The sequence below is a fragment of the Microtus pennsylvanicus genome, chromosome 1 (assembly GCF_037038515.1).
Source record: "Microtus pennsylvanicus isolate mMicPen1 chromosome 1, mMicPen1.hap1, whole genome shotgun sequence".
In the NCBI taxonomy this organism is placed as follows: Eukaryota; Metazoa; Chordata; class Mammalia; order Rodentia; family Cricetidae; genus Microtus; species Microtus pennsylvanicus.
The window spans coordinates 89,304,428-89,422,161 of record NC_134579.1 but is presented as its reverse complement, the minus strand read 5'-3'; the positions used below and the strand labels follow the sequence as shown (position 1 = coordinate 89,422,161).

The window sequence follows — 117,734 nt, the reverse complement described above, 5'->3', positions numbered from 1 at the left end:
CAATTGTAGACATTTCTATATATCTGAGGACTCATCTGGGCTCATGTGGCTCCAGCCAGAACTGTCAGATTGAATCACCTCTTCACTCACAACATCATAGCTTCAGTGAGCTCTTCTGGTTCACCAATTTTTTATCACTACCTGTACGACTTCCCTTTGTTTGGAACTAACCAGTCTCTAAAAGTCTGAGGATCTTCCTCAGATGCTCCTCACTTCAGATGACTCATCCCTCCCAATCCCCATCATCCTGACCTAATTTATCAGGATCATTAATTTCTCATCAATATGGATCTTAACAAAGGGAAGAGCCATTCCTGCACAGTACTTCGAAAGGAAGCCTTCAACTCCACACAGATAATGTTCTAATGAAGTGGGGAGCTAGATCTCTGGCTTTGAAAGGAGGATGTGCCAAAGAGCTTCCTTTCTGACGTCAGAGAGTCTCCTGATATGGCACCTTGGTTTCAGGTCATATTTGGAGTGAGGAAATTAGCCAGAGAGGAAAGGGCTGTACTGTGGGAAGCAGCAGACCCCTCCCTGGGCATTCTATTGTATCCTGGAGAGCCCTGGCATTCTATGTGATGTCACCAGTGCTGTGGCAACACTAACTGCCACTGGGACATCTGTTCATTGCCTACAGGTTTTGGTCATAGCCATGTTGACAAGACTGAGCAGGCTTCTTGAGAGACAGAAGGGAGAGCATCACGAAACTAGAGGGAGGCAGAAGGAAGCTGGCCTTTAACCTCAGTGTTACACATCAAGAAATAAATGGTTTTGGGCAAAACGCAGTGAGTCCTGTATAGGGAGTGGGGAACTACTTGATGATGGAAGGCTTCAGCTTGGTTTTTCATGGTGGGACACTGGATCATAGAGCTTATGGGAGGTAGTGGATCTATCCTGCTTCTCCTCATTCCTGAAGAGTAGACCTGGAGTCTAGGGTTTCTGAAGGTTAGTTTGGCCAGAGCCAGTAATGGTCAACCCTGCAGATGCTGTGCTAGTGGTTCTCGGCATTGACTCTGAGTGGGAAGGAAGGAGAGAGGGATGAATGAGGTTTCAGTTTCACTGTACTTCAGCACACTGGATTTCATTTGGTTGTGGGTCACTAATAACAGGGAGAATAAAGTCCCCTGGCCAAAGCTGGAGAATCTCACATTTTACCTCAGAGCCACTTGCAAGGCAGGAGCCATCAAGTATTGCTAAGGCTTCTGAATCCTGCCTTTCAATAGCCCCTCATCTTTAATTTGAGTGTAGGAATGGGCCATCACTCTCTCTGTAAGTGTCTGTTCTTGGTGTGTGAGGGCTCACCTGTAGATGCCCTGTTCTTAGGTGTCTCCAGCCTGTCCTGTCACTGGGTGATCTCAACTTTGCTAACGTCATGAGTGGTGGAATGTATTCTGCTGAAGTTGGGGGATATTTTCATCATTACCAATGTGACTCATCTTTGATGTGATGGGACACCCATAATCCCCATCACCCCCACACATTGTAACAGCCCTGTGGATCTTTCCTGAGGTGCTCATTCACTTCATGTAACTGAACGTCCTTCCACATCAACATGAGCTAATTTCTTAGTATCTTTCACTTCTCATCTTATTAAATAGAGATCTTCGGAGGGGAAGAGCCTTTCCTTGGGAATGTTTGGAAAACAATTCTTGACCTCCATACATGGTGAAGCATTAAATTAGAATGAATGAGTGTCTAACTAATCAGAAATCTCGGATTGGAAGAAGGAGGTGCTGAAGAGCTTCCCCTGTATCTCAGGGAAGGCATTTGGAAAAGCCAGCTTGGCTTTTGGTGAACTGGGGAAGATACAGTTATGAGATAAGTGATGGCAGTTGGCAGTGACCCTAACAGTCCATTCTCTGGACATTCTATTGCATCCTGGAGAGTCGTTGACCTCTTTGGTGAAATCATCAGTGTTATTTTCTTGGGGCACTCATTAAGTACTTATAGGCTTCACCAGAAGACACATAGGTTAGATTGAGCACACTGAATGGCAGAGAAATCTGACTTTTGAAGAGGGAGTTGGGGCTTGAACTGTACTTCCAGAAATTGAGTTCAGTAGCTGGAATCTTGGGAAGAGATGGTTCTATGCTGTTTCTGGGTTAATAAAGTGCAATGCAATGGTCAAGGATTGGTGATGGTTAGTTGGGCAGAAAGCCAGGAGTTGACAAGGCTACAGCTGCTGTTCTGTGAGTTCCTTCATTTATTTGGAGTGGCAAAGAAGGCCAGCAGGAGGCACAGACAATGAAGGTGTGAGAGTAGGGTGTTGCTACAACTCATCCTCAGTGCATTCTTTAGGTTCTGTGAGTATCTCATGTGAAAATTCCCTTCTATGCACCAGGGTCTCAGACATTCAGTGACTTTTATTCCAGGTGACAGGTGAAATGGATTCGTCAGGCTAAGCACTGGAGACTCCAGGAATTTTCTGCATGACATCAGGTATGAGTTGATACTTCCACAGCAGCATGGCTGGGTGACATACACCTTCCAGGGCCAGTGGGGCTGCAGGGGGGCTGATGCACACAGCTCACCACAGTGAATGGAGACAGAGGCGTGGCTTATGGGCTCCCAGCTTAAGGATAGTTGTCCTGCTCTCTGGGTCTTCACTGAGTTCCATGCATTCACTCTTCCTCAGGCCTCTTCATGAACTCAACATGATCTCTCCTGGACCTGTGCCATACAACTGTATAAATTTACTTATGTTTATCTACCTGCAGGGAGTACCGGAAAGACATCAACCCCAACCTCTGTCACTGAGCAGGAGCAGCAGATGAACGAGGTGGAAAAACTGCCACGTGCTTGTCCTTTCCATCAGAAGACCGCCTTTGTAGGACTTGCTGGACCTCAGTTGTGAACCACTCTAATAAACCCTCCCTTAATATATATATTTTTGCATTATTGGATCTGGGCTGTGTGTACATATGTGTGTCTGTGTATATGTATGTGTGTCTGTGTGTATGTGTATTATTTCCAGTAGTTCTGTCCCTTGGGGAGCACTGACTAATATTGCTTGTTCTGTCTGCATGTGTGCCTCAGCACAACATGAATGCAGTACCCAAAGAAGCCAGCAGAAGGCAACAGATCATGTTGAACTGGAGATGGCACCTGTGGGTGCTAGGAATGGACTCCATGTCCTCTGCAAGTTAAACTACTAAACTATCTCTCCATTCCATCTTTATGATTTCTCACCAATATTATTTTCTTGATACAGTTCAGTTCTTCAGGTGGTTTGAATGAGAATGGTCTCCATAGGCTCATATGCTTAAATAACATAACCCCTGGTTGTTGAACTCTTTGGGGAAGGATTAAGACGTGTGGTCTTGTTGGAGTAAGCATGTCACTGGGAGTGAGCACAGAGGTTTCAAAAGCCCATTAGCCAAATTGCTTTCTCCCTGGCTCCTGCCTGTGAATGAGATGTTTATGGACACATATTCTTTTCTTTTCTCACTTTTTTATTGATTATTATTGAGCTCTACATTTTTCTCTGCTCCCCTCTCCCCTTCAACCCTCCCCCAAGGTAACTATGCTCCCAATTTACTCAGGAGATCTTGTCTTTTTCTACTCTCTACTTCCCATGTAGATTAGATCTATTTAACTCTCTCTTAGTGTCCTCATTGTTGTCTAAGTTCTCTGGGATTGTGGTTTGTAGGCTGGATTTCTTTGCTTTATGTTTTAAAAACCACCTATGAGTGAGTGCATTTGATAATTGTCTTTCTGTGTCTCACTCAAAATAATAAATAATAAATAAAAATAATGTTTTCTAGCTCCATCCATTTTCCTTCAAAATTCAAGATGTTGTTACTTTTTCTGCTGTGTAGTACTCCATTGTGCAAATGTACCATATTTTCCTGATCCATTCTTCAGTTGAGGGGCATTTGGGTTGTTTCCAAGTTCTGGCTATGACAAACAAAGTTGCTATGAACATAGTTGAGCACATGTCCTTGTGGCACGATTGGGCATGCTTTGGATATATACCCAAAAGTGGTATTACTGGGTCTTGAGGAAGGTTATTTCCTAATTTTCTGAGAAATCACCACACTGACATCCAAAGGGTTGTATCAGCTTGCATTCCCACCAGCAATGCAGAAATGTTCCCTTTTCCCAACAACCTCTCCAGCATAAGTTGTCATCAGTGTTTTTGATCTTGGCCACTCTTACAAGTGTAAGATGGAATCTCAGAGTTGCCCTGATTTGCATTTCTCTGATGACTAAGGATGTTAACATTTCCTCAAGTGTCTTTCTGATGTAGGAGGGTCTTCTGTCTATGTGTTACTTTCATTGGTTAATAAAGGAACTAACTGCCTTGGACTTTTGATAGGCCAGCCCTTAGGTGGGTGGAGTAGACAGAACAAAATTCTGGGAGGAAGAAAACAGAGTCCATTAACAATCTATATACATTACATTTTTACATGAACTACACAATTACAATACCCTAGTCAAGGTCAGAAATACATATACATATAACAAGATTGACCTTAAATTTATATCAATAAAGTCAAATCCATGCCAATGCAAATTATTCATATCTCTATCATACCCCCTTTAAATGTAAAAGAACATTTATAAACAATATTTGGGAATATGGGCACAGTTATTTCTCTCCAAACTGCTTCGTGCTGAATGGGGGCACTGTTATTCAGGTCTTTCATGGTATAACCTGTGTGCTAGGTTCATCTCAGTCAGCAGTTGAGTGAAGTAGTTTTTTGAGGGTATTCACAGGAACCTTTCAGGAGGGTGTGGTCTATCATACCATATTGGTATAGAAGCAATCCACAGGGTCTCATCCTCTGTGAAAACAAATGAAGAATCTCTTTTCCAAAGTATCATATCCTTAGATCCAAATTCTGAAGTCAAGGTATTTTCAAAATATCAATCTTGGATTAGTTTAGCAGCATTTATAAACAAATATCTTTTAGCAGCTGTTGCTCATTCCTCAGCATTGAAACAATTCAAAGAGAGCATAATAGCATACAGTATCAAGATTCTCTTTGTATTTTCCATCTTTATGTGGCTTTATTTTTACCTCTAATTCTTTTACTTTTACTTTTACTTTTATTTTTTTTTTTGAGACAGGTTCTCTATATATCTTTGTCCTAGAAAAACTCCAGACCAGGATGTCCTTGAACTCTCAGAGATCTGTCTGTATCTGCCTCCCAGGCATTGGGATTAAAGGTGTGTGCTACCAAAAACTCTACCAAAGAACTCCTACAGCTGATAAACACCTTTGGTAATGTGGCAGGATACAAGATCAACTCCAAAAAATCAGTGGCCTTCCTATACACTAAGGATAAAAAAGCAGAGAAGGAAATAAGAGAAGCATCACCTTTCACGATAGCCACAAATAGCATAAAATATCTTGGGCTAACTCTGACCAAAAAAGTGGAAGATCTATTTGACAAGAACTTTAAGTCTTTGAAGAAAGAAATTGAAGAGGACACCAGAAAATGGAAGGATCTCTCTTGCTCTTGGATTGGGAGGATCAACATAGTAAAAATGGCAATTCTACCAAAAGCAATCTATAGATTCAATGCAATCCCCATCAAAATCCCATCAAAATTCTTCACAGATCTCGAGAAGACAATAATCAACTTTATATGGAAAAACAAAAAACCCAGGATAGCCAAAACAATCCTATACAATAAAGGATCTTCTGGAGGCATTACCATCCCTGACTTCAAACTCTATTACAGAGCTACAGTATTGAAAACAGCTTGGTACTGGCATAAAAACAGAGAAGTCGACCAATGGAATTGAATAGAAGACCCTGACTTTAACCCACAAACCTATAAACACCTGATTTTCGATAAAGGAGCTAAAAGTATACAATGGAAAAAAAAGCATCTTCAACAAATTGTGCTGGCAAAACTGGATGTTAATCTGAAGAAGAATGAAAATAGATCCATATCTATCACCATGAACAAAACTCAAGTCCAAATGGATCAAAGACCTCAATATCAGCCCGAACACACTGAACCTCATAGAAGAGAAAGTGGGAAGTACTCTACAACACATGAGCACAGGAGTCCACTTCCTACGTATAACCCCAGCAGCACAGACACTAAGGGCATCATTGAATAAATGGGACCTCCTGAGACTGAGAAGCTTTTGTAAAGCAAAGGACACTGTCACTAAGACAAAAAGGCAACCCACCAACTGGGAGAAGATCTTCACCAACCCCGCAACTGACAAAGGTCTGATCTCCAAAATATATAGAGAACTCAAGAAACTATAGACCGTAAAAGGCTAATCAACCCAATTATAAAATGGGGCACTGAGCTGAACAGAGAATTCTCAACAGAAGAAGTTCAAAAGGCCAAAAGGCACTTAAGATCATGCTCAACTTCCTTAGCGATCAGGGAAATGCATATCAAGACAACTTTAAGATACCATCTTACACCTGTCAGAATAGCTAAAGTAAAAAACTGTAGTAATAGGAGCGGCGGGGCTGCGTCCCCAGCACCCCGCCACCCTGCCACCTGCACAGCTAGCTTTATACCTGAAATAACAACACACAAATTGTATTCTTTTAAACACTGCTTGGCCCATTAGCTCTAGCCCTTACTGGCTAATTCTGATATCCCAATCAACCCATCTCTAATAAACTGTGTAGCACCGGTCTTACCGGGAAAGACTCAGCATGTTTGACCTGGCGGCTTGCTTCATCGCGTGCGTCTGCCCGGGAGAGGGGAGCATGGCCTCTGTCTGATATGTCTGCCCCAGAGAGCAGAGCTATCCAGTCTGAGCTCACTTCCTCTTCCTCCCAGCATTTTGTTCTGTTTACTCCACCCACCTATGTTCTAACCAATAAAATGGGCCGAGGCAGTTCTTTATTAGCCAATGACCTTCCTCCACAAAAAACACCAATGATAGCCTTTGCTGGAGAGGTTGTGGAGAAAGGGGTACACTCATCCATTGCTGGTGGGAATGCAAACTTGTGCAACCACTTTGGAAAGCAGTGTGGCAGTTTCTCAGGAAATTCAGGATCAACCTACCCCTGGACCTAGCAATACCATTCTTGGGAATATACCCAAGAGATGCCCTATCATACAACAAAAGTATATGCTCAACTATGTTCATAGCAGCATTGTTTGTAATAGCCAGAACCTGGAAACAATCTAGATGCCCTTCAATGGAAGAATGGATGAAGAAAGTATGGAATATATACATATTAGAGTACTACTCAGCAGTAAAAAACAATGACTTCTTGAATTTTGTATACAAATGGACGGAAATAGAAAACACTATCCTGAGTGAGGTAAGCCAGACCCAAAAAGAGGAACATGGATGTTCTCACTCATATTTGGTTTTTAGCCATAAATAAAGGACATTAAGCCTATAATTCATGATCCTAGAGAAGCTAAATAAGAAGGTGAACCCAAAGAAAAACATATAGGCACCCTCCTGAATATTAACCTTCATCAGGCGATGAAAGGAGACAGAGACAGAGACCCACATTGAAGCACGGGACTGAAATCTCAAGGTCCAAATCAGGAGCAGATGGAGAGAGAGCATGAGCAAGGAACTCAGGACTGTGAGGGGTGCACCCACACACTGAGACAATGGGGATGTTCTATTGGGAACTCACCAAGGCCAGCTGGCCTGGGTCTGAGAAAGAATGGGATAAAACCTGACTCGCTGATCATAGTAGACAATGAGGACTACTGAGAACTCAAGAACAGTGGCAATGGGTCTTTGATACTACTGCACATACTGGCTTTGTGGGAGCCTAGGCAGTTTGGATGCTCACCTTACTAGACCTGGATGGAGGTGGGTGGTCCTTGGACTTCCCACAGGGCAGGGAACCCTGATTGCTCTTTGGGCTGACGAGGGAGTGGGACTTGATTGGGGGAGGGGAAGGGAACTGGGAGGCGGTGGAGGGGAGGAGGCAGAAATCTTTAATAAATAAATAAATGAATAAAGACTCAGAATGAAGGTTATATGTATACCTGAAAGCCGATCAACTGATGAACTTGAACAACTGCAGAGAGGTTGGGATGGTGCAAGCCCAGAGCCAAATTATCTTAGGCATCTGTAGCTTCTTCACAGCCATTTATTGCCATCTTCTCTACATGACCCTACATTTTTGTGACCATTAGGTAACTCTTTGGAACATACAAAAGCCACTACTTTCCAACCAATCAAAAGCTGAAGATGTCTGTTGACTGAGGTTTCTGTACTACCTGGTCCCACAGTAGTTCAGTCCCAAAGAAACACACAGAGGTCTACATTAATCATAAACTGATTGACATATTGCTCAGGCTTCTTATTAACTCCTTTTTACATCTTATATTAGCCCATTATTCTTGTCTGTATCACGTGTTGGTACCTTTTATCAGCAAGGCGTTCTCATCTTGTTTCCTCTCTGTCTGGGTGATGACTGCAGACTGCGTCTTTCCTCTTCCCAGAGTTCTCCTGTTCTCATTGCCCCACCTATACTTCCTGCCTGGCTACTGGCCAATCAGCATTTTATTAAAAATAACATAAGTGGCAGGATAAGGACAAGGATCATTGTCCCACAGCAGATGTCCTCAGGCAGCACCTGAGGCCTACAGATCCCCCACTCTGCTTTAACTCTCCTTCCTAATGTTTCCACCAATGTATGTGACAGGTGCCCTGATTGATGAGTCTCTTTGTTCTGCCACTGTAAAATCTCCATGAAGAAGTTGGGGAAACATAAATCTCTATCCGTGGGCCATGGTCACTCATAATTGGTGTCAGCAACCCATATCAAATGAGATATTAAAGTATCCAATCTTACAGTATTGACCAGTATCAGCACAAGACATCCCAAGACCAAGTTTTCAGTACCAAGATTTATTTCCCCCAGATGGACAAAAGTCAGGGAAACAGAGACAAACACGGGAAATAGTGGATGAGGAACAGTACAAAAGGATATTTGTCCCAGAGGGAGAATGGACTGCCTTTGGATAGAAAGGAGACAGACATGCCCCATAGGCAAATGGCAGTTTTTAAGGGTAAAGTGAAATCCCCACTATAGGATGAGGTGTTTGATTTTGTTTGAACATGTTACTTCGGGTATTTGGGGGGGGGGGGTGATCAATACTTTGATAGCTGGACCTTGGTAGTCATCCTGAGGAAGAAGTTGTCAAATAAGGGAATAGACTTTGGTGGCTACCTTTAGGAATGCAATAATGTTTTTTTTAGCAAAGAAGAGGGAATAGGGGTAGGGCAATGCCTACCTGAGCCATATTCACCATGCTTGGGCCTACTAGAGCCCTTCAAAATGTATTTTCCATTAGCAATCATTCTCATAGAAAATGTGCCCATCTCAACATGGACAAAGTACATGTATATTTCATATGAACCAAAGCCTAGAAATCATGTAAAACTATCTCTACAGAGAGGCCAATTCTAAATTAATGTTTAGGATTTATATTTTAAGTTTGATTGTCAAAAAAGTTTAGAAAATTTCTTAGCATGCAACAAGAGTATTTTAACAATCTACTCACCATTTAAATTAAAGATATTGATCATCCGTCCAGTACAGCCTGTAACAAGATAGTTTCACAGCCTCAGTTTCCAGAATTAACATTTGAGAGCACCAAACCATTGCAGCAGGAGGGAATATTGAAAATCCTATTTGAAGCAGGCAACATTTTGGTGAGGCTTGCTGGAGGAGAGTCTTGTATAACCAGTTTTCCTGCAGTCTTGCATTTTACGGAAATGATTAACTTCTTACGTCTTAGCTGAACATCTTTTTAGAGAAAAAAAGGGGGGGAGCTCTATGGAAGCAACAGTTTTACATATCAAATATGTGATCTAAAAGTCATTCCCACATACCCTTATCATCAGGGACACATCTTTGAGGCAGAGGCAGGACACTATAACCACAGGACAGAGTTTATTATACTAGTTGTTTTGAGATATTTTTCTGCCAAAAGAATTAATCCACAACTCTTCACTTTACTCTCACACAAATTCTTCAGACATTGGCAAAAGACAGTCACTTTCTTCACCAAAATATCACAATGATTTCTAAGCAACATATTAAAATTCTCCTCTGAAACCTCTTGAGTAAGACCTTGACAGTTCAAATAACTCTTAGTGTCTGTCTTCCATGCTCCTACTAGTATGGCCCATTAAGCAGTGCTTAAAGCATTCCACTGCATTCATAACCCAAAGTCCAAGATCCTCCAAACAAAAGCATGGTCAACCCTATCACAGCAATACCCCAGTCATTGGTAACAACTTCTATCTTAGTTAGGGTTCTTTCATTTTTTTTTTTTTACTTTATGTGTATGTATATCTGTGTGAGGGTGTCAGATCCCCTGGAACTGGAAGTACAGATAGTTGTGAGCCACCATGTGGGTACTAGGAACTGAACCCAGGTCCTCAGGAAGATCAGGGAGTTCTCTTAACCATTGAGCCATCTCTTTAACTCTCACTGTTTCTAATTGCTATGAAGAGATACCATGACCATGGCAACTCTTATAAAGGAAAGCATTTAATTGGGGCTTGCTTATACTTTCAGAGGTTCAGTCCACTATCTTCATGACTGGGAGTATAATGGCATGCAGGCAGATGTCTGGAGTAGTAGCTGAGAGTCCTACATCTTACAGGCAGCAGGAAGTTGACTGAGACAGTGGACAATATCCTGATCATAGGAAACCTCAAAGCCTGCTGCCATGGTGACACCATACCCACTCCAACAAAGCCACATTTCCCAATAGTGCCACTCCCTATGATATCCTGGGGGCAATTACATTCAAACTACCACAGAGGGTCACTGGTACCTTATCTAGTCAGGACTCTCACAGGTGGGACCAGATCCAATGACCTTGTCTCTCCAAACACCTTGTTTGTTCCTGCCTCTATAGTGAAGAAAGCAGGGTGTTTTCACAACATTCCTACCACAGAATGACTACTCCATGGGAAACATTTTTAAAAATCAAGGAAGACAGACAGATGTCTGACTACTGGCAGGATGTTTGTTCCCTTGCCTATGACCCGGAATGAAGCTTGGAGGAGCAGGAATCCTCCTATGGGTGCAACTCCACAGCTCTAGAGGCTCAACCATTGCCCAGAAGCTCACATGGGGAGCAGACTGGCCCACGGATCTGACCTGCAAGCTGCTATGAAATGACTTGGAAGGGTCACTCACTTTGTAAGACACATCTCTGGGAGGTATCAGACTCACACCTTCATTGTGCCTACACATCTTGGAGACTCACAACAGTCCAGCACAGTGGCAAAAGTATTGAGCTGCCACCAGCATCCCACTGAAGTCTGAGCAGAAGGCTGGGCTTGGAATCTCAGTTCTGTCTCCATGCAGTGGGCTGGCTTCTGTCCTGCTTCCAGTGAGAACTAGAGTAAGAATCATCACAGATGCCTGGGGTGGCATCTATAATCAAAGACTGGATACACCATGTCTTTAGAGACAGTTTGCGTTTACCTTCTGTTTACAAAGGTGGGAAACCCATCCTCTCATTTCATCATTTGTCAAGAAGCTGCTCGCTCTCCAGGAGCCTGGGCACAGTGCAGAGGCTTCTGGGTAGGTCAAGTACTATGCTCCAGGCTCTGCAAAGATTCAGGCGTCCTGGGTAAAAAGACTCACAGTGCAGGCACAGGGCACTCCTGGTGATCAAAACAGCTATCCTAGGAAGCACATATTCGTTTCCTCACTACCTGCACAGTCTAGGCTTGATTTCCAATGCTCCACAAATGAAATGCTACCCCAGCTTGTGTTCTGTATCTAGCCAAGTCACAATAAACAATGTGACTTTACTCTAGTTTCCTTCAGCGAAAGAGGGAGAGCATCCTCCTGAGCAGAAGTAAATAATAAAAATACCTCATATTCCACGAGTGTCACAGATTTTTTATGATTATTATGGAGACTCAATGTAGCTAAGACCATCACCATCCTGGTCTCTCTACCCAATGATCATGTTGTCACCATGTCTCAAGAGTCATCTCCTTACACTAGTGCTTCCCCATGGTGTCCGCAGAATTCTCTCTGAATCTCTGGTCACACAGAAATTTAACACAGATCATATGGGATCTTCTGTTGTCTCCTGAAGACAACGTCAACTAAAGATACTGTATGTGCCCAGTTTCTTTTCCCATGGAGTTGAGTACACCGTGTTGTCATAAATAAGCAGAGCCCTGTAGGGTTACACGTGTGATTTTATTTAGATGTTATCTGTGATCTATTGTAAGATATACAAACAGATTAAAAATTGTTTGACAGTTTTTAATACCACTTTAGATTCAATTCACAACTGCATTGATAATACTGCAAGATAAAGATACTCTCCTTCATAAAACAAAAACTCCTTGCTAGTCTTGCTGACACACTCTTTGCAGTCTTTAAGGGATTCAAATGTATCACATATATCTGCTGAAAATATTACAAAGCTTTCATGACCCTTTCCATCCTCTGCTCATAACAATTCTGATGTGTTAAAAAAATGTATGGGGATGAAAACATCCATCTTCTAATAGCATCTTAGTGAATAAAATCTAAGTATCAAAGCTCATGGTTTGAGCACTCATTTGCCTTCTGGGGTGCAATGATGTGCAGACTCAGGCATCATCTATCCACTACCTACCCATGCACCCATCCATCTACCACCCATCCAGACCTCCACCCATTCGTGTATCCACCTACAATCGCTTCATCTATTTACCACCCATTCGTCCATCCACCCATCTATCATCCATCTACCCACTTAGCTACCTACAATCCATCCATCTATCCATCCATCTGTCCACTTCCCACCCACCCCTCCATCTATCCATCTGCCTGAGTCTATAAAATGAGAAAAAAATGTCAGAAACTCATCTAAAATACATAGGGACACAAAAGCTGGGAACAATTTAAAATAATCTTAAAATTTATAACTGTAATTCTAAGATTGAAATTCATAGAAATAGAATATGCTATGAAATTCTGTTCTTCATTTGTTTCAGCAGATACTTTTTAAAAATAAAAACAGAAAATTTAAACATTTTTGTTTTGTGCTCTTCTGTAAAGTATTTTATTAGAAGCAACTTGGGTTTAAACTTTAGACTAGATCAGATTTGCCGAAAGATACTCTACAGGTTATCTAAATGGGATTTTAGCCACTTTCTATTCTTTCAAGAGTTACAGAATACATTGGGCAAAAGATTTCTCACTAGCTATAAAAACAAACTAACTGGTTGATGAAACTATAAGACAACCAACAATTGATAAGCTCCCAAATATTTATGAATAAAGTGCCACTAACTTCATTATATATGATATCAGAAAAGAAATCCTGACAATGGCTGGTAGCTTTAATGTATTTCCTCCACCCTGAGAACGTAAGGGCCCTTAAAAGAAGGAGTGCTGCTAAATGTGAGTTCTGGGGTCCACAGGGAACAACAGAGGCAAACTACTGTAAGCAGAACAAAAGACTCAAAATGGCCAAGTCCTGAGGATGATGCCAACGTGGTAGGTCTCAGTGCTGGAAAAACAGAAACGAGAAAGAAACATAAAAGCTTCTTTAAATTACTAACATGATAGCAAGTCTCAGCGATGGCCATGTGTGTACAGGGTCCAGGATGATCACTGGAGTGCTTGCCAGTCCACCCAGCACAGAGAGCACTGGGACACACGCCAAAGCAGGGCACAGACAGGGGGCTGTAGATGGGTTTTTACTGTCAACTTTGATGTGATTAAACCTATACCAGCAGGTGTTACAAGATGGCTGCCCAAGTGGACAAGTGTCCTCTCACACAGAGGGTGATATGGGCAGCTGGGTGATGTCCCCAAACTCATGAGCAAACATCACTTGTTACTACCCCACTGACATTGTGCATCAACGGACACAATTCGTCCCAGCTTTAGATTCTTCTTTTTATCCAAAGTGAGCGATACTAACATCTGCAGTGCATGTACTTCATTTGAAGTGTGTACATAAGGGGTCCTGGGGAATCCACATCCTAGCACGTCCATGAGGTCCTATCTGTAACCCACCTGGAACACCCAGTGACTTAGCTAAATGAGTAGCTGTCCTTCCTCCAGCAAAGCTGACACTGTCTTCCTGGAGTCAGAGCCCCGCCTACACCAGGGACCAGACAGCAGAGGGGAAGTCAGGGTTCTCTGCCATGGCAACTGGCTGGATCCAGTTTATATGGTGAGGTACTTTTTAACATTAAAATGTGCCAACAACATGAGAGAAGACTACTGTGCTTCAGGAGGGGTGAAGGCCTGTTTGAGAGACCGAGTGTGAATCCAGCCACAGCACCATGGGTCGTGAACAGCTGGCGGCATTTCTCAGCTAAACCCAAGCTCCTAAGGTTCTGAGCAAGTGGGGTGAGGTGCTGAATTATGCTCTCTCCATGGTAACAGAGGAGCAGGGATCCCAGGAAATGACATGTGTACGTCTCATCTGCACTGGGTGGAGTAAGAGGGGATCAGATGCGGCAGCTTTGCCATGTAAGTTCTGCAGACCCTGGACAGCTTGCATCTGGCCTGGCTAACTGGTGTCCACCCTAGCAGGGCTGGCCACTATAGTGAGTTCCATTTGCAAAGTTGAACAGAAGTCACTAGTGGGCACTTTCCATGTGAGTCCCCTCAGGGGCCAGCGCTTGAAAAGGGAACTCTCTGTTGTGGGCGCAAAAGTAACAGAAGCAACAGAGCACACAAAAACAGCGGACACACATTCACTTGGAGGCCACCAGGCCAAGAGTCCAAATGGAGGAACGTCTCATTCTGACTTGTTAAACCTCTCCCTCTAGAACCAAGTCCACCTGGAAATCACCCTGCAGAGGAAAGAAAGAGTAAAGCAGTGCCACCTACTGGTTGGAAGACATCACTGCGACACAGCCATTCATCTTGCAAAGACCTGACGCTGGGCAGCTCCACAGACACAGGGCAAGTCTGCCGGATCAGGAGGGACAAGAGTGAAGACTCTCCCAGCGGAGAGGGAAGCGAGATGCTATTTCGGGACTGTGCAGTAGTTACAGCGTATTTCCTGGTGTGCAGCACAGTGTGCTGTGTTTAGTGGCACTTAAGTATTACACAGTAAATACTCAACAATCCAGAAGGATGTGCAGAAGCAATAGCACACTGTTAATACAAAAGTTACTAAAGCTACAGGGTAATACCACTATGTGGGTGCAGAAATCACACGCGCTCCTAACACACTTCCATACGGTGCCCTGGCTGTCCCCCTGCTGCCTGGCCCTGTGCGATTCAGTCGGACCAGTCATTCTCGTCAAACTCAGAGTCATCATCTGAGTCACTGTACTCCACAGCAATGCGTCTAGACAAGATTGTGGCCACATCGTTCCCGACTGGCTCCCGTTTGGCTTCCTGCTCACGTTGCTCCTGCACCTTTTTCAACTGGATTCCTGAAAACACAATGTGAGGAGGAGAGTCAGTATCTTTGCTAGTTCGCAGTGAAGGAAAAAAACCAAACAGGTCTCCCTGTTTCTACTGAGTCTACAAATACAAGGTGGTGGCCATCTGAGGGTGGAGAAGATGTGTGTGCCAAGTCTACTGCAGGTGATGGACACAAAATAGAACCTTCTGCACAAGTGGGTGGTAAGGCAATATGCAGGGAATTTAATTTAATCTGGACCATGTTAAACTTTTCTCTTTGACAGAATTTCAGACTTATGGGCTAGCTCTGAAACCAGAAGGAAAATATCCCCACATTATTTGCCCTGACAATGCTGGAACAAGCTTTCCCAATCTGTCACACACAGACATACTGACATAGGCACAGACACAGACAGACAGACAGACACACACACACACACACCACATGCCATCACGTATTCACTTTTCTCTGGACCGTTCAGGAGTTACATGGCACATAATGTCCCTATACCACTAAAATACTCCATGTGGTCTTTCTTTAAGAAAACATCAAAACCAGAAGTTATCATAGATGAAGACTGTTACTATTTTCTCTATAAATATTATTCAAATGCCACCACTAAGCCAATCTACTGGGGGCATTTTCCCTGGCTCAGGTTCAACCATCTCCTTCCTTATTTGCCCCCATTTCTGGTAAGCTTTAATCTGGACAGTGCTTTGATCTCCGCATTCGCGAGCCTCACATCTGCAGAGAATGTCGATGGTCTTTAGGAACACGGCAGTCACTGGTTATGGACTCACTAGATTGGCCATGGGGGGTACAAGAGCACATCTAGTATTCTCTTCCTTTGACAGGAAAGCTCACACACACACACACACACACACACACGTGCGCACGCTTAAGGTATTCTGGCTTTCAAACTTCAACTCTTAAAAAACTGGTCTATCAATGATGTTCAAAGTACTTGGAGGGAATTTTTTAGTAGTTTGCGAGTGAGTGTGTGTGTGTGTGTGTGTATGCACGTGCGCACACACACACACACACACACACATGTGCGCACATTGGCCTGGTTCAATGAGCTCAGGCAGAAGCAGAGGCAGCTGTACGTCTGCTCTGTCAACGGTATTATACCAGTGCAGTTCCTAGGGTTGCAGACCAGCAACTGCTCTTACTTATTTTCAGCTGAGACAAACAGAAACTAGGAGGCCACACGGTCCCCAAGGCTCAAGCAGCTCCCTGCATATTCCACAGTCTGTTGCTTTCTTGGCCACCCTGGGCTTTGACTGGTTATGGATGAATGGTTCTACACACAGGTCTTCCTGGAAGGCCCTGGGGCAGTCAAACAGGCAAGGGCTGGACTCCCTCTACTGAGTATACACGATGAACATGACACCACCCCTGCGTTGGGGACTTGGGTTTTTTGCCTGGCACAATCTGTATGCTGCTGAATAAATGCCAGAGCCACTGGCTCAGCACATTGAGCTTCTCTGATGAGTCCAGAGTAAACTTAGATTTGTTTACAATGAACCCATTGCTGGCAGCTCACTTTCTTCCATTTTATTCTTGTGGTACAAAGTGGAGAAAGGTCCTATTACTTAATCTATCACTTGATGTTTAATTTCTGGTTTCTTGTCAAGTACACCTTTCCTGAACTTTTAACTTTTTTATTATAATGTGTTTCCATGTTACCTGTAAAAGAATTCCAACTTATTAAGAAAGTAACAAAGGACAGAATGTGCAATTATCTTTTGAGGGTGGTGTAGCCAACTGAACCCCAAAGCAGTCTCTTCCAAAAGGGAGACTGTGACACGGGGTGTGCACTTACCCATCCGGATGGCAGCCAGGAGGTCACTTCTTGCATCACTTATGGGTGGCTGTGTAGGTTCTGGGCGCTTTGCCTCAGTGACAGGGGGACCATGCAGTGGGGAGGATGAAAGAGAAGAGGGGCCAGGAGGGCCAGGTGGAGGAGGCGGGGGACCTGGAGGAGGCGGTGCTGTGGCCAGGAGCCCAGTGGAGGGCTGGTGAGGAGGAGCGGGGTATGTGGAACCAGCTGAGGCGGGGAACGGGGGCTGTGCGGGGATCTGCAGAGGGCTGACGAAGGCAGTTTGTGCTGAAGGAATCATGGGTGGAGGGGGAGGTGGCGGTGGTCCTGAGGGGTTGTAGTATTCAATTATCTGTGCTGGAAGCACCCTAAGGAACAATAAAATACAGTCACCCAAGTGAGCAGGGAGGGTCACACCTTCCTATTTCTAACAGAGCTTATCGAGGGGATCCTGTCAGAGACAGTGCATGCTGGCTGCAAGCTGAACAGTCACTGCGGGGTACATGTGTCCACTCTGAGAGTCAGTTCCTTCCAGTTTTACATTATTCATCGTGACAATGAAAACGCACTGAAATGCACCTAAAACAACCACTTGAAAAGCATGGTCAATTCTTGTGGATGGCTAGGGATATACACGGCAGTAGAAGCCTAGTACTCTTTCCATCCTGGGTATCTCAAAGATGCTGTGTAGCTCCTAACTTTATCTCAGGAGGCCTCTGAGGTCAAGGAGACAGGGGTTGGAAGGATGCTGTCTTCTCTGCCCCAGTCCAATGAGAATCTCTAGGGTTAAGGTGCCCAGCAGTGTGTCAAACACCCCAAGAGACAGAGCAATGGTTTTCAAAATCACTGACTCTCCATGCACCTGATGGAGCAGCCTTAAAACACATTCTAGTAATCCCAGCTTAGCCGAGGCCTAAGGATAGGAGACACCTAGACCCTGTGCTCTCCTTTTTCAGGCTGTGGGTATAACTGGAAAGCAAGGCCAGCACTCGGGTACAGACACATTGCTGTATTCAACTTTCCTGGGCATAGAAACGAGGGAGCATTTTAAAGAGTAATTCTGAAAGAGCTAACGATAACCGACCAAAATAAAGGGGAGGGGCCCAAGTGAACTCGCACATGATCAGGAAGGGTGTGTACACAGTGGAGGCATTCAGCTCACAGGGCAGAAAACAAGAAGTGTAGGGCAGAAATCCTCAGGAGCCCGGAGGCTGAGAAAGGGGGATACAGGATGAATGGCGGGGAGTGGCATTCCATGTTTTCATTGTCTATGGCCAGCACTCCCTGAGAAACTCGAGGTGTGGGCAGGCTCACAAATAAGCACTTTAGCCTTTATTGATGAACAGGGACACACACAAACACACTGTCCAGCTGAGATGTGGCTACGAAATGAGATGGTCAGTGGTGGGGTTCTATTTTATTTGACACAGATTCCGTCAACACAGACACTAAGCCCAATCATTCTTGACTATATTCTATGTGATAAACTTGTGTCTACCAAGACACAAATTCAAGAGCAACAACGAACATGAGTAGCAATTTACCCATAGTCGGCTGGAGCCACTGAAGTAGAAGCCTGGGACCCCTCTGGGGCCTGGGGAGGAGGTGGGGGCGGTGGCTGCTGAGGTCTGTTTAGAGCCATGTGCCTTGCTGAGGCAGACGAGGGTCGATACTCATGCTCAGCGCCTTGGTTTGTGGCTCCATGCAGCGGTGCGTCCCCAGCTGGGCAGGACGGTGTCACCGGCTGTGGTTGCAAAGAGTGGCTGGGAGTAGCAGGATAAGAGTAATCGGTGACGTCGGATGTGTGCGACCTGATTTCGGAGGAAAGGGGACGAGAGAAATTGGAGTTTTAAAAATGTCCCCTAAGAGGTAAGTGCATATCTACGAGTAACAGCATTGTCAGTACACAAGGATGGGACAGTTATTCCTTTTAAAAGTTAAAGTTATCCCTTTAACTGGACAACTAGATCCAGTCCCATGAGAGCTCTGAGCACAACACAATTATTTTAGCAGCAAGCCCCAGTGTTAGATGGATTCAGAGTTGATGCTTTGATAGGTCAGACCAGTAAGCAGGGACCGGCAGAGCCTTGTTGTCACAGCATTCCATGTATTTCTTTATGAAGACAATGCTATATGTCAAACACCATTTCATTCACAAACAACATCTCGGATGAACTTCAGAGGCAATAAAATATGACAGCATATAATTAGAACAGCAAGAAGAGAAAGTGGGGGGTCCACCATGCAATAGTGAGCCGCACTTGTCTTAAATGGCAGGAATATTTTTTACCCAAAGAAGGAAAAGCAACACTGACAGTTTTCCTGGGCTGTAAGCACACCGTCACAACAGAGCTCTAAAAGGAAAGGAGACCTTGAGTGAGTTAGTGAGCAGTTCGGAAAGAGGCTGACGATGGGCATCCTGCAGAGCCTGGATGGGAGGAGGGTAAGAACCAGCATATGTAGCAGCAGCCACAAGCATGTTAGTAGGAGGCACGCGTTCTCGCCTGAGTTACAGGACAGTCAGTAGGGGTTGCACAACCTCTCATGATGCTGAAGCAGGGCTTGACCTTGGGCTAGGGATCCAAGAAAGCAAAACGACAAACCCTCTGGGCCTCCTGTCTTCCTTCGCGCTCCCTGCCTGATCCAGTCTCTTTGCGTCACTCATGAATTCAATGCCCATTTTCCTCCTCTCCCACTCTTCTCTTCTTGTTCTGACTTTTCTCACATATACTTGTTGGTTCCTGTTAGGATTCAGCTTGTGTTTCTCTCTCTGAAGGGAAACAGGTAAACATACACTGGGGATGTAGAGAGAACAGGAATGAAGATACAAGCTCATGTCTGCCTTTGGGGCTTTGTGGGTAGCTTCCCCCAACCGGAGTACAGACCAAGTCAGAAGAATCTACTCCTTCCCACTGTCCCCTAACTATAGCATAAGAATTATCAGCTGATTTCTCTCCTCTGTCAGCAGTGGTCTAGACTGCGATGTGCACACGGCGATGTCTGGCCCACTCTTCCGACTGCTAGCAACGGAGTTACACTATTTTAGAGGTAGAGGCTGTCAGTCCTGTACTCAGGTTCTGTGCATTCCAAAAGTATAAACGGATCTACAACTATGGTGTCACTGGTGATACCCATAGTCTGCTAAGTAACTAGACGACCGATGTGTCACTCTCTAAACAAACCGTCATCCAGGACAGCACGGAATGCCTCCAGTGAGACACAGGATGCTCTGTGGTACAAATGAGAACTCCATTCTTGGAAAACAGATTTGAGAAATAGCAAAAAGGAGCCAAGACAAAGACAGAGGTGACACACAATTGTTGGGAAAAGGAAAATATAAGATTTCTACAGGGCAGGACTCTGATGAAGGGTGAAAACGGGAGAAGTAAAGGGGACTGACCAGGTGAAGAGTGAAGGACCGGGAAACAGGGGCTTGCCAGCAGGCTGTGGGGGCAGAGGGCTCAGAGGATGCTGACTGAGTGGGCAGGCAGAAGTTGCCAGGAGACACCACCGATGTGGTGCTGAGGGACGTGATCCTGGGGCTCTGCAAGGTCAGCCTCCATGTGTTGCAGCAGAGAGAACGGGTGGGTTAAGATAAAGAGGCAGGGAGGAGGCTGTTCACCTCCTGAGAGAATCCCATCAATCCCCAGGGTTTGCAGAGAGGCTGCTGAGCAGAGCCGCAGCACTAAAGTATAGCCCAGAACTGGATGGGAGAAACTAGGGCAGGCTGGATGTGAAGATGCAGTAATTTCTGACTACAGGGAACATTCCATCAACTGTGCATCCAAAACTTACAGTTGGAGACAAGCCATGCCTAGCAATCTGTAAAAAAGAAGGCAGAACTGGAGTTTAGCTCACCTGGGCTGAGCTAAAACACAGTATATACAACTGTCTTGTGCGCACACCATGAAACTTGAGATTAAACTTTCCTTGGTATCTTTAATACACCACTAAAAATCATGCTTTTATCAAATAATATTTAAAATAAAACAATATTTAAAAATAAGATATTTTTAAGAGTCAAAGAGCTAGGTATGTTGGTGCATGCCTTTAATCCCAGCACTTGGGAGGCTGAGGCAGATGGGTCTCTATGTGTTTGAGGTCTTTAAAGCCAGTTCCAGGGCTCCCAGGGCTATACAGTGAGACCCTGGGTCAAACAGACAAATAAACAAGCAAAACAAAGCAAAATAATAATAATAATAATAATAATAATAAAAGTCCATGAAAAATGTGCGGCATGATTCCAATTTTGTAAAGATTATATCCCACACACAGGTGCAGAAAAAGACTAAAGACAGACACAGCAAAATGCAAATGTTATCTCTGGATAACATTAGGATGGATATTTAATTTTAATGTCTTTCTGTAATATCCAGATATAAGTATGTTTTCTTCCATAATAATATAAGGTTAGGGCTGAAGTTATGGACGACTCAGCAGCTAAATACACTGGCTGCTCTTGCAGAGGACCCAGGTTTGATTCCCACATTTACACAGCAGTTCAAAACCATCTGTAACTCTAGTTCTAGGAGATCTGACACCCTATTCTGGCCTCTGCAGGAACTGTGCACACACACACACACACACACACACACACACACACACACACACAATGTCACGTACAAATACATACAAAAAACTAAAAAGAAAAACAGCATGTTCTTAAAAAGAGAAAAGGCAGCGTGTCTAATAAAATAAGCCAAACTTCCCAAATTAATTCAAGGTGTTCAGTCTAAGCCCAATGATGAACTGTGTTCTCTTTGCTGGTAAGTTATGTATGCCAAGAGTAAGTCTTGGGAAAGACTATGAGACGAAAGCAAGTTCTGACAAAATGATCCACCTAGCTCTGTTTTTGTAAGCTAAGAGAAATGAAACCTTATCTAGACCATGTGAGCATACAAGCAAAGTATAAAATAATTCCAATGGCCATCAGCATCATGTCAGGCATGAAATAATCTCATCTCAGGTGGTAGGATGAGAAGGCTTCAACTGAGGAGCTAAAAAAAATCCACAGGTTTCCCATCTACACAAGTTTAAATTAGAGTGCAGATGGAGTGAAAATGGGCATGTGCTTTGCGTGACAAAATTAAAATCCTAGCTAAGCTATTTGTCAGAACAACAAATTGATGCCAATGAGGACTCTTGGGTCCCTGTATCCCTCACCTTAGGAGCAGACTATAATATCAATAAACTGATACTAAAGGTCAGTTGTGAGGCTAGAATCCAAAACTCCCAGATTTCTCTGAATACTTAAGGTAGAAGGTGTACAGAAAGAATACCCGGGGTGTGCCTTTTCAGAACTCAGAGGCCTGGGCAGGAAGCAGTATCAAACATCCTGTAACTCCTAAATGGTCTCCTAGAAAACACCCACATAGTCCTTGGGTAATACTGCTCTAAATGCTGAGGTTTTAATGGTGAAAAGAAGAAAGAACCAAAAGGAAAGAGATCAAGCATAAGGTATGTACTTGATTTCTTGCTATTTTTGACTGTCCTTGATACTTGGTGGTTTGTTTGTTGTTGCTATTGTTGTTGTTTTAAAGATAGAGTCTCACGTATCCCAGGACAGCCTCAGGTATGTAGCTTGGGACGACGCTGATTTTCTGACCATCCTGCCTCCACCTCTGAGCACTAGAATTAGAGGCATGTGCCACCTCGCCAGGCTTATGAAACACCAGGCTTCACACCCAGGCTTCACACCTGCCAGGCAATCACTCTTCCAACTGAGGCGTGCACCCGGCTTGAATTCTAACTTGTAAATGCTAAAAATCCACACAAATGGATCACAATGATTCAATAAGACAGAAGCAAGACATTGAACCAAAGTTAAAACTGGCTGGTCAGTCGCCCGTGGGTCTCGGTGACAAATGTGACCTTATGACTCCACCGTTTGCACCTGCAAGAAATATTCTTACTTAGGAGCTGTCACCTCTTAAAAGAAAACTCGGCAGGATGTCCTCCTGAAATGAAATGTGTAAGATGAGTAATCTGGAGTGAGACATCAAGCCCTTGGTGTCTGAGTCTTCTTCAAATGAAGGCCTCCCAGGGTCCCTACTAGCAACCCATGATCATAGACAGTTAGATGACAAAGAACAAAAGAAATTCAACATTCTCCATTAAAGTAGTAATGCACACCTAAGCAAAATTCAAGTCATTGGCAGTCACCCAAGTTCAGAATCCACATTTAAACTCCACTTTCCCAATTAACCCCAGAACAAACTTAAGAAAGTTGAAAAAGCATGCAAAGTCACCCAATCTGAAATAGCGCTGCCTAAGGCATTATTTTGAAAGCAAAATATAGGTGTCATTTTCAAGGACAAAGTAGGGCACACAGAAACCCAAAATACAGGGGCTCAAACATGGGGAGAGGGGTCCATAACATGCACACACCTAGTATCTGGGGACAGAGATCCCTCGGAGGATGCTCCGTGGTGCACACTCTGAGACAACCTGTTGTCGGGCCTAAGCTCTTTGTCATACGCCATCATATTCCACTCCTGGCGCCTGTTTCTGGCTTTTCTAACCTTTTTCACCTCACGGGTGGTGCCATCTACACGTTTTTGCTCCTGATGTCCAGGAAAAGAAAGCAAGCATGCCAAGACAGAAGGGGAAGGAAAACAGAGGTTAGATGCAGTGAAATACACAGAAAACAAGCCGGTGCACACGCAAGAGCATTTTCATACTGCTATACCCGACTGCGTTTGCCTCGGGCCCACCAGGTCCATCAGAAATAAAGCGGGTCTCTAAAGAAACAAAAGGCTCCCACTACAGTGCTTTCCTTCGCCTTTACGACAGGACTCTTGCTTGCTAGGGTTATGACCTGTTTAACATGCTCGCACCTAGACCTGCATTGCCCATCTGAAGTATCTGGTAAAACCATTCATAAAAATCATTTTCTTCATTGATACACTTTGAATGCCCTGCATGAATGTGCATGCCCGCACAGACACACACACACACACACACACACACACAAATAAAACTTACCTGTTTATATACAAAGTCAGCCTTATACCAGTCCTGTTTGTCAGCTAAGGCACATTCAGTGCTCACTGGGGTCCCATACGAGCCCCTCCTGCAAGGTGAGACCCTCTTTGTGCACCTACACAGCTCACATCTGTCCTTTTTCTTACACGGACATCTTTCTTAACAAAGGTTGTATCCTCCCCCTCCCCCATGAACCTCACCACACTGCTTTAACTTTACAGGAAGCATACACTCAATAAATGCTGGCTGAATGACCAAAGCCACACACCGTGGCTCAAGCACAAGCATGTCCCAGCGACCATGCTCAGCACTCAGGCACTGTTGATACAAATGGCAAACACACACACACACAGTTTCTATCCTCATAGAGCTTGTACTCTGGAAGGGGAAGTCTGAAAGCTGGCATAAACAAGTGTCTCTATTGAATGTGGTAAAATATAAATGTATCTATATTTTAAAATGTGATATATCTTATACACAACTTTATATTAGACACACATTATATATTTATACATTCCTATATTTAAATATTTATATGTATACCAAATGTCTGCAGTTTAAGACAGTAGATAGAGTGGATTGTTTTCAGAGGTGTTTAGAGGTTCTGAAACAAAGAGTAAAAACAAAACACACACAAGATAGCAGACATCAGGGAAGAAAGAAATTTTAAAAAATCAATGAAAGGGTTGGTTATTTGAAAAGATAGGTAAGACTGATGCTTAGTCAAACCAATGGAAAGAATCCAAACAGGACACAAATTAATAGAATTATAGATGAAAAAGGAAATACAGGAATAGGAATATTCAGGTAACACATGAAAAAACTGCTCTGCCCCACTGGCCCTCAACGATATGCAAATTCACAGACCACAGAAAAGGGCCCTGCAAGAACCTTCTTAACCATAGCTACACACAGAGTCTGTCTCAACTCAGCCAGAACAGCACTCACTAAGGAAAGCACTGCCTGGGAGGACAGAGAGAGGGAGAAACCATAAAGACTTTCTGGGCGTGGATGTAATGAATCCCGCATCTAGGGAAGCAGTATAGAGTTCACTGAAACCCAAACCAGACCGGCTCCCCCACTGCGAGGATTTGCCCAAAGGACTCTAAGTCATCTTATCAAAGAGATGGTTCTTCCCCAAGATTTACTGCACTATTGCTCACAACAGCTAATTGTTGACTGTCAGCAGAGGCGTGGTAAAGACAATGTCGGACTCAGGCACAATGAACTGAATTCAGCTACAGAGAATGCGGGAAAATGCATCAACTGGAAATTCTGATACTAAGTGAATTAAGTCTGACTCCAAAAGACAAATATCACATATCCTCATTTATGGATCCTAGATTTTATTTTACACACACACGCACACACACACACACACACAGAGAGAGAGAGAGAGAGAGAGAGAGAGAGAGAGAGAGAGAACTATCTTTATGAAACCAGTATAAGAACAATGACTATATGACAGCAACAACAAAAGAATTTTCTTTCAACAGGCTATTGACCAGGAAAATAAATATTCAGGACTGGAGAGATGGTTCAGGGGTTAAGAACACTGGCTGTTCCTCCAGCAGCCCAGGATCCCATTCCCAGCACCCACATGTGGCTCACAACCATTTGTAATTCCAGTTTCAGGGGATCTGACACCTTCTTCTGGCCTCTGCAGACATCAACCGCTCAAGTAACACTAATTCATACAGGCAAAGCATCTATCAACATTAAACAAACAAACAAACAAATAAAATTTTCAGAAAAGAAACCCTCTCCTGACAAGGAGCCTAAGAAGGGAAGGCCTTTTAGGAGGGCAGGAAGTGTCCTTGGAAGGCCCTCCTGAAAGTCCTGGGTTTTGCACTGAAAGGTGTAGTGCACTGGAGAAAAAAATGCCCTTCACTGTGTTTCTTCTTCCATGACTGCTTCGCTTGAATTCTTTGTAAAACTCAGCAGTTCTTCCCAGATTCCACAGTTACATCTGTGCACATCATGAGTGTAAGAAGAGTATAATCAAACACACATTTTACAAACCCTGACTCGGGATTGGGGCACCCTCCTCCTCTCTACCCGCTCTTTGTCTCTTGTCTTCTCTCTGAAGTGAAGCCAAGACTTGTGCATGTGATCGGGTGCTCCGCTGCTGAGCTACGCCTGGCCTGTTCTTTAATTCTATTTTCAGGCAGTAGTTGGCGCATGCCTTTAATCCCAGCACTTGGGAGGCAGAGACAGGCGGATCTCTGTGAGTTTGAGGCCAGCCTGGTCTACAAGAGCTAGTTCCAGGACAGGCTCCAAAACCACAGAGAAACCCTGTCTCCAAAAAACAAACAAAAAAATTCTATTTCCAAACATCAAGTTCTTATTCATCTTCAACTCTTGCTCCAATTAGGTCAATACATCTAAATGCTTCAAACCTCAAGACTACCCCACAGAGAGCTAAGTATTTCTTCCCACATGATTCAGTATTTGTCAAGCAAGCTGGGTGGTTGTTTTGTTATTATATTTTTTGTTTGTCTGGTTTTTGTTAATTTTTCGAGACAGAGTTTCCTTGTGTATCCCTGGCTGTTCTGGAACTAGCTATGTAGACCAGGCTGGCCTGGAACTCACAAGATTCACCTGTCTCTGCCTCCCAAGTGCTGGGATTAAAGGTGAGCGCCACCACCACCGAGCAATATTGTATTATTGTTGTTTGTTCTTGTTTTTCTGGTTTGTGTTTGGTGCTTTTCTTTTTGAGAAAAGATCTCAGGATGCAGCCTTGGCTGGCCCAGAATCTGTTACATAGACCAGGCTGGTCTTGAAGTTATAGAAATCTGCCTGCTTCTGCCTCCCCATGTTGGCCTAGGGTGTTGATTTCTGAACACAGTTTATATTAAAAAAGATCTAAACTCTCCATCCTAAGGGGGCAAGCTTCAAAGTGGAAGTCCCTGAACCTGAATGAGTCACCTTCTCCTTCCAAGATGGTGTGCAGGGTGTGCAGGGTGGCTGTTTCTGATCATGCAGGGTGGCTGTTTCTGATCGTGCAGGGTGGCTGTTTCTGATCGTGCAGGGTGGCTGTTTCTGATCGTGCAGGGTGGCTGTTTCTGATCGTGCAGGGTGGCTGTTTCTGATCGTGCAGGGTGGCTGTTTCTGATCATGCTGCTTTGCATTTCTCTCGTCGTCCACCTCCCCACTCCTCAAGGGGAGGTTCATTTCTAGAAAATATCTCTGAAAGCACAGCTCACTCACGCTTCCCAATCTCTCGCAAATGCCTCACCAAGTTCTCAGTCACAGTGAGGTGGCACCCCAACAACATGAATGTGAGTAAGACAAACTCCCCAATGCCTGACAGGAGCGGTGACTGTTCTATGAAGCTCCGAGGGAGCAAAGGGACAGGGGTGACAAAACATGGTGAGAAACCAAACTGAAGAGTTTTTCGCTTCTTTTGTTAGAGGCATACAACTGCTGTAGAACAAATCCTGCCATATTTATTTCAAAATAGCCTTGCTGTGCTAAAATGTCAGGATTGTCATGTGAAAAGGGGGCCCCCTGAGCAAACCTGAGCCTAGATGTCATCCCTCAACTATCTGAGCAAAGGACCCGTGTGCACACTGATGAGTGCATCCACCGAGCCACGCACCTTCTGACGTCGCTTCTCCTTCCTCTTGTCTTCTGTGTCCTGCAGCATCTTTTCTTTCCAGAGGTCAAAGAAGTAGGAGGGATCCGTGTAGAACTTCAGCCCATCCTTCTTGTCATCCCTATGGACCAATGCATTCAAAGTCAGAGCAAGGAAGATCCCTAGCGGCCTTCATAGGGATGGTGACATTAAATTTAACACTTTGGATCCTAACGCCTACATGAGGCATTTGGCATCCTAACCACCTTATGTATTATACGCTAAACTCCCTATTTGGAAAAACATGTAAACAGGCACAAAAGCAATTAACTCTACAATCTTCGAAAGTGAGAGCTAACTAGGTGCAAGTCCTCTGTGAAAATTCCGCACAACTCAGAAATATCCATTTTTAATAGCTCATGAATTAAAGGACCTATTCTGGTTACTCCAACAGTAAGCTACACATAGAGGCAGCTGGATGCTTGGTGTACACTAACTTCTACTGGGAACTTCAATACAGTTATGATAAAAACTAGTAAGTGCTCTGTCCCCTTTTGTCAATTCAGGTTTACTCCGCACTATTTGGTAAAGAAGGCAAAATATTTGTGGTATATGGATGCGACTGAAACACAATGTATTTTCAAGAAACTTCATTCCCTGTGGCTATGTCAGTTTCAAGTGCTGCTATGATTACTATAGTCTAAATAATATTTCAAGTCATATAAAAACTGCTCCCTTATTTAACCAGTAATAACGTAGCCACTATGAATTAAGGTTATAATAGGAATCAACAGCACTGCTCAAGGGGCTAGAGAGATGGCTCAGCAGTCACAAGCTCCACCTTCTCTTCCAGAGGACCTGGAGCTCAGGTCTCAGCACCCATGCCAGGTGGCCCACAACTGCCTTAACTCCACCCCCCTCTTCCAGCTTCTGATGACACTGTACTATTGGGTCCATACACACAGACAGATATAGAATCAAAAATTAAAACTGAATCTTTTAACAATGTTTCCCATTGCTCTCATAATAAAAATGTAAGAATTAATAAACTACTTCAACAATGTTTGGAATAGTCATGATGTAATGTGGACACTATGTTCAAAATTAAATCAGGAGGGCAAGATGGTGATGGTGCACGTACTTAATCCCAGATTTCAGGAGGCAGCCACACGTGGATCTCTGTAAGTTCAAGGCCAGCCTGATCTACAGAGCTAGTTCTAGAACAGCCAGGGGCTACAAAGAGAAATCCTGTCTTAAAAAGACAAAATCAAACCAAACCAAAACATCAACAAAACAAAATTAAAGCAGTATATTTACTCTATATATCAATATTCCACTAAGTTATATAGGACCATAGGAGATGCAAAGTCAGTTAAATATACATAGATAGGAGAAAATTTACAGCCAAATAAAGGAGAGAGAGAGAGAGAGAGAGAGAGAGAGAGAGAGAGATACCAATTAAGTGGGGAAAAGGGGTGGGCAGGAGAGAGGTTTCTAATGGGACACATCTTAGTTTTAAGTATGTGTGCTCTAAATGCTAGGAAAGCACACTTGTCCCATTGAAGCTGAGGAATACCGTAGTGATATTTTACTTGTATTTCAATATATAAAGCTTGCATGAAGAACAAAACACAAAATAGCCACACAGTTAGTCAAACAGGCCAGGCAGTGGTGGCACACACCTTTAATCCCAATAGCTATACTAGTTAGCCTTAGAGGCTGGGTGGCGATGGTGCACGCCTTTAACCCCAGCACTAGAGAGGACTATAAGGTGGGATGAGACAGGAACTCGCTCTCTTTCAGTCTGAAGATTTCAAGGAGGTCAGAGTTCTCTAGTGGCTTAGCTGCTTTGTTTTTCTGATCCTCAGGTTGAACCCCAATATCTGTCTCTGGGATTTTATTATTCGTGCTACAGGACACTGCCCAACTCCCATTTCCAGGGTATGTGCTCGTTTGTCTGAAAGAATCTCTCTGTCCTGCAGAAAGAAAAGGTGACACTCCCAATTTTCCTACTGAGGCTACTCCAAACCAGACCAAGAGCCTGGGCCCTTTTGAGGAGGACCAAAAGGCCCTGTAGCAGGAATGTGAGGGTGGCAACCACAGACAAGGAACACACAGGCTTCTCCGTGGCCATCGCAGTCACTCAGTTGCAGCCCTGACTCTGGAAGTGAACACGATTGGCTCCCACTCTGTGCCCCGCAGGCGCCGGTGAAGTGAGACCCACAGAGAGGAGGGAAGATGGGCACAGGGACAAGACTCGCCATGGGGGACAAGGAGACAGTAAGAATGAGAAAGAAAGGTCCACAGGTGATAACAGGATGCATGAGAAGAAAACATCATGGTGACGGGAGCGACACTCAGGGCTTGCTAAGAGCGTGTGCAGGCAGGCGGCCTCTTCCTATGAATGCTGCCCTGTTCCTTTTCTACTCTGCCTCTTGGAGTCTATCCCTGATATGCCCGACCACCACAGCAACAGCAGGACAGCAGCTGTCTGTGTGGTGACCAAGGGCTGGGACGAGGATTTCACCATGTCATAAACAAACCGTGCCATTTCTCTCCAGCGAACTTGGAGCATAAGGAATGGCATAACCACACCTGGTATGCAGCGCCAAGTGCCACTTCCGCCGAAGATCTCCGTGTCTGCGTGCGAATGTCAGAACTCACACTCCAACAATTCTGTAGCCATGGCTCACTTCACTGGGTAGGGATGCAGCAGTTAACTGTTCTCAAAATGTTCTTTTCAACCCAAAGGAGCCCCCAAGGTGGCCCCACCCAGCACATCGGCACGTTTCTGCCTCTGTTGAAGCATCCATCCGCCTCCACTGCAAAGGTGTGGGGAAGCCGAGAGGGAGCCGTACCTGTACGGTGTGAGAATGTTCAGGGGCGGAGGCTTGTCGCTCTGGTTGTAAATGTCAGCAACAGGGTTGGGAATGCTGTTCTTAGAGACCACCTGCTGGTCTTGGGTGGTAGAGCTTTTGAACGCTTTCTTCATGTTGATATCCTGTAGTGAGACTGTGGAGAGAAAAGTCCCCAGGCTGAGTTACGGAGCAGTATTTTCTGTTTAGAAATAAGCATCATTATTTGACTCAGAATCAGAAACACCTCCCAGAATGACCCAATATTGGCTTTTTGGAAACACTTTATTTTACATAAGTGCCTGAGGGATGTGTGCAGTGCCAGCGCAGGCCAGAAGAGGGCACTGGATCCCCTGGAACTTAAGTCATAGGCAGTTGTAAGCCTTCCAATGTGGTTTGCTGAGAATCAGGTCCTCTGCAAGAGCACAGAACACTCATAACCAATGAGCCATTGCTCTAGCTTCCAAAATGACCATTTTTGTTGCTCCTTAAAACCTTGCATAAATAGAACACCCTTTCCTCCCTCTAAAGAATAAGATTTCTCTAGGGCATGAGGTCAAATTACAGCTTTGTTTTCTTTTGTAACAACAGAAATAGTTCACTGGACCAGGGGATCTTTTTGCTGCTGTTGTTTAAGTAGCACTTCTCAGACACCACCCAGCTAACCAATGTGTACAGCAGGCAGCGTGCACAGCTCTGGGTATCTTAGGAGAAACCATTAGGACCAGGATCAGTGCGATACCTGCACAGAACAATACACAGCTGGGAGCAGCCTACTCTCACACTGAGGGGGAACAGAGACCCTGAAGGTTTTCCACCTCTGACCCACACAACAGCGCTTCGATCTGGGAAACAAGTTAAGCTAACTGATTGGATGTGGAAGCCTTCTTGCATATTTTTACAACTTTTACATTGCATTTAACTTATCCAACTTTGACAACTTTTAGGTGTCCAAGCTGGTCCCATCTGCCCTCCCACTAGGTCATCAATACTATAATTTATATACCTTGTGTGACATCACCAATAAAGTGACAACCTAGAGAAGGGACCCAGATTCCTTAGCTTTTAGGAAAAGGTCTCTGCAATGTTAATATTCATGCCAATGCAAACAATAAAGTAAAACTGCCAGGAAAGGAGTTCACAGATATGACACATTCCCTGAAACTTCTAACATTTAACCCAGTCATCTTTTCCAGTGTAGAGTTTATCATGAGCCTGCAATTCTATGAGCCAAAAACCAAACCCAGCAAGAAAGACAACCTAAACCCAACAGTGCCGCACATCTGCAAAGTGGATGATGAAGATAAAGACACTGAGGCCGGAGAGCCAGCACAGCGGACAAGAGCACTTAGTGCTTTTGCGGGGACCTTAGTTTAGTTCCTAGCGCCTACACTGGGTGGCTCACAACTGCCTGGGACTCCAGCTCTGGGGCTGTGATGCCCTCTTCTGGGCTCCACAGATATCTACACTTATCCACACACATACAGAAAGACATGTAATTAAAAAATAAAATAAATCTTTTCTGTTGTTGTTGTTGTTGTTCTGTTTTTGAGACAGGGTTTCTCTGTAGCTTTGGAGCCTGTCCTGGAACTCACAATGTAGACCAGGCTGGCCTCAAACTCACAGAGATCCGCCTGTCTCTGCCTCCCAAGTGCTAGGATTAAAGGCATGTGCCACCATTGCCCAGCAAAATAAATCTTCTTTAAAAGATACTATGAATTCCTTACCCAAACAGACCAAGTAGCTATTAAAATTTTATTTTTTAATCTGTAAATAAAACTTCAAAACTCAGTTAAAATGAGGTCATCCTGAGATTATTTATTATTATTGACTCCAAATGTAACATCTGCAACTTTTAAAAACAAGAGTATGGCATATGAAGCAGATGAGATGTGAATCTTTTTTTTAAAAAATCGCTAATTAACCAAGTGTTATGGGGCATTCCCTTCCCATTCTTCTAGGAAGAGACAAGATAAGTGGCAGTGTGCTCAGCAAAGGGAAGCGCAGAAATCACACTGAAGTTAATTGCTACTGTCGCGCCGCCATGGTGCGCAGCTCGCGGCTTCCATGCAATTACCTACCCTCCTCCACTGTGGAGTCCAGCTGGGTGACTTTGACAGCAAGGCGATCAATCCTGTCTTGAAGAGAATTTGCTCTGATGTAGAAGTTGTTAGCCTCATTAAACAACTCGCCAAATATGTCTTCTGCATGTTTGCCTAGAGTCGAGAAGGGAGAGAGGCACCTGCTGAGGAGCTGCGATGCAGGCTCGCTGCCACCACCACACAGGGCTTGTCCAAATGCATATCAAAGCAAGTGTCATGGCCCAAGGCCTTTAGAACAGTAAAATATTCCAGACAGCACAGCGTCCTCCTGGCTGCCCAAGCTGTCCCTCAAGTTGTTACCACTAAATGAAACTTCTCTAAAGGAAAAAACTAAGTTCCCATTTTACACAAAACAGAAATATTACTTCACGAATGAAGCTTTCCTTTTACTGCTCAATGGAATTCAAGAGATCACCTTGGCCGATAAATGCAGAATGTCATCAAAAACATGGCACTGATTATCATGCATTGTCCTTGTTGCCTCTGGTGACATTATATTCTCTGAACATATGGAAATGTGGTACTAAGTCTCACATGCTCTAAAATCAGCATCTAAGATTTCGGTTTAAAGCCTCTAGCTGGAAGCCGGGCGGTGGTGGCGCACGCCTGTAATCCCAGCACTTGGGAGGCAGAGACAGGCGGATCTCTGTGAGTTCGAGGCCAGCCTGGTCTACCAAGGGAGTTCCAGGACAGGCTCCAAAGCTACAGAGAAACCCTGTCTCGAAAAACCAAAAAAAAAAAAAAAAGCCTCTAGCTGGGCTCATCTCTACTTTCTTATGGGTGCTAGACATAGTATAGACAGAGTCTCACTATGTAGCCCAGGTAGGCCATATCCCCTTGGCTCAGGCTCCCTGGAGCTGGGATTATTAGCATTCGCTACCATGTCTGGGTCTCTCCTTTTTTGTTTTCTTTTGTTGTTGTTGTTTTGGTTTTTTAAGACAGAGTTTCTCTGTATAACAGTTTTGGCTGTCCTGGAACTCCCTTCATAGACCAGGCTGGCCTGGAACTCAGAGATCCACCTGCCTTTGCCTCTGCCTCCTGAGTGCTGGGATTAAAGGAGTGCACCACCACTGCCCAGCCCCTCCTTTTCTTAAAATCTATTTAACATTTCTGGAAAGATGTATTTCCTCACCTTCAATCTCCAAATTCCATCGCTATTTTTTACTCCTACAAAAGCTTAGTGACTGAGCACTCAGTGCATATCAGCGTCTCTTGCAGAAAGAAGCAGCACTTCTGCTGACTGTCGTTTTCTATTGAGTCTCTATCCACCAGACAGAAGAGAGTCTGAACACTCCGGGAAGACCGTCTGACTAATGCAAGAGGACTGTGGTGTTTGAAAGGGAAATGATCTTCATAGACTTGTGTATGAGAACACCTGGTTCTAACTGGTGATGAGTGTGGGTGTGGGTGGGTGGAGGTAGCTGTGAGGGATGAGTGTGAGTATGTGTGGGGGGTGTGGGAATGTGTAGGTGTGTGTGGGTGGAGGTGCGTGTGGGTAGGTATGGGGGTGGAGGGTGTGCATGTGTGTCGGTGTATGTGGGAGTGGGGGAGGTGAGTGTGGGTGTGTGGGTGTGTGTGGATGTGGGGGAGGTGAGTGTGTGGGGGTAAATGTGGGTGGGAGGGTGGGGTGAGTGTGGGGGTGGGGCTGTAGGTGTGTGGGTGTGGGGGGGTGAGTGTGGGTGTAGGTGTGTGCATACCCTTCAGGAGGTGGAGCCTTGCTGGAGGCAGTGTTTTCAGCCTCAGCCACTTCCAGTTCATCCTCTCTGCTTCCTGCATGTGATGAAGTTGTGCTCCCTCAGCTTCCTGCTCCAACCAACGGCCACCATGCCTCCCCTGATATTATGGACTCCCCCCTTGGGAAATGTAAGCAAAAATAAATTCTTCCTTCTTTTTTTATTATTTATTTATTAAAGATTTCTGCCTCCTCTCTGCCACCGCCTCCCATTTCCCTCCCCCTCCCCCGGTCAAGTCCCCCTCCCTCATCAGCCCAAAGAGCAATCAGGGTTCCCTGTCCTGTGGGAAGTCCAAGGACTACCCACCTCCGTCCAGGTCTAGTAAGGTGAGCATCCAAACTGCCTAGGCTCCCACAAAGCCAGTACGTGCAGTAGGATCAAAAACCCATTGCCATTGTTCTTGAGTTCTCAGTAGTCCTCATTGTCCGCTATGTTCAGCGAGTCCGGTTTTATCCCAGGCTTTTTCAGACCCAGGCCAGTTGTGCTTGGTGAGTTCCCGATAGAACATCCCCATTGTCTCAGTGTGTGGGTGCACCCCTCGTGGTCCTGTAAACTCTTCCTTCTATACTCTGATGTCGGTCATGGTATCTCACCACAACAACCAAAAGTAACTAATACAAACAACCCCATTTCAGAAGACACCTGAGCCTAACCAACTAGGGTTGGTTTTGGTGCGCATGGCAAATCCATGAGAACAGGAACTGGTCTGTGTACAGCTGTAGTTCCAGCATCAACTGTACCTCTCCATCATTCATTCAGCAAATGAACTAGTGAGCCCAGCACACAGACAGGAGTTACTGTGTCATTCTCTAGACGATCAAACTGAGAAGCACAGATGGTGATCTGTTAGTGACAAATCGCTGACCTTGGAAGTGGCAGAAACAGATGAGACAAAACTTGACCTTCTGTTAGTTTCAGCTTCTACCATCTAACGCACTGAACCTCCTTGGCCACATACGACAGTGTGACAGATCCGCACAGTATGAGACACAGAACTGCACAGGATCCAGGCACTACACTTCTGAGCATAGCCCAGAAAAGCAACTGTTTCTGTCAAATAAAATTTTAATGGGCTGGAGAGATAGCTTACTAGTTAGGAGCACTTTCTGCTCTTGCAGGGGACCCAGGCTGAGTTACCAGCATCCACATGGCAGTTCTCATCATCTGTGACTCCACTTCCAAGGGACCCAATACCCTCCTCTTGCCTCCACGGGCACCAGGCACATGCACACATGCACACAAAACACTCATACACGTAAATGAATGGATGGATGGATGGATGGATGGATGGATGGATGGATGGATGGACAGATGGATGGACAGACAGACAGACGGACAGATGGACGGACAGACAGACAGACGGACAGATGGACGGACAGATAAATAAATTAGAGACAGGTGTTTGCACACATATATTTACAGAAGCATTATTCAGTATGGCTAAGAGGTAAAAGCAACTCGTGTTCATCAATAGATAAATGGATGATAAAGTAGAATATTTGCCTTCAGAAGGCAGTAAATTCTGGCACATTCTACAACATGGATGTGCTTTAAGGACACTATGCTAAGTGAAGCAAGACGGTCACAGAAAGGCAATCCTATCTGATCTGACACATTATAGAACAGACAAACCCAGAGTGTAGACTTGGGGAAGGGGGGGTGTGGGTGGTTGAATGCAGCAGACTCAATTTCGTGAGATGAAACAGCTGGATGTTTGTCACAGGGCACTGTGAGCGTAGCAGCACCACTGACTACACAGCTGAACATAGCTACAGGGGTCAGTTTTATGACATGCACATTTGTCACCACTAAACTAACGATGTGGAAGCCCTGAGGAGGCAGGTGGGCAGAGAGGAAGCCGTGTCTGAATGCCGATGACTGTAGTTATGGAGACGGACAGTGCTTGCTTGCCTTGGAGCCAAGCTGCTCCCACTGACTCTAAACTCTTGATTGACAGAACAGCTTTCATTGCAAACTTCCTGAGCAAACACACTCAGATTGTTCCTGAGCAGCCACCTAACTAACCAAAGTCAGCAGCTGCCATAATGAACTGCTCTTAAGAATGGCACTAGGAGTTTAGAAGATTTGGGAAGTAAAGAATTAAAACACATAAACCGAACCATGAGTTGGTTAACCTAAAACCAAGCTCTCCAGGGTTTGGAGTGAGGTTTCTGGTAAGACATCAACACTGTACTCCAATGGTACCCAAATTTGTCTTGCTCCTGACTCACATAAAGTTAATGCTTCTTTGTTTGTTTGTTTGTTTGTTTTTTAACTCATTAGCCTTCTGAACATGTGAACTAAGTCTTTGACCTCTGTACTACTTACACAGAACTGGTTCTCAACGGCTTGAAGAGAAAAGACAGGGACTGGCCCAGTGTCTTTTCTACTCATAGAGATTGTTGAGAACATTAACTGAATGGAACAAATTTTTCACTATGTTGGGCCACCTCAAAATGCTTAACAGGCACAGGAATATGAAAGAAGAGCATTGATTGGACCCTGTGTGAGGAACCTCTGTCTACCAGTACTCAGTGTCTGAATGTGTGACACAGCCACATGGCTAATCTGTTTTCTACTGGTCATTTATAGTTCTGAACACACGGGTACAGATCCAGCTTGTGTTCACATGCATATGCACACACACACATGTTCATGCTTATGTTCTCAGATGCATACATGCTTGCGCGCGCGCGCACACACACACACACACACACACACACACACACACACACACACACACTCCAAGAAAACATTAAGAACATTTCTCCCTTAGCTTTGTAAAAATCATTCTTATGGTCAGTGTGTATCACCAGACAGATGTGTACACCTCAGTCGCTTGCAAAAGTCACAGCATCCTTTCAAAGCATAGTGACTCCTGTTGAGAAACTGTACTCTGTACTAGATGCTATACAAGCAGAAGATGACAGATGACATGTAGCCTCTACCATGAACACTTAACGAGTTGAAGAGCATGAAATTGATGCTATCTTTCTGCTCGGAAGCTCTCAATTTATAAAGAGATACAGAAATTAAAGACTTCCAGCTGCAGAGAGCAGATAAGTGACTAAAAAGGAAATGGAAGGAAGTATATTTTCTGGTGAACATGTATAAACTGTGGCCATTACAGTTTTTAGTTTTCCAAAAAGCTCTGAGCTGCTGAACTCTACTCATTAATATTGCGAGTCTGGTAACAGCTCAAGTAAGGTGATTCTGAAGGGAGCAGAGGACTGGCTGAGGGAGTTGCATTTGTTACCGACAGGTTCTGCTTCTAGATTTATCAGGACCTTGTGAACCAATAACATCAGATTGAGAAATATGCCCCTGAAGTGTTAAAGCATAAAGATTATGAGGGGATTTTCACCCATATTTGACAGTTGGGGATATTTTCTTATTTTATGTGTATGGGAGTTTTGCCTGTATGTATATGTGTGTGCACCACATTAATATACTTGGGTAAAGTATATTAATGGAAGCACAGAGGGTGCTATCCAGGGAAGAACTGTGTGACAGAAGACAACAATGGACTGGTGTGTGTGTGTGTGAGCAACACCTAGAAAGCCACGGTCACTGGGCCCAGAGAGTGGTGGAACTGAGAAATACATGTCCATCTTTGGGGGACGGGTGGGATGTCAGCAAGGAGAAATGAGAGGAAGCTCCTGTCTACCAGAGAAGGCAATGATAATTAAGATGGGGATACTGGCAGCAGGGAGGTGAGTGGGTGTGCAAATGAAGTATCTATTCTCAAGGCAACTGAACTCATTTGCTATGGAGTGGACATCTGGTTTGAGAGCGAGGAGAAGCAAAGGTGGAAATTGTACATTGTGTTTCAGGCATATGGAGTCTGATGTGCTTGTGAGAGACACCTAAGCGAAGATACTAAGTGAGCAGCTGTATACATTTATAAATGAGTTTGAAATCTAGGGGAGAGGTCAGAACTGTAAGTGTAAACCTTGAAATCACAGCATAAATATTGTTAGAGTAGCTTACCAAATGTTTGGAAAGTGGCAAAAAAAAAATCTAATGGCCAGTCTCTAGACTATTTGTTCCAACAGAGAGGATGGGAAGATGAGAGCTTCCCAGGAGAAACATCACGGTGAGGTGTTCCAGAAGAAAGTCTCTCCAGATCAAAAGCTATCAATGAACAAATGTCAATAACAGACCAAGTAATGCGGGTGAGACTGGGGGCACCAGCCACTTGGAAGTCTCTGCCAAGGTTGATGCAGTTTCAAGAGAGTGGGTGGACAAAACCTGAGTGGGGACAGGAGGCAGCAAGGGGGAGTGGAGGCTGTGGAGGCTGAGTTATTGAAGGAACCTGACTGTGAAGAGAATCAACAGACGGAGAGGAGGACCAGATTTGGGAGCACACTCACCAGGTTATATTTAACGGGAGGACAATGCAGAAGAGGGAGAACTGAGCAGGAGCGTGTGGGCTACAGTGCTGGGACTGGATGCAACAGATGCATGAACATGGGGAAGAGGGGCGAACAGACTGAGGGCACAGATGCTAACACTGGGTTGACTTATTCAAATGGGGGAATGCAGCTCTCTTTTGCCTTATAAGTGAAATAAACAGCAGGTTCATGAATGTACATGTGAGATGGGAAGAGGAGATATGAAGTGTCAACTCTAAAAATACAGAAACTAATTAATGAAGAAATTATAGCAGCATCGCTGAGCAATTTCCCATGGATTTCCATAAGTAAAGCCCACAAAGACGCTGCTGTTTTGTGTTCATTACCAACATGTTTCTAATTCCCATCTTGAATTTTTCTTTGACCAGGAATACTTTTAAAAATATTGCTTGATTTTCCAACATTTTGAAGTTATCTTAAAGAAAATTATCATCTCATTATCATCACACTCGATATATTAATCTCTTCAGGCAGACTTGCTATCTTCTAGCAGATGTTCCATCTGGTGAATGCTACTTGGGAATTACAACAGTGTATATTCTTTTAAAAAGAAAAAAATTATGGGCTGGAGAGATGGCTCAGTGGCTAAGAGGCCCTGGGTTCAGGTCCCAGAGTTCACATGGCAGCACACAACCTTTGCAACTCCAGTTCCAGGGCATCTGATGCCCTCTTCTGGCCTCCATGGGCACTGCACATATGTGGTCCACAGAAATAAATGCAGGCAAAATACTCATATACATAAAAATAAATTTAAAAAAATTTAAGTGTGTGCACATGTATGTGCACATGTGCATGTGTGTGCATGTTACCCTCCACATAGCAAGGTCAGAGGGTAATTTGTGCTGCTGGAGCCCTACTTGGAAAACCCACAGAATTATTATGTTGGGAGGATGGGGTATTTTGTATACTGAGAAGTCAGTCTTATAAAAACAGATATAAGGCATCCTCGGTAACTTCATTTGGTTGATGCAATGTTGTATATTATATATTTTGTATAACTTTGTGCTATAGTTTTACACATAACTGATACTACAAAGTATAATGTGTTGTAAATGTGTGTAGGAACACTAACTTCTTTTTTTGTGACATCATGGAAACATTCGCAAGAACAAAGAGAAATTCAGTAACAGTCACTCCTGTCTCCGCTAGCACAGACTCCCAATGTTCCTCTTTCTTTAAAAAGAAAATTATATTGAAATAACATTTTAATGGTGTTGAGTATATTCTTATGTGCATATTTGTTATCTCATTCTTCCTTGGTGAAGGTATACTATTATTTATCCACTTTTTAAAAAAGATTTATTTTTATTTTATGCATCTGAGTGTTTGCCTGCATGTATGCATATGCACCACATCCATGCAGTGCTCACAGAGACCAAAAGAGGACATCAGATTCCCCTGGAACTAAAGTTACAGATGGTTGTGGCTTCCATGTGGGTGCTGGAACTGAACCCAGGTCCTGTCAGAGCAGCCAGTGTTCTTATGACTGAGCCATCTCTCCATCCCCCGGTATTTGTTCTCTTCTTGAATAGTTCTCTGCCTTGCTTATTACTGAATTTTTAAATTTCTTTGATAAATCTTTTATCAGATGTGTATAAAACATATTTTTTCTATTTGGTGGCTCATCTTTCCACTCTTTAAAAAGCATCTTTATTGGTTCTGGATATCACATAGTTGAACAAATGCCCTTGTAGTATGATTAAGCATCTTTTGGGTATATGCCCAAGAGTGGTATTTCTGGGTCCTGAGGTATGTTGATTCCCAATTTTCTTAGAAACTGCCATACTGATTTCCAAAGTGGTTGTACAAGTTTGCATTCCCACCAGCAACGGATGAGTGTTCCCCTTACTCCACATCCTCTCCAGCATAAGCTATCATTGGTGTTTTTGATCTTAGCCATTCACGTGGTGTAAGATGGTATCTCAGAGTCATTTTGATTTGCATTTCCCTGATGGCTAAGGATGTTGAACATTTCCTTAAGTGTCTTTGGACCATATGAGATTCTTTTGTTGAGAATTCTCTGTTTAGTTCTGTACCCCACTTTTTAATTCGATTATTTGGAATTTTGATGTCTCTTTGGATGAATACCTTGCTCGGCCTAGATAATAGTAGAGAGGGACTTGGATCTTCCCCAGAGCAATGTGCCTTTCCCTCTCTAAGGAGTGGATGGGACGGGTAGAGGGTAGGGAGTAGGTGGAAAGAATGGGAGGAGGGGAGGGAATGAAACTGGGATTAATATGTAAAATGAAAAAAGATAGTTTGTTCTCTTTCTTTTAAAGCATCTGTCTTGAAAGTTTCTAGCTTTAATGAAGTTTGAACTTATAAAAACATAACACTATAATGCCAGCAAGGAGCTGATTGCATGCGCTACTGTAATTTTAACTGAGCAGCCGCCTGAGAGAGCCAGAATTTGGGATTATTAATCAAGGAAGAGGGTGGACAAGCAGTCTCAGTTTCATGTTAATTGGTGTGCAGAACTGATGGTCATTATCTGAAGGAAATGCCCCAGCGCTCCTCAGCTGGACACCAGGCAACACAGAGTGAGCCAAAGCTGTGCCGGCGGGGCTTTTCTTCCTCACCACTCCTCCAGTCTCCTATACTGGAAGTCAGTACCAATCTGAAAATTCATAATGAATACTTTGTAAATGTTAGTGGATAAACTCTGAAGGCTTGTGGGCCTTTGTCTTTCAAACTAACACTGTTCAAATTACAAGTGTCTTCCTTCCTATGACTGTAGGCACAATAGTAGCAGTCAATATCTGCTCACTGAAAAGGCTGCCTTAAAAACCCGTTGAAAAACAATGCTGTAAAACCCCTCTGCCTTGAAAGCTGGTGCTCAATTAGGCTGGAAAAGGAATATGCCGACATCCCAGGGGCACACAGGTACAAGGCTCTGGATCCTATTCAGTATACAGGACCAGAATCTTCAAGTTTTAAACAGTATCTTCAATCTTCACTATCTTGAGCTTCCAATAAACTTAGGAGAATCAGAATGACCAGGTGAGTAACAGACAACCACTATTCTTTGGGGATTTCTGGTGTCCTTGTCTACTCTAGAATCACAAGAAAATGGTGGGTCCCCAGCAAGCCTCTGCTCTCAGGAGAAGGATGACCAATGTAAGGTGAAGGCAAATACTTTAGCTCCCATTAAAATCCTCCCCCTGACCATGATGGGCAAATTTTTCTATTGCCCCCCTCCACACTTAAAGGAATGCCACAATTCATGATTTCCTGGTCCCTGAATATCCTTATCCTATGGTCAGCTGCTTTACGAATGTTCCTTTCTGTGTAATTTAGACACCGACAGGTTTTAAGCACAGGGACATGACTATATCTGGAGGGTATTTGGGGAGTACATACCGCAAGAGCTGCCTGCAAAGAAACAGGTGGGAAAGCCAGTTACATGTCAAAACAGGGAGAATAAACCTGATTAATACAACACCCTGCTGAATACCACAGTTTAAGGGATAGCCTGGTTATTAAATCTTAAGTTTAAATCAGTTTTTGTTACTTCTACTTTATGTCATTAGACATTCTAGCTACAAACAAGAAAGCAAACATGCAAAAGCACACAAAGGCGAGCAGAAAGTGTGCCTCTCAGTAACTCGCTAGGGATTGTTTTTCTGCAATTACAGAAATGTACGTGTTCTATGAATAACCATGACCCCAAAGTCAATTGTAATGAGGTTAGATTCCTGAGGAAATCCATTTCAAAATACATGTCAATCAATTTCCAAGTTATGTTTTCCTTAATTAACAAATCTCCTTAAAAGATATCAGTACCAAATACAATTCTTATAAAGAAATAGTTACCTGCATTGGCTCTCCTCCAAAATAAATACACTAAAGCACTCAAGACTCACTCTCTCTCTCTCTCTCTCTCTCTCTCTCTCTCTCTCTCTCTCCCTCTTTCACACACACACACACACACACACACACACACACACACACACACCCTACCTTTTGTGCTTAAGGCTACCAGAATATAGAAATTCAAGGACATTTTCCAGCTATTACCAGTTCCTACAAACTTTAAGTGTGAAAATCTGTCACCACTAAAAAGGAGTGGAGACAAAGTGAGAAAACAAGGTCAGGATGGGGAAGTCAAAGTGGGAAAAAATAGCACAATATCAGAAAGCTTTGAAGAAAAAAGACGCCGCATGCATATTTGAGTCCACAAAAGAATATCCCTTGGGTATTTAATATTAACTTTCATTGACAGAATCATGGAATCTCTCCTTCCTTAAGGGTGTATCCACTATCAATCAACTCCTATGTGTACATGTGTAACATGTATGCGATAATCAGCCTACCTGTTTATTTTCTATTTGGAATTGGGCAAATATCTGTTGAACACCAATGGCATACTGTTACACTGTGATGCTAACTACTGTTCAACCTAACAGGTTAAAAAAAAAAAAAAACTTGGTCCTGTCAAATTCAACAAGGCAGCTCACTAAAGAAAAAAATGTAGTGCACAATCAAGTTCATCTTAAACGGCATTAAAAATGAGCACGATGGGAAAGTCGACACACTTGGTCCCCTCTAATGATGTACAAGCTCATATCTTCACGATGACGATTGTAAACACAGAGTCAGGAGCCTAGGGCAGACACAGCCATTGGCCACGGCAGATGGAGGACGAGTCTTTTCTCTAGCGCTAAAACCCACTGAGTAGTGTGGAGGCCATAAAATACTGCCAATAACGGGGGCAGGGAGGTGGGGGAGGAGGGGGAGGAGGGGAGAGGAGGGGGGAGGAGGAGGACTTACTCAGACTGCTTAGCTGGCGGATGATGGCGGCCAGAGTGCTGTTAGTTACGCATTCAAGCTCACTGGTGATCCCCTCGGGTAGAGCTCCGCGGCACAAGTGCCGGGGTTCGATGCTCCTCTTCACTAAAGGCATGGCTGACAATCTAAAAATCAAAAAGATATATACATATACTCTTTAACAATAGAAAAAGAAGAAAGAAAAAGGAAAAAAGGTCATAAGGTCATAGTCTCATTTAAACAAATCTGGAGTTTTAATTTTTTTTTTTTTTTGCATTTTTGAGACGGGGTTTCTCCGTAGCTTTTTGGTTCCTGTCCTGGAATTAGCTCTTGTAGACCAGGCTGCCTCGAACTCACAGAGATCCACTTGCCTCTGCCTCCCGAGTGCTGGGATTAAAGGCATGTGCCACCACCGCCCGGCTGAGTTCTAATATTTTTTGGAAATGGACTCTTGGCCAGGAATTTTAATTAGCCTTTCAATCCTATGTGAAAGAATCGGCTAGGTGATACATGTTTAATTACCTCAAAACTTCACTGATTTCAGATAGACACAGAATTCTCCTTTAATAGAAGAATGCACTAGAATTCTCAGTACATGTAAGAGTCTGAACACATGAATCGTCCCCTCACTCCCACGCCACTGAAATGACAGCAGACAGAAAAGAAAAAAGGCAAGAAAAATATAAATTGCTACCAGACATGGTGGTGCTGTTTTTAATCCCAGCATTGGGAGCCAGAAGCAAGTGGATCTCTATGAGTTTGAGGCCAGCCTGATCTACAAATCAAGTTCTAGGACAGCCAAGGCTGTCTCAAAAACCTAAACCCTGTCTCAAAAACAAACAAACAAAACCCGTTAGTATTAAGTAAAGCAAAATATATACAAAATGAGTCCTACATCTCTCACAGTGTTCAAAGAAGCTTTGAAGAACTTGTTTTATTTCACTGGGGTAGGGATTGCTGGCATCCAGGAATGTCCCCTCCCAGACACAGCTCCTTTCTCACTCCCGGAGACCCTGAGTGTCTGGCAGGGTCCCCAGTCCATTCTGCAGAGCTTACCACCTATGCACGAGGCTCAAATCGTGCAGTTTAGGTTTTGACTGAGTTTTATATAACTGGAGTCATACCAAGTCTTGTGAGTGCCCCTGAAGGAGGCTGGCAGACTTTCGTCACTTCTCCCATTTGGTTCTTAACTTAAGAAAAGCAAGCAATAACAATATAAGACTCTGTGTATGGTTCATTTGGGAGCTGGGTGACAGGCCCTCCCCAAAAGAGTCCAAAGAGAAAAAACATCTTACAACAGATGGAAACGAACACCCACTCACTCCAGATTAGGGAAGCAGACAGACCAAAGGATCCCACTGCGGTCCAGCGTAGTGAGCCAATGTGTTTGCTAGTGTTACTCACGGGAGCAGAGATGACTTAGAGGCTATACCACCGAAGCCCACCCTAGTCTGGGAGGCTGCTCATAAAAGCTGCAACCCTACAGCTCTCTGCACAACTTGGGGCTGAAAGTTTCCTCTATGACAGCTAGTTCTCATGGTGCCAAAAGGTACTAGATAGTAGTGGCAGAGAAAGGTGGTTCTACCCAGCTGTGGACTCGATGGGTTACAATAATGACCTAAAAGATATGCTTGCTGATGCAATAGTAGCATGACTTTATGGGAGTAATCAACCTTCTATTTGGATGTGAGGCCCTTCCACAGGAGGGGACTCGAGCCTCGTACTGGAAACCTGGTCAAGAGCCTGTGGCTCGTTCTGCTCTCCGTTTTCCTCAGAGAAACTCCTTTTCACAATGAATGGTGGTGAATGCAGAGACCCAGAACTCTTCAAAGTGCTGACAGTAAGTGACGGTGGAATGCTTGATCCTACACAAGTCACCTGTATCACCCCTCCAAGGCTCAAGAGCATCCTGGAAGTGGGGAGCAGGAAGACTCTAAGTCTCAGAGGTAGAGGAGGATTGAGGCAAAACAGGGCTCTGGTCACGGCATGGCCATCACACTCAGGAGCTCACTACAGCTGTGCTTACCTGCATAAAACCTGCACAGGACTGGGCTGGGCACCATTTTGTCATGTACCAAAGAAGAGTCAATGCGGCCCCATCCCTCACAGAGAAACTATGGGCAGTTAATGGGCACTGGGGTGAAATGGTGGCATTGATTGTAATGGTGTAGCAGCTGAACACTGTCCATGAATAACCCCCATGGATGCTCATGTAAAAAAAATCTTAATTAAACTCAGTGGGCCACACACGTGCATGCACACACACCCCAAAGGCCTAAGGGTCATGTTGGGAAGGAGGATGTCAACAAGAGAAGATAGGTGAGAGATAGGTGTGAAAATGGCCATAGTTCAGCATATGCATGCATGAAACTGTCAAAGAATTAAAAAAACAAAGTCATCAAGCAATGATGGAGAAAGGTCATTGGTTAAAAAATAAAGAAACTGCTTTGGCCCATTTTATTGGTTAGAACATAGGTGGGTGGAGTGAACAAAACAGGATTCTGGGAGAAAGAAGCTGAGTCAGAGAGATGCCATGCAGCTCTCTCCCAGGCAGACACGATGCAGCGAGCCACCAGGTCAGACATGCTAAATCTTTCCTGATAAGCGCACCTCATGGTGATACAAATATTATAAGAAATGGGCTAATCCAGGTGCGAGAGCTAGCCTAGAAGAGGCTAGATAGAAATGGGCCAAGCGGTGTTTAAAAGAATTTGGTTTCTAGCCATAAACCAAGGACATTGAGCTTATAATTAGTGATCCTAGAGAAGCTAAATAAGGAGAACCCAAAGAAAAACATATAGGCATCCTCCTGAATATTAACCTTCAGCAAGCGATGAAAGGAGACAGAGACAGAGACCCAAATTGGAGCACAGGACTGAAATCTCAAGGTCCAAATCAGGAGCAGAAGGAGAGAGAGCACGAGCATGGAACTCAGGACCGCGAGGGGTGCACCCACACACTGAGACAATGGGGATGCTCTATTGGGAACTCACCAAGGCCAGCTGGCCTGGGTCTGGAAAAGCCTGGGATAAAACCGGACTCTCTGAACATAGCGGACAATGAGGACTACTGAGAACTCAAGAACAATGGCAATGGGTTTCTGATCCTACTGCACACACTGGCTTTGTGGGAGCCTAGGCAGGTTGAATGCTCAACTTACTAGACCTGGATGGAGGTGGGGGTTCCTTGGACTTCCCACAGGACAGGGAACCCTGATTGCTTTTCGGGCTGGGGGGAGACTTAATTGGGGGAGGGGGAGGGAAATGGGAGGCGGTGGCGGGGAAGAGACAGAAATCTTTAATAAATAAATAAATTAAAAAAAAAAGAATACAGTTTCCGTGTAATTATTTCGAGTAAAGCTAGCCATGCGGGCGGCCGGGTGCCGGGGACGCAGCCCCGCTGCTCCTACTACTACAAAGCAATAAAGTCAGCTGGCATGGCAAGAGCTTCTGAAGAGAAAGCAGGAGAGACGATGAAGCAGATGCCATACAGTACCTGAATTGCAGCTCCCAGCACCACTATGAGACTGTCTAAGTCCTTTATTCCCCACAAAGTGTGACTCTTGAGTTGGACATAATATTCTCTTCCACACTTGTTTGGAACTCAATGCCAAACTTTTAACCTTTGACCTGCCCAGAAATAAGGTCGGTATAGAAACCTTCTGGAGAGAAAGTCATTATTACCCGTGTCTATTTGGACCGACAATCATTCAAATACACCAAATCTTAATCGCTCGTGTATCACTGGTGCCTCACTTTCAAGTCTACAACTTACCTAAAATGAGAGATCTGGGTTCCATTTTCTCCAGAGCTCTTTGCCATCTCCCAGGTTGGGGATGAAACGCACATGCCTGTCCTTTCAGCCAACCAGGCCACTGGTTTGAGTGGATTCCCACAAAAAAACATTATATCTCTCACACACACCCATACAAGTCTGTGTCCTGTGCCTTCCCATCCAAAGGGTAAAACATCTTCGGCGATCCCAGTAGGCTGTTGGCTAAGTGGTGTGTGGTATGGGGAGGCTCACGGCGTCCTGGGGAGACAGCTGTAAAGGCTAACCTGAGACAGCAAGATGTTTTTAGGGCACACCTCATAGTCCTAGTGGAATTGGGCTTTTTCCTGGCTTTTCAGACTGCCCCTCTGAGAGCTGCCAATCTCTAGAAACTTCATCAGCTAAGCCAGAAGTGTGCTCTTAGGTGCAGCCTTCCCGACCCAGAACCTCACACCCACTACCTCCTTTGCCAGGTCCTTCCCTGGTCACTGTCCACCTCCCCTAATCCACTCTGGGCCACCTGTCAAGGCAGTTACAGACAGCCCCCATAACCCAAAGACCACGAAACTATTCAAACTAGAAAATTCTGAGTCTTTACTGCCTCAGAGATTCTTTCCCACAGAAAGTATGATGAAGGCCTTGTTTGGGGTCCCCTTGATCCTCAGCTCCTAATGGACCAGGCACTTCCCTTCTGGCATGGCCAACCCTGTCCTGTTGGGAACCATCCCTGTGGCAGTAACTGTCTCGCTGGCTGGTGTCCCCGCATCTCAAGTCTTCACTCAGCACACTACACAGCTACTAGGAGGTCTGAGGATGGAGAAGACGCAGTAATCTGGCATTTCCTCTTTCCCCACTTAAAATTCATTCCTGCACCCTGCAAGAATGCATGAAGCTATTACAAAGAGGCCTGTGGCTGCCTCTGCTCCAAGGTGAACCAAGTCTGTGAATTCTGCTCACTCTGATGCCATGAATGGCCCTCAGAATAAGCTGATTCTGGGAAAATGAGTCAGCTGATTATCCAGCCACATGCAGATGTACCATCGTTTGCCCCCTTCTGCTTGCTGTTGTTGACTAGTTTCTCACCCGTCTCTCACGCCTCTGCCTCTCTCTGGAGCTCCCCAACACAGGTACACACCACCAACACACACAGGGCTGAACTCCTTGTCTGCAATTTTAGCAAGACAGCTTTTCAGTCCCACTGTAAGCAACGTTTTCTGGGACAGTGGGAAGCACTTGTATACTTTTCCCAGGTTGCCTTTATTTTATCTGACACTAATTCAGTCTCCAATTAACCAAAGCACAAGAATGCAAAAGGCAAACAAATGTCGGGTTGGTTGCCACTCTTGAGATTGCTTCACAACGACAAAGACATAGTTGATTATTCCAACTGTCGCCCACAGAGGAGCTCAGCATGAGTCTCTCATGTTCAAAGGACCAGGATGCATCAAACCATGCTTTCAAGTCTGTCTGCTAAGTGTGAAGCGAAGGTTGCCGGAGAAATGTTTATGGGTTATCAGGCACTTTGTAAGGAATCCATGTTAGTGGTGTCGTTGGTTTGCCCCACTTTTCTGGGAAATGTTCTCAACTTAGCAAGAGACAACCTAGATCCCAGAACCATGAACTAGATCTCAGACCCCTAGGAATCTGAAAGTGGGACCACAGTGGCCGCACTCTTTAATGGAGGAGACAGACAGATCTCACTGCCTGCGACAGATCAACGAAGTCTGCAGTGAAAAACTAGAATGCAACACCTGAGGAAAACACAGGAAAAGTCTAGGTCCCCCGCACCTCTGCTGTCTCACACTGCCAGAGAATGGCGGACCAGGGAGGACACACTGTCTCTGCAGGGCTGTGCTTGGCTGGCATTCTGGCTTCCTCAGCCACCCCACCCCTGCCCATCTCTTCACAGAGGGGACTTCCTTAGTCACATCTCAGCTTCTGTTTCTCAAAAACTAACACAAGTGTCGCCAAGATCGGTGAGAGAGAGCAAGCAGGCGGATTGTAGCGACTTGCCTGAACACCAATCTGCAGGTGGGAGTGAGGGAACGATGCCCTAGCTGACAGGTGGTGTGCAGTCCGTGTCATGTGCGTTATTCAGTTAGATTTCAATGGGTAACCTGGAAAATGTCCTGGTGGAGGGATATGGACGGGCAGGGGCAACAGTACAGATATCTGAAAGATACAGAGGGGACACCAGCCACAGAGCAGCCACACAGCCAGTGACAGCCGATCTGTGCTCACGTTCCATGGGAAGTCACCGAGAGACAGAAAGCTAAAAATGAGGAGATCACAGCCAAGGTTGAGAACCATAAGGCTTTGCTGGTGGTACAAAAGGATCCGCTCAGGAACTATACCTGAAGCAGGGACATAATGGGAAACTGAGGGCTCAAAATCCACCTGCGGAGTTAGAGTTGGCAACGTCTGCCAGCTAGGACAGGAGCGGCATCTAGGCCAGTGGAGAAAGCTGGCATCCTGAAGACTCGGAGGGGACATGTAGGTGGATGCAGAAGATGCTGTTGAGTCCAAACCACTTCAGCAGGTGCTGTAGCATATACACTTCCTCTGTAACAAGATGACTAGCAGCAGACAGTTGCATGACCCAGCCTTAGAGGGGCTGAGCCCCATAAGAAAGAAAGATATCACCGGGCCTCAAGCTGATCCATCAGAAAGAATGCACGGTGGGTGACGCCGGAGGTCTAAGTCCTCAAAGGGTGGGAGATAAATTCTAAGTGTGAAGACCCTTAGAATGCAGGTGTTGGATGGGACCCAGCAGCTGTTCTGGGATATCGCCTCTGCAGTGACTTGAAAGAAAATTCCCCCCAAAGTGAGTAGCACTATTAGGAGGTGTGGTCTTGTTGGAGGAAGTGTGTCACTGCGCAAGTGGGCTCTGAGGTCTCACATACATACTCCAGCCAGGCCCAGTGAGACAGAGCACTTTCTGTTGCCTGCAAGTCAAGATGCTCCACCTCCAGCACCCAGCCTGCACACCATGTTTCCCACCATGATGATAATGGACTGACCCTCTGAACTAAGACAACTGATTGTTTTCTTTATAAGAGATGCTGTGGTCATGGTGTCTCTTCACAGAAATAGAAACCCTAACTAAGACCCCCTCCTAGATAAAAGGCAAAGTGTTGAAGTTTTCATAACTCAACATAAGGAGGGATGGTCAGTCAATGCCTGTTATGGTGGGCTTTGGGGGAACAACAGACCTGGCCCTCACACTGGGTTGAAACCACAGCTCCCTGGTTTGGGTGGACTGTGGCATAGGAAGCCCACCTGCTTAGTCTGTATTACCCAGAGACCCCAGATGACAGAGAGGTGCCACGGTGGAAAGGTGGAGCTTAAGTTGAACACCAGCAGAACTGAATGCATGCCCAGGGACTCTGCCGTCACTTCAGACAAGGCCCTTGGTACAAAGCTTTTGTCACTAAGAGACCACACGACATCAAGGGATCCCCAAAATGAGTGGAGTCCTATCAGCTAAGTTACCAGTGTGAGCCACAACAGTGAATGGGATAGGATGCTCAAGTCAGAGCAGAACCCGAGAGCAAAAAGGAACCCCATGCGTGTCAAGGCCAGACTTCCCAGTCTCCACTGGAGCTGCAGACTCACATGGCCAGCTGGAGGAGGGGAAGCCCTAGCCTGGTGTTCACAGTGGTCATCTCAGCACGTGGGTGCTGACCAGAAACTCATCGCAACTGCAATAGGACCAGTGAAGACAGACAGGAGAGAAAAACCCAAAGGGGCTGCTATGGGCAGTAACCGGCTTGTCCACCTTCTATGCAGACAGAAGTAGTCTGAGTCCAAAGGTCACCAGAGGAGCCAAGTCTGGGTTTCTTAAGGAGGTCATGATTAAGGCATAAAAACGTCTGTTCTGCAAATTAACACACATCCCACTATCATGTCCCACAGTGCAAGACAAACTAAATATGAAGAAAAAAAAGTGCCTGTCTGAGGCAACGGTTCCAGAGGATTCCTGCACAATGTCTCAGGAAGTGTGAGGCTTTAAATGTGGCAACTAAAAATTCTGAATTAGTTACAGTCTTCCTGGAAGGATAAAGAAAACCAATGACTTCATCCATTGGGGGATACGGCATCCCATCCAGACCTGCATCCCATCCAGACCTGCCTACAAGAAAAGAGCTCCACCCTGATGGTGCCAGTGTCCTCCTATTCTATAAAACCTCGGGAGACAAGCTTTCAGCTTGCTACTGCAAACACATGTCAGCTTCGTCCCAGGACACACCCACACGGACTGGAAACACTGGGGACAGTCACCTCCAAATACATTAGCCATGCAGTGCCCAACACCTAAATGTTTCTTTTCTTATGTTTCTTAAATTCTTTTTAAATTAGATTTTTTAAATTGCTTATAATACTTAGTACTTTTTGGTCTATTCCTAGATAGTAACACAATATTGGTAGCATTAGCTTTTAATAAAGTTATCTTTCCTGGGAATTAGAGCAGGTTGTTCCACATGGTTGTAGCAGTAAGATCAAACTGGCCAAAAGATCAACTAAAATTAAAAGGCAGTAGGTTTTTTTTTTTTCAAATACTCCAACAATAAAATAAGCTCATACGCTACAAGTAACTGTCAGTACAGGAGGAAACTGGCAATCAATCAAGTATTTTCAAAATTGTAAATTTCAGTTGTTTAAATGATCTGTTTCCCTCATTTGCTTTGTCAGTGTTCCCTCCAGTGTTCCTGATTGTTTTAATTTTAGATTACCCCTGTGACCTGTCACATGTCATGACAAATACAGACCAAAGAATCGAATCTGGATGACATTGGTTAGTAGATTTTTATATGATCCAATAATTGCAGCTTTTTCCTAACGGCAGCCATTACCATCTCCTGAAAGACTGCTGCTCTGCCTAGCATCAGTTCCCTGGAGTGAAACTTTCCTAGTGATGTGGGACATTAATAACATTTAATAAATTTTACGCAGTCCCCACATGCACAAAATGTGACTTCCCCGTTACTGTGAACCGAAGCCCCCGAAGGGAAGCGCACTAACACTGGCCCTTCTGTAAGACCGACTGACCGACGAGAACCTCACTGATTGCAGAGACGCTGGAACAGTGCAAGTCCCGACCCTAACTACAGTTTATCTTGTATATACAATATACATTCGGCCTGCTAAATAGTCATTCCTGACCCACTTCTGTGTCTGATCTACCATTTTGCAACTAATAGATGAAACCTCTTGGAATATATTAACTTAACAGAACCCTAGTTTCCATCACCCAAAGGCTAAGAATGCCACCAAACAGCATCTGAAGTCACAGCTGAAACTTCCCAACCTTGCTGTAATGCGGTATCCTAACATTTCTCACAGTTTATTTGAAAAGTGTTTTGATTTATGACTTTCTCTATTCTGTTATTATTACCATGTTGGAACGCATTATTTAAGATAAACTGAGTCTGTGTTTCCAGGATATGACCACTCACATTATGTAATATAGAGTGTAATACATTACACTCTAGAAAGAATAGAATGAACTGCCTCTTAACCCTTGGGAGGTGAGAGCTGTGTTTTTGTGCCGAGAGTTCCTTCATGATAAAAAAAAAACAAAGAATAGAGGGCCTGTACCTCAACAAAACAAGGGCACACATGAAAACTTGGGCCAGCATTGTACCAAATGGAGAAAACATCAAAACCTCTCCACGAAGAGCAGGGGAAGACAGCGCATTTGCTCTTCATTCATTCAACACGGTGCTTAAAGTCTTTGCTACAGCACTCAAACAGGAGAGGGAAATAAAAGGGTTAAAGACAGGAAAGGAAGGAGTGAGGCCGTCTGTATTTGTAGATGATGTGACACCTAGAGACCCGGCAGAGCTAACGATTCTATCTTTTCTATTCCTGGTGGGCTCGTGACCTTTAGTCTGATTGCTGCATGCCAGGCAATTATGAGTGAGGCAGAGTTAAACTGGGTGGCATGGAATACATTACACACTGAACCAAGTTGTACATGCTGCAGGTATTGGCTTTCTAATTACACAAACTTGTAATTCACCTGGGAAGACAAGCAATCCCAGCGACATCCTTGTGGCCACAAGCAGCGAGTGACATGATGCTGACCAGAGCCCACAGTGTCTTCACTTGAGGGTGCCCCTTTTTATCTCCAAGGGCCAGGTTTCGATACAGATCGACTTGCCTCTGCATTACAGTTCCCTGGGTGGAGTCAAGCGCCTCCTGCTAGCTCCCGGGAAACAGCCATCATGAGCTCTATCTTCCCACAGTCAAATTCCCATTAGTCACAGGGTCCTCTGCAGTGCAATCTGGGGATATCCCCTCTGCTACACTTCAAAGAAAGGCAGTCTGAGGGGGCAGAGTGACAACTAAGATCACACTAACAAAGCACTGGCCTGGTTACCTCTGCTGCCTGCAATGTGGCCTGTCAGCTTGAGATCCGGAGATGCCCTTGACTTCCGATGTAATGCTTCCATTTTCTCTCCTTCCCTCTCCTTGAAAGCCCCTCTCAGTTTAACTCACATTTGCCATGAGTTGGTCAACTCCAGCATATAAAAGAGATAAATTAGTTTACATTTCCACTGTTCCATTCACATCAGAGATTTATCTCACTAAGGGACGACCTGCCTGGATCCTCACTTTTCACACTGCCTTGCAGCTGGCAGTATGCATGAGCTGAGATTCCCACCTTGCTCCTGGCTGCACTTGCCACATACACAATTAACTTCTGGCTGACCACTGTACAGATGCGGATATTTGTGCCATAACCTAAGCTTGCTCAAGCCAGGGGAACGGTCCCGGCTCTCTGTGGGCCAGGATCCAGTATGGCTCCTTGTAACACAAATTCTAGTTGGTATCTGTAAGGAGACAGAGTGTGAAAGACTAGAATGCACAGAGTTGCCAAGGAGACTCAGGGAAATGCTGTGGCCACGCCAAGGAAAAGTGCAGCTTCCCACCGGAGGAGGAGGAGCCTTTGTGCTCTCCATCAGGGTCCGTGTGGTCTAGTCTCCTTTCTAGCCCCAGTACATGCCAAACATGAGAAATGCATGACGAGGTGTGCAAGCGAACAGGTATGTCTTGAGTGGTAACAATTATGTATAGGAATTATTTCAAAAGTTTTATAATCAATAAAAAAGACATTTCTGTGTAGGTTTGTCCCTCAGGTTCCAATTCATAGAAATAAAGACCCAGACTTCAGATATCTGACTGATACTGCTGAGCTACAGATGACAACTCTAACAGTTAAAGAGCAATGAAGAAACCACCAATAAAAACATGCCAGTCAGCAGGCATGGCTAAAGAGACACGACCGGAGAGGGAAGGAAGTCCCATTCAGGAAACACAAATGGCAGGCACACACGAGAGCAAATGATGATCCCTTCCCTTGAAATAAAAACATCAGACTTCGATCAAATATGATCTTTCCCTTAGGAGGCCAGAAAATTGACAGTCAAGCCTGCACCTCCCACCCCTTCGCCCACAGTCCTAAATGATGGGCTCCTACTACCATCCTAGGGGGTCCAGATGGCCCACAGAAGCACAGATCAGCCTAGACCAGGCCTGGCTGCCGGGAGCCTTGGCTCTGAATCCTGGACTTCTGCATCTTAGTTGTCACAACACCTGTCACGGCTTCTACTGGGGCTGAGGATTCCACTGAGTGTGTGTGAGTGTGGCTGCTTGAGGGCTGACCTACGCTATTATTCTGACAGCAGAGAAGGCCCCTTCCAGGCACTATCTCTTCTGAAGTTGTTATAGCAACCACCAGGGGGTTCTTAATTCCTGTCTTAGGGTTTCTGTTGCTGTGATGAAACACCACAAGCCAAGGCACCTTGGGGAGGAAAGGATTCATCTCAGCTTACAGTTCCACATCATAGTTCATCACTGAAGGAACTCGGGGCACTAACTCAAACTGAGAATGAACCTGGAGCAGAAACTAAGCAGAGGCCATAGAAAAGTACTGCTCACTGGCTTGCTCCTTTTGGCTTTCTCAGACTGCCTTCTTATACAATACAGGACCACCTGCCCAGGGCCAGCACCGTCCACAGTGAGCTGGGCCTTTCCACAATAAGAATTAATCAAGAAAAATGCCCATGGGCTCGCCACAGCCAGTACGATGGGGCATTCTCTCAATTGTGCTACGTCAGATTGACATAACGCTAGCCAGCACCACTCCTGGCACATTTCCTCCAGCCCGTCGTACAGTGATCCCTCCGCAAGTGTCCCTGGACACAGCCTCAGCACTCCAGCATCCCCCCCACCTATGAGAACCAGGGTCGGTAAGTCTAATATGCTTGTACAGGCTGCCATGGCAATACGGGAAGTCCATAGTTAGTGAGCAGCAGACTGCGCATGCGCCCACCCTTTATGTCTACATAAGCAGCCTGTCCTCACTGGGCCATGTCAGACCTCTGTTCCAGTCACGGCAGCTTATGCAAACCCCAGTATATCCATGTTCTTGGGGTTTTATCATCTGTTCATGTCTGCGTCAGGGATTGAGTGGGCTGAGTTCCTTTCGCTGAGAGCTGGTAACACCAGGAGCTACTAGCTTAGGAAATGCTAAGCAGACAGAGTTGTGGAGAGAGCTGCCAAGAGCTACTGGCTCCGGTTGGGGACAGCGACAGAGAGCTGCTAAGAGGGCCGCCAAGAGCATCCGTCAACACTAGCTGCTGACAGCTGCTGGGAATGGGAGCTCAGAGCTGCTGAGGCTTACCGCTGAGAGCCACTGACACGTGAAGCTCAAGGCTGGAACACTTAGGAAGACGGACTTTGCGTTTCTCATGACTTTGACCCAATTTAAGCAAAAGAACAGCAGCTAACTGATACCATGTAATTCTGGCTACTCTGCATTCAGGATTAATGTATGAACTACTGTACTATTCCACCCCACCACACAGAGCACATGGATGGAAAGGCTTCTATAAACTGTCTAAACATCCTATCTAGGCCAGAGTAAGTGACGTATTTCAAATAACTCAGGAATAATTCTTAGAAAAGCACCCACAGCCACTAGACAGGTCACATAACTATTCCAAGCAGTTGGGACCAGAACTCAAATTTCATCAACTCTACACTGAAAACGTCGTAAAGATGAGGAAAGACTTGGGAAGCACTAAGCAAAAATCAATAGCCATAATATGTGACTTATAGTGATATACAATGTGGCTCAAATGATAAACACCATACAAGCACACACACTCACACACGGACACAAACGCATGAGCATGCACACGCACACACACACACACACACACACACGGGCACAAACACATGTGCACACACGCACGCAGGCATGGGTGCACACATGCACACACATGTGCTCACATATGTACACACACACGTACACACACACAGAGCAGACAATGTCTACTGGCAGCCAACATTCATTTCTATTCCCAAGCCTCTTGTTAGAAATAAGTTGCTATGGGCCATCTTCAGTATGAGGCGCATTCAGAAGTCATCATCAGAGTTACGGGGGTTGGGGGAGCGACCCCTTCTGTTAGCTGTTGGCCCCTAGTTGTTTCAGAACTCTTGAGCACTGGAGAGTCACAGGCTATGTTATGCTTGGCAACTGAGTCCACAATTAGAAAAGGGGACAGCCTCAAGCCCCAAAGTATTCTTCAGCTAAGTCTCTGGCCTAAACCGATAGGATGGGGAACTTCTGAAGAGGGCAAGTCTCGGCCTGTTGGGAAAAGGACAGAAGTTTCCAGAAACTTTAAAAGCCACTGCCCTGTGCTTTATTAGCATGCCAGCTGTTTGACCTTTTTTCTGTTTGTCTCTTTCTGTAGAGGCATGTTAAAAACTGCACTGCCTTCACTACTGTCTAGATTTTATTATCTTGCTTCTCATCCTTTCTCCTACTTCAGAGACTAGAAAGCTAATTTGATTTCTTTGTTCTTCCTTTCCTGGGTCCTCTGATTTCGACTCTAGACCACCCTTGTCTTGTTCCTAACCTCAGGGGAAAACACTACTCTCTTACTATTAGCTAAAGTGTTTTCACAGATACCTTTATCCATTTCTGGAAGGACTTTTGTATTCCTAGTTTTAAAATTCTTGTTTTTCTGAGACCTTATCAATTATGGATTTTATCATTACACGAAATGATGAGTATTGATAGATACATCTCCATAAATGATCACAGAAATTTAAAATACTCACTCTGCTGCTTAGTCTGTTAATATTGTGAATCATACTGATTTCTAAATACTGTCAGATTCCTGGACTTCTGAAGTAAACAGCACTTGGCATCACTATCTTCCTTTTCTCACTAATGAAATCGAGTGCTAAGGATGCGTCTGTTACCAGAAGTCCTCAGCAGCTGATAATTGGGGATGCACAGCCACAATGTTTCCTTTCATCGCTGGAGTGCTGCAATCAGCAACAGAACCTTTGATTACATTTGGATATGGGACGAATGGTCTGGTAGTTAGGGGCCCCTGACAAGGAGTGAGCACAGAAGAATAAAGATGGCCTGGAGTGTACCTGACCTTCTGACACTGTAGCACAACACTGTCATATACAAAGGTCATTCTTGAGAACTGTACAATTCCATTAGTGGAGGGAGGCAGTCCTGAAGAGATGGCTCAGCAGTCCAGAGCACTGGCTGCTCCTGCAGAGGATCTGAGTTTAATTCCCAGCACCCACATGGCAGCTCACAACCATTTGCCAGTGGATCTGAGCCCTCTTCTGACCTCTGCAGGCATAGCATGCACATAGTACAGATAGATGCATATATGCAGGAAAACACTCATACGCATACACTTTTTTTAAAAAAAAATCTTATTTAAAAAAAATCTCATGGGACAAATAAGAATAGGACTGTTTTCATTTTTTATTTTATTTTTTTTGTCTGTTGGTTGGTTGGTTAGTTGGTTGGTTTTTCTAGACAGGGTTTCTCTGTGTAGCTTTGGAGCTTATCTCTCTGTAGAACAGATTGGCCTCAAACTCACAGAGCTCCCCCCCTGCTTCTGCCTCCCAAGTGCTGGGACTAAAGGCCTGTGTCACCATCGCCTAGCTAGGATAGAACTGTTTAATAAGACATAAATCAGATAGCCATATTACTTGCTTCACACAAAAATGAATTTAATATATCCAGTCATAGTTTTCTCTTTTAACATCCCAAAACACTGATTAGAATCAAAGGCCTTGAGTTATTATCAATATATTAAATTACACTGCTAGTAACTACTAAGCCATCGTTATCTTTTATGCTATTCTGTTTTCAATTACATTTCTAGATTACGCTGTTGCTGATCTTGGGTGACCTTGAAGCTAAAAGGCTGGCACTCCTACCATGTAGGTTGACTTGTGGGCTGCAGAGGTCTTGGCAGCATCACCGCCGTGGCTCAGGTATCAGCAGGGACAGCAAGCAGGATCAGAACTGAATGGGAAAATGAAGGAAATAATTAATAACAGTAGCTAAAACGTTCAAGTCTTCACCTAAGCCTGAAACCCAAATTTTACAACTCAACAATTTCACCAAAAGAGCCCTAATCCCAGAACTACTGATTTTTTAGTTAGCTCAAGCAAAGATGTAATACAGTACATAAAGTTTTATTTATCCCAGATCCCTTAAGAAATTCTAGGTGTAACTTCAAAGATTCATAGTTAGTAAGAGTTAAAGGGCAAAAACCCCACCAACTGTATTCTAAGCACCTTCAGCTAAGTGATTGGATTTGTTCATTCAACAGTAAGAGTTCTTTTCGGGCACTGCTATCATCACTACAGAAGTAGTCAAATAATATTGATCATTCAGGTAAGGACCGCTCATTTTTCCCAAAAATATCTGCATTTAATTAAATCTTGATAATTATGTTACAAACATTTCAATGATGAAAAATGGAGATAAACACACAAAAAAAGACAAGTCAGCCCCTTACAGACACCGAACACATAAAACCATCGAGGAACAACTGCTCACGAAAGAGTCTGAACGAGAACGCATGGGGGATTCTGATGCAAATCAGTTCGTGTGAGACGCTGAGAGCAGGGCAGCCCATGAGGAGGTGCACCTTGCCAAACCCCTTTTAGAAGTCACCAGTGGCAGAAGGAAAACCTGGAAGGCAGGTCAGGCACAGGGGGGATAACAGAAATGGTACAGGTTCTGATAGAGAGAAAAGCAACTTCAAGTCTTCCAAAAGAACTATCTGAACATGCCTCAGCTATACTAGTTCAGAAGACTTTGATAGCCATCACGGCGAAGACAGTCACTGCCCTTTGAGAACACTTGTAAAAGTCAGCTACGTACTTGCAATTGATTGTGAAGAATACAAGAGACAGTCGGGCACCGGGGAGATGGCTGGGCAGTTAGGAGCACCTGCCTACTGCCCCTGTACAGCAGGCAGCTCAGACCAACTGCGACTCTAGCTCCAGGGCTCTGGCACCCTCCTCTGACCTCCACAGCACTCGTGGACACACACAGCAACACACATGTATACATAAAACTAAAAAGAAAATAAACCCTCTCTTAAAAAGATGACCTTTTGCCCCAAGTAATTTCTGTATGTTAGCAATTTACTTGTAAATGCGGAAAATTATCCTTGGATTTTGGATTATCCAGGCCTCCTTTTTCCTCTACTAGAAATGCCATTGCCCCCACCTGATGCACACGTTTGAACAGCTGGTCCCCAGTATGTGGCACTGTTTGAAAAGGTTATGGTATCTTTAGGAAGTAGAACCCTGCTGTAGGAAGCACATCGTTGGGGTGAGCTTTGAGGGTTTATGACCTCTCTCTCTCTCTCTCTCTCTCTCTCTCTCTCTCTCTCTCTCTCTCTCTCTCTCTCTCTCACACACACACACACACACACACACACACACACACACACTCTTCCTGTTTTCTCTCCCTGTTTCCCATGTTTGGTCGAGATAGAATTTCTCAGGTTCCTGCTCCTGCACCATGCCATGCCTTCTCCACCAGGGACTCTGTGCCTCGGGTTTGGTAAACAAAAATAAACTCCTTCTCCTACCAGTTTGCTCTAGCCATGGTATTTTACCAGAGCAACAGAAAAGCAGCTAATCTCCCAATACCTAAGCTCACTTTAGAGATGGATACAGCTAACTGGCTGTGCCTCGGGGAAGGAAAGTACCCAGGGTCACGGTTTCCGGATAATCAGTTATACCCAGGAAGTCTCCGATTTGTGGGGAAGTCTATCAAATCACAACTTTTCCTATGGGCTAACACTTGGTAAATACCGTAAACAGGACCAATCCTAGAACCAACATCACACATGGATCCAACTTAGTTTTCAGAGCAGGCAGAACCCCTACTGCAGTGAAGAACTGGAGAGTCAGAGGTGACCGGATCACAAAGGACAAGCAAGCACCCAGATGACATACCGGGGCCTGACACAGCACCCATTACTAACTGGATCATGTGGTCTCTCTTCAGATACAAATACATGGAGTTTTCTTCCCTGAAAAGCTGCTAACATTTGAGAATTAACTAGATAGTTAGCGGTCAGAGCTATTACATGTGAAACACAGCACAGCTAACAAGAGGTGAAATCTGGCTCAGTGGTTAAGAACACTGGTTGCTCTTCTGGAGAACCTGGGTTTGAGTTCCAGCACCCATATGGCAACTCACAACCATCTGTAACTCCAGCTCCAGAGGATCTGATGCCCTCTTCTGACCTCCATGTGAACTCGGCATGTATGTGCAGGCAAAATAGTCATACACATGAAATAAAATGAGTAAATCTAAAAACAATTTTTTTCTTTTTTTCATTTCTACCTCCCACCCCCGCTTTGATTTTTTGAGACAGGGTTTCTCTGTTTAACAGCCCTGGCAGTCCTGGAACTTGCTTCGTAGACCAGGCTGGCCTTGAACTCACAGAGATCTACCTGCCTCTGCCTTCCTGCTAGGATTAAAAGCGTGTGCCACCACTGCCAGGCTCTAAAAACAAGTTTTTAATGAGGTGAAATCTTGCCAGCTCAGGGGCACATGGTTCCAGCTCTTCTCATGCTCAGGGTTAAACCCAGCAGCCCTGTGTGGCTACCATCCAGGAGCAGACTCCCCACCAGTTCCCGCCCGTCATGTTCCTCTGTCAGGAGCACTGACGTGTTCATGTCACTTCTAGCTTCCAGGTACCCATCTCTACCCTTCAGAATGCAGCCTAGGCCTGGCTCTTTCATCCCCTCCCACACCATACTTCTCAATAGATACATTCGCAGACACATGTCACACAGCAAGTGTGTTCCCATTCTGCGACCACCAAAGCCCCATCCTGCATACCAAAGTGTTTCTCAGTATACCAGAAGGAGCAAGCGAGGTTTCTGGTAACAGGTACTTTACAGAGGTTACAATGGTGCAAAACAGCACAGGGCAGAGGCCTACCACCTGGAGGGAGGCGGTGGACAGGCTATGGATTCAGAAACTGACTTTGAGTCATAATTCGGATGACTGGTGACACAGCCCTGCACTAAGATGAGGGAGACGAGACGTTTACAGGAAATGAAGTGAGAGACAGATCACGATCAGAAGTGGAAGGGAAAGCTGAGCTTTCTCCCACACGGGGGAGTTGAGGAACACCCTAAGGTATCCTGCCCACCTAAGATCCCTGCCATGAGGGAAATGCTCCAAAGAATAATGTTCAATCAGACAGCCTCCAGCTACCTGGAGCACTGGGTCTGGGGGGCCAAAGACCCAGCTAGTATGACAGAGAGACTTAAAGTTTTATTTAATTTTAATTAATGCTAACATAAGCAATAATTTGAAGTGACTGGCCATTGTCAAACAGCGCCACCCTAGGGTTCTGGCTCAGATAGTTGGATAGAAGCTCCTATTACAAGTATTTAAGAAAGAGTGTGAGGAATAACACGCACACATTCAAGTATTCACTGACTCCAAGAACAAACAAATCAGTAATGAAAGGGGTGGTCTTTGGGGAGCCACACCCCCGTCCAAAATCCCATCAAAGATGGATCTACCTTTGGGTTCTGATTAATGACCTCAGCATGGCAGAATCAAAATGCACTCTTGTGGTCTCCAAGTAACTGTTAAAATGTTGCTACCAAATAAAAATCGCTTATAATGAGTACATCACAGAGCCATAGTGAGTCACAGCTTTGGATAAATAACCACCTAGTTTTATTATGGTTATTGCTTTCAAGTCTTTTCCTAAAAGCAAGAGAGGAGAGAAGGGAGAGGACCAGACATCTTTTATGATAACGAACATGAGTCCAGGTAACTTCAAATGCACTTCAGAACATTATATCAACAGCAGTACAAATTACCTTCTGTTTCCATTTCTCAGCCCCCAAAATGAAAGACGACTAGATGATGCTCAGGAACTCTCTTCTATGGGACATCTTCCAAAGCCAATGATAATCAAATTTTCCCTGGAATCAGTCTGTTGATCTCACTTGCTCACGGCATTTAAAGTCAATATGAAATAAGGAATTCTGTGATATGAAAATGTTTCATGTCAAAACAGACTGTGTCTAAAGTGCTCACTGTTAATCTGCCCAATTGCCCTAATCTGATCGCATTAAACCTGTTGACTATTTTGGTCCATGACATGGCTCTTAAGCCTCCCAATCCTAGCTTCACAACAATCAGAAGCTGACATACACATGACTCGCATGTGGCTCCTCCTGGGGCGGCTGTTTGCTTGCTTGCCTCATTTCCTTGTTCCTCTCCCTTAACTAGACCCCATTGCCATCTACCAGATCAGGACAGCAGCGTTCTCAGCTATTCACAGATGAAGTTCTGTTTGCAACACCCTGCTCAATCCCATAAAGCATGTGGATGCTATTAGTGTTGGAAAAGCACACGTAGTAAGACATGACATTACAGGGGACTGAGCATATAGTTCAGCACAGGAAAGGAAGGACAGAAGGAGAGAACAAGAGAGGAGGGGGAGGAAGGAAAGGAGGGGGAAGGGGGGACAGAAAGAGGGGTCATGAAGCATATGTCTCTCACCAAGAGCAGCTTTTGTGTTTTCTCTGAGGTCTCTGAAGTTTAGTTCTCACTGCATTACACACCGACACCTTTTACAGCAGAACAGCAGGACCGTGTTTACCTGGGCCCACGACTCAATATAACATCTAACTGAACTGTTAAGAGACGGTAGGGGAGCCACTGTTGAGTAACAAGAAACGGTCCTTACCATTACAAGTCTTTACTACACATTTAGGAAGACACAGGTAAATATAAAACAGGTAATGGAGGAGATAGTGGAGTATGTTCAAATAAAAACACCAGGTGCCATGTATTAAGTGTAGCAAATCACACTGCCAGCTAATGTTTATGCGTCTGAAAATTCTTTTCAGATTATTTTATCGTATGTGCATAAATGTTTTGCCTGCATGTATGTATGCACACCACAAGTGGGCCTGGTGCCCATGGAGGTTAGCGGAGGGTGTAGGATGTCCTGGGAACAGGAAGTGAGGATGGCTGTGAGCCTGATATGATATGATATGATATGATATGATATGATATGATATGATGTAAGGAAAATCAATTCCTGCCATAGTATGACTTGCAGAAACTCAGGACTGGAATGTGTGTTTGACCAAGCTAACCATGCCTAGTCGAAAATCCTTAAAGGAAGACCATGGAAGGTTGTTGTTTTGGACTGAACTGCAGCAGGCCTCTGTGGGTCAGACCTAACAAGAACATTGTCATTCATGCTAGGCGCCACACCATCAAACTGAACCCTGAAAAGAACTGACTTCCAAAAGGAAAAAAAAAAAGGCAAATCTGAAGAAAGAAACACTAACCAGTCAATCAGAAGAGGTCCAATTACATGGGCTGCTGTGTAAGAGCCCTCTGTTCTGAGCGTAGATGGACAGGGAGGCTAAGGTAACCAATCCACTCTTCATTCCTTATTTCTGCCAGTGAATCCACGCCTATCTGCTCAGCACACGAAAACACTTACTGTCTTCACCTCCCACTACCTGTTAGAAAGACACCGCATCCCAGGCTGGAAGAGTGTTGGCGGGATGTGTAAGGAGCACCCGGGGAACAGTGACACACCAGAGCGAGATGCCATCATTTGGATGCAGAGTGTATAAAGTGAATGTAAAGACAGAGGGTGGACATCATCTGAACACCACGCTATCAAGCTGCTTGCTCCTGACACATTACATAGTGCGCATGCGCCTCCAGGGAGACAGGGCCTCTCACAGTTGACTTCAGCAGTGTCAGGTTAAGAAGCCTGAGAGACTCACCACCTACTTAGTGAGGGCTCCCCTCCACCAGCTCCTATTCACTTCTACTTAAACACTGCAGAGGCCCAGAGGGAGTTAAGGATTTATAATCCCCGAGACTAAGCACCGTGTTCTGAAATAAGGCTTTGGTACTGAGGGGAAGTCTGCATCCTTGAAACATCAAACCAGTACTTCCTGCTCTAACCTAACACCAGTGCCTGGAATCTCCAGCTCCACCACCTTCCTGCGGTCTAGCCCAGGCCTAAAGGTGCCACAGGAGAGATGCCTGCTCTAAAGCCATGGCCAGCACACAAGGTCTACTGGGAAGGCACATATCCTTCTAGGCTACAACAGCAGCTTGTCCCCTCAATAAATATCCACTTCCTCGACACTGTCAGCACAAGCCAGGGCCCTGGTCCTTGACCCTGCAGCACTCCAAACAGTGAGGGTCCATTCTTGAGCATAGCATCCAAGGCCTTACATGCAGGGTGCCAGTTACTTTTCCAAGGTGGCCTTCAGGTACTTCTCATGAGCACACACCTCCCCAGCCCTAGCAGGCCGGCACCGGCATTTCCGATCCCTTTCTTACCAGTGAGCAGCCAGCAGTGACTCTTGTTGAGCACCGTCAGGCACCTGGCAATGCCCATCTCCCCAGCCCTAGCAGGCCGGCACCGGCATTTCCGATCCCTTTCTTACCAGTGAGCAGCCAGCAGTGACTCTTGTTGAGCACCGTCAGGCACCCTGGCAATGCCCATCTCCCCAGCCCTAGCAGGCCGGCACCGGCATTTCCGATCCCTTTCTTACCAGTGAGCAGCCAGCAGTGACTCTTGTTGAGCACCGTCAGGCACCCTGGCAATGCCCATCTCCCCTCTCTACGCCCACTGCACAGGATGCCACCGTGCAGTGGGCACTGGAGCCAGTCTCTGTCTCATCTGGGCTTCCTCCACTTACTCACCAAGAGACTAAGGGCAGGCCTTTCAAAGCCACTTCCCAAGCTTCGAAGAGGACACTGCGAGACTCACTAACTGACCTAATGATAGAAGAGCCAGCCTCAGCACATAACACCAGCCACCAAGCACCGCCACAGTCTGACCTGCAATCACCCCACCAGATCGAAGACTGCAGAGCTGGGTCACCGCACAGGGATCCTAACCCCTGCTGTCACCCAGAAAGGACTTTACAGCAACTTCCGATCAATGTTAGCCTAGAACAAAACCAACACACAAACAAAACTAAACCCTGAGATCTCTTCTGGAAAGGTGCAGCTAAGTTCTGGTATTAAATTTGTTGAGCTCTTCATTGGTATATTAAAATTACTGATTCACTGGAGAGTAAAAAATGTAGAGGTTGAAGACGGCCAGATATTCATAGCAAATACACTTGGTTTTCAAAGGAAAAATGGATTGTCCGGTTGTACAATGCTTCAACCTACACAAGCCAGGCGAGTGTTTCTTTTACACTAGTCTCCCTTGGTAGGCAGATATGGCCCTAAAAGTTGTCAGACTTTTCACCCCAATCCACTCTTTACCTCCCCTATTTCACACTGAGTACAAACACAATACCCAATCATTTGACAAATAAGTGAGTTTCCTCAAATGCCTAAGCAAAATAATAATAATAATCTTTTCTGACCTATTTGAGCAAGAGAAAGCTGACTGTGCCTTGGACTCAGTGACCTCCAATCGAATCTGTGGTCACCACTTTCAAAAGTCACATGCACTCAGCATGAGAATGCGTGCCGGGGGAGCAGCTGTTTCCCGGCCACAGAACAGTTAATGAGCCTCTTTGGAATGAGCATCGAAAGATAAAAATAAGAGTAATTTGTTCAGGATGAAATAAGTCGGTGACGAGAAGCACGTGGTCAGGCTGGGAAACAGCATCACCGCAGGCCGACAACGTGGACTGGTCCCAGCTGGCTCCGGGAAGCAGTGCTCTTGAGCTGTACTCAGAGGCAGCCCAAGAACTGAGGAGAGAGAGCGGCAGCCAGGACGGGACAGCAGACGGGACGGGGTCCAGAGGGTGGACACCAATTGCTAACAACAGGACCCATGGACAGGAAAGGCGGTAGGGCCACGGGATGCCTGATTGACTCCTTTGTCCGGCCTCACAGATAGAATACAGCTTCCTCATTAGGCAGTCCCCAGATTGCAGAGTTTGTAGAAGTGGAGCAGCATGTCCTTGGCTGATCTTCTGGCTTTCTCTCTCCCCGTTGCTCTTGCTCCTTCAAAGACTGCAAACCAGTGGCTCCCAGGAAGTGCCCCTGTCACATGGTAAAGTCTGAACAAGATCTGGGCCGAGTGGAAAGCGTCCTTGCCTAAAGTGGCTTATATTTTTTTCTCCTTTAATGGTTGAATCTTGAAATGAGAATTCATCACTGATTCAAAGAGATGCTAAAAATAGCACGCTACAGAATGCAGAATGAGAAGCATCACATCATCTTGCTCTTAGCGTTTTCCCAGCTCAGTTTTCTTCAGTGTATCCTTCAAATGCGCTGCCTTTTAATACCCAAAATGCACAACACTTCAGATACACAAAAACATTAATTCTCAATATCAATTACATATCTATTGTTGAAATCTCTGCAATATATCTTACTTAAAAATGGTTTCCTAGCCAGATGTGTTGGAGTGTGCACCTTTAATCCCAGCACGTGGGAGACAGAGGCAGGTGGATCTCTGTGAGTTCAAGGCTCCAGCCGAGTTTATGTACAAAGTGAACTCTAGGACAACCAGGGCTACATGGTAAGACTCAAAACAAACAATGACACAACAGTACTGGCTTACTCCCTCTACTTCTAATCATGACCTTCATTAAATAACTCTGATTACAAGAATACAATCTTATTTACATATGATGAATGAATTAAAACAAAGCAATCATTCATCCAGCTCTCCATCGAAAAGGGCAAGTTGTTTTTATTAATAACAACTTACAACTGAATCCAGAGGGTCATTTACAAAAGACTTTTCACATAAATTATCTTATTTAATCCACAACACTGACACCAGCAAGGTAAGAATGACTTTTAAAGCATTTATGTGTATGTGTATGGGCTCACCTATAAATATGTCCACCATGTGTGTATCAACCTGGAGAGACCAGAAGTGGGCAGCTGTGAATCTCTTGACATGTGCTGAGATCTAAATACTGATCTTCTAGAAGCATGCCAGCCTGCCACTCTTAGCCACTGAGCCATTTCTCCAGGCCTAAGAAGTGCTTTTATATATTCAATAAATTATGTCACAAGCTAAACAGTGAAAAATGCACACTTACAAGTCACACATCAAGGATTCGGAACATAGCTTAGTAGCAGAGCACGTGCCTAGTATCTTGGGGCATTAAATTCAATTCCCCACACTGAAGAAAAACAAAAGAATCCTACATGAAGAGGACATGGAACACACCCACGCACAAAGCCCGCCCCTTCCACTCTACATCCCATTCTCTTCTCCGCACGCTCTGGGACCACCTCACCCAGAAGGTCCACCCCTCCCAATAACTGCAAATAATCTCAGAACCCACATGATGCTCAGCACAAGCTGCCTTCTATCACTCTGATGTTGCACTGCACACTACATAAACAAATGCAATTAACACTGAATCCTCAATATTCCACAGGTGCCAGAATCAGCCTCCTGAACTACCCACCCCAACCCCACAGCCTAGCCTTTCCTCCCCTCAGCAGAAGGGTTGTTCTGTTCCTTTTTTTTTAACTTTTGCTAACAGCTGGAACTCTGCATGCTACAGTTCTTTGGCAGAAAGAAAAAAAAATGTAACAACAGCCCTAACAACTACTCCCACCTCCCCTGAACTCTGACCTCTTTCTGTTTCCTGCTCCCGCTTCTAAATAGGCAACAGAGACCCTGACCTAAAACACCGTGTCCAGCAACTACCCAACACTGAAAGTTAAGTCTTAGCCTGATCATGGAATTACTCTAGTTTTGACAATAGAAAATAATGAGAATTATTACATAAGTGAGCAGCAACCTGCACCTGTATTAAATGAAAGCAAAGAAACCCGAGGAACATTACAGGAAGATTTTTTTCCCATTATTACCATGAAAATTTTTACCATTCTAGAATCAAACTATATTTCACAGCTAGCTGTAATAATAAATCTAATACAAAGATTTTGTGTATAAATTACCTGAGAATAAAGTATGGTCATGGTTATTGTAACAAATAGGTCTATACACTTCTACCCACAGAAGACTATGTTCAAACACAATTGACAAACACAGCTGGGCTGCTTTACAACACAGCCCCACCCCACTCTCCCAAGCCTCTGGTCTGACCCATATAAAGTATCAGAGAGCTAAAGAGCCACTGTTATCAGACACTGTGGCCATAGCAACAGGAGAGTGAATAACAAAGAAAACTGGAACCTAAACATGGCATCTTTGTTGTGGTCCATGAGCCTTTGGAGCTGGTTTGCTAGAGGAATATGGAAAAGTCTGGAATTTCAAGCTAAATAAGCCCTTGGATGTCATAAACAGAACTTACTGGATCATTCTGGTGGGAGCTCGGAAGACCAGAATGCTGAGAAAAATGAGGACAGTTAAGGGTCCGGCTTATGAGTTTCGGAAGGGAACAAGGACTCTACCAGAAACTCATCTAGAAGTCATTCACATTGCATTCCAGCAAAGAATGGCTACATCAATGTTGAATTCAAATGGGCTAATTTGTTGGCACGGGATGGCATTTAGGCTACTGGCATCATCCAGGTCTACAGTGACCAGAGCAAAAAGTAAAGGGGAAAAAGGATGAAGATGTGCAGTTCGTGCAGGAAAGTGTGAGCAGGTTCAGCCTTGCAGATAAAGCGGGCTTGAAGGTAGCTGTGATAGCTAAAGAAAGCAAGGCCACTAAAGAGAAACCACATGCTCTGCACTAGGACAACACAAGAGGGGCCCGAGAGGCAAGACCCTACCCACTGAAGGGTCCATCTACTGAATATGCAAATTAATCTGAAAGGGAAGGCCCACCCAAGGGATTCCCTGTTTGAAAACCATCACCTAGGGAAGTGTTTCCCATCCCAAATTAGCAGCAAAACTTGGCAGTGTTAACCATGGCTTCTTTTGCGATTATGAACTAAGCATGAGTAAGGAGGACGTGGAGTCTGATGCCAAGGTTCCACGGAGGCACTGAGGCTAGGCCATGTGTGGCAGGGTCAGACCTGCTGTAAGGAGGCTCCGAGAGGCAACGACAGAAAGCTGTGAGGGTGAAGTGGGTGTTGTAGTGGAGATCTCAGAATATTAGAGATGCTAAAACCATGAGACATCTGCTAAGGAAAGCTGAAGACTTGGAGTGGAATTAGCCCAAGAGAGAGGCTATGTGTGCTGCAGACAGCTACCTAAGCCCTTCGGAGCCCAAGTGATTCCATCATTAGCCCCATATGCCAGACATGGAGCTGCAGGTTTGGTGTGTCCCTGCTGGGTTTCAGTCTTGCTTTGGTCTGATTATCCCAGTCTTCCCTTTGGCAATGGTGATGTTTACTTGATACCATTGCATGTTGGAAACAGTTAGCTGGCTTTTTTTTTTAATGTTGTAGGGATTCACAGATAAAAGACTGCCTTAACGGAACCACAATTCTTAGTTAAGGGAGCCACTTTAGGGTGGGCAAGAGACTTGACCCTAGAGGGGCTCCCAGGTGCCCAAGCTGAGGTCCCCAGTTAGTTCCTTGGGCAGCTGAGGATAGGGAACCTGAAATGACCCTATCCTAGAGCAATACTGACGAATATCTTGCATATCATTATTGAACCTTCATCTGGTGATGGATGGAGATAGAGACAGAGACCCACACTGGAGCACTGGACTGAGCTCCCCAGATCCCAATGAGGAGCAGAAGGAGGGAGAACATGAGCAAAGAAGTCGGGACCACGAGGGGTGCACCCACCCACTGAGACAGTGGAGCTGATCTACTGGGAGCTCACCAAGGCCAGCTGGACTGTTACCGAAAAAGCATGGGATAAAACTGGACTCTCTGAACACGGCGAACAATTAGGGCTGATGAGACGCCAAGGACAATGGCACTGGGTTTTGATCCTTCTTAATGTGCTGGCTTGGTGGGAGCCTAGCCAGTTTGGATGTTCACCTTCCTAGATATGGACAGAGGGGGGAGGGCCTAGGACTTACCACAGGGCAGGGAACCCTGACTGCTCTTTGGACTGGAGAGGGAGGGAGAGAGGAGTGGGGGGAGGGGGAGGAGGGTGGGAGGAGGGGGAGAAGAGTGGGAGGAGGGGGAGAAGAGTGGGAGGAGGGGGAGAAGAGTGGGAGGAGGGGGAGGGAAATGGGAGGCTGGGAGGAGGTGGAAATTTGGTTTTTTTTTATTCTCCTTTTATCAAGAAAAAAAAAGAAAAAAAAGACTGCCTTAGTCTCTGAAGATACTCTGTACCTACCTTTTAACAGTGTTGGGACTGTTAAAGATCATGGGGACTTTGAAGTTGGACTGCATGCATTTTGCATTATGAATTAGAAGACGACCACAGGTCTACGGGGACTGTCAGCTGTGGGAAAGAAAATAAGGCTGTGGTTTAACAATGATGTGTGTTAACGTCAAATTGACAAGAAGGTAGATTTTTGATGGTTAACACTGTCAGCTCAGTATCCAGAATCACCTGGATCTCTGGGTGTGTCTGTGAGGAAACGTCTAGATTATGTTAATTGAGGCATGAAGACCCATCCCATGCACTGGGATGTCAGACTGAATGAAAAGGAGAAAGTGAGCTGGGCACCGGTATCCATCTATCTACATCCTGGGTGTGGGTGCCATGTGACCAGCTCCCTCTGTCATGCCTTCTCACCATGATGGATTGCATGACTTCGATCTATAAGCCAGCATGAACCCATACATCCTTCCTTGCTTAGATTAGGCACTACTGTCACACCAATGAGAGAAATAGCCCGCACAGCAATTCACCAACACGAGAGTATCTCTAACATTAAACCCCACCTCTGATTAGCTAAGTGGCAGTACTCATCCCATTACAGCATCCTTGCCTGGAACATTATCTGTGACTCCCAAGCCTATGGTAAAAGGAAAGGGATGGGGATGGGGGAGGAGAAAAGAGGTCTGCAGAGATCTGAACTCCATCTGTAGATCAACCTCCCAAAACTCTGGGCACTGGTGAAGATACTATTGACAGATCCTCAACTGCCCCCTTTTAGAGTGTGAAGATAGAGGACATTTCATGAATGGCAGCTATCACTCCTCTGTGGTGCGCAGCACGGTGTGGAATCTGTCAGCAGACAGAGAAGGCAGCAGAAGAGCACAACTGCCACACTCAGCTGCTTCACCAGGATGCTCTGAAGAGGGGGTGTTAGCATCACCTCACACTCGTGCGGGTGGATGAAGAGGAAGTGCTGGCATCACCCCACACTCTTGTGCAGGTGGATGAAGAGGAAGTGCTAACATCACCTCACACTCATGCAGGTGGATGAAGAAGAAGTGCTAACATCACCTCACACTCATGCAGGTGGATGAAGAGGGAGTGTTAGCATCACCTCACACTCGTGCAGGTGGATGAAGAGGGGGTGTTAGCATCACCTCACACTCATGCAGGTGGATGAAGAAGAAGTGCTAACATCACCTCACACTCGTGCGGGTGGATGAAGAGGGGGTGTTAGCATCACCTCACACTCGTGCAGGTGGATGAAGAGGAAGTGTTAGCATCACCTCACACTCATGCAGGTGGATGAAGAAGAAGTGCTAACATCACCTCACACTCATGCAGGTGGATGAAGAAGAAGTGCTGGCATCACCCCACACTCGTGCGGGTGGATGAAGAGGAAGTGTTAGCATCACCCCACATTCATGTGCAGGTGGATGAAGAGGGGGCGTTAGCATCACCCCACACTCGTGTGCAGTTAGATAAGGAGGGAGTGTTAGCATCACCCCACACTCGTGTGCAGTTAGATAAGGAGGGAGTGTTAGCATCATCCCACACTCGTGTGTAGGTGGCACGCCCTTTTTCCATCCCTGCATGTGACAGTGGGAGCACCAGTCCAAAGGACAGGACAGATGCTATGGCAACTGACCAAAGTACTAGATGTTCCTGGCCTCTACACATGGTACAAACAGAAGTGAGTGAGAGTCAAGCCTGGAAGATCTGCTTCTAGAAAACAGTCTAGAAAGCAGGACTTCAGCTTTTTTTGCATTATCCTTTTATTCAGAATAAAATCATCTCACTATAAAGACATTTCTGGAAACAGAAAACTGCCCACTCCACTATGAAAAGCAAAAATCTCAAAAACGTTCTCTGCTGTAATCCAGGCAGCCATTCAAGCACATGCAGTTGCTATGCCCTTCTGTATACACTCCTCCACCATCTTCAGAGTGAGCCCAAAGAGAATGGCAGACTAATGAATGAGTACTTCTGGGGATACTTACTGATCCAAGCACAAAACTTCCAGCGATCAAAGCTGATATCTGAACAGCCCATTTCATTCACAGATGATGCCTCTGGAAAATTATATCCAAGGGATCAAATCAAACCATGTGGGGACAGTGATGTCCCCGTTCCCACCCCCAATCCACTCCTCCTCCCTTTCTGTTTAGGAGAGGGAAAGTCTCCCATGAGCATCAACAAAACATGGTGTCAAGTTGCAGTCAGACTAAGCATCTCCCCATGTATTAAAGCTGGACAAGGAGACCCAGTATGAGAGACACAAGGCAAAGAATCCATTAAAAACCAACAGAGGTAGACCTAGACTTGACCCTGATGTTGTGTCCAGGAGAAGCAACCCTGAATGAGGCCATAAAGGATCTGGTAAGCGCTGTTGAATAATGCTCATGTACATTGTAAAGATTTGTCTCTCATATTGGTTTAATAAAACACTAACCAGTAGCCAGGCAGGAAGTATAGGCATGGCATCCAGACTAGGAAAATTCTGGGAAGAGAAAGGCAGAGTCAGTCACTCACCAGGCGCAGAGGAAGCAAGATGAGAATGCCTTACTGAGAAAAGGTGGTATCAAACACAAGGATAAACATAGATAAGAATTATGGGTTAATTTAAATTATAAGAGCTAGTTAATAATAAGCCTGAGCTAATTGGCCAAACGGCTTATAATTAATACAAGTCTCTGTGTGTTTCTTTGGAACTGAACAGCTATGGACCAAGTGAAACAGAAACTTCTGTCTATAAATGGCACCCAAATGTTTGGCAAGAATTTCCACATAAAGCCTGAGAAAGTTTTTTTTTAAAAAAAAAAAAAGGATTCTAGACAGATAAGAACAGAGTCAAGCACAGCTTTTAGTAACCATTTTCACTCAAGTAGTCTCTGTTTGCTGGCAGTGAGCAGAGGTGTGGCTCCTTTAAGAGAGGCTTCCTGACTCAGCACTAGCAGCAAAAACTTTTAAGACGTCCTGCCACCAAATACGTAAAATGGTGTTTATGAACAGCAGTGGCATGCTTCTTGGTGATGGCATACACCTAGAAACTCCACAACGTTGTGGTAATTAATGTGGCTCCCACCAGTACCTCCACCATAAAGCTAGACTCTCGGGAAGCCAAGAAATGGGGTGAAGCCAGCTGCCAAAGTCGCATCTTTAATCCTAGCCATATAGTTTAGCAGATTAAAAGACTCATGGTCAGAGAAAGATAGAGATATAGAGTAAAGACAGATTCAGATTTTTTAAAAAAAACACACAAACCTTTAAACAGTTTACAGTGTATTTAAAAATACACATAGGCTTGGGAGAGGAGATAGAGAAAGTCCTTAAAAAAGCAGAGATAAGTGAAGGACAAGACGGCCTTCAAAATCAAGCTCCTACTAGCTTACTTGCCCCAGCCAAACCATTGCCCAACGATTCCATAAAGTATGCATTTTCAGAGGACACACCCAGTAATGACACCAGAGACCTCACGAGCTGATCATCCCTGAATGCTTAGAGCCCTGAGGTAGAGACCAGGTCTTCATTCACACCTGAGCCTTTCTGGGAGGCACTTCATCTACAAACCAACAGCTGGACTGCTAACTGAAGAGAAAAGTCAAAGCAACCAAAAGAAAGAAGCCTGTTAAAGAGGTGGGCGGAAGCAATAAGAGAAACATAACAGAAAAGTAACTCACCATGTCCTCAGCACAGCGTCAGGGACTTGGACCTGACTGGGGGAGGTAAGAAAATGAAGAAATGACAGACCCTCACACAGACAGAAAGGGACAGCGGTCTGGGCTCTCTGGTGGAGAAACTGTAACCCCCTGAAGCTCAGTGTGTTTATTGCATGCAGCTGAACAGGAAGGAACGGTTACCGCATACACATCATACACATCAGGCAGGGTTATTCTACACAGCTGAAACAGGAGGCAGGCTTAGCTAATCTCGGTGGGAACAGTCTCTATAGGGGAGCAGTCTTCAGGTTGGACACATCTGGGGAGGGAGAAAGCTATGGTGGACGTTTTCTTTATACCCTCTCAACACTTGACTAGGAGAAAGGCTTTGCCATCCTTTGACATGACTGTGCCCATGCTAACGGCACAGCCTTCACTCAGGACTTCACTCACTTGGGACTTCCTCTGCTCTCTGTACTAATTCTTACCAAAAATTATGGAAGCCAGAATAGAATGGACTGTGGGAACCAAGGAAACCCCAAGTGAATGTGTGAGGAGAAGGAGAGGATGGAGTCCTGAGTGGATGAGGAGAGGATGGAGTCCTGAGTGGATGAGGAGAGGATGGAGTCCTGAGTGGATGAGGAGAGGATGGAGTCCTGAGTGGATGAGGAGAGGATGGAGTCCTGAGTGGATGAGGAGAGGATGGAGTCCTGAGTGGATGAGGAGAGGATGGAGTCCTGAGTGGATGAGGAGAGGATGGAGTCCTGAGTGGATGAGGAGAGGATGGAGTCCTGAGTGGATGAGGAGAGGATGGAGTCCTGAGTGGATGAGGAGAGGATGGAGTCCTGAGTGGATGAGGAGAGGATGGAGTCCTGAGTGGATGAGGAGAGGATGGAGTCCTGAGTGGATGAGGAGAGGATGGAGTCCTGAGTGGATGAGGAGAGGATGGAGTCCTGAGTGGATGAGGAGAGGATGGAGTCCTGAGTGGATGAGGAGAGGATGGAGTCCTGAGTGGATGAGGAGAGGATGGAGTCCTGAGTGGATGAGGAGAGGATGGAGTCCTGAGTGGATGAGGAGAGGATGGAGTCCTGAGTGGATGAGGAGAGGATGGAGTCCTGAGTGGATGAGGAGAGGATGGAGTCCTGAGTGGATGAGGAGAGGATGGAGTCCTGAGTGGATGAGGAGAGGATGGAGTCCTGAGTGGATGAGGAGAGGATGGAGTCCTGAGTGGATGAGGAGAGGATGGAGTCCTGAGTGGATGTGTGAGGAGAGGATGGAGAACTGAGTGGATGAGGAGAGGATGGAGTCCTGAGTGGATGAGGAGAGGATGGAGTCCTGAGTGGATGAGGAGAGGATGGAGTCCTGAGTGGATGAGGAGAGGATGGAGTCCTGAGTGGATGTGTGAGGAGAGGATGGAGAACTGAGTGGATGAGGAGAGGATGGAGTCCTGAGTGGATGAGGAGAGGATGGAGTCCTGAGTGGATGAGGAGAGGATGGAGTCCTGAGTGGATGAGGAGAGGATGGAGTCCTGAGTGGATGAGGAGAGGATGGAGTCCTGAGTGGATGAGGAGAGGATGGAGTCCTGAGTGGATGAGGAGAGGATGGAGAACTGAGTGGATGAGGAGAGGATGGAGTCCTGAGTGGATGTGTGAGGAGAGGATGGAGAACTGAGTGGATGAGGAGAGGATGGAGTCCTGAGTGGATGAGGAGAGGATGGAGTCCTGAGTGGATGAGGAGAGGATGGAGTCCTGAGTGGATGAGGAGAGGATGGAGTCCTGAGTGGATGAGGAGAGGATGGAGAACTGAGTGGATGAGGAGAGGATGGAGTCCTGAGTGGATGAGGAGAGGATGGAGAACTGAGTGGATGAGGAGAGGGTGGAGTCCTGAGTGGATGAGGAGAGGATGGAGTCCTGAGTGGATGAGGAGAGGATGGAGTCCTGAGTGGATGAGGAGAGGATGGAGTCCTGAGTGGATGAGGAGAGGATGGAGTCCTGAGTGGATGAGGAGAGGATGGAGTCCTGAGTGGATGAGGAGAGGATGGAGTCCTGAGTGGATGAGGAGAGGATGGAGTCCTGAGTGGATGAGGAGAGGATGGAGAACTGAGTGGATGAGGAGAGGATGGAGTCCTGAGTGGATGAGGAGAGGATGGAGAACTGAGTGGATGAGGAGAGGGTGGAGTCCTGAGTGGATGAGGAGAGGATGGAGTCCTGAGTGGATGAGGAGAGGATGGAGAACTGAGTGATGTATATTATTGACAAGGATAAATGCCTCAGATCTGTGGGAACTGGCAAAGCTTTCCTCTGGTCTTCCTAAGGGATTGTAAAACTAGCAACCACAGTTTCTTCCTCCCAGATGACTGAAACCTGAGACTCACCTACAGAGACCCCCATGGAGAAAAGTTAACCCCTCCCCCTGGCAGTGAGATCCCAGGTTGTTGAGTCAGAGTGAGCCCAGGCCAGGGGCACCAGATTTTATGGACTTGAGTCTGTGTGTCTTACTTCATTCCGTTATCCCAGTCAGGTTTCCAGGACCATGCTGAGCATGATGTTAGACTGCTTAGATGTGAGAAAATGACGCAGTATCCTTTACCCAGCAAGATTTACATAAAGAACTCTCAAAAATCAGTGAAAATATGGTGTTGGAGAGATGGCTCAGTATTAAGAGGCTCAATTCCCAGCATTCTCTTGGCAACTGTCTTAACTCAAGTTCCACAGAATCCAGAGCCCTCTTCAGGCCTCTGTGGGTGCTGTATGCACAGGGTGCGCAGACATACACACAGGCAAAACACCCATATACATAAAGTAAAAATAAACAAATCTCAAGTAAAAAGAACTAGGTGAAAATAAGCCAATTATGAAACTAACCAAAACACACACAAAAAACCCATTTTGCCAAAGAGGACACTCACAGATGGCAAATGAACAGCTTTAAAGATGGTGACCAACACGAGCCATAGGAAAATGCAAATCAAACCCAACATGAGAGAATGTTCCACACAATAGACATTTGTAATAAAACACCGGCAGCTAAAAATCCAGTCGATGGACCAATCACACTCTTCTGGGGCAAACTGAAATAGTACAGTTACTCCAGGAACTATTCTAGTCGGTTACACAAAACCAAATACCCCCATGACCCACTGTTCAGCAACCATTCTCTTAGGTCTTCCTCTCACTTGGGGTTACAGAAATGAAAGTTTTTAATCCCACAGAAACTTTATGTGAAGGTTCATTTCAGCTTTACTGCTAATACCAAAAAGCTATTTGGATGGGTGGTTAAACAAGCTGCATAGTGACATAGTCAGCAATAAAATATACATATAGTGGATATAACCACCTGCACAGACCTGAAGGGCGTTTGCTTCATGATGAAGGGAAAGCTAAGAAGACAATATTTGAGCCTGGAGAGATGGCTCAGCAGTTAAGATATTGTACTAATTATGAAGGACGTCACCACTGGGGTAGCTGGGCAAAAACTAGATGGGAAACTGTAATATATATATGGTGTAATTTTCTGTGAGAGTATAATTATTGTAAAATAAAAGACACTTTCTGGCCAACCAAGCCTGAGCAGACACAAAGCCCCTCCAGCTCCTGGGGCTGAATGAAAGCACTGAACTGTGCAGAAAGAAGAATGCAGGAAGGTCAAGAGCACTGGGCACCGTGAGTTCCCACTGAGACATCCCTTAGTTCAGTGCACACTGCTAGTCAGCTCCTCCACAGACGTCCATGGTAGTGGAATCAAAGAGCAGAACAGTCAGTCACAGGGACCAGCACACCCCCCATATAATCACCACCAAAGGACTCAGTGAAGGATTTGTGGCGGTCGCACAGAGAAAGAAGTTGTCACTGGGGAGAAAGTCTTCACTGAATGGCTCTAAAGATGAATGTAGTCAATAGTGAGCAACGATACTCGGGTACAGAACTGCGAGTGTATAAAGAAGACACTGAGGGAAGTGCAAAGGCCTCCAGACACCCAGGAGAGAAGAGAGAGAAAGCCCTAGGGAACGACGAAAAGGGTGGGTGGGCAGAGCACAGGGCCTCTGCTGAGCCAAGGGTTCAAACATCACTCGGCAAGCAACTGGGAGGGTTTGAGGGACTGGATCCACTTAGGAAAGTAAGGGAGGGGTGTTTTAGGGAGGTAGCTGGACAATATGGACAATACAAACCAAAAAAAACGACAGGCCAATAATACAACAGTCCAGGAGAGCATAGCTTCAACCAAAGCAAGATCAAAAAACACAGTAAGGAAAGGCATGCTGCTACGCCATCCCTGAGGCAAAAGACCTGAGAGAAACAGCTTGAGAGATGAGAGGGTCGTCTGGGCCTGACAGCTGCAGCAGCTTCCCCATCCAGGCTAAAACTGTGGCCTCACAACAGGAAGCAGAGGGCGGGATGGGAAGGAGGGCTGGGCTGTCACCCTCAAAGGTCCACCCTACAGACCCATGTCCACCCACACCTGCCAGTCAGGCCCCTCAACCAAAGCTTCTATAACCTCCCCAAACAATGCTGCTTGCTGGGGATCAGGTGTTCAAACAGACTCTGAAGGATGGTTCAGTTTCAAACTGTAAGGAATCACATCTACAAGCTAGTTAAGGATAAAAGCAAGACAGAGCTGAGAATCCCTTACAATTCCACTCAAGATTTTGCTGTCATCTCTCTCAGAAGAGTTACAAAGGCAGGAAACATATTTTGATGGAAAACTAAAAATTACACATTGGGAGACAGTGAGTTCTCGGTGCAGGGGAACGTCCTGCTATCTCCAAAGTGCAGAGCTGCAGCCGGGAGCAGAAGCTGCAAATCAACAGCCTTGGCTGCAGTCAAAAATCTGGTGTAGACCAGCCACAGATGAGATGCCCACGTCGGTGAATGCAAGGGGAGAAGAAAACAGAACATGGATCGGACACGAGGAGCTCCTCTGCTTCCTTCGGTTCTCAGTGTGTCAGTCTTAAATCGTTTCAACTGACATTGGCTTCTGGTAATAAACTCAGATAAAACTAATTACACCAAGCCAAAGAGTAAAGGCAAATTATGTCAGATCTACAAATATGTAGTATCTATATTGTTATGGTTTTCTGTCTCCTATAAAATATATATTCTGTTAAATTTGAGAAGGCTCACATTAATAAAAATCCTCTTTATTTCTAAAATTTTCTTAGCAGGTAGTAAACATAACAATGAGTTTCATGCTGATATTCTCATGCACCTCAGACCACAAAGTCATTCTGACACCAAAGTCTTTCCTTCCACACAGCCAAAATCGGATCACTCTACTGCTTCAGTCCTAGCCTAAGTCTCGCACCTGGTTTTCTGGTCTTTTCTTTTGTTCCTAAGAGGCTGATCTCCACCACACAAAAGCCAAAGTAACCCAGTCAGAAGAAAGAACTCTTCCAAGGACTGAAGGGAACCACCCAACCTACCCTCTTCCCTCCCTGCCCTCTGGGGTGTGTGCGTGAGTGTGTGTGTGGTGTGTGTGTGTGTGTGTGTGTGTGTGTGTGTGTGTGTGTGTGGTGTGTGTGTGTGTGTGTGTGTGTGTGTGTGTGTGTGTGTGTGTGTGTGTAGGTCTGTCTTTCATTCTCCTTCAGCCTTGTGCAGATCTTCACATCCACAGGCAGCAACCACCTGAGGATTTAGGCTCCAAAGCAATCTGTTCTGGAATGTTCTTCCCCAACCCCTACCCTGTTGTATGATATTTTGATCGTCTTCTGATAATAAAGTTTGCATGGATTCAGAGGATGGAGCTAGACACTAGCTGACCAAAACCATTAACCACAGAGGTTTAGAGGAATATGGACAGAGAGGAGACAGGAAGTAGTAAAGCAGGGCTGAGAGAGGGCCTCGGCCCTTTTGGAAGGAGGAACAGAAGAGGCAGGAAGCCAATGGTGGCTGTTCCCCTGCTTCTCTATCTTTCAGGTTCTTATCCCCATATCTGACTCCCGATTTTTTGTTGATAAAGAACGAGTAGATAAACACATCATTGCCCCCACTTCTCTCACATCGCTGCCCTGACCCCACTCAACTAAAACTGCCACCCCAAGCCTCCTTCCTTTCTCACAAGAGCGTCCTTCTCCGTTACCACCTGTGGGCTTCTCTGAAGTATGCGCCTCTTCTCCCATGACACTTCTGCTCTGAGTGCCGGGCAGGGAAGGGCAGGGACTTATTAATATTTTGTTCAGTCATGTGTCTCCAGTACCCCAAACAGGCTATGGCATACATACAGTTGTTACTAACTAGCTGCTTAAAATTAAAGTGTGAAGTGTATCTGGCATTTCATTCGAGTTTATAAGAAGAAACTAGAGAAATGCTTTCAGAAAGTCCAGGTGGTCCTCGTCTCTGCAGTTTTGTTTCTGCAGATTCAACAGAGGCAGGTTGGGGAGATGCAGGGGAAAGCCTCACTCCACTGAACATACACTGACAAAGCAGGCTAAAGTATCATTGAAGTAACCTCTTTACTCTTAACATTCAACAATATCCCAAAGAGGAAGCCATCTCACAAATGCATCTACTACGGATGCCATAGCAGACCAAATCTCTCCACTATAGTAGGACCTGACTGCTGTCCAAGCAAATCACTTTCTGCAGCACACAGTGGTCCCTTTCTTCTGAGTTCAATTTGTGGTAAAGTTTGATATTTACCAATCAAGACATCTCCCAATACAATACCCAGGTCAGGGACCATGTGGTGGTTTAAGTAAGAACTGTCTCCCATCGGCTCCTGTATTTGAAAACCTGGTCCCCAGCTGTGGCACTCTGGGAGGTTTAGGAGTGGCTTTTCTAGATGCAGTTCACTGAGGACAGGCTTTGGGTGGTCCTTCCTGCTTTCAAAGCAGGCACTTGCCAATTCTGAGATTAACCATTAGTAACACTAAGCTTCCTGAAGCAACGAATAAACTGACTCCACACCGACTCTCCCAACCAGAGTCTTAGCAGTGCTCACCAATCTGGTTAGAAAACAAAACAAAAAACAGAAGAAACCAAGTAAGCAGCCAAAGCGGTGATGGCGCATGCTTTTAATCCCAGCCCTCAGGAGGCAGAGGCAGGCGGATCTTTGTGAGTTCAAGGCCAGCCTGGTCTACGAGAGCTAGTTCCAGGACAGGCTCCAAAGCTACAGAGAAACCTTGTCTTGAAAACCAAAAAAATAAAAATAAAATAAAGAAAGAAACCAAGTAACCATGCACCTAACTAGTTAAATCTGGTTGTACCTACAGCCCAGCACCTCAAAGGATGGGGGCAGGAGGAGCAGGGGGCTCAGCAGTGCCAGTGCAGCCTAAGCGAGATGGGATACTCAAAAAAGTTAATACCTGTTGGGCACGTGGTATGCACCTTTAATCTCAACACTATAGGTAGAGGCAGGCAGATCTCTGAATTCCAAGCCAGTCAAGGCTGCTAGGTGAGACACTGTCTCAAAACCTAATTAATTCAATAAAATGTGTACCTGCTGATTATTTGGAAAATAGGTATTTTTAAAAAAATAATACAGTCCAGCCTCATACAACATAAAGAAATGGAAACCAGAGGCACAGTACAATGCAATTCATAATGATTTTAATTTCTTAGATTAGCAAAGCTGAAAACATGAAAAATCCCAATGCAGACCAGAATGTGGGAGCAAGAAGGCACTTGAAGGCTGTAACAGTGGAGATGTGGAGAGCTGAGGGGGGTCACAGCTCAAATTCAGCTCTAAAAGAAAGAAATATGTATTACCCAGACGTAATCTGTGATGACAACCGGGACACTGGCGGAACTTCATAAACCTGGGGAAGGTTGCCCACACAGACATGACCCAAAATGGGCCCAAGCTGCCCTCCTGGAAAAGAGAAAGGGTAGCTGGGCAATTCTGGTTTTATCTTGTCACGCACACTCTGAACAATAAAAACATACAAATGCCATCAAGAGCCCCCTCCTGACCTATCCCACCCCCTGACCCCAGCAATTCACTACTACTATTTAGGGCAAAATAAATAACATTTGAGGTCATTAAACTAACCCTGCTTTGAATTTTTTACACTTACCCTCCAGGTCTCTCTCTCTCTCTCTCTCTAATATATTATATATATATATATATATATATATATATATATATATATATATATATATATATTCTAAACTCCCTTCTCTCATCTTGATAATTTCAGTCCATTTGGTTATTATATTTACTTCCATCTGAGAACATTATTTATAATTCTTCAATAGATTGTCTAGTGTAACAACATAACTTTGAAACCTCACCCTCTTCTTTGGAATATGGTTAAAGTTTAAGAAAAGTTGTTTTAAATCCTGTGACAATTTTAACAAATCCTCAAAATAATTTTCCAAAAGCGACAAAAAAAAGCCCACCTCATTTAAAAAATCCATTTTCAACTAACAGACTGTCATTCACCAAAAACTGAAGGTCAATGTTCTCTCATCGTTTGTTCTATTGTTTTCCGGTCTTTCACAGAGTTACATAAACCATGGATTTGATCTGCCCATCAAGGTCTAGAGTTCGGCTTTCACAAGCGACCACAGTCTTGACTGTCTTCAGTAAACCAGCCGTTCTGATGGTGGCTCTCAGAAGGCTTCCTGCAACAGTGAACGATGCGCAGAGAACTCAAGCCCTTCCTTCTGCCGCAGACACACGATCATGTTCCGTGCCTCAGATGTAAGGGCCACCCTCACTCTGTCAATGGAGAACTTTGAAAACCTGGATGATATGCTTCTTCTCCAAACACTGACTGGGTTAGAGGAAAAGGCAGAGAGAGATGAGCTTGCCAAAACCATCTCAGAAGCCTCTCTCTTTGTAAGAAAGCCTTTTCCTACCAAAGCTTCAATTCACCCCTTAACTGGACTGGTGGACAATGACCTTCCACTCTTCACAGCTGGGTTTCATGGGAACACGGAGCTGAGCTGTCCGCCACGAGCGGAAGACTGCTGTCTGCGATGCTCGTGGATTTGGAGAATTTCTACAACAGCCCCGGTGACTGACGAAAATGCAGACAAAAACAACACAAAAAACCACTACAAAGCAAGTCTTCAAGGACCAGGAAACACTAAGAATAAAGCATAAAACTAAGTCCTGGTTTCCAGAGCCAATGTCAGACTGAAGTCTACAAACAAGTTTCCAGATCAGAACCCGGACAGGGCCCCCAAGAACTAACTTAGGGCAGAGAGAATGTCTTTCTTGGGTATCTCTGACCATCTTCTACGAACCAGACAGGCTAACTTTAAAATTCTTCCAGAAAAAACAAAGAAAATCTCTAAAAGAAGAATAAAGAACACATACTAAGACATTCTAAAACACAATAATTAAAAGTGCTGTGTGAGGTGGAGCACCATAACCAAGGAACGGGAAGGGCAGAAATGGAGCCCACTGTGGTGCCCCACGGCCAGGAATCTCGGAGGCTGAGGAGGGAAGACTATGGAGAGTTCAAGGCCAGCTTGGGATAAACAGTGAGTCACACAGGCCTGCCACAATTACAGAATGAGACCTAGTCTCAAAAATGAGGAGGAGGGGAAGGAAGAAGGGGCAGGGGCAGGGAGAGGGAAGAGAAGGAAAAGAAAGAAGGAAGGGAGGAAAGGAGGGAGGAAGGAGAGAGAGAGAAAGAAACTGAATTTACAAAAACGAACACATTCAGTGTTAACATAACAACCAGAAACACATTAGCCGGGGGTCATTATCAGACATTTTATAAAAAAGAAGAGTCAAATATTCCAATGGTAACTACCAAGGTCTAGAAGATACAAAATTTTTCAGCAGTCTTAAAGCAGAACAGACTTTTAAATCATTGTGAAGGGGACTGAGGGGATGGCTCAGTGGTTATATTGTGGGGGCTGGAGAGATGACTCGGTGGTTATATTGTGGGGGCTGGAGAGATGACTCGGTGGTTACAGTCAGGGTGCTGAGGGGATGACTCGGTGGTTATATTGTGGGGGCTGGAGAGATGGCTCAGTGGTTATATTGTGGGGGCTGGAGAGATGACTCAGTGGTTATAGTGGGGGCTGGAGAGATGGCTCAGTGGTTATATTGTGGGGGCTGGAGAGATGACTCGGTGGTTAGAGTCAGGGTGCTGAGGGGATGACTCGGTGGTTATATTGAGGGTCCTGGAGAGGTGGCTCTGCAGTTACAGTCACAGGCTGCTCCTCCAGGTGACTACAGTGTAACTCCCAGTACCTACCAACCACCTGTAACTCCAGGGGACCTACATGCACTTGGTGTGCATGCATACACTCAGGCACACACTACAAACCCTAATACAATAAATATTTTTTAAAAAGTTTTTTAAAGAACTATCTTTAAAATCCTAAAATATTTTAGTGGGTAATGTTAAAAACTGCAAGAAGATTTTTGTTCAGAAGTGTGGTTGTTGCTACACTGTGGGAAAGGGAGGCAAGCTTAAGACTGGACCAAATCTTCACCATCTGTCAGGGCAAAAGACGGGTCAAACCACTGAATTCTCTTACCAGACGCCAGAGAGAGCAGAGGCAGCACAGGGGAGGGGACACAGGCATGGAGTAAACATCTGGAGAAACATCCCTGAGCATAAATGACTTTGCCAGGATTAAGAAGGGAAAAAGCACAGACCTGATACCTTCAAAAGACCACTCACTAATGGGTCATAGCCACTGCCTTATTTACAAGACGAATATCCTGTGGGTTTTAGTGAGATTCGTAAGCCACACACCAGAACTCTGATCACGAGAGGCCACCAAGATGTTTTGTTTGGACAGTCCTGATTTAAGTAAGGTTGGCTTGCAGAAACAATCCCAGGTCTGCAAGCACTGCCACTGCTGCCCTTTCTAAATAGGGGTTGGATTTAATTAGTAATGCTCAACTCTCTGCTGAGATGGGAAATGCCAACTCCAAGCCTAGTCAATGCTTTCTCACTTAGACAGATACAACTGTCTTTCACTAGATTTGCATTGCCTTGGATAAAAGTGTTTAGTGCGTAAGCCTGACAACCTGAGTTCAATTCCCAGATCCGGATTCCACAGTAAAAGAGGAAAATTCACTCCTGAAATTTGTTCTCCAACCCCCGCCACACTCACATACACACACATCATACACACATTTACAGAAGATGTTTAAATACGGGGAGACTCACTGTCGCAGATCCAAGCAGAAGACTCCATCCCCTGAGTATGAGCTAGTGTTCACTGGCCTGTTCCTGTTTAAACACAAGGAAGCAACTGTCTCTGTTCTTGATGATGTCAATTTAACTGGAATTCCCTATTGTCATAGAATGCCGCCTTTCACTACCGAACGTTTTTGAGTGGTTTGGGTATAATATCAAGTAAAGAAGATTTAATACTTCTCAACACATGAAAAAGAGCCCACAAGAATCACAAGGAAAGTTCAAGTCATCTGAAAAAAAGAGTTGGGTCAGTAGTCATCAGGGAAGTCCCACCATCTGATCCCATGAAGAGCTGGAAGAGGGAACAGGCTCCGCAAAGTTTGTCCTCCGACTTCCACAGTCATGCTGTGGTGTGCTGCGCACACTCGCAATAATAATAATAAATAATTTTGAAGTGGTTTTGTTTCGTTTTTTTTGTTTGTTTTTGTTTTTCTAGACAGGGTTTCTCTGTGCAGCCATAGCTGTCCTAGAACTAGCTTCATAGACCAGGCTGGCCTCAAACTCACAGAAATCCACCTGCCTCTGCCTCCTGAGTGCTGGGATTAAAGGTATGCACCACCACTACCCAGCCTATAGTTATTATTTTTTAAGTTAGGATGGGTCCTCCAAATTATTTTATTTTATGTGTATGGGTATCATGTGCATGCATTGGCCATGAAAGCCAGAAAAGGGGGCCAGATCCTCGGGACTGGAGTTAGAGCCATTTATAAACTGCTGGGAATGGAACCCAGGTCCTCTGCAAGAGCAGCCAATGCTCTTAACTGCTGAGCCATCTCCAGCCCTATCAGCCTCCTAATTTTGATACTGCAGTAGTCCCAACAGATGTGATATTGAGCTGAGAGTGCGCAGGACTGTTCAGCACCCTCCTTGAACTATGAGCCTGCAATTGTTTCAAAATAAAAGTTAAAAATAAGTCGGGTGTTGGTGGCACACGCCTTTAATCCCAGCACTCGGGAGGCAGAGGCAGGCAGATCTCTGTGATTTCGAGGCCAGGCCCCAAAGCTACAGAGAAATCCTGACTCGAAAAACCAAAAATAAAAGATAAAAATAAAAATAAATTGTAATTAGCTATGCCTGGTGAAATCCCAGCTTCTTGAGAGGCAAAGGCAGGAGTGTCTCAAGCTCAAGGCCAGCCTGAGCAATTTAATGAGACTTTGTCTCAAAATAAAGCTTAAAATAGGAATTGAAGGGGCAGCAAAATGGCTTGGGTAAAAGGATTTGGTGCGTAAGTCTGACAACCTGAGTTCAATTTCCAGATCCAGATCCCACAGTAAAAAAGGGAAACTCACTCCTGAAATTTGTCCTCTGACCCCCGCCACACACACACACACACACACACACACATAACTAGGGCATGCATGCAGCCACATACACGCACATCATACACTGTTAGAGCCCATGGGCCCCAACACAGATAACTATTTTCCCTAACTGGACTGGTACAGAGTCGCGAGGAATAATCAGACACAGCTTACACGGTCATCACGGAAGGGCATCTCAGGCTTCTTCTCTCCTGAAGATCTCTTGCATTTATTATCCAAACAACTTTTATACCAACACATAAACTGAATGGGAAAATACCTGTCTCCTAGGTAACCAGGTGAATGGCATTTTGTCACGTCCGCATCTACCTGTCTGCTGTGTATGCTAGCTGACACATAGGCTTGAACCAGCATCTCTATAAGGCATCCTCCAAATTACAAAGAAAGGAGCAACAAACATCCTGACAGACAGCTTGTCTGCAGGGCTACGTAACCGCCTCAGATGGGGCCTATGGCTTTTGCGCCTGGCTGCCACACCATATAGAAATATGGGCCTATAACACACATAAAAATAATCAATGAATTTTATATTTAAAGGAGGGAAGACGGATATATCTTGGTAGTACAGAACTTGCCTGACATGCACAACGTCCTACATCCGATATTCAATATTAGTAAGTAAATAAATATTAATTGTATTTCTATATAAAACAGCAAACCCCCAAGAAGAAAATAAAAATATGTAGATGATTTGGTGTGTTTGGGAACCTATTTTACATCTTTCTTGAAACAGCACATACAACGGTTAGCATCAGCAGCATGCAGCTCCACACCACACTAGGCTAGTCATGTTCCCAGACACACCGGAATCACCCGATTAACACCCCCAAAACCTCAGATCCCATGTAGTGCTCCAGAGGGGATCACAATTCAGAGACTAGATCCCAGAAGTTAGGAATTTGGAAATCCCAAAGGTAAACCATCCCTATAGGAAGCAGTACCTTTCAGATGTGTGTCCCAGGACCATCTTATGGCAGGGAACCTCAGCCAGTGCTAAGAAGAGGAGTGTTGGATAGCTTTATGTCAACTTGACACAAGCCAGAGTCATCTAAGAGGTGGGAAGCTCAATTAAGAAACTGTCTCTAAAAGCCTGCTCCAGAGGCAAGCCCATAGAGCATTTTCTTAATTAGTAATCCATGGGGGAGAGCCCAGTCCATTGTGGGTCACTGGGCAAGTGGTCCTGGGTTCTATAAGAAAGCAAGCTGAGCAAGCCATGAGGAGCAAGCCAGTAAGCAGCACCCCTCCATGGGCTCTGCATCAGCTCTGCCTCCAGGTTCCTGCTCTGCCTGAGTTCCTGTCCTGACTTTCTTCAGTGATGAACAGTGATACAGAAGTGTAAGAAGAAAAACAAATCCTTTTCTTACCCATCTTGAATGCTTTGAATCAATAAAATAAACACAGAAAATCATAAAATTATAGAAAACTGAACATTAAATTCAATGCCCAAAGGCATCAAGGAGAGTCAAATGTCAGTTTAATTAAAAACTATTGAAGAAATGTTTTTTTGAAAAGAAGGGATAGAAGGAAGGGAACATGGTTTAAATGGGAAAATGAAGTATGAAGAGTCAGGAAGAAAAGAACTAAGACACTGGGAACAACAGTCAGTGTCGGGTATAACTGGAAATACACAGACTTTCAAGTTACACATATAGAAGACTTTGAAGAAAAAAAGCCCAAAACATCAAAATATTGGAATGATACTCAAATAAAACTTTCTGAAAATAAAGGACCTGCAATGACACATTTTAAGAGCCAAATGAGAGTGCTAAGGACAAAGAACTTTAAAGTATGCCCTGATAAACTATTAAATCTAAATCTAAGCCGGCCGGTGGTGGCATACAACTTTAATCCCAGCACTTGGGAGGCAGAGACAGGAAGATCTCTGAGAGCTCAAGGCCAGACTGGTCTACAGAGTGAGTTTCAGGACAGTAAGGGTTAAACAGAGAAACCCTGTCTTGAAAAAATACTTAAAAAAATTCTAAATCTAGTATGCTACATTTGAAGAGCACAGGAAATGTTCTCGGGGCTACAGAGAAACAGATGAAAGGGTGGAGAACGAATGTCTGCATCAGATTTAACAAACAAAAGCAATACGGAAGTAGAAAATCATTTTAAAAAAATAAAATTAAGGAAAATAAATGAAACTAAAGATAGGCAATTGAGCTTCCTTCCAGTATCAAGGCCATTTAAGTACAGACACACATACATGTGAACAAGCAGACTCAGAGAACTTACAGACTATCCCTCCTGAGGGTTCCACCCACGCTTCTAAAACCCAGGCTCATCACTTGGGCCACATTCACAGCTGGTTATCTCAATAATAAGTTCTCAGTTATCCCCCACATGGTACACAACTAAAACCATCCTAGAGAGATCATGAGCAAGAGATGGCTCATTCTCTTCAAAAGGCGCATCAGAACCGGAAGTCTCTCAGACTGAGAGGTTACTCAAGCAACCAGAGGAAAAGGAGAGTGGAGAAGTGGACACTTTGTATATTGAGTTGTAGCATAAAGGAGAAACAAGACTGGGGCATGAGGCAAAAGAGAAGGCTCAGTGGTTAAGAGCACTGTTGCTCTTCCAGGGAACCCAGGTTGGCTTCCCAGAACCAACATGGCAGCCCAAAACTCCACAATCCAGCTCAAGGGGATTCAGTGCCCTCTTATGGCCTCCACAGGTACTGAGTGCATGCAGGTTATGTACATACATACATGGAGGCAAACACTCATATATATGAAATAAAAATACATTAATTAATGACAGCTAAACCTTCTATGCTTTAAATATGTAGAATACTACCAAGATATTGAGAGGTAAGGGGAGAGAGAGGAGAACACAGTGAGGTCACTATGATGATGTGGGTAATAGGCAAGAAGAAAAGAATGCTAGTCAAAACAGGCAGGCTAAAATGAGCAAGACATTAAGGTGCTCCTGAAGTTGCTATTTCAAAGAACAAGAAAGTCTTTCCTGACATCCAAAGAATTTAATCAATGAAACAAATCTAACAATGAATAAGTAAATAACGTGAACTGAAATATAGACATAATTCTAATGGTGACAGAACTGAAAACAAACATAGCTATTATATAGCAATTAATGTAAATGATCCTAACTTGCCTATTGAATGAAAAATACTTTTCAAATTGTTTAGAGCAAAATGTAACTATTTTGGTTATATGAGTCATGTTTGAAATGCAGAATAATTATGCATTTATAGGAGGTTCAAATGCATACTCAAAAGGTTGAAGAACAGACAAAAATTATTAGGCAAATGGAAATATTATGTTTTAATAATATCAGATAAAATAAAACTCATAACAAAACTACTGACATAGATAATGACTACTTAAAGACTGAAAGTCTGACATGCTTCCAATGAAGGAAAAGCTAATGACTCACATGACCAAATAACACATAGGAAACAGAAAGATTGAAGAAACACCATCAAGGGGTCATACCAGGAATGTAACAATGTTTCACTATTGGCAACTGTGGCAAGATAATTCACCAAACTAATAAACAGCAAGAGAAGAATTATATTGTTACCTCCAGAGAGGGTGAAACTTTTTGATAGACTTCAACACCCACTCACAATCACAACAACAACAAAAATCTCTTGAGGCAGGAGAGATAAGTTCAGTGGTTAAAGAGTGTATACTGATCTTCCAGAGGGCCTCGGATAGGTTCCCAGCACTCACACTGGGTGGATCACATCACTCTAATTCTAACTCCAGAGGAGTCCTGGCCTTCACAGGAACCTGCATTCACATGTACTTTCCTAATGCATGCATTTATGGCTAAGAATGTTACTCTGAGTACAACTTTATCTGCATCTCAAGTCCTTACATAGAGTATTTTCATATGGATTCTAATCAAAATATTTCTAAAATGTGATCATTCCTATTATAACATCTTCTCTGACCATGGTTGACTTAGGGAATCATTTTCTGGACACATTTGGCTATTGGCTTCTGTATAATTTGAAGAACAGCATTCTTCTTCGTTTGAATCCTCTAGCACCTGCTGGGATTTTCCTTGCCTCAATGAGCTGGGAGCTTGTGTAAATGTCTGTGTGAACTTTAAAGAATGTGTGTTCATAGCTTTTAGGAGCAACATCTGGGCATGTCAGAGAAATGTATTAATTGTGTCATTCAAATCCTTATGAAATTTAGTTCCAGCTGCTGCAGAAAATGTGTTTATTAAAAAAAATCCTACAAGTTGTGGCTTTAGGTTTCATTTTAAACCTAATCTATCAAAACTAGAAATATTTCTAATTATATAGACACTCTGTTATGGAGAATAGAAAAGTAAATTACCTCCCCCACAATTATTTTTTAAAAATCACATTTTTTTCAACTTATCATTACCCAAAATGGCTTAATGTCACGTGCCTGGAAAATAAAGTAATTTCTTTAGGCATCATCCCAAGTTTAATTGGGTCATATCCATAACTCTGGGGAGCACAGCAATTTGTTTAATTACACAGAGGTACATTTTGCAACTACTTCATATTGCTGGGTACACATGAAGACAGCAGCTCTCCACAAGACACTCTCGACAGATTACTGACTTTTTATAGCTCAGGGAAACTATTTTCCCCACATTAAAATTACCATGGCCCTGCTCTGCAAAAAAAAAAAAAAAAGGCAAATGTCACTCCCCTCTTCAGTGCCCACAAGCTGTCCTTCTGAGCTGAGAAAGGGCTCAGAATCATTCCTGCTCACAGGACAGACAGCCACCGCTGCCATGGCCACCTGATCTAAAAGTCAAACTGCCTGGACTCTAGCAGAGGCCCTCACAATCCAGTCGAGAGCCTGGGTTGGGTGAAATACCCGTGTACAATCAGTCCTTCCAGGAACGTCAGAAGTTCTCTCTCACCGGCGACAGAGTACAGAGTACAGATCCCATAAGAACAGTACTAAGCTGATCCTCTGAAACTGGGGGCAAGTGTTTTGGCTGTAAAATGTCACACACTAAATATTCCATTCTTTGCAGCTTGCACACTTGCCATTGCCACCACAGACATCCGGTCCACCCTCACCAGCTACACCACACAGAAATGGTATGGCTGTAATCCTACAATATGAGGTAACAAGTCGGGCTTGGCTCCCAGGATGCAGCTTGCCAACTGTCCTAGCTCACGTTCTGATGATGTGATAAAACATTCTGACCAAAAGCAACTCAGGGAGGAAATGGTTTATTTCCCTTACACTCTCAAACATCATCCATTAAAGGAAGCCAGGAAAGAAACCTGGAGGCAGACAGTGAAGCAGAAGCCTTGGAGGAACACTGCTGACTTGATTGCTCCCCCATGGCTTGCTCAGCCTGGCACCCAGGCCTGCCTGGCTAGGGGTGGCCCGGCCCACAGCAGACTGGGTCATCCTACATCAGTCATTAATCAAGAAAATGACCTACAACCTACAGGCCAATCTGAAAGAGGCAATTTTTCAGTTGAGGTTCAGTCTTCCCAGATAACTTTAGCTTGTGTCAAGTTGACAAAAAACAGAAAACAAATGGGCGCACCAACCTCTGCTGCAGCACACAGGAAGCAGAACACTCCAGATAAATGAAGCAACCCTCTTTGGTCTCTAAATCTTTACTATACAGCACAAAATACTGTGCCCTGCCCTCATGCTGAGAAACAGTCACACAAATCCTACAGCCGTCTTACACACACACACACACACACTCCATTTAAACTATATTTCTGAATGGCAGCTTGAAGGATATGCGATGTGAAATCAAGGATTTATTAAGGAAACTGGAGTGCTCTTTATGCATAGTCAAACTACAGCACAGAGCTGAGTTTGGGTGCCCTCACTAAGGATACAAACTACCACTCTTAGCCCTGGGCTGACTGACATCGTCTCTTCTGTGGGGGTTCCTAGCTACACCACATTTTCCAGCCTACTAAATCAGGACAAATGAGGTTGAGCCCTAGCACAGCCAGCAGTTTGAGACTGGCTCTTATTTTCTCCCTAGCTACCAGCTAAACCACCCAGGACCCCAGCTCCTGCAGAAAGCATGATGCAAGGTGAAAAGAGGCTGCCTACCAGGGCAGCCATGCAGAAGTCCACCAGGGATGCCAGCTGTGCCGGAGACAGAAGCCTCCAAACATACAGATTTCTCTGGCCGAGTCACTGAAATCTTGCAGTTACTGAAGCTGTTAGCTCTGCCATTTAAAATTCTGGCCATGGAGACTTAACCATACCAGAGGGACGGGTCATAGTGTTTCACTCTCGGTCCCCATAGATTAATGATCCTCAGAAATCACATTTAGCTCTTTATTGTTATGGGTACTTCCTGTGATTTAACTCAGATCTTCACTTAATGGAAGACAAGCAAGAAGCCTCCACCGGCTATGGCCAATAAAACCACAAGCGTCTCAGACAATAAACACACCCACTTAAACACAACTAGCAACTTTCATTTACCCACAAGCAGACCTAAATTCTTTGTACAAAAAGAGAAAGCACCCTGAGTATATAAAAATGCAGAATAAGATGCTGGGTCTAAATTAACTCTGACAGTCATTAGATATCAAAGAGCAAAACAGTAAAGCCATAAACTTCCAAGTGCGTACTGGCAAAACAGAGTTAATAATAAATAGACTGACAGTGTGGCAGCTGTGTGCCTGTCCTAACCATTTTATTGCCTGTCCCAGCTGGCTTTCCGCTGTTGTAATAAATGCCTGACCAAAAGCAAATTGGGGAGGAGGTTTATTCGGTTTACAGATTACAGCCCATCACTGAGGAAAGCTGAGGGAAGAACGTGAGGAAGGACTAAAGCAAAGGCCAAGGAAGAATGCTATGGTGCTCACTGATTTGTGATATACATGTGAATAATTTGCATTGGCACCGATTTTGGTCTATTGATATATATTTCTGCTCTTGATTAAGGTATTATGATTATACAGTTCATTTAAAAATGTAATGTATAATTAAGATAGATAAGCATCATTAATAGTCAAGCTTGTAGTCATGTTAGGATTTTTTTTAGATATATTGAGATATATTTCAGTTAGATAGGGATTCTCAAAATCTTTCAGAGATCTTCAGAATATGGCATTTAAAATGTTTAAAAACTTAGGACTTTTCATAACATGAGACACATCTGCTCCTGGCAGCACCAATTACTTCAAGAGGAAGATGGGCACCAAAGAGGCTCCTTATGGCATTGATTAGCGATTTGGGAAAGAAACTGCTCTTGCCTGAACTTCTTTTTTTTTTAAAGGTTTTTTTTCTTTTTTTTTAGATTTATTTATTATGTATACAACATTCTGCCTCAATATATACTTGCATGCCAGAGGAGGGCGCCAGATCTCAGTACAGATAGTTATGAGCCACCATGTGGTTGCTGGGAATTGAACTCAGGACCTCTGGAAGAGCAGCCAGTGCTCTTAACCTCTGAGCCATCTCTCCAGCCCTTGCCTGAACTTCTTGATGCTATGCTGTATGAACTGGACATGCAGGACCCACAGAGAAATGACTGCTGAACTTTCCTAAAGGTGAGACGATCCTTCAGGATTCCTGTTTCAAGAAAGAGTCTGAAAGACATTCCGCAGGACACAGAAGAAAGTGACTGACAAGCTGCCAATATAGGTGGAACTGTCTTTCAAATTTTCTTCTTCATGGAAAAGTCTTCTGGATAGTATGGGCCTTTAGGCTGAAGATGGATGCCCCAACAGTAGGGAAGAACTTTGGGTGACTATCCAGACAGCGAGATGTCTCTGTCAATTCTAGAGTTCTGGAAGTACCTTACAATGCCCTTCCTGTTTACTTAAGTACTATTATATCCTTCTGGAGTCTTTGATGGAGTTGAAGAATATAAAGTTATAGTTTTCCTTAGTTGTGATGAAAGATAAAATAAATATAAATAGTGTAGCTGTAATTCTTGCTTGATAACTGTTTTATGTAATTTTACTACGTTAAAGTTAAAACCTTCCTTTTTATCTAAACAGAAAAGGGGAGGTGATGTGGGATTCCTCTCTGTATGTTGTGAATTCCATTGATTAATAAGAAAACTGTCTTAGGCCTGCAGAAGACAGAACTTAGGTAGGCGGGGAAAACTAAACTGATTGCTGGGAGAAAGAAGGTGGAGTCAAGAGAAGCCATGTAGCCCTGCCGGAGACAGATGCTGGAACTTTACCTGGTATGGCAATATACAGATTAATGGAGATGGGCTAGTTTAGGATATAAGAGTTAGCCAGAAATACACTTAAGCTATTGGCCAGCAGTATTGCAAATAATATAGTCTCTGTGCGGTCATTTTAGGGCTTAGCAGCCAGGAACTAACTAGCAGCCTCCTACTACAGGTTTGGTCCCAGGCTCATGTTCAGCTACCTTTCTTAAACAGCCTAGGCCTTACTGCCTAGGGATGGCACTGCCCACAGTGGGCTGGGCCCTCCTGTATTAATTAGCAATCAGAAAATGCCCTACAGGTCACAGGCCAATCTCATGAAGCCAATTCCTCAACTGAGGCTCCCTCTTCCAAAGTGGCACTTGGTTGTGTAAAGTTGACAGCTGAAGCTAACTATAACAGCATGGAAGCCTTCTACAATTCTTCGAGATTTGACGCTTTTGTGATTTTTTTTTTATTTTTGAAACAGGGTTTCTCCGTAGCTTTTGGTTCCTGTCCTGGAACTAGCTCTTGTAGACCAGGCTGGCCTCGAATTTTGTGATTCTTTGTATGTTTGTTTTGTTTTAAGGAAGTATAGAGCTTATGTAAGGCACAAACAGCAGAGAAGTTGTGAAAATTGTGAGTACAGCTCAGGTATGAATTTATCATTATCCCTGACAAACCTTGAAGCTGCTATAAACTGTGATGTCAACTTTGAAAAATAAGTAACAGTTACTAGTCAGAATATTTCAAAGAATGATTCAACTGCAGTGTAGCCTTGAGAAACGATGTGGCATTGTATAATTAAAACCAGTTGCCCAGTGACTGGGGAATTGGGGGACTTCAGCAATTTCTAGTTCTGTGTTAAAAATCAAAGAGCCAGGTTTGGTCGTACTATTGAGGCTGGGGAGTAGATCCAAGAGTGAAGCCCAGGCCTCACACAAGGACTGCAAAATTAGCATCCAAGAAAAAAACCCTGCTGGCAAAGAGGAAGAGGGGCACTTGACCCAACAAGGCCAGTGAGTAACCGACTCCACACACATGACAAGGTGCAAGACAACCACCTGGACCTTTGGGGCACCTCTCCCAGGAGCCTCTCCCTGCTCAGATCTGCTTCCTACCGTATCCTTGCTTAATACATCCAGGCTTTTTAAGTATCAGACACGGGCCTCTGTCCATTTCCCCTTTCTGTTCAGAGACACAAAATCCTGGAAGTCCCAGCAGCCACCTCCAGAACCCCACATTGCTGATGTGGGAACGCAGGGTCCCTTCTTCAGGTTGGCAGTCTCAAGGACGGAAGAATTTTACAGCCGACACAGAAGGAAATTGGAGGACAGTTGTGTGAGAGCTTAAAGGAAGAAAGAAAGCCAGGATCTTGTTATCGTTCTTTGTTTTGTTTTTAAGTGAAGGGGTCAGAAAAGTAGAAGAAAATGGTAGATAAAAAGGAAAAACAGAAGACACTGAGTTCCAACTCAGAAAAGCAGGAAGGCTCAGCAGTGAGGAAAGGGCTTCTGGGTATAAAAGTTCATCTCTCAGGGGCAGTAAGCTAGCTGGATGGGTAAAGGAACTTGCTACCAAGCCTGAGGAACTGCATTCAATTCCCAGGACCCATAAGGTAAAAAGAACTTCTCCAAGTTGTCCTCTGATCTAAAGTGGGGGAGGGGAGTGGAGGGGAGGGGAGGGGAGGGGAGGGGAGGGCAGAACGGAGACAGAGACAGAGAAAGGGAGAGAAAGAGAGAGAAACAGAAACAGAGGGTGAATATAGTGAATATAATAATAAAAATATTTTAAGTACATCTCTTACTAAAGGAATAGTTATTATGAGATCTTTAAAGTAAAAATAGCTTAAAGTATAACTGAGAGCTGTTTCTGTCCATTTATATTAATCTCTCTCTCTCTCTCTCTCTCTCTCTCTCTCTCTCTCTCTCTCTCTCTCGGAAACAGTGTTTCTCTGTGTAGCCCTGACTATTCTGGAACTCTCTCTGTAGACCAGGCTGGCCTAGAACTCACAGAGACCCACCTGCCTCTGCCTCCTGAGTGCTGGGATTAAAGGTGCACGCCATCGCGGCCCAGCTCATGATATTAACTCTTAAAGTAGGATGTTCCTTGTAGTCTTATATTCTTTTGGGCAATTTAAACTATCACATAGCTCCATCTAGCACAGGTCCAGGCCCAGAGGCACAACTTAGAACCTGTACTCTAACTAAGAATCACATAGCGGTAGTTTAAAACAAATAAACGAGAAAGGCAATCTATAAAATAATCGTGATTTACCAGGAGAAAACAGTTTCTCTGAGTGGACTGAACACTACTGTCCTGTTTGCTTCCTATAGCTGTGAGAAACACCATGGCCAAAAGCAGCTATGGGAGAAAAGGATTTATTTGACTTACCCATCCTGATCAGAGCCTATCATGGGGGGAAGTCACGGCAAGAACCTGAGGCAGGCGCATAGGCGGGGGCCACAGAGGAGCACTGCTCACTGGCTTGCTCTCCACAGCTTTCTCAGACTATAGGACCCCAGACCACCAGCCTAGTGGTGACACCACCCACAGGAGGCTGGGCTCTACCACATCAACCATTAGTCAAGAAAATGTCCCACAGACACTCCCATGGGCCAACCTGACAGAGACAAGTCCTCAGTTAAGGTCCCCTTTTCTCAGGTGACTCGACAAGATGACAAACACTAACCAGTGTAACTTCTAATCCAAAGACCAAAGCTAACAGGATGGCTCAGTGGGTAAAAGCTCTTGCTGTCTGACTCCATGTTCGAAGGAAAAGACCGACTCCTGAAATGTGACCTTTGACCACACACATGTCAAGGCACACACAGGCACACAGACACAAACACACACACACATAACAAAATAAAAATTTAAAAACCGAAACTTCATAAGCTCTGACATATGACACAAATAGAAAAATCCCCACCACAAAATATTTTATGCAAAAATATATTATAAATGTTGTGCAAGATTAACTTGAGCCCATATGTATGATATACACAAAACACTCGTGAATTCTGTGTTTGTACATGGATCCCATACCCATGATACTTCATTATGTTTATGCGGAAACTTCCAGCATCCAAAGCACTTCTGATCCTGGGCACTCCAGAAGAAGGATACTTAAACAGGAACTTGATCACGTCAAGCAACTGGTTCACTACAGTGGTACCTACGACACGGGCATCCAAACATGAGGATTGACTGCTAACGTTGAGATGTCAGCACTCCACGGTCTGGTTTAAAGTTCTGACTGCGAGGGAAATGTGATGGGAGATGGTAAGATGAGAGCGAGGCCTGGTGGGAAGTTTCAAGGCACCGGGGCTATGGTACTAAAGGACCTCGGTTTCCTCTTCCCACACTTACTCTGGCCTTGAAGCACTGAGTCGCTTATATCATGATGTGACATCTTGTCATATGCCTAAAGGCAAAAGAGAGCCAATGAATCACAGCCTAAAACACTGAATCAAAACAAACCTTATTCACTTTGTTATAAGTTTGCAGGCATTTGTTACCCTAACAGACTAAAATGACGAGCACACTGAAAAGAAAGGAAACTGTACAATTACATGGCAAAAGAGTCAATATATACGTATAAATATATATAATAAATAAATGTAAAATTACATGGTAAAAGAGTCTACATATAATACATATTTACTCACAGTTATATTTATTTCTAAAATATGTAATACGACAGAAAACCACTTTTGACCAATTTCAGCATTTATTCAGGATTTATTTGGCTCCACTAATCTGATGGTAGAGAGGACCCTAAAAACATGTTCCAGGAAAAGTGTCAAAAAAATAGAAAGTGAGGTCTAGGCCTGGTGATATAGGCTAGTAATTGCAGCTATTTATCTCAGCTATCCAAGAGAGTGAGGCAAGAGAATCCTAGGATTCACTCGAGTAGCCTGGGTCACTCAGTGAAACCTATCTCAAAATAAGAAACCTTTAAGAGGCCTCGGTGGTGGATGGCATACCTAGCATGGCCAGGGCATAGGTTTCATTGTTTGTACTAATTGTTTATACCACCCGGGAAAGGTAAAACACAAAGCTGAAAATCATCCCAGATGCTAAGAGCAGAACCAAGGCGTAAAAGCTTGAGCTGGAAGATGAGAGTGTACCCTAGGATATTTGGAGCATCTAAAATTGAAATAAAAAGTTATTTAAAAGCATCCTCAGGATGAAAAAAAAGACAAAAATAGAAGAAAAGAAAAAAAACGAAACCAAGTGGTAACCTCCAAGAGCGGGCATGGGTCCAGGGAAAAGCGAAGGAAGAAGCGACTGAAATGTGAACGTGGAGAAGTTTCTACCTAGGACTGTCTGCCAGCCTAGGAGCACGGGCTCTGACCAAACAGCCAGCCTTGAGGCAAGTGCAAAACCTAACTCAGAGAGAGTACTCATTCATCAAAGAAAAAGACCGCAGGAAAATAAGGGGGGATACTCCCCCATTTGAGGACAACATGACCTCACAGGGAACCCAAAGACAGACTAGCCCAAGCTGGAATCCATTCGAATAAGAACTACCCTATTCTTAAAACTCCATGTCTTGAGAAAGAAGGAAAAAAAAATATCCTGTACCAGACACCCATCTCTAGTGCCCATCTGGAAGAAAGAATTTCTACTCTTCTCTCTTCCCGGAGTTTTAGGAGCTCAACTACACTGACTGGCTCCTCTCTCTTCCTTTCATTTCTTAATCCAAAGCAAAAAGGTTTGGGAGACCACTAGGGAGACTACGGCACCCCTAGGCCAAAGCCAACAGTTACCTTGAAGTCTCTATGAAGAGAGACCTTTCTCCAATACCTCCCATCCAAGTTCTTTATACTAACTCAGAGCCTTCCAGGTAAAGCCAAAATCAACAAGGCCGCCCTTCACCCCCACTCCCTGCATCTACCCTTTACTGTTACCACCAAAGTCCTAGAACAAGGCAGTCTACACTCTAGATTTCCACCCACTGTGAACCCTGGTGCACACCGGCCTTAGGGCTCTCACCACTAGGTCTCATTGCTGGCAGAGGCTCCCTTGGACACCATGACCCTTCTTGCTTCTCAGACACCTCATACCTATCTTTCAAACACAGAGTTCCTCAAATCTCATGTCACCTACCACTGTTCTTACACTCCAGAATACTTGTCTCACAGCAGCTGAGACTTAGCCTGGACAAGCGTAACCCACCATCTCCCCATCACTAGCAGCAGACACGGCTGCCCCGTCTAAGCCTAGATGTGACTGGGTTGCCAACCAAGTCACAAACCACCAAGGGCAACCGAGTACTGCCCTAAAAGCTATCATCCAACCAGCCTGAATCACACACAGCCACCCAACCACTGATGAAGTTCTAGCAATTCTACCTCCTCAAATTTCCCTCCTCCCAGCCCTTCCTCTTCCAGTTCATTTCCATCCCCCGCTGGGGTCTGGGCAGCCAGGAAACGAACAAGCAGCCAAGTGGCTCTCTCCTTCTACAGCCAACAGAGATATCTGCCCTGTTGATCGGTATATTCCTACCATGCATGACAAACCCTAAAGTATCCTGAAGGTTGAAGAGAAGTAAATGAATACATTAAGTCATTCATGAAGCTTGTCCATCATAATGCTGACCACACCCCACTGTCAGTCAGGATAGGGTATGGAGATCTGAAAATCTCGTATCTCTCACCTCTGCATTCCCAGTGGATAAGGTGGTTCTTGGTACTGTAGGCACTCAACTAGATAGGAAAGGCCACTTTAAAAAAAAACCTCAAATCTGGGGGCTGGAGAGATGGTTCTGTGAATAGGAGCACTTGCTGCTCTTCCAGAAGACTCAGGTTCAGTTCACAGGGTCCACATGTGGGCTCAAAACCATCTATAACTCCAGTTCCAGAGAACCTTATGTTCTTTTCTGGCCTCCATGTGCACAATGCATAGACATCCATGCAGGCAAAACACCCATAAACAATTAATTAACTTCTAAAGAATCTGGAAAGACATACCCCATAGTATTAAGTTTAGTTAGCCCTGAAGAAACAGTATCAGTGCAGACACAAGGCGGGGAGGGTAGAAACTTTATTCCATACATCTCTATGTTGACATTAAATATTTTTCCCAATGTACACGTGGTTCCAAATGCCCAAAAGTAAGTTAGAAACAATGCCTAAGTACAATATAATGCTCTGAGGACCGTGCTCATTCTGGGAAGCCAGGAGCTCAGTGGGTAAGTGTTTGTTGCACATATCTGAGGACCCAGGTTTGGATCTTAAACACCCCTGTAAAAAGCTAGGTATAGTTGTGCACCTATAACCCCATCACTGGGGAGCAAGGGGAGGCAGGGGCAAGGGGATTGCAGAAAAACTGAGAGCCTGAAGTTTAGTGAGACCGTGGCTCAAGAACGTGAAAGATCGACAGAGGATCCACGTACACATATACACATATGAGCACACATACACACATGTGTACACTGGACACACAAAAACTGAATTTAAACAAGCACTTAAAATCAGTTTATTAACTTTTAAAGAATTGAGAAGGTGAGAAATTTGAAGTCTGTACAGCAATTTAGAGACACGCTCCCAAGGGAAAAGCACAACCTACTTTCTTCAAAGGGTATTTCTGGAGTCAGGAATCCAGTGGAGCATAGTACAGACAAGTCTTTTCATATGTATCAAACGAAGATGTTTTCATCCAAGCATCCCAATAACCAATAAAAATTGCCTGTCAACATATAAGTATCTATGAAAACTGTAAAGTATGTCTACACCTACTGATGATGACCAAGTTGAAGCAGAGGCTACCCCTGTTGACATAACCACCTAGCAAAATTCGTTCCGGATTTATTTTCAGGATTTTTGAAATGACCAGTATCCAACAGTAAGAATGAGATTATAAATTTTAAGCAAACCAGTCAGGCAATGCTCTAAAGCAGCTTCCCTTGGAAAGCTGCGCAAACGTGATGTTAGTGCATGGCTCTAGAACAAAATCCTTTCCCCTGATGGAAGTGAAGCAACACAAATACCAGTCCAAGCCAAGTCTCCTTTACAACCCAGGGAGCTTTGAACATCTAAAACAACAGAACTTTCTTAAAAATCAACTCTAACGATCTTTTAGATTCAGAAAATTGAGCGCTACAAGGCAACTGTTAGAACCCTGGGAGAAGGAAGCTGAGAGGATGCGATCTTTAACTGCCTTTGGGAAAGGTCAAACCTGCTCTCTCTGGTTTAGCCTCTCAAGAAGAAGAAAGAACTGGCTGAAAAGATCCACTGACTGCATTGTCTCGCTGCTTGAATAGGAAAGTTTGGTAAAGCATGCACAAAAGCAGCCGGTGCTCAGGAGAATTTGCCCTGGGCGAGACAGAGAAACCAGCCAAGTATATAAAACTCGGTTTGCTGTAGAGTAGCAGGTATTTTCACAGTTTTTGGACAAGCCAAACTTTCAAAATGTATAACATTTCAAATGGTCAGTCCCTCCCCCTTACAAAAACGTGGATTCGGAATATTAAAAGTCAAAATATCATGTCTCGCTAGGCATTTGAATTTAAGAGCTTCGACGCCAAATAAAAAGGACCCTTTCTAACCTTCGGCTTTCGAAAACTCAAAAAAAAAAAAATCCCTACTAGAAGGCAATCACCATATTAAAACCAAACCCTAAATGATAAAGAATTTTTTATTCCACTCAACAACAGCTAGGAAGATGACAGGCTCCCTTTAATCCCAGGCCTATCGCATAGTTTCTCAATAATTAAGAACTCTGCTTTCCACTGCAGAGAGGCCAAACCAAGAGGGAAAACCGGCATTTCCTGGGAAGTACCATACCCAGAGGGTGGGAATGATGTTCAGTCCAGGAAGCTGCGCCGTGGACCAGGCCGGGAGCAGCCGAAGCCACGGTGCACGCGGCCCGCAGGACCCCGGCGCAGGCCAGGCCGCACGCGGGACGGGAGCTATCGGGATGAAGGATGCGCAGGGAGGATGCGGCGCCACCTGCGGCCGGGAGGGACCAGGGCAGGTTCGCAGCCCGAGCGCGGCGCCCCCGGAATCCCGCCCCACGTCCCCCGGAGGTCGGCCAGGAGCCTGGGAAGGACGACAGCCGCACTCACCACGCCGCGATCCAGGATCCATCGTCCCGCCGCCCGCACCGCAGCGCACAGCGGCGACAGACGCCGCCCCCGGCCCGGCACCGCGCGGCCACGCCCCCTTCGCGGCCAGGGGGCTGGATTGGCGAGCGCTGCGGCCAATGGTGAGCGGTCAGGAGCTGGCCGCGTAGGCGCTGCGGGGGCGGGGCGCTGCGGAGGAGGCGGTGCCTCCTCAGGCCTCCTCCTCCAAGGTGGGGGAACCAGGAGACCCGGGTACCCCTCTGCTTGCAGACCCTTTGAGTCACCACCTGTAGCCTAACCTTCACCTGTGTCTTGAGTGCTTCGGACCCAGGTTGTGTTACCCACCTGTATGTCCTCAGACACCGTGCAGAGCTGAGCATTCACCGAAGCCTGAGAGGATTATAGCCCTGTCATCAGTTGGCATTAAGCCCTGCTCAGTCAGATCTGTTCAGAACCCTCCCATCTTTTTCATCTACAGATTCCTCTTCCCTTTCTTCACCCATTCCCAAATCCTACTCCCCCCACCTATGAGGAAAGCCACACTGCCTATTAAATAGGATAGTCTTGAACTATCAACTTATCCTGGTCTCGGGTGATGTCAGATAACTGAAGCGAAAATAAACAAGGCAGGGAAGAAAGGGAATAACAGAGAAGGCAGTATGCTTTCCGAGGTTCCAAAGGAAATGAGTTTTACAAACAGAAATATCACACATGCCTTCTGTTTTTATTTACAATTCATATCACAAAATGGAAACAGTTTTATACACACACACACACAGAGAGAGAGAGAGAGAGAGAGAGAGAGAGAGAGAGAGAGAGAGAGAGAGAGAGAGAGAGAGAGCGAGCCAATTGAATCCCAATAAAGAGCCCAAGAAAAACTGATTCAGGTTTAAGGACTTTAAGGCATGTGACCAATTAGCCACTAGTAAATACCTGTTGATAGAGATTTCAGCAGAGTTCACGCCGTCACAAAGACAGCAGAAAAAAACATGCACCATTCACAAAATCTACACTGCTTTCAAAGCATTTTAAAAACTCTATCCCCAGTTTCAATAACATAGCAATGTGGAATATGCAGGTAAACAAGATTTTAGTTCCTCTGTAGTCTAAACATTGGCACTGGGGTGATAAATTTATGCCCAGCCCAAAGAAAAATTGACATTCACACTAAAATTGTCTTTTCTCCTTTTCATCTGCTCTTACCCAGGGGAATGGCCACCGTGTGTATATTCGGGTCATTGATCAAGAACTCAAAACCCTGAAGGTATATGATACCCAGAATGTCTTTCTTGTGGTTGCTAGTTACATTTTCCCCGGTTCTCCTTCTTCAGTAACCCTTGCTTTACCTAAGTTGCCTCTGGACTCACTGTGAACACACCGTGATCCCTAACTGCCCGGTTCTGAAGTGTTGGCATTTGCTGCATCCACATCACTACCCTTTCACTAGAGCTCAGCTACCTGGGGAAGACCTCACTTTATTCTCCACTTCCATCCAGTGTGATACTTTATACTGTCGGCCTGAGCATGCAGTTAGCATCGTGTCCACAGCATACTGAAAGTGTTTCAGCTTCACTACAACTCTAAACAAGAAGCCTGGAGCAAGCACTAGGACTCCTGCAGCATCTCCAGGGGGTCACATGTCTTGGACTTTTTAGAGTCACTAGTATTATGTCCCTTGTCATGGGATGCTTGCCATCATCTTCACAAGATGGGTCCTCTAGACATTGTCTCACATTTAGGAAAATGATAAATGGACAGACAAAGGGCAAAAGATCAGTGATTCCCATGCCAGCAGGGTTCTTTCTGCCCATTTTAACGGTCTTTCCAGGAAGCCCCACCAGACCCATGTCCTTTGTAAAGGAGTCAAAAGTGTTACATATCTGGAGACAGAAAGACCTCCAGTTTCTGTTAGTAGAAGAGAAAACATATGCAGAGCCTATGTACAGCCAGTACCTGCTGAAGTTGCTAAATAAGTAAATTCATGACTGAGTCTCCCATGGGGCTTCCTCATGTTATAAAAAAACTACTGAAATCTCAGTAAGAAAACAATGTACGGGGTTTAAAAATGAGCAATATGTCTGAACAAACCTTTTGTCAACGTGGGCATGGGAAAATACAAGGATCGAATAGGCATATGCTCCCCCCAAATATGCCATTAGGGAGTTATAAATTAAAACACAAATTAAGTAGCACAGCATACATACTGGATTGACTGAAATCCAAGACTGCAGCAAGGCCAAATGTTGGCAAGGACACAGAGCCACGGGGCTGCTCATTCACTGCTCCTGGGAATGCAAAATGGAACTGCCACTTTGGAGGACAATTTGGCAGTTTCATACAAGGCAAAGGCTAATTTTTCCATAGGATCCAGCAAACACGTTTTTAGAAATTTATTCAATGGAATTAAAATTGATCCAAGTGCACATAAAAGTCACACCTTGGACTGGAGAGATGGCTTGATAGTTAAGAGCACTTGCTGCTCTTGCAGAAGACAGGGGTTTAGTTCCCAGCACCCATACAGCAGCTCACAAGCATCTGTAACTCCAACCCCAGGGGACCAGATACCCTCTCCTGGCTGCTATAGGAACTGCATGTACACAGTCCACGTATATACGTCAGTCATACACACATACTCATAAAATAAAAACAAATCATTTTTAAAATCTTAAAACATATGCTTAAATGTTTAACCATAATCACTAAATACTGAAAGAAACCAAAATATCCTTGTTTGAAAAGTAGCCAATGGTGTATCCATGTGATGGAATATTATTCCACAAGGAGGAAAAGTGACCGATGGTGCCACAAAAGAATTATGAAACCACTCACACTTAAATAAGAGAAGCCAGTTGGGGAAAATAACTGTGTGTTACATGATTCTGAAAGTGTGACATCCTGAAAAAGGGAAAAATCGGGAGAGCATAAGCTCAGCGGTTGCCAGGCGTCAGGGGAAGTAGAAAAGCAAAGACTAAGTAGGCCCAGCTCAGACCGTTAGGACAATGCAGTTACACTGGGGGTGACGCCACGGTGGTCATATGTACATCACACATTTGTCCAGACCCAGTTAAACCCAAGTGTAACAAGTGGGCCACACTAATGCATTCATAATCAAAACCTAGGAGGAGAGGGTGAGTGCCTGGAAATGGGTGCGCTTACCCGCTCAACTATTTCGTGACTCCAGGTATCATTTTTTTTAATCATTGACAATGGCAAACCCATAGAAACTGTAGTAAACATGATGAAGACAAACTTTCATCGTCTTAGAAGGTCATCTTTGCTTTATCAAAGCCACAAATGACGTTCAAGTCCTTCCTCACAGAGATAATAACTTCTTCAATGACTTTACACTGAAAATTTTCCAAATGCAAAAGAAAACATAAGGAATTGTAAAATAAACGCCCACTTCATTTTGTCATTGTCCACACACAGCCACGCTGGCGTTTCCTCCTGTCGGGCCTCACTCCCGCTCCCTTTGGCCCTCACGTTTTTCCGTCTTCTTTTCTCTCTCTCCCTCCATTCTTCCACCTCCCTCCCCCTTTTTCTCTCTCCATCGCCCCCTACTCTCCTCTCTACCTCCTCTCTTCCTCGTGCCACATCAGTTATTTAACTAAACCACTTAGAGGCAAATTCCAAACACCGAGACATTTGACCCCAATGTGTTGGCTTTCTATCACAGTGAAAAGAAAATTACCTGAGAAAATTAACTATAAAGGTGGGAAGATATGTTTTGACCATGGTTTCAGAAGTGGAGGTCCTTGTTGACTTAGTTCTGTTGCTTTGGGCTCCTAGTGAGACAGGACATCATGATAGGAACCTCCTGGTGAATGCTTACTTCATAGTGAAAAAACAAAACAGGAAGAAGAGGTGGAGACCCCACTATCCCTTCCTTCTTCAAAGGTAATTCTGCAATGACCCACCTCCTCACACAAGGTCCCAAGCCATACCAGGTCCACAGCCTCCCAACAGCACCTTCACACGTGGGCTTTTGAGAGACATTTAAAATTCAAACCATAGCACTAAATACTTCAACAAGTATCTCAAATGTAAAACTTCCTTCACTTCCTAGTGTATAAGAAAGGCATATAATGGCACCCTAGAGACCAGGCACTCCAGACTTCATTCTATTTCCTTTTTTATTTTTGCTATAAATATTCAGCCAGCTGATAGGAACTACCATCATACTAAGGTGGCAAAATTAAATTTGGGACAAGGCGAGAGGGGATCAGTCATCATGGGGGTGAGAATTCTGGTGATGTGAGTGATTGTTAGCGTTCCGTGGAATCCTGTGCAAGCAGCTCAAGGTGTAGCCGGGCTTGAGCCCGCCCCTCTCCATGTATAGTGTTATTAATTAACTGAACAGCTTTCAATCATAACCCTAGTAAGATCGTCATGGTGACGTCTCTAAAACCTCTTGAAACACGCCATCTCTGTTCCTTACTCTGTTAACCACACTCTTTGGATTTCCAAAGATAAAAGAAGTGAAGCTCTAGAGTTCCATCTTTGCTTAAAATTGATGGTGATGGCCCAGGGCTTTTTTGAGACACTTTCTAGATTAGATATTTGCTCAGTAATTGGTTTAGGTTCCCTTTTGTCATTGCTAACTTGTTAGCAGAAAACTAATTGTCATTCTTCTGAACTTAATAGCATGTCATCTTACATAAAAATTACACACTATTTTGCATCAGGAGCTGAATTCAGTCTCACTTTGGGAAAGATGAAGAGCAAAGAGGCGCCACTAATTAAGAGAATATAATTAAAATATGTAAGCTATCAAATCATAAAGACATAATAATTGTCATTGCTTTTGACACATTCATTTGTATTTGTTCTCAGAATGAAGTGAAATAATTACTACAGATACTTTGCTTCTCGGGAATTAATTTAGATTTGTGCATAACTTTTTACTTCACTTATCCTAGCTTCCTTAAAAAAATGGTATTGGGACTTGAGAGGAAGAGGCAGGTGGATCGCTATGAATTCAAGGCAGTCTATCCTACATAGTGTCCTGCATAGCCCAAGCCAGACAATGGGTACATAGTGAAAACTATCTCAAAAAAATAATATTGGAGGCTCAAGAGATGGTGCATCAGTTAAGAAGCCTTGCTGGTCTTGCAGAGGACTCAGATTTAATTCCCAGCACCAACATGGCAATTCACAGGCCCTAAAACTCCAGTTCCAGGACATCTGGTACCTTCTTATGGTTTCTGTAGGCATAAATATGCAGACATTCATATGTAAAAGTAAAAGTAAATCATTTTTAAAGTTTAGAAATTTGTGTTTATTATCTTGAGTCACATAAACATATCCTATGAGCATATATATCATAGGGATAAAATATCCCTTTATGCAAAGATTCATATCTTAAATGGAAATCATCACCCAATTACCTCACAGCCAAAGGACAATATATTGGTGGTAACCTTATCATGAGGGAAACAATGTTAGAGATGCGAATAACCAACTTTATCATGAACTCACTGTGTGCAGATATGATCTGTCATGTCCGTTCTGCGGGGAAAATATAAAGACGTGCCATTTTCCCTAATGCTACTCAGGGTATTTTATAAGTTACTTCTTCCAATAACCTGGGACAGTCACTGTGGTGAGATGTCCCCCATAGGCTTAGATATTAAACACTTGGTCCCCACTTGGAGGTGCTGTTTGGGGGAGTTTCTGGAACCTTTACAAGGTAGAGCCTTACTGACAAAAGTATGTCACTGAGGGTGGATTTGGGCATTGATAGGTTCACCCCACTTCCAGTTTGTGTCTCTGCCTCTTGCCCGTGGAAGGGGAGGTGATTGCTCAGCTTCCTGCTGCCCTGCAAGCCCTGCCATGATGGAACCGTTAGCCAAAATCAACACTTGTCCGAGAGTCCCTTAACTCATGGGGTTTTATCGCAACAGGAAAGTGACTACCAGAGCTACAAAAGTGGCCGTTCTTGCTAGGGAAGAGACAGAGCTACAGAAACACAACTGTGACAAATAGCTGGCTAGTGATCCTCTACAAGCAGATCCTCGCCTGCCACCACATCCAATCCCCATTCCCACTACCCAAGCGGGGACCAACATTACTACTTCCTCTGATTTAGTTTTTCCTTATTTCGTTCTTCAGTCTGCCCCACACTGGACGGTAGGCGTTTTCAAAATGTAGCCCCAACTGCATCTGTCTCCTGTTCAGAAGCCCTCAGAAAAGGTCCCCACTCTCTACAATTTCAGCTACCCTCGCGCACTCTGTTGATGGGTACCCTGCTGCCTCTCTTCATCTGGAAGGCTCAACCGTCACTATGTGGCTCAAAAATCACTTGTTTTGAAGTTTTAGTGGGTAGTTGACCCTGACTACCTCTGCCATTCCTCTGGGCTATCCATGGCATTAGGGTCCTTTAAAAAACATTGTTCCCTATAGCATTGGAAATTCCTCCTTGGAAGACGTTATTTCTAATTCATCTTGAATCCTCAGCTGCAGTCACATGCTATGCAGCTAGCTTGTGGTTGTTCAATGAATATTCATGATATCCTAACAATCGCTAGTGTCCAAACAATCGAAACAGTTCTTAGACAATGGGTTCATAAAGAGGCATGAAACTGGGGTCCGGGGAGATGGCTCAGCCAGCAGAGTGCTGATTGTACAAGCATGGGGACCTGAAGCTGATACCCAGCATCCAGGTGGATAAAAATAGCCAGGTAATCCCAACACGCTGGAGGCAGAGGCAGATGGAACACTGGGACTCAGTGACCTGCTAGCCTGGACTAATTGGTAAGTGCAGGTCCCAGTGAGAGACTGTTTCGTAAAACAATAAAAGGTGAGTGGATCCTGGGGAAAATACCTAAGGTTGATTTCCATATGCAAACATGGGTGTGTGTGTGTAGGTGTGTGAGCAGGTGAGCACACACACAGAGACAGAGACACAGAGAGGGAAGCAGAGACAGACACACACACACAGAGACAGAGACACAGAGAGGGAAGCAGAGACAGACACACACACAGAGAGAGACAGAGACACAGAGAGGGAAGCAGAGACAGACACACACACACACAGAGACACAGAGAGGGATGCAGAGACAGACACACACACACAGAGACAGAGACACAGAGAGGGACGCAGAGACAGACACACACACACACAGAGACAGAGACACAGAGAGGGACGCAGAGACAGACACACACACACACACGGAGACAGAGACACAGAGAGGGAAGCAGAGACAGACACACACACACAGAGACAGAGACACAGAGAGGGACGCAGAAACAGACACACACACACACACAGAGACAGAGACAAAGAGAGGGAAGCAGAGACAGACACACACAGAGAGAGAGACAGAGACACAGAGAGGGACGCAGAGACAGACGCACACACAGACACAGAGACAGAGACACAGAGAGGGACGCAGAGACAGACAGACAGACACACACACACACAGAGACACAGAGAGGGACGCAGAGACAGACACACACACACACAAACAAACAAAGGAATGAAATTGTGTCACCTGTAGAGAAATGGATAGAGTTGGAGATCATCATACTACTGAAGTGAACCAGACACAGATAGATAAATACTTACATATGCAAAATACAAGTTCAAAATATGAAGGGACACATGTATATTTTGTATTACATGAACATATAATTCGGACTATTTGAGGAAAGAAAGAGGACTAAATGATAAGAGAAGATAACGAGAAGAAAGTCACATCTCATGTGTCTTCTCATACAAGGAATATATATGTATATATGGGGAAGAAGGGGGCTGACGGGGGAGAAGGAAATGCAAAAGGATAGTGGGGTATGTGATCAAAGTGCAAAGATATTCGTGTATCACAATGAAACTCAGTATTTTGTATGCCAACTAAAAAAGATAATAATAACAAAGTCAGGCATGGTGGCGCACGCCTTTAATCCCAGCACTCAGGAGGCAGAGACAGGTGTATCTCTGTGAGTTTGAGGCCAGCCTGGTCTACAGAGTGAGTTCCAGGACAGCCAAGGCTGTTATACAGAGAAACCCTGTCTCAAAAAAAAAACCAAATAGTAATAATAATAACAATAACAACAGAAACAGAGGGTTCCAAGGCTTGAAAACACCCACGGCGAACATGTGGAGAATAGGCTTCCACACTCCAGGAGGAGATGTAGTTCAGTGGTTAAGAGCACATGTTGCTCTTTCAGAAGATCTGGGTTCAATTCCCAGCAGTCATGGTGGCTCCCAACTGTGGGTAACTCCAGCTTCAGGGGATCTGGTGCCCTCACCTGGTCTGTCTGGGCACTGCATATACATGGTGAATAAATAGATATACATGCAAGCAAAACTGTCAGATTCCAAAACATTTCCAGGAAGATGCTGGTTGCCATGTGACTGTTTCGTGGCAGAATATGATGCTCCATATGGTCTGCACAGTGTATGTTACCTGTTCCCACACTGCTCAGCCCTGTCTGCCATGATGCAGCTAGCTTCACCTTACCCCCATGAGGAAGGTAGATGCACAGCACTGGACTTCCTGAGGAAAGAGTCAGGGGAAACATCAGGACTTGCAGGGACCTGTTTGCTAAGATAGTAAGTACACCAAGGTAAATAAATGCAGGACACAAGTCGCGACTCCTTGCTCACTTCCTCTGGATTCTAGAATCTCGAGGAACAGGGTCTGGATGCAAAGGACATAACCTCTTCAATCAAGCCCACAGGGATTAAATTCCAAATTCATAGTTTAACTGGGAAAGTGACTTAGTGTCTCTAAGCCCCTACTTCTCTCATATAGATAGATATATAAGTAGCTTTGCAGAGGTTGGCAAGAACACTTGCTGCTCTGACAGAGACGCCAGTTTTGTTCCCAGAATGCACATGGTGGCTCGCACCTGCCTGCAACCCGCACGATGGCTCACACCCGCCTGCAACCCGCACGATGGCTCACACCCGCCTGCAACCCGCACAATAGCTCGCACCCGCCTGCAACCCGCACGATGGCTCGCACCCGCCTGCAACCCGCACGATGGCTCACACCTCCAGTTCCAGGAGATCCAACGTCTTCTTCTGGCCCCTGGGGGCACCTGCAGGCATGTAGTGCACATATGTACATTCAGGCCCATATACATAAAATAAAATAATAGAAAAAGTATATTTAGGAAGGAACAATGCAATGACCAATAGGCATCAATAATCTCTTTCTCTCCATCCGTTTCCATTTACGTTTTGTGACTAGTGAGAGTAATTCCCTTCATCACTGATGGAGTTTGAATCGTCAGTGTTCCCACCTAAAACCCAGTGCTACAATCTGAGACCCCGGGATGGTACGATTGCAAGATTTTTATGAGGTGAAGCCTAATAGAAGCTTTTTGGTTACTGGGGTCACGCCACTCCCTCAACGGTAGTTGTGGTGCCCTGGCCCCCTCCTTGCTCTCTTTAACTCCCACCATTACATTCTGCCTCACCACAAGCTCAAAGCAATAAGGCCAGCCCGTCGTGGACTTTGACGTTCAGTGCTGCAAACCCAATTAACCTTCTTCTTTACAAATTAGTCATCTCAGGTACTCATCACTATAATGTGGGAAAGCTGACCAACGTGACCTCCAGTAGGAAATCTGTTTCCAGTCAGTGTTTTACAGAGCAAACAGAAGAGTTGCCTGCAGAAAACTAAATCTAAGCTTGTAAAGAAAATAAGGCTTACTGTACATGTTTTAAACAAATAGAAAATAGGTCAGGGGTATGCCTATAGTTTCCAATAAAGCATTCTATTTTTAAAATATACCCTGCAGCCTGATGTAGCTAAGGACAATGGCCCTCTGATGGCCCCAAATTTGGCTATTAAACTATATAGAGTCTTCATTTTATTGGTTGGGTTATTACTACACCCAGTTCGCTTCTAAAATAAATATCTCACACTCTCTTCCAGCGCATCCTATGCAAAATTACCTGCAGCAGCCACTGAGGACTGACTTTTATCTGTGCGCTGTGGTGAGGTAGAATAATATAAGCCACTAGGCCTTTGGCAGAAATAAAACAAATCTCAGGCGGATGAGGCTTGAATGGCTTGCCTTCATTCTTAGAGTCCCTTGACTCCAAGGCCTGGGGGAGGGACTTGCTTTTTAACTATCTCTGCCCATATACATATGAGTTATCATGTAACAACTCTGCTTGTAAAACAAATATTGCTCACAGATTTGGTTGTTTGTTAAATTTTATGTTTTCCTTAGAGAAACCCTTGAAAAGAAGATATTTCACCAGTCAGTCGAGTACCTAATATATATGGAAATTAAACGGCTTGCCTGCGGTCATGGGTCCTGGTTTCCTGACTGCCTAGGTTTCCGCTCTGAATCAATCTGTTGGCAAGGACCATGTTTTATTCAATTTCGCGATCCCTGTGTCAGGTCCACTAGCCCTCCCTACCCATATGAGACCATCGAGTTTCTTGCTTAGTGCAAAACACTCACTAACTGTATTCAATAAGCATTTATAGAGAGGCAAACTGCAAGGGACTCTTTATATCACCATGCCAAGGGCACTATTGCTTTCTATTGTCATTCGGACCCCCCTGCATCACAGAAAGGAAACCCTAAACATGTAATGCAGCGATTACAAGCCCACAGGGGGCAGGGATAGGGCGAAGAGCAGCGCATTGCCGGCACAGCACCACACCACCCTTTGCCGCCAGTGCAGCTCCCCTGTCCCTGACCACCACAGATCTTCTCCACTGGCACTGGAGCTTAGGGCGCTAGGTCTCTTTTGTTCAAACGTCTAGGAAAATGCCCTCCCACTATTCACACCACCTAGCATGTACTGGGGGAGAGGTACGCATAGCCCTAGAGCAAGGAAAGACATTAGGAAACACAGACACAGTGTCTGTTGGACACAGTGTGGCGGAAGCCTCCAAGCAGAGTCTGGCTTTCCCTCTGACAGCTATGAGGTCATGTTCATCAGCCCCCCTGGCCAAGAGTGGTCCTGCAGTATCCATAGTAGCAGCCTTTACCAGAGAGACCCGGGATACTGCAGTTTTCAAAGCAATGTAAAAGACTCCACAATGCTGAACTCGTCCTTCGCTTTCATTCCTCTCTAGATGGTGAGAAAACATCTTGTGTTGTGACATTGCTTAGACAAATTCAAGCTAATTAGCTCCAGTGCTATTCTTAGTTATATTTGATGTTTTTGACGGGCCTGGCCTCTCATGTCAGATGATACAGGGAGGCTTTCGTGTGGCTCCTGTTTTCTGTCACATGTGTGGTTTGATGGAAAACTATCTGCTGGCTTATCAACATCCCTCTAACAGTTCTCGAGGTAAAACTGATGTGAAACAAGGTATCACTGTGTAACCCTGGTTGGTCCGGAACTCTCTGCATAGTGAGATCTTGTTGCAAATCAGTTTTATAGCAAGAAATAGGAGAGATGAAAGAATGTTCTTGATCTGCAAATGGGTGTGCTTTTCTTTTAGGCAGCCTTGAATGCACTGTGTAGAGCAGGCTAGCCTAAAGCACAGAGATCCATCTGCTTCCAGCTTCCACGTGCTGCGATTTAAAGATGTGCACCACCACTCCCTGATGGGGCTGGCAAAATATTTCCTAGTCGTCCTCATTCCCAAGTAAGGATCCAGCTGAGGAGCCTTGCGAATTCTTCCCATTCCTCTCTAGTCACGTTACTGAAAAGGGCAGTTATATACAGACATGCTTAGATTCAAAAGAGCTTCCACCCATCCGTCCGTCACTCATCTGTTCATCTATCTATCCACCAAAATATAAAAATCACAGTTTTTAACTTTTTTTTGAGGAACCATCTTTGTGTCAATAACAGCTGCTGGGATTTTAGTGATCAATCCTTGTTGGGCTAAATATAGCTACAGTTAATGATCTATTGCCAACTGCAGAGAAGCCACTCAGAAAGCATTTTTGCATTTCCACTCAGTTACTTGTGGAAGCCGGAAGAGGTCAAGGAGAACCAGACTGGGGAAACTGTCAACACTCCTCCCCATCTTTCTGAAATTCCAAACTTTGCAGAGACAGACTTGGTGCATCTAATCCTCAGGTCTTTGACATGTCAAAAAGCAAGCTGTACATTGTCCCATCTTTCCATTTTGTCTACTCTTCGTCCCCCTCGAATTCAGGGTTGGAATTTCACAGACCGTTACTGCTATGCTCCCTAACTCATTTCTGCATGCGACCCAGCAATAGCTTTTCTCATCAGACCATCGGACCACTCAAAGGGAAGTGATTTCCCTTTTGAAATTATCCCTATTCCATTTTAGCAATTATCATGGAGACTAAAAGCCTTTTATAATCAACAAATCATACATTTTTCACTCCTCAAAACTCTGCCCACTTAAACACTCAAAAATTTCCAGTGAGGGGTCTGTTTTTAAACTTAGCAGATAGTCAGAAAGCTGGACTTGACTCACCCCAGATGTGCAGGGCAAACTCCAAGGGTCAAGCAGATCAAGAGCAACGCTTCAGGATAAACAAAGGCCCTGGGGTCAGAATCAGGGAGGATATACCCGTTTCCTTTCTGTCACAAATCAGAGTGTTTTGAGGTACATTAAAAATCACCAGGACACAAGGTCTCCAAACCCTACCCCGAAAGCCATATTTTAATATTCTCTTATCCCTTTTGTAATTTAGGCCATGTGCCAATGTTTGCTCCTTTAGCACTGTGGGCCCCTTGTGTGCAGACATGATTTCTACATGCTCCATTGGGATGCTTTCTAAAAATCTCAAGATTTTTAGAATCTCAATCAAACATCTATTCCAAGCCAGGCAATCATACTTTTTGGCAAATTTAGAGTAGGCTTCAGTGGAGAAGTCATGCAGAATACTGTTAGATAGAGACAAAATATTAAGTGTGTGACACCGAGCCTTCATTTTCAGATAATGTCACTTCAGTACACAAGGCTTGCGTGAGTAAGTGCTTGGCACTCTAACCGGGGCTGGGCAGCAGATACAACACAGTGGTTACGAGTCTGTGGCTCTCTGACGAATGAGAGACAACATCTGAACAGGAAGCATGGTCTAGATGGAGACCAACAAACACTATACATTTTATTTGCCAAGACATGTAGGAGGTAAATAGAAAAGCACACGCTAGCAAATTTAGCATTTTGCATCTCTAAATATAAAGCTGCTGACTGCAGGCCACGAGCAAGCTTTGCACAACTCCCGCGACTAAAGCTGGCCAAGAATGAGATGCGCAGTTATTAGCTCCAAGGCCTCATCAGACAGACGCCTGTGAGTACGTGGTCGGATAGAGTTCGATTCTGATGGCAAATTAATAAGGTGAGCCAGGCGGTACTGCAGCCTTCCCACAGAATAAAGATCACAGTGTTAAGTGCAAGGTTAATCTCCCCGTAGGTGTGAGGCGGGGAGGTGACTATTCTAACAAGGCAGTCAGTCAGGATCACATGCTGCAAGTTCCCCACGTGAAAATTCGCATTGACAGTTCTTCTTTACTTCCTCTCTCTCTCTCTCTCTCTCTCTCTCTCTCTCTCTCTCTCTCTCTCTCTGTGTGTGTGTGTGTGTGTGTGTGTGTGTGTGTGTGTGTGTGTTGTGAAAGGGTTTCTCTGTATAGCCTTAGATGTCCTGAAACTTACTCTGTAGATCAGACTGGTCTAGGACTCAGAGATCCACCTGTCTCTGACTCCCCAGTGCTGGGATTAAACGAGAGTGACATCACCTCCTGACCCCAACTGACACTTTTTTACAAAGACAAGTCAATCATCTCAAGAACGTGGAATTCAGTCCGCAAAATTCGTGTGCCTTCTAGCATGTGACAGGCCGTACAGTTTCTGCTGCAAACGGATTCAAAGAGGGGAGGAATCAAGTGCAGAAATCCATAGCCCAGATGTCTGGATGCGATGGAGAGGGTTTATGCAGTGGGCAATGATGGGGCTTCTAATGACTGGAGGCTCAGAAAAGACAGGCTTGGGTGAAGGCTGTGACTGGAGGAACGTGTGGACTTTGGAGACAAAGAAAGAGGCATCCAAAGGAAAGGGGCTTAGACTGAGTGCTGATGGGCCAGAAGGGTTCTACCAGACTTCCCTACCTTTTCCTACAGCCATAATTACTACTGCTTGGGTGTATACTACTATGTACCAGGTTCTCCTCGAGGTGTTTACTACATAAAAGGATTAGTCCTCAAAATACTCCTAGGAGATCTTGCATAAACAAGCCTATCCTATTCTTCAAGTCAAAGCCTCAAGACACAGAGAGACTAAGGAACTTGCCGAAGGTTTGCACAGCTCACCAGTGGGACGCTGGAATACACTTCTTACAGTCAGCATCTGCGAATCTTCTCTTACCTTAAGTAGCACGAGCCCAACACACCGGGACTCAGCTGCCCACTCTGGCACCGATGCTCAGAGAGATCTCTGCCACCTTTGCGTGGACCAGGACCCTCGGGGCAATTGTACTTCATATGTTTGTAAAACCAACAATGCATTTCCATTGTTTTCCTCTATTAAAATGAATGCTAAGGGGGCTGAGAGATGGCTCAGGGGTTAAGATCACTGACTGCTCTTGCAGAGGAGCTGAGTTCAGTTCCCAGCACCCCCGGGGCAACCCACAACGTCTACAACTCCAGTTCCAAAAGATCCAACATGCTCTTCTAACCTCTTCAGGCAATGCACAAACATCCATGTAGGC

At 44.7% G+C, this 117,734-nt stretch overlaps 1 protein-coding gene across 9 annotated transcripts; it reads right to left on the bottom strand.

Annotated features, from left to right (window-relative positions):
- Positions 1 to 12,126: 12,126 nt before the first annotated feature.
- On the bottom strand, positions 12,127 to 103,221 carry Wasf3 (WASP family member 3). 9 transcript variants are annotated; one of them, XM_075972483.1, is made up of 11 exons: positions 103,125 to 103,198; positions 98,229 to 98,477; positions 58,606 to 58,693; positions 43,570 to 43,712; positions 32,631 to 32,765; positions 30,553 to 30,706; positions 27,719 to 27,836; positions 23,521 to 23,696; positions 18,678 to 18,944; positions 17,137 to 17,501; positions 12,127 to 15,339 (listed from the first exon to the last, which is right to left on the bottom strand). In XM_075972483.1, the coding sequence occupies exons 4-11, from the start codon at positions 43,700 to 43,702 to the stop codon at positions 15,182 to 15,184; spliced, it is 1,506 nt and encodes a 501-aa protein (XP_075828598.1). In that variant the 5' UTR covers positions 43,703 to 43,712; positions 58,606 to 58,693; positions 98,229 to 98,477; positions 103,125 to 103,198; the 3' UTR covers positions 12,127 to 15,181. The 9 variants fall into 9 exon arrangements, with proteins under 9 accessions (XP_075828598.1, XP_075828587.1, XP_075828619.1 ...); XM_075972472.1 differs by having other exon boundaries at positions 98,233 to 98,477; XM_075972504.1 differs by having other exon boundaries at positions 98,269 to 98,477.
- Positions 103,222 to 117,734: the final 14,513 nt, after the last annotated feature.

Coding starts and splice junctions, on each gene's coding strand:
- Wasf3 (XM_075972462.1), bottom strand. CDS start 43,702: ATGCCTTTAGTGAAGAGGAGCATCGAACCCCGGCACTTGTGCCGCGGA. Junction 18,945..23,520: donor TCTCTGTCCCCAGATACTAG/GTGTGTGCATGT, acceptor CTCCGAAATCAG/GTCGCACACATCCGACGTCA. Junction 15,340..17,136: donor CCTGGCTGCCATCCGGATGG/GTAAGTGCACAC, acceptor TTGTGTTTTCAG/GAATCCAGTTGAAAAAGGTG.